Here is a 112,806-nt window from a genome sequence, read left to right on the forward strand (position 1 = left end):
CTCAGGCTGTGATTTGGAGCAGAGAGATTTGTATTCAGAGTGAGTTCCGCCCTGCAGAGATGACCACTGTCACCGTCCACCATGGGACAGCAGCAGGCCGGCGGACAGACACTTTAGTGAAGGTGTCACCGCTCGGACCGGACTGACCAGGCTCCGACCCGACGTGCTGACGTGAACACAGGGACGTACCAACCGACAAGCTAACCCTCGGCTAATGTATGGTAGGTAACACACTACTGTTGTGTTTTTAAAACGTCTTCAAGAGCCGCTGGCTCATTATTAGATACCTTGTGTTTCGTGTGTGTGTATGGACTGAAAAATTACCTGCTGTTAGATGCTTAAACTTTCTGTCGAAGTGGACTGACAGGCTGTCAGTGACAGCAGCCTCAGTGAGCCTCCATAAGCAGGGTTGCCATGGTGTTACGCGGTTCCACTGTCACGCGGTGAATTGTGGGAAAGTTGCGGCGATTTGACGCTCGCCTTAAAAATACTGTGTTTTTGTACTTTAAATAATCAAGTAATCACGCTGATATTAGCGTACAGACTTGGACACACCTTTATTTAGCAATTAAGATTTAACAATAAAGTCCCCCTCTACTAAACACACTACTCTACTGTACACTTTGTTTGTTCCTCATTTGGATGCTTGACATTCACTGAGCAGGAAGATGTTCTGAGTTTCATCTACTCACCTTAAATTAGAGTTTAAGACTTGTACATATTAGTCATTATTTTGTGTCCATAACTAGTCATCATAATCATGATTGGATTACTAAACAGGGCCTTCCAAGTCCAGGTCCAGGTGCCCAAGAGCTCAACAGCTTTTTTTTTATTGGTTACTCAAGGTAGAATAAGTAAGTCAAAGATAGAGCCAAAAAAAGTCTGACTGAAAAAGTGGAGGAATAGCCAAAGCATTCACTCTGAAGATGTCACCAGGAAGAAACCATCATGGTACATTTTAAATGAGTTTTATTTCCTCAGTTTCTCTGTAGGACTGGCTCCATGCAATACAGGCCCCTTAACTCTGCAAGTACAAAATAACAGCAATAGAGGCTAAGGGGCCCTGAGGTACATGTGAATTTACTTATCGTGCTGGGGTAAGTCAGTGTGCCTGCCCTACCAGGGGGAATGGAGGGGATGGGGGCCCAGTGTCACATCTTTTCAATAATAAAGTAGGAGGCATTGTGGTAGGTGGTGAGGCCGCGGTTCGTGTCACACTTTTTGCTCTTATGCGAATTGCTCATCAACAACACATCTTACTATATTCACTCATACATTACAAGCTTAATGTCCTGGGTTGAAATGGCTATCCATTTCATTGTTCTAGTTTATTTTAGCAGCAAGTGATCAACCATCAAAGATACTCTCACTCATTGTGACAACAAACCCCATCACAGGGCCGGTAGTTACAATGTAGAAGTAGAGACACCAAATCAGTTATAAAATGAATAGAATCACCATCCCTTTAGTAATGATCATATTTGTTTAATTGTTTAAACCATGTATTTGAATCATGATTATTTGTTTGAATTATTCTCTGTAATGAGAAGTAAAATAAAGGAATTTGCAGTGTTGAAAAAACTCCAGCTTTCATTAAAGCAGTTGTTGCACAACAACTCATCATGAATATAACATCTAATGGATGTCACAGGTGAGACAACCAGCTGCGCCCGACCTCCTGACAGAGGTTTTATGCTACCATATGTCTAAAATTGAAGCTATTATATCCTATTTTTAATGAATGTTTGCTTATGAAAAAACAGCAACATGAAAAATCATTCCGCCCCATGATAAATACCAAATTTCTCCTCACGTCAGTGTTTTGTATATCTTACATAAAATAGCTAGATAGAAATGAGCATGACGTCGCACCAAATGCTTGATATCAACATGATGAAACAGCACCTTCTAATAAGCACTGTGACAACCAACCCGAGAGACACCTAACCCCGTTCTCCCCTAAAGCATGTAGGCCTCAGGCACAATAAGAGCTCACAGTACAGAAAAACTTATTTGTCATCGCTACATCTCACATGAAGAACAAACTGTTTATTAGGCTGCAATGAGTAGAAAACCTCTAACGCAGCTGATAACAGTCTGCTGCAGAAACGGAGCCCTGAATTTGGCGTCATAGCTTCAAACTCCTACTCCGTCGAGGCAGCTTCATGTCCCCTCCCTGTGTAATCTCTCTGACTTGTTGGCCACGGTGCACTGAATATGAAAATGATGGTAGTTATGGTAAATTGTTCTTATTGTCACTGGCGTGCTAACTCACCCCTACCTATCACTAAATCCCTTGTTTCAAGTCCATGTAATAAAGGAGTGTAAAGTGACTTGCAGGTTCACTTAAAAATGGCCACATCTGTTGTCTTCACACCTGTTCTGTCACAATAAGCTCACTGAATAAAGCAGCTGTTGCTGTGCATGTTTAATCCTTTAAAAAATGCCCACTAACATACAATAGGTGTACCACTTTGACGGGTAGTGATAAATTGTGACATTCAACTGCAAGTGGCTCAATATTCAATACAGAAAAAATGAAAAAAATCATAAAAAGTTTAATTTTTATTTTGATGCTGTCCAATACACTTTTTAATTACTCTTTTTAAACTAATATAATACAAAAAAAAACAAAATTACACGCCTTCCAATTGCTGACTTATATGTTAAATTGACTTATAAGTTAAAATAAACAACAAATGTACCATTTATATATATTATTAGTGAGCATTTTTGTCTGATGCATGTGAAATGTTTAACCCACAGAAAATACGGACACACCGGGAGTCATTAACAAAACAGCAACATGTATTAAACTGATCAGTGTAACCTATGAATTCAGACACCATGTTTGAATAGCACTGACGCTGCTTTACTAATGTGGATTAATGTGTTAACGGTTCTGCCTCGCGAGCTGTAGCGTTAAATGAGCTGTCCTCTGTCCCCCAGCAGGTGCTGCGGCCGAGATGTGAGAAGGGGTCATGCCTTTGGTCAAGAGAAACATTGAGCCTCGGCACCTGTGCCACGGTGCAGTGCCTGATGGGATTGGCAACGAGCTGGAATGCGTAACCAACAACACGCTGTCCACCATCATCCGCCAGCTGAGTAGCCTGAGTAAGATCACAGCCACTCATATTCAGCTGCGTTCCTATCGTAGCACGTTCAGATGTTTCTTAAACCTGAGATCATCACAGGAGGGAAGCTGTGTGTTTTCCCAGTAACAAAAAACATCTGTAACGTGACTTATCTGCTGACAGAACATAGTGGCAATTAAGGCTATTGGGAATAGAGCAGTACATAAAAGTTTTTCTTTATTTGTTTAACATACAGTGTCCTCTTAATTACCATTCCAGCCCCATTTGGACAACGTCAACATAAAATTTTTCTGGTCATCAGAAGTTGAGATGTAAACAAGACAAATATCACAACAAAGGCAAAGCAATTATCCCCTAACTGTTACATACATATATATATATATATATATATATATATGTGTATGTACATTATCCAACACTGGGGTCATCATTAACATCTGTCTGCTGCACTCTCTAATCAGCCAGATTGCACAGAAGCGGAGTGGTTTAAATGGTTAATGATGTGTGGCTTTATGTTTCTGTAAGCATTGGTGTACCTGTGTGTTTTTGTTGTGTGGGTATTACAGCCGGCGTACTGAAATACGTGAGACAGAGAGAGATGCAGAGGGAGAAGCTATTTTTGGAAGCAAATTTACTCCTGGACATCTGGCCCGTGGTTACTCTGTTTATTGTGAGTGTGTGTGCGTGTGTGTGTGGATTTAGTGAAGTTACAGGAGCTTAGAGCTTACCGTAAAGCTCTGTATCAGAGGCAGATAAGACGGAGAGTGAGTGGGCGGAGACACAAACAGAGGCCGTCTAATGATAGCTTCCACATTAAGTGGATCTGAGCGGTTTGATGTGTGCCATCCATGCTGTTACGTGCGAGGGCCGATAATCCAGAGGAATATAATGGACTCACAAACGTCAAATACAACGAATCCCTGTTTTATAAGATGGCTTAATACAGATCTCATTGTGTTTTATTCATTGTGTGTAAAGCTGAACAGTGAAATGTACATTGCTTCTTATATTATTATTAAATAACCATATGACTTCTGATTTGTACTCAGATAATTTGTTAACAAGAACTATTTTATCAGAAAGCACTACATAGTTGTTGTCTAAAATAGGTGTGTTTATGATTTGCAACACCTTAAGGCAGCTTCTAGTGTTTTCTTTGTTCATTTCCTTCAATCTTTTCCTGTGTTCCCTGTAAACTTATTTCCTTTTAGCTCAGAAGTTTGGCACACTATTCTTTTTATTCACAGTTATTTTTCTTCCTTCCTTCCTTCCCTTCTGGTTCTTTTCTCTGGTTGCAGGTAAACATGCAGAAAATGTTTTTGGGGAGCTTTTTAATGAGGCCAACACCTTTTACGGGCGCGCCAACTCTCTCCAGGACCGCATCGACCGCTTGGCCGTCAAGGTCACCCAGCTGGACTCCAGCGTGGAAGAGGGTCAGTTTGATTCGATATCTTATTTTCTACTCTGTCACCCTTTCTCACATGCTTTATATTCCACTTAAAACTTCTGTTGTACTGTTTCGTAGTCTCTCTTCAGGACATAAACATGAGGAAGGCGTTCAGAAGCTCCACGGTCCAGGACCAGCAGGTTTTGTCCAAGAACAGCACGCCGGACTCGGTGGCTGAGATGCACAGCAGCAGCGACAGGCCTCCTCCCCTCAGCACCCTCTCTGCCTACAGGTGCTGCATGCTCTGTGAAAACTACAACATCTGAGCAGGTCACCTTTTCAGTTAGAGCGTCTCATTTCATGTGGGAAATTGTTTCTCCAACACAGGGAGGACTCTACGGATGCGATGAAATTCTACTCAGACCCGTCGTACTTCTTTGACTTGTGGAAAGAGAGGATGCTCCAAGACACAGAGGACAAGAGGAAAGAAAGGCGGAGGCAAAGGGTGAGAGTGCACTCTACCCGCTCATGTATCCTTTTGTGTTCATGTGGCAAGTGGATTTTCATCTCTTTTTCCATCCCGCTTCCCAGGAGCAGAAGCGAAGTGTGGAGAGCAGCACCCTTCAGCGTGAGGTGAAGAAGGTGAGAAAGGCTCGAAACCGCAGGCAAGAGTGGAACATGATGGCATTCGATAAAGAGCTTCGACCCGATCACCGGCATCCGCAGACTCTCCGCCGGGGAGCATCGTCTGAGGGCTCGCTCTCCCCAGACGGCAGGTTGGTGCTTCGTCTTTGACAGAGAGCAGACATGCAACCTGGGAGTTTGTGTTTTTAGAGGGAATCAGCATTTAAGATGCAAAAACTGCACAGCTTGGGGTTTTTTGCAGTGAGTCATTTATATATGAGATTTTTTGCCTAGTTTTATATTTACTGGTAAGTCAGTGAGTAGGAAAAGGGTAAATACTGGGTTATACTGTAAAATTTGCAAAAATAAATAATCATTGGATTGTCAGATGGCATAATACACTGTTGCCCATAAAGTTGGAGTAATTGTTCAATACCCCCAATTTTGTTAAAGCCTGAATACACAGTTTGCAAAGGTTAATTGTGGTTTAAGTTTCACTGAGATATGTTTGGAAGAGTTTGATCAATAAAGTTGAGAAGATATACACTTTATTTATTTAAGAGGTAAAAAACATTTTATTCCAACTTTATGGGCATCAGTGTATATCCCTGTCTCTATCTGTCACTCTTCAGTTGCAAATAACTAAAATTATTTAGCAAATTTTAGAGCAAATTAAACCAAACATTGGCAGGAATAACATCTAAATGGGACTTTGGAGGGGGCTAGATCCTATTTCCACAATAGGACCTTTTGACACAAATATCTCTAACTCTTGTATAAAGCTTAACTTTTGATTTCATAACGACAAATCCACCATCTGGATATATGAAGGCATCTGCACGAGAAGCTCTCTGAATTTCATTGCTTATCCAGGCCTGACCTCCTAGACTACCCCGTCCCTCCAGTGCCTGCCCACGCTGCCTGTAATTATGCCAGGTCACATGATTACGTGCCCGGGAACGTACACCCTTCACCACCTGTGGAGCACGAATACCACAGCATTGACGTCAACTACAAGAGAGTAACCTACGCCACAGCGGAGCCTCACGCTGCCGCCCGAATGAACGGTTCAATGCGTCCGCCTGCAGACTACAAGTATGTTTTGTTTTTCGTCTAATCACAGAAAGTTATATATAATAATATCTCCTTTCAACTGCAACATAATCCTCTTTCTTTTGCTGTGATCAGCTCCGGCCCCCCACCTCATGCCCCGGGCCCACCCATCCCATCAGCCCAGACAGCCTTTGGCTTTCCTATGGGCGCACTACCACCACCACCTCATAACGGAGTTTTGCATGCCGGCCCAGGCTACCCGCTCCCACCCGTACCTCCTTCAGGGCCACGCATGGTCCCTCCTCCCCCAGGACCTCCACCTCTCCCTCCCCCAGCTGCACCCTCACACCTAGCAGGACACGGCGAGACTAAACCTGTGAGAGATGCGAGAAGTGACCTGCTGTCTGCCATCCGCATAGGTGAGTCAGTCAGGGTGTTTTGTGCTAGTCAGATAAAAGCAGACACAATTATATAAAACTACGTCCTGTTCTGTACGTGACCCCATGTGCGACAAGTGGGCCAGACATGGTCTTACTTTAACACCCTCTATGTGTGACCCTATTAGGGATCCAGCTGAAGAAAGTCCAAGAGCAACAGGAGCAGCAGAACAAGCGGGAGCCGGTGGGGAACGACGTGGCCACCATCCTGTCCCGACGCATCGCGGTGGAGTACAGTGACTCCGAGGACGACTCTGAGCTGGACGACAACGAGTGGTCAGACTGACAAAACACTCAAGTGTAGAAGCTGGCTCAAGTTTTTGCTTCATTGGATCTTCAGTGCAAAAAAACTTTGGCTCCACCTAGTGGACTCTACATGCCAGCCCACAGCTGCCAGAGCACCTTCACTTCATCTTAATATTAATATGTGAAGCCACATGTTTTTGCATGGCTGAGCAGTTTGCACCATCCCTCTGAAACAGGTGAATTTTCAGATCTGCAAAATAAATGTTTAGTTTTCTACCACAGATGAAATGTGAGCCATTAGTTTTCTAACTTTGTCTAATCTGTGCGTTCTAAAAAGATGTTGAATAAAGAAAAAGAGTCACCTTGAACACACCATACCTGTCACTCCACTGATGAGATATGCAGTAGATTTTACATTTTAACATGTCACAGTGGGAAAAGTATGGGTATAAAAAAATTAAAGTATTTTATCATTTTATATATGATATTTTTGACTAAATGTCCCCCTCCCTATTCTATGTGAGAGTCTGATGAATAATTCCATTAGACATTTTGTAATGGCTACCTCAGTCTGTGACCATTTCACTGTCCCATGGTGTGTGTAGTAGGCTATCAAGAACAGTCTGAATGCAGCTGCGTTCTGCATTAAATTGCTATTTGTTGTGACGTGTCTTTGAAAATGTTGACATATCAATAAATATTTTCAGTATCGGCCAGAAAATCGTGCTGTGGTTGTCTCCTCCATCACTGTGTTCTCTCAATAATCTCTCAATAATTAGTTATTATTATTTATCACAGCGCTGGCTGGTTGGATAAAAGATGCCATTCAATGACTGAATAAAATGATTCATAAAAACACTTAATTTTACAGTTGTGTCTAAATATTTATGTACATGTAATTATGAGGTGGTTATTATGGTATCACGTGTATTTTGTGCCCATGTAGTAACAAAAAAAGTATTTACAGTATATACAGGTAAATAGTAAAAGTCTGAACCAAAAAGATAAAAAAAAATAAATAATTGAGGTGATCGTTCCCTTCGTGTCCAGCAGAGGTCAGTAATGCGCCTCGTGGACGTGTGTAGACCGGCGCGACTTATCGAAGAATAAGAAACTGTTGAGCGCCGGACGCCATGTTGGCTCTGCAGACCGTCCAGCCAAAGTTGGAGCGGAGGAAACCAGCTGAGCCACAATGGAGATGTTTTCCTCCTGTGACAGTCCGGTGCCTGGCAGGTGATTAGCACAGCCAAGCTCCTCCTCTGCCTGCTACGTTAGAGACAAACCTGGGGAAGTGCGCATAAAAACAAGGTAACAAAATTATTGTAGCATTAAGATATCTCATTTCCTCCTAGACTTGGTCCAAATATTTGCGCAAATGCTCGGTGATTTAGCTCAACCTGTTTGTGACGGAGGTGAAGACAGACGGTGTTTGCTAGCTGGTTACTTGACTTATACGCGCACACGCACAAATCAGCTTTGCTCTTACCTGTATGTGGCGACAAACACGCTACCATCTGGCTAACAAACATATCCTCAGCGATGAACTGCAGTGGCTTTAAAGTTGTTGAGCTTGTCGTCCGCTCTGGTTCATGTTATGCTTTACAGTCTCAGCTGAACTGGTGACCTTAGGGTGCCATTCATTCCTCACAGAGCACCGTGCAGGCTCTCTGTAATGTAGCACTGTGCTCATAATAGCTCTGGTGGGTGAAGCTGCCCTGCTTATATTAGCTAATGTGACGGTACTGGATTATATATGTGTACGTGTGTTGCACCGTGTTAAACGTTTGTCTGCAGAGTTTATTCAATTTAAACGACTTGACAGCGTCTGTGTATCATTTTCATTCCTCATTGGATTTTGCAGGACAGAAAACTATCAAGATGGATACCTCAAATCTTCCTAAAATCAGAGATGAGGAGCGAGAAAGCAAGTTTGGATATGTACACGGGGTTTCTGGACCAGGTATGATGTATTGCCCCTATCTTTAAATGGCTAGATGAAAGCAGATTACTGTAAATCATTTCTTCCAGCTACTATAGGGTAACAATAATCCACAGTGGCCCACTGTCCACAGTTATGTTACAGGGAAATATACTCAAAATGACAAAATGGAATTTTATTTTTGCTCATTTATATCATGATGATTTTCAGCATATTTACTTTTCACAACACACGTATTTAATGTATGGATTTGTATATTTTTCTTTCTTTTTTCCCAAACCCATCCAACCAACAGTGGTGACCGCTACTGCGATGGCAGGAGCAGCCATGTACGAGCTGGTTCGTGTTGGTCACAGTGAGCTGGTGGGAGAAATCATCCGTTTAGAGGGAGACATGGCGACTATCCAGGTCTACGAGGAGACTTGTATCCTTTCTGCCGCCATGTTACCTTATATATCTGTAGTTAAACACATAACAAACACGTCCTAATCTTCCTTATAGATTAATTTAAATAATGAACAAAAAAACACATGTAAGAGCTGCTTTACTGAGTCTGAATTTGATGTCCTGTGGCGTGTTTTGTTTTCCCTAACCCGTTGCTACAGCTGGTGTGTCCGTCGGTGATCCTGTCCTTCGGACGGGAAAACCCCTCTCTGTAGAGCTGGGACCAGGAATCATGGGCTCCATCTTTGACGGTATCCAGCGCCCACTAAAAGACATCAATGACCTCACTAAAAGTATCTATATCCCAAGAGGAGTAAACATTAGTGCTCTTAACAGAGACATCAAATGGGAATTTTCCCCTGGCCAAAATCTTCGGGTAAGGAAAATACATTCTGTGAGATGTCTCTCCTGCAGCTGCTGCGACTAATTTCATGTGATCTCCTCTCCAGGTTGGTAGTCACGTGACAGGGGGTGATATCTACGGCATGGTGATGGAAAACTCCTTAATAAAGCACAAGCTGATGCTTCCACCTCGCAACAGAGGCACCGTCACCTACCTAGCCCCGCCTGGAAACTACGACATTTCTGTGAGTGTTGGTCCAGAAGCGAAACAACAGTCTGTTCCAACAAAATGGCCGTGAAACTGATTGTCTGATCTGATTTGATCCAGGATGTTGTCCTGGAGCTCGAATTTGAAAGCGTGAAGGAGAAGTTCACCATGGTGCAGCTGTGGCCAGTCCGACAAATCCGCCCAGTCACAGAGAAGCTACCGGCTAATCATCCGCTGCTGACTGGTCAGAGAGTTCTGGACGCACTTTTTCCGTGAGTAACAGCAAATGATGTGCTTTTTTGGCTTCCTATCTACAGACTTTAAACAACTGGTTCTTGGTTGGGGAGGCATGACATTTTTATTCTCTGTAGTTTGCTGGCTGTTTGCTCTGATTTGGTATTTTTCAAGATCGTCAAGATTTCACCTCCAAAATTGCGATTTCACTTGAGCAACTTCAGATTTAATTTTAGTCTTTAGTTTGTTCTTCATCTGGTGACTGTTCATGTGTGGGGAGCCACTCATTTAATGCTCTGTGGTTCAAATCTGTAAGCTGCAAATGAAACTGCGTGACCTGGGTGCTTTATAGGTGCGTGCAGGGCGGCACCACTGCTATACCAGGCGCCTTTGGATGTGGAAAGACGGTGATCTCGCAGTCGTTGTCCAAGTACTCCAACAGTGACGTCATTGTCTACGTTGGCTGTGGAGAGCGTGGAAATGAAATGTCTGAAGTGCTGCGGGATTTCCCAGAGGTAGGTGGATTTCTGGATTTTTTTTTTCAAGCTTTAAAAGGAAGAAATTAGTAAAAACATGAATGACTGTTTGTGTGTAACACTGCACTTGCTCTACAGCTTACTATGGAAGTCGGTGGCAAGGTTGAGAGCATCATGAAGAGAACAACACTGGTTGCTAACACATCCAACATGCCTGTGGCTGCCAGAGAGGCCTCAATTTATACAGGTAGCAATTATTCACATTCACATCATAGAGGACTGTCTCATTCATTTTAAATTCTGCTACAAATTAAATTAAAAAATAAAGTGAAAAATAAACATGTTATAGCAATTTGGTTTTTTTTTTTACAAGCAAAGGGAAAACTGGAAATGAACTGAAATCCTTTCCTGACTGAAGTAGTTAGCGTTAAGTAAATGCCTTTGGTGTTTTCCTGTTTGGAGAATCCATTAAATGTACTTCAATGCGTATGCTAATTGAATGTAATTACCTCCGCAGGGATCACACTGTCTGAATACTTCAGAGATATGGGCTATAATGTGAGCATGATGGCCGACTCAACGTCTCGATGGGCTGAAGCTCTGAGAGAAATCTCTGGAAGATTAGCCGAAATGCCTGCTGGTGAGTTGATGAACGTATTGTTTTGTTTTGCTCACAGAAGTGACTGATTTATTTGTGAAGGTGCTGTGAGGCAGCAACCGGTTAAAGCTGCGTGTGTGGTTGTCTGCAGACAGCGGGTATCCTGCTTACCTCGGCGCCAGGCTCGCGTCCTTCTATGAGCGTGCCGGGCGTGTGAAGTGCCTGGGAAATCCAGAGCGAGAAGGCAGCGTCAGCATCGTAGGAGCGTGAGTTGACTTTCACACAAGCAGGGAAAAAAAATACGGTCATACTTTTTACCAACATCATGCACACTTCAACACAACAGCACGTACATGTCAATGTTGACCCAGAGTGAGTCCAATAAAACTACAAATTGGTGTTTTTGCATATTTTAGCCAATGAATTCTCTAAACTTACAACTGTTAATACTTCTAGTATCATTACCAATACTACTGCTATTATTACTATCAGTACTACTGCTTACCTGCGTATTTCCAAATCAGACCAAAGATTCTGAATACATTTTCTACCTTTCTAGCAGCTCTTGTTTTCAGCTTATTTCAGTTACAGTGAAAATCAACTTGACCTCTTGGTGCCTTCGAGGATCATCCACCGTTCAACTTTCTGCCGGTTTATTGTCTTAGTTTTATAAAATCAGCAAAGCCCGGTGGATGGTCGGAAATCTGATATTGCCAAGATATAATCTCTTATCGCTGCCTTTGGTGGGGAAATATCTCTACCTCTTAGAAGTTATGTTTTCTTTGTGTTTGATTTTTGAAAATTTGTCCAAAATAGTGAGTCTTGCCCACAAAAAAAAAAAAAAAGGATTCTCAGTTATTAGTTTTCTTTAAATACTGTAAATTCCTCGTAGTGTGTCACCCCCTGGTGGAGACTTCTCAGACCCTGTCACTTCAGCCACGCTGGGAATTGTTCAGGTGAGTGATGGCCAGTGGCTCTACAGCCCTTCGTCCTAACATTTGACTTAATTCACCTTCCAGTCAACATTTCTTTCTTTGACACCATTCTGAGTGTGTGTGTGTCAGTCTGCTTTGTTTTTTTTGTTTTTTCTTTTTTAGGTCTTCTGGGGATTGGACAAGAAGCTGGCTCAGAGAAAGCACTTCCCGTCTGTAAACTGGCTGATTAGCTACAGCAAGTACACACGAGCTCTGGATGAATATTACGATAAACATTTCCCCGAGTTTGTTCCTCTCCGCACAAAAGCCAAGGAGATTCTACAGGAGGAGGAGGACCTGGCTGAAATCGTGCAGCTTGTGGGCAAGGTGAGGCCCGTTAAGAGTGTGCAACATAAGCTATGGCCTCAAAAGCAGCAATGCGAAGAAAGTCTTACTGACAGGAGCATTGGATCAAAAACTCCTGACAGAGAAAACAAGAAACCCTGTTCACTGTCAGCCATTTATACTTTTATTAACAGTATTTCGGCCCGGTTTATTGTTAGAAGAGCTCAGTGACCTTCATTTGTATATGGTACTCTTCCTGTATGTCTTTTTATACATTTTACCTCATGAAGGTCAGAGGATCGAAGCAAATTTAATTGACAAACTGGCTCAGAACAAAAACTGTTGATATGACGTCCCTCTTAATTGCATTTCTAAACCTTTTTTCTTCAAATGCACATATTATTACAGCAAGTTAATAAATGCATTTGAGGTGTGAAATCTGTGTCTTTATAGTAGAGGCCACTGTCAGAGCCGTAGAGTCGTTTATATGGTTAGCATGCTAACCTGGTTAATCAACAACTGAAGAAATACAGTGGACTGATCGCCATGTTCTTGTTTTGTTCCCAGGCTTCTCTTGCTGAGGGTGATAAGATCACTCTAGAAGTTGCCAAGCTCATTAAGGATGACTTCCTGCAGCAGAACGGTTACACCCCCTACGACAGGTGACAAGACAAAACAGCCCCCCAACCACAAAACACACATTTTCATTGTCCTTTTTCTAAAATATCGTCAATAAATTAAGTAGCTAATACTGCAACTGAAGCCACATTCCTAGAAAATATACAGAATCGTCAGCAACTATACAGCTGAAAAAGTGGTGGATTGCAAGACATCAAGTGATGCCTGTGGGAACACTAGAAAATCTATAGTGGTCCATTAGTTCAACATAAAGCATCTGATTATCAGTGGGTACGAAGGGGAGATGTATGTAGATTTTTTTTTTTTATTCCATCATCTGTGAGCATCCCATATCCTTCTGTCCCATCACACAGGTTTTGCCCCTTCTACAAGACTGTTGGCATCCTGTCAAACACGATTGCTTTTTACGACATGGCGCGACACGCCGTGGAGACCACAGCACAGAGTGACAACAAAATCACCTGGGCCATGATCAAGGAGCACATGGGAGAGATCCTGTACAAAATCAGCTCCATGAAGTTCAAGGTACACTTTTTTATAGTTTTATAGAACTTTATAGTCTGAAAAAAAGCCTGTTCATATTGTATTATATTATTCATGTATGTTATGTAATCCTGTAGGACCCTGTTAAGGATGGTGAGGCTAAGATCAAAGCAGAGTACGCCCAGCTGCTGGAGGACATGCAGAACGCCTTCAGGACCCTGGAGGAATGAGTTTCTTACTTCTCCGTTCCCAAATATCCAAATCCCCCAGTACAGTGCTACATAGTGCAGATTAAATGGCCCATGTTCTGAATGTCTGCCTCAGTAACGTGAACTCCTTTTATTCCTCTGTGTTTACATCCCCTTTAACATTCCATGACCTGCACAAATTTCCATTACTTTTTTGTCGATTTCTGACAAATTGACAGTGCAGCCCTTGATCGCCCGAAGACATCTGAAGACATGGTTTGCTCTGCAGACGTAGCAACACCGTTTCATTCAGCCCATTGCACAGCACTTACAGATCACTGCATCTTCATGTTGTGGTCAAAATCAGGGGGCCCCAATCAGGTGCTGTACTTGCACTGAACTAATAGCTGGAACAAAGAGTGGAAAGCGACGCTTCTCACAGATAATCAATCAAATGGGACCATGCACAGGGGTAAAGGGACACATGCACTGTGCGACTGCATATCAGGGGGTTAAAGGCATTCTTCCACCTCTTACCTCTTAAGTGAGATAGTGATGTTGTGGACTATACTTGATATAATGTGTAAAAATGTGAATGAATGAGTGTGTTAGTGTTGTGTTGTAATTTGTCAATATTATGTTCATGGGATGTTACTGTCACCTGGAATAAATGTAAAAAAAAATGACTTCATCGTCTTGTTGTTTTTTTTAGCTCTTTTTGAAACAGCTGAACATGAGCACGAGAGCAGATTTTTGACGGCTGTAACTCATGAACACACAGATATTCAGAGAGGCTTTGACCTCTAGGTGGCGCACACTCAATGTGTGTGACCGTAAAGGAATGGCTCTTTTTGATTAACATACCTCTTGAAACCTAAATTTCCTAAATTGAAGAAGTTCTAAAAAAAAATGTACACTTTACACCAAACAGAGTGACTCTATAGTTTATTGTATATGTGTCCTCTGGACTGAAATATTTGAGCCATTCCTTTTATTCCTGCACTGTCACATCACATGTAGATATTCTGAATATCATGTACATCATTATGTTCAGTCTTCTTTTTTTTTTGAGTATCATTCAGTAATCATTACATGTAGATGTGCTGAGGTCAGATTTGCTTGGCAGCAGCCTGGAAACATGAGTAAACAACCACCCAACTACTGAACTCGTCATCACATTTTGATTCAAGTGTTGCTACACTTTCATTGGTGCGCAGAGGCCTTTTTCCAACAAGTCCTGGCCGCCTGAAATCAGTGAAAAGCACACACACACACATCAGAAAATAGGAAAATCAATAAGGCAAACTGTCTGAACTTTGTCAGAAAGTTGGAGACCTAATTGGTTCTCTCTAAACCTAAGGTTGACCTGGAGCACAGACTGTAAGGTTCATGGAGTTTAATCAACGGCTTCCTGTCTCATCTGCAAGGAAGATGCTGCTGTTTTACAGGAGGACACTGAAGCAATGCTACTCTACTAAAACATTGAGCGATATGATACATACGTGTACGGGAAAGAGGAGAGGAAAAGGGCCAGATTCATCACATATGACGGCAAAAAAAAAACCCAAAAAAACATTTAGTGGTACTACTACACACTACTTACCCCTACATTCCCTCATCATGCTCATCAGAGTTAGTATTTGCTGATGTGTGGTATCCAGCGTTGTGCTCTTGGTACTCTTGGTACAGCATCAGTTCCTCCAAAATAGATTAGGCCTGTATCTCAGGTTCCGGGCTCCATCAAGACTAATGGAAGCATAACCCACAGGAGCAAGAGCAGCATCTTTTTCTCTGCATTGATTCAGTCCATCCAGACCCACACTAATGTGGACATTAAGAGGCTGCAGTGATCTCAGAGCATTCCCGCCTCTATCTTATAACACATCTGTCTTTCTTTCTCTCATCCTTTAATTTGTAATGGCTGACGGGCAGTGTGTGTGTGTGTGTGTGTGTGTGTGTGTGTGTGTGTGTGTGTACAGAACACATTAAATAAACTATATATGGGTTTGCTCATGTGAAAGTGAAAGTGACAGGTTCTCACGTTCGTGTGGCCATTTCTAGCGCTCACCAATCGCCTGTCCACTTCAGGGACAGTAGAATAACCAAGTTCTCTTTCACGTACTTATTGACAAACTTATCTCTTACGTCAGCAAAAAGATGAGTCTCGTAATTACTGCATGTCTCTGACTACTCTGAGTGTTTTCCCAGTTCTCTGAGCCGTTGTTCTTAAGCAGAGCGAGGGCTGGATTCAAGCGCCGGTGTTGGCAAACGGGCTCTCTGCTGAAGTGTTCATGAGCAAGAATCTGAAGCCAAATTCCTGGCACATGCAGGGGAGCTGGTTTGTATTTGACCCTGTGCTCTACCTCTCTGCACGGGGGCAAGAGAAAAGAAAACTTCCCTGCAGGGTTCACTTACCACATTGTCACACACATGTGATGTGATCTCTTAAAATGTACAGGATATAGATATTGGACGTGCTGTACATAATGTAAATATTATTTAACTAATTACATATTATATTATAATTACAAGTTTGGGCATCTCTGCTAAAACTGCTGCCCCTGGATAATTACATATTAGTGTTCCAATTATTGTTCAATGTCCAAATTAATGGGCTTTGGCAACACTGTTCCTAAAACTTTAATGCCAATAAAACCAATTGAATTGAACTGAATTGAGTGCAATGTATAAAAACATGTTCATATTAGCAGCAACACACGAGACCCCTGGTTTTTCCTCAGATCTCACACACACACACACACACACACTTCCAGAGTTTTCTGTGTGTGAGCAGCGACGCCAGGTTGCTTGTGGGAGGAAATGTGATCCCAGAGGGTGGAGCTGCCCCGTGGATCATCGCTCACTCTCTCATCTATGAGTGCCTGTCATGCTTCTCATACACACTCCGGCCCGGCTCAGTGTGGATTGTCAGGGCTGCTGTTGAAGCCTTTGAACACCTCAGCGTAGCCCGTCAGCTGTAGACAGAGGCATGACAGGCTCCTGGTTTGAGGTGGCGCCTATATTTACCAAGCACGCTAGTTGAAATGGTCACTGATAAAAGCTGTGGAGTAGAAGTAGGCTATGCTAGAGAACAACTTGTGAACTATTTAACGACATGTGAGGAAGAGGGGAAGTGAGCTGGTAGATGCAACTCAATATTAAGCCACTTGTCAGGAGGAATCCAAGCGGCGTTCTGTTGGGACTCTTCCACCGTGGGAATCCGAGGAGTGAAAACCATCTCACTGCACTGATACGGTGTCGCCGCGGCCCCACCAGAGCAGAAACATGCCAATTTCCTTTTTCAACACAAATGACTGATGAGAAAGTCGGCTGTTGTTTCCGTTTTTTTCCCCCTCAGTCATTCCCAGAAGAAGCTTGGTGACAAGGGGTCATCATCTGCCCCTTCATCATTTGCTGAAGACCGCGCAACCTTTACCTGGAGAGAGTAAATCTGGCATTTCAGCCCACATGTGTTGATGGTTTTGTATTTTTGTTGTGGAGACAAAAGGTAAGCTTAAACAGAAAACAGGTTTATCTTGGCTTTGTGAAGGTAGATTTGCCTAGAAATTAAATGACATCTAATAGTATAATCTACTACATTTGGCTGTAGAGTTAAATATGGAATTGTCACTGAATAACACAGAAAACTAAAGACAAAAGCTGACTGAAATGTAATATATTTTCTGTTAATTCCATGTCAGCCTCCGCATAACAAAGCTGTAACCCGAGTTAAAAACCAAACTAAAAGAATAACTCACACTGACAATAACTCAAGTACATGTCTGAGTGTTGAGGACTTGGGTCTGCTGGCCCAGATAGTTTGTCCCTGTGGACACAGTGGCCTTGTTTCAACAAATTATATTAGAAGCTCTTGGGGATTGAGAATCCTCTGATTTTAGAAATGATACATTTTCATAACACACAGATGGTCTTGTAGTAAGCGACAGATACAGGTTGAGTCCAGCATGAGTTAGTGTAACCTGTATAACACTCTGTACTCTGATGCTTCATGAATCTGACTGTTTTTACATGATTACAGAGTATTTCTAGAAAACATTATATTTATTCATATCAATATAAGCAGTAAAAGTACTAATAGCATTATTTCTGCTAATCTTGGACTCACTATTGCAGTCATATGTGTGTTTTTGGGTGTGTGCGTCATGTTAAATAATCATGATCAGTGTTCCCACAATCTTACCTGGAATTAGATTTACTCCAGGGTCTGAATTTGTCACCATTGCTTATCAGACGGGAAGAAACAATTAAGGGAGAGTCAGTGAGTTAGGGTCAGATGTTTATATTTGTGTGTGTGTGCTTGTGCTTGTTGCATACTGTGAGTGTGTGTTAAGATACTAATTGCAGAATAATGCCCAGGATTGTTACTGATTGTGGTGTTTCCTTTTTTTATGTTCCGCAGCAATGAGTCACCTAGTTTATTTCCCCTTCACCAATGTGCTGTAACTGTAGTTCACGGTTCAGGCATTTTAAAATGACAGCCTCTTGTGTTGAAATGACAGCTTGTAAGCGACACAGTCATCTTTAGCAAGCCATAATGAAATGGGAGAAGTTAAAGCCTCCAGAGCCAGATGATCCTATGTGTTGCTGTGAGTGTGATATTGACCAGTACGGATGCTGCTGTGACTGTGAAGATCTGGATGAAGCCTTTAACAGGTAGGAAGCGCTTAAAGAAAAGGGTCAGTATTGAGTAGAATATACTGAAGTAGTGCACTGGAAAGCAAAAGAAGCCTAGTTTTGATTGACTCAAATGTAAAAAATAAAGATAAAAAAAAAAAAAAGTAGGCCTACTTGGTTCAGCATCTCTGTTAAAGGCTGCTTTAAGGAAAAGTCCCTTTAGTATGTATGGTAAGCAAGAGACAAACTGGGTACATTGGCAAAGACTGCTCATTGATTTTTGTTAGTTTGATTAATCACAAACTTGTAGGTAATACAAAAGCACATTATAAAATGAAGTGACACAGTTCTCTGTCAGGGACTTAAAGAGGAGTGTGATGTCACTCTCGTGTCTGTCAGTGAAATATGAAGCTAGGAAGCAGCTGGTTAACTAGCTTAGCACAAAGAGGGAAACAGCTAGTCCCAAGCCTGAAGTGGTGAAGTCCACCACGTGATCCTGTTAGCCCCCAAAAGACTTATTTCCATAGACTCACATTGTGAAAAAAATCAGCGGATACATTTTTATTGCAAAATGACTTTGAATAAATTTGATCCATTCGGTCCGATAATACTTGAAAAGTCTAGAGGAGTCATTCTCATTTTCATCATTTTATCCCCGTTAGTGAAGGGTGAACCGGCTCAGCAGACCCAAGATGCTAACACACATGCTCTATGGGCCCAACTCTGCAGAAGATCAGGATAATTTACGCCCAGGAAGTCAAACTTTTTCCCCCTTGTTTGTGTGCTAAGCTGAGCTAACTGTGTCCTGGCAGCAAATTTCTATTCAAAGGACTAGTGTGAAGGATTTAATGGCGTCTAGCGGAGAGATTGCAAATCTTAACCACTAAATACCCCATGTCTCACCCTTCCCTTCGAGAAGCTATGTTGGCCCAAGTTCGCTCTCTTTCGTGTGCTAAATATTAAGTATGATCTTCAGTTTGTCACAACACAAAATGGCATTTCTCCTCTTTCCTCTTCTTTATCCTCCAACCAGTGCATTAGAGCCACCATTTTCAACCTGCCACTTCAATGCCAAAGCCCTGTTTGTCTGTTCTAGGCTGCTGTAGAAACATGGCAATGCAATATGGCGGACTCCGTGAACGAGGGCCCCTACCTTTGTAGATAAAAAGTACATATTCTAAGATGGCCAAAATACAATCTGTCACACACTACTGAAAACATATTTATGAATACTATATTCCATCTTTACGAATACCTCTACCCCCTAAATCCTTCACACTGAACCTTTAACTGATGGACACGAGAATCTGATCAATCTTCTCGTCTAGATTTCGGAGAGACCAGCGTGACTAGCAAATATTATTTTAGTTTTTGCTGAGCTTACATGTTGCATATTATGTATGCTTTATCGAGTTACTGCAAAAAAATGGATTATTATTAAGTAATGCATATTCAACACACAGAGAGCGGGAGACATGGGCCCCACAGTTTATTATTCTGCTGGGGCCCATTTAAGCATTAGTCTGGCCCTTATCATGAAACTTTCCTTGAGATTTCCTCGCAAAGTAAAAAAGAAAACCTAATTTCTTCCTTATTATGCCATTAACTTGATGGAAGCTACAGCGTAAATCTTACCTTTCAAAAACTACTTCACTGATTTCAGAGTGCACTTAAAAATATTACTATTATTATTATATTATTATTATTATTGTTACTTTTCACCAATGAAAGGAGATTTATGACTCCATGACGGTTGTTCTCTGTAGGTGGCTGAGAGACAGACCACTTAAAAGTGGATGTCAGTCTCCTGTACTCGGGGCCATGATCGGCAACCTGGAGATCTCCATGATCCCGGCCCTGGTGCTGCTACCGCTCCTGCTGCAGGTCGCAGCGCTGCACTACCTGCTGGGCATCATCATCCTGACAGCTCTGCCCGGCCTGGTGCTGTGGTACTACTACGCCACGCACAAAAAGAGGAGGCGCACCCTCTTCTTCCTCACTCTTTCTCTGTACTCCCTGTTCTACATGTATTACCTCTTCATCACAGAGATTTTGCCGCGTGGGGACGTCAGCCAGCTGCAGCTGTGTACTGTGACCACTGGGATGATCCTCACCGTCCTCTTCCTTATTCAAACCAAGAGAGGCCCAGGATTTGTAATCACGTCCCAAGAAGAAGCCCACAGTCACGATCAGCAGGCTAACAAGGACTCCACACATCTGAATGGGTCTGTCCAATCATCAGCATCCTCCTCAGGGTCAACAAAAGAAGCCCTGGCATCCAAATGGAGCGAATGTCCTGTGTGCAAAATAATGCGGCCCCCACGGGCCGGACACTGCAGAACCTGTGGATCCTGTGTCCAGCGACTGGACCACCACTGCATCTGGTGGGTCGAGTGTGCATTCATAGGAGACTATGGAAATGGATATGGAAGTATGATTGATTCGTTAACTGCCCTGCAATTACATACCAGCAATCATTATTTCCAGCAAAGACTCTATGTACATCTTGATTTGTTCCACAGTAGAAAAACGAAGAAAAAGGGGAAGGTTCAAATTAAGTTTTACTTGCACACTTTAATATCTGGTCCCTAATAACTTGAATTTGTGTGAGCTTGACATCTAAAAATAGGCAAAAACATGCATACTGCCAACAAACAGCATTTTTTGTGCATGTATCAGTGATTAAGTCTAATACATTATAAAGAATATTTTCATGCTGAGTTCACTTAGTTCTTTTTGCTGTTTACTCTTGACATGATTATGAAATAATATGATCCAAATTCAAATGTTAACTTTAAAAAAAACGTAAAAATCTACTTTTGCATCATTACAGTAGCTATATGGAGCCAAACTATCAGACTGTGTGTCGCTGCTCTGATTGTTACCTCATTTTGTGTGTGTGTGTGTGTGTGTGTGTGTGTGTGTTGAGGTGTTGTAGGATAAACAGCTGTGTTGGACAGGCAAACCACCGCTGTTTCCTGCTGACCCTCTCTGTGTTCATGCTGACCTCTCTGTACGGGATCAGTCTGGTGCTTTGCAGCCTGTGTCCTCGGCAGTATCTAGTGACGGCCCTCCTCTACTGCCCCGGCGTCTACAGTCAGTCTAGGTACAGCTACTGGTGACTATACTACTAAATCTAAGAGTAGATAAATCAACATTAACATTGAAAATTCCTGAAAGTAATATTAAAATGGATGAATGAATATTAGTGAAAATCATTAAAGATAAATAGCACTGACAAGGACATTTAACATTTTTAACATTTGATCACTTTTAACAGGTTTGTCAGTTGTAATTAATTGAAATTATAGACTCACAACTATCTATAGAAGCTGTTCATAGTTCAAAACAACTGAAAGCACAAAGTCCAAAGTCCAAAATTAGTGTCTTACAAATGTTTTTTGGAAAGCAACAAGCCAAACTTTAATTGTAAACATACTGAGTAGCCCAGAAAAGCCTGCTTAAAGAAGGTTTAAAATGTTGTACTTTTAGATGCATTTCAAGCGTTTTATCTGATTGCTGCTATTTTTACTCTTTCTTTACGTTCGCAGCACGGCACTTTGCTTCACCTGTGCTTGGTACAGCAGCATTGTCACAGGTGGACTGCTCTACCTGTTGGTGACACAAGTTCTGAACATCAGCTTCAACGTGACGGAGCGGGAGTCTCAGCTGGCTCTGAGGAACAAAACGGGCCAGAGGCGCCTGTGGGGACTCGTCATCGTCACGGGAGAGTATTCACGTGGCTTCTGTCAGAACTGGGTTGAGTTCCTCACGATGGCAGATGTCTCGGTGTCTCCTCGCTCCAGCCTCACTGACTTGGTCTAGTTTCTCTTTCCACTCTGAAGTAACATCATGATAACAGACTCTTAATGCAGCATGTGTGAAGAACTCCATCATGCGTTTCTAAGGTTAACTCTGTAAGTGCGTTAACTCTATAATACGATGGAGGGGAATATCAAGATGCTCATGTTCACTGCTTTGGTTTTGGGGCTGAAATTTGTTGAACAATTGTCCATTTGAGGAAATAAACTACAGGCATAAGGCTGCAGGCACTGCCATGTTACTGTGCTTATTTTCTCTGGATGCTGGTCAAAATCTTTTTGACTGCATGGCAATTAAAAACTGAAATTAAGAAAAAAAAACTGGAATATTTGTGTGTCCATGAATGAGAGGATGGAGGTCAGAAAACTGGAAGGAATCCCGGGGACATGCTGGGGATATTATATGTATCCCAGCTATAAAACCTAATGTGAGACATTCATTCAGCATCAGATTGAACAAAGCAGGCATAAAAAACTGGCACAGACAAAGCGAGCGCTGCGTCTGACCCCTGTGACTCAGTGGTGGGGTCATAACTCCCCAGGGCAGCTTCAGTCATCTTTGCTGTTATGACTGATGCAATCTTTGTGTTTCCTGTATTTACTTAATATTCTTCTCTGCAGCGCTCTGTGTTATTGATTTCTTTTTAAATCTAATGGCTCTCGTCCATCGCTGTCTCAAAGTGCCAGTGGTGCTGCTTTTACTCCGCTCGTTTTAATGCATACAGGGCTCGTGTCTGTGAATATTCGCTTACAGATAGTGAATTTTTACATCACTGTAATGTATGTGTACAAGTAAATCTATTCACTTTTATGTAGCATAATACACATAGCAAGCTAAAAAATGCATGCAAACTCAATACACTTCCTATTATTTCCCATCATCAGCTCTCATAATGCACATCTTGGGTGGAGCCATCGATTAAACTGTTTAAATCAATATATTTCCTCCTTTAAAATCCCTCAACTGATTTGTTTATTGGCCTCCTCACCCACCCTTATACCCCTAACAGTGGCCCTGGAGTCCATCAGTTGGCACGAATGGTCTCTCCTCTAGCGCCACCCTCAGTAAATCATAACCTTTGCAGAGTCTCGCTGGTTATCCTCTTCAGTGTATATTAATTTAATAATATTACTATTGTTTTAAGTGCAAGCTCTCACAAATCAAAGAATGGACATACAGTGGGGCAAAAAAGTATTTAGTCAGCCACCAATTGTGCAAGTTTTCCCACTTAAAAAGATGAGAGAGGCCTGTAATTTTCATCATGGGTATACCTCAACTATGAGAGACAGAATGAGAAAAAAAAATCCAGAAAATCACATTGTCTGATTTTTAAAGAATTTATTTGCAAATTATGGTGGAAAATAAGTATTTGGTCAATAACAAAAGTTCATCTCAATACTTTGTTATATACCCTTTGTTGGCAATGACAGAGGTCAAACGTTTTCTGTAAGTCTTCACAAGGTTTTCACACACTGTTGCTGGTATTTTGGCCCATTCCTCCATGCAGATCTCCTCTAGAGCAGTGATGTTTTGGGGCTGTCGCTGGGCAACACGGACTTTCAACTCCCTCCAAAGATTTTCTATGGGGTTGAGATCTGGAGACTGGCTAGGCCACTCCAGGACCTTGAAATGCTTCTTACAAAGCCACTCCTTCATTGCCCGGGCGGTGTGTTTGGGATCATTGTCATGCTGAAAGACCCAGCCACATTTCATCTTCAGTGCCCTTGCTGATGGAAGGAGGTTTTCGCTCAAAATCTCACGATACACGGCCCCATTCATTCTTTCCTTTACACGGATCAGTCGTCCTGGTCCCTTTGCAGAAAAACAGCCCCAAAGCATGATGTTTCCACCCCCATGCTTCACAGTGGGTATGGTGTTCTTTGGATGCAACTCAGCATTCTTTCTCCTCCAAACATGACAAGTTGAGTTTTTACCAAAAAGTTCTATTTTGGTTTCATCTGACCATATGACATTCTCCCAATCCTCTTCTGGATCATCCAAATGCTCTCAAGCAAACTTCAGACGGGCCTGGACATGTACTGGCTTAAGCAGGGGGACACGTCTGGCACTGCAGGATTTGAGTCCCTGGTGGCGTAGTGTGTTACTGATGGTAGCCTTTGTTACTTTGGTCCCAGCTCTCAGCAGGTCATTCACTAGGTCCCCCCGTGTGGTTCTGGGATTTTTGCTCACCGTTCTTGTGATCATTTTGACCCCACGGGGTGAGATCTTGCGTGGAGCCCCAGATGGAGGGAGATTATCAGTGGTCTTGTATGTCTTCCATTTTCTAATAATTGCTCCCACAGTTGATTTCTTCACACCAAGCTGCTTACCTATTGCAGATTCAGTCTTCCCAGCCTGGTGCAGGTCTACAATTTTGTTTCTGGTGTCCTTTGACAGCTCTTTGGTCTTGGCCATAGTGGAGTTTGGAGTGTGACTGTTTGAGGTTGTGGACAGGTGTTTTTTATACTGATAACGAGTTCAAACAGGTGCCATTAATACAGGTAACGAGTGGAGGACAGAGGAGCCTCTTAAAGAAGAAGTTACAGGTCTGTGAGAGCCAGAAATCTTGCTTGTTTGTAGGTGACCAAATACTTATTTTACCGAGGAATTTACCAATTAATTCATTAAAAATCCTACAATGTGATTTTCGAATATTTGAAGTGAGTCTTACTTTTAAGTAAGTCACTGTGACATTTCACACCTTCACTCTGCTCATGTAAATGTGTCAACTTTATCCACAAGAAATCTCACGATCTAAACAGCAGATTCAGCACATCAAACTCCCACGACGTCCAACCCTCTTGACTGTAGTGAATCCATGCCCTTTCCTCTGGTGACACCATGAGGCCAAACACTAAAGCAGTAAGTAGTAACGTTTTAATAATAAACTTTATTTATACAGCACTTTTCAAAACTTAGTTATAAAATGCTTCACATGGTTGAACCAGTAAGAAAATATTTCAGGACAAGAACAAACACAATCATATATGAAAAATAAAATGGAATAAAAGCCACAATGATAAAGACAAAATACACAGTAATAGTAAAACAGGAAAGAAATGTTGGAAATAATAAAAGGCTTTTAAAGAATGATATATTTTGAGAAGTAATTAAAAGGATGTCCCTGACTCTGCACGCCTCTGTAGTTCATTCTTTGCATTTTCTATTAACCAGAATAAAATGTATTGCGGCAAAATAGTGTGAAGATTTACGTTATCCACCTACATAGATTCATCTTCCCTTTTTGTCTTGTCCTCAATAAAGGTACAGTCGATACAGTACATACTGTATGTATGTACTGTGTGTGTGTGTGTGTGTGTGTGTGTGTGTGTGTGTGTGTATGCCTTGGAGCTCCTTGGCACACAGGACAGATATTTCAGTGTTCAGTGTTACAGCTTTGGGCGATGAGCTGCTAACAAAATATTTTCTCTGTGGTGATTTACAGTCTTATTGATGGCCTGAGCAGTCACATATGAAGCTTCAGTTATTCATCAGATAAAGTGCTGCCATTCACACGTACACTTCATATCTGGGTGTTGAGCCAAAGTTACACCTCTCAAGATCAATGCCGTCGTACTTCTGTTGGAATAACTGGAGGATATCTCTTTTTTTTCTCTTTTTTGCCAACATGGCATGAACTCGTTTTCACCACACCAGAGATACTAACTTTCTGACAGAGAACATTTGCAGCTATTTTCAGTTTTTGTAAATCTGTTTGAATAAATCAGTCTTTTGTGTGAATGTAAATAATCTGGACAACAGGGGGCCAGATTTTCTTTGGGGATCCTCCTTACTGTGCCTGGAGCCCAAAAACTATTAAACAAAACTACAAATAACATATTTAATGACAATTTATAATGTTTAATCAATACTGGATGTCTCATGTCAGTCTGCATTTGATAAGCTGCGTGAACTGTGATGAACTTGTTTGCACCCAGAAGAATTTGGCAATGCGGTTGCTTATCTGTCAGTTTTTTGGCTGCTCATCTGCCCACTGGTTTCCGTTAATAGTGCAGCATTATAACTGTGAGTGTGTAATAAATAGTGTCTGCTTTGTTCTTTTAAGTAGTAGATAGCAATTCGACCTTGTGTGTTGAAAAATACAGATGATACAACTCTTGGATGACAGACATGTTGGCAGGAAAACGACAGAAACAAGCCAAAACTTAACAGCAGTCGTACGATTCAAAATGATCTGAAACAACAAAGAAAAAAAATCAAAAACTATGAGGCGTTGACGATATGAGAGGAACTGAAAAACTATTATAAACATCTATCTGTAATCCCTCCTATAAGATGATGAAACAGTTGTCTTGAGGACACAAAACAAACTATTGTGCATAGGAAAGAGGTTTCCAATGTCTTGGTAGGGATTCAATTAAGTTTAATAGGTTCTGAATTACCGATGACAATATCCTGTAAATACCCAAATACAATATATGAGAAATATGTGGATTGATGAACATTCACACATGCAGCTGGATCATTGTGGGAAACCACGACACGCTCTCGCATCCAGAATAACTGCTAAACCCTCCGCGCTAATCAGGGGAACAGATCGACCTCTGCTCTCCCAAACCTGTCCCAAAATGTTTTGAGAGGAGCCTCCATGCGACAGTAGATCATTTGCAGGGCCCCTCCACAAGCTCGTGCAAATGCGTATTAAGCGCGTAGGGCAAATACTGCTAAATGTGCACATGTAGATTACTGCACCTGCTCTGTTTTGTAGGAGCCTGTCCTTATAAGTCTGTAAATGTAGAATACTTTTCTGGCATAGCATTAGTTTGAATATTTGTTTTCTCAGGGCAAAAGGCATGCCTGTTTAAACTGGCGAGGTATGCAGGTTGGAGGGATCTGTGCATGAATGTGTAGCATGAATCTGCCTGCACCTGACTGCACGTCACAACTCATCACGCTAATCCATCCCCTCATCGTCACTCCTGGGTTTTGTAGAAAGTCGAGAGCTCAGGCTTGCGACCAACCTACTTAAAAGTGACGTTAAGATCAGAATTACCTGTTTTTTTGTGCAGAGCAGTCGTGGTACAAGTACTGAGATCTTTAACTTTACGACAGTGTTGGACAGATAAAGGCTGACGGAGTCGACTCTTAATGTTTCACATTTTTAACATACAAAAAAAATAAAAAAAAGATTCTCTTGTGATTAGATTCTCACTTTGGTCAAACAATGTGATAGAGGTTGAAGACACAATTTCACTTCAAGGTCCTTTGTGGTAGCTGTTCTGGTATTTTCAATCACATCGCATGACCTTCCTCAGCAGGTGAAGTGAAATCATATTCCAGTTTATTTACATTCTTCCAGAGTGATTTAATACTCCAGTTATATCTGCTGAGGAAGATCATGTGGCACAGTCAAAAGCTCCAGAACAGCTACAAAAGGGTGAGATTGGGGGATTATTAATGTTGGAAACGCCAGGCTCCACTTTTTTAAACCCAATATGAGAGCAGTTCTCTTATTCGCTGTGAATAAGTTGTTATTTTCACTCACTGTGTTCAGTCTTTTGTGTACGTTTGAGACTGATGAGCAGAGGAAAGTATTTACAGACTTTAAACCCATAAAAGAGACGCCGTAGTCTCCCAGAAAAGCATTTCAGCCCACCACGCGGCGATGCATGCATTAGGAATCCAATCTGCCAAGGGCATTTGTGTTGTCTCTGTGTTTTACTATTGCAACTGCTGACGGATGAATTTGATTCTGTCGTCTCTGCCACAGAAAGCACTGGAGGGCAGCCGCTGCTTTGTTTACCACTTTTGGTTACTGTGCTTTTACAGCTTATGCTCACGAATAGGAGGCTGCAAAATGTCGCCACATTATCAAACACAGCGATTTCCAACTCTAACTACGTGACACTCGGGGATATAATCTCTACCCACTTGTTTAGATTTAGTTGTTTCTTGTGTTTCTCCTGCCTGCTTGTCTGCTGCGCTGCTGTAATCATTCAGATCTCACATGGTTGACTGAGTTCTGCCCTGTTCCACCTTGTGGCTGTAAAACCGTATGTGTTTGTCTGAAGCTTCACGTGTTTGAACCCATCCCAGCTCCAGGGTTTGTGTGTGTGTGTGTGTGTGTGTGTGTGTGTGTGTGCATATGTGTGTGTGTGCTGGGAGGTAAAAGGTAATCTCACCCTCCACTATATAAAGGGTTGTCAGGCAGAACTTCAACAACAGACCTCCAGATCTCCACCCACGCTCTTCTCCATCCTGGTTTCTGCGACTGACCGTCAGCTATGACTTTACTGCTCGCAGTGCTGGGGGCCGTGCTCTGCTCCATGACGGCTTCCTCTGAGGTCGTACCCCAGGCTGACTTCACCGCACAAGGGGTAAGACACCGTCACTGGGTTTTTATCACTTTTTATTTGTGTCACGATATTGATTGACGCCGTTTGTTTAATTCCTCCTCGCAAATGGGTCAGCTGCAGCCTGAGCATCTGGCGGAGGGAGGATTGTGCTGGTTCTTTCAGGACGTGTGACAGGATTATTACATTGCCAAGCATAAATAAGATGAGCTAAAATAAGTAAGACAAGGAGAGTTTGACTTTGACTGATGTTGTAGGTTTGTTTCACACCCGCTGCCTGCTTTGTAAAATGGATTTAAACAGCTGTGTAGTTGAATTAGCTGTGTATTTCCCACATTTCTGCAAACATTTATGGAAAAAGAAAAACCTGGTTGTTTCTTAAACCACACTCATTGAGTGTTATTGTAATAATATGTGACGGGTTTTGTTTTGACACTATATATGTGTGTCCACAGATGGCAGGGAAGTGGTACCTGATCGGATTTGCCACTAACGCCCAGTGGTTTGTCAGCCACAGAGACAGCATGAAGGTGGGCACGGCCATTTTCACCCCAAATGCAGATGGGGATCTGGACATGTCGTACGCCAGTCTCAAGTGAGTGTGAGAGCGCGGACAGGGAGGAAGCAGATTTCATTTTTTGTAAGAGGAGGTTGGGTGGCAATGATGACCATGTTTTTTTGCAGCTCTGATGGCTCTTGCTGGAGAATGAACAACCTGGCCAAGAAGACCGATGTGCCTGGAAAGTTCACATACACCAGCGAACGTGAGTGCACCCCCCCGCCCCTCCACCCTACAGACTCACATATGTACATACTGTCACCTCCATCCACAGTATTTCTGCTCTCACATGACCTGTTTTGCTGTCCCTCCTCCTTCAGGCTGGGGTAATGTGAACAACATGTGCATGGTTGATGTGAAGTATGACGAGCACGCCCTCATTCACACCGTTAAGACCAAAGGGAACGATCTCACGGTTGTCAACAAACTATACGGCCGTGGACTGGACCTCAGCCCTGATGTGCTGGAGAAGTTCAGGCAGTTCTCCTTGGAGACGGGCGTCCTGCCTGAAAATATTGCTTTCCTTCCCAAAAATGGTACTTTTTTATATCAATAGAGATGTTTTATGCAAAAAACACTGTGATTAAGAGTGATGTTATGAACTAATCACCTTACTCTTTCTTTAGCCGAGTGCCCAGCGGCCTAATTTCCTGCCCCGGTCATCCTGTCGCTGATGCTGTCTGAGGACTTTGTTGTGAATATTCTACATCTACAGAGGTCACTGCCATGAACGGAGACAATAACCTTTTTTTTTTCCAGTTGATTTACTCTTGTTTTTCAAATAATGTATAAGGAGTAGCTCCTAATACCACTGAACATTACAAAAATCCTTGTTTCAACATACATTACTTTTATCTACCTGCAGTTGTACAGATCATCTTCAGACATGTTTTGAGACACATAAAATGGTCTGCTTCCAAAAATGTGTTTGTTTGTTCTTTCACATTAAAGTTCAGCTAATTATTTTGAGTCTTAAAAAACTACCTATTAGTTCTCTTTAAAAAAATCCATAATCTATAAATAAGCAAATGTTAATTTTACACGTTTAAACTTGGTATTTCACCTCATTAGTTTTGCTTTTTCCCACCATTTTTCTAATTTCCTATTGGATGCATGGTTATGATTTGGCCTGAGCGCCGTTACTGGCCAGAGAGTGATGCCAAGAAAAGTCCTGAACACTAAAACAATAGAGGAAAATAATAGAGGCAGAGGACAGCGGGGTCTCTGCTGATACAGACACCACCCAGCACTTTATAGGTGATGATTAAGAGGGATAACTTGAGAGTATGACTTTACATATTCATACTCATTCTACCTTTAACTGCTGGACCATAAATGTCTTCTACTTCCTCTCAGTGTGCGTCCACCGGAGGCTTCATGTTTCCACATCGCAAATTTCAGACATATGTAACTTCCTAACTAGCGGTGATGTTTCGTAATCATGCTTGTACACGTGCTTCTTAAAGCCTCCCCATTGTGTGTTAGACCTGTAGTGCTGCTGTGGAGCCCCCCCCCACGCAGACACAAGGCCATGGAAGAATAAAGCTGCTGCCACACAAGGACGCCTGTGCACAGAGGTGACATGATAAACACTCCTATTGGTTTCCAATAATCTACAGCTGGCAGTAACACTCATACAAAGGCAGAGAAAACTGCAAGCTAGTGTGCACGGATGTAAAGCAGAGCAGGTTTCAAACATTTCAGAAATATCAGCCTCCTAAATGTCTTATGAGGAAGTACACACATCAGAACAGTGTGATAGAAAACAACTCCTTACGAGAGAACTTCACAGGGCACCTTTAAACTCAGCTTTAAGGTGAGCAGAGAAAGTTTCCTCGTCCTGCTGACGAAAGGTGAAACATCCAAGTGAAGCAACCATGAGAAAAGCACATCTTGGAGCGAAGGGGGACTTTAACAATGTGGGCAGATAAACGGCTAAAATACTTTGCTTTTATTACCTTTTTTAACAAATACGTTGAAGTACATCCATAACAACACAGTTCAGATTTCCTTTTTATCAAGTGTTTACATCTACACGCTTTGTACAGTTTTGTATACAAAACAATAATTTACGTCCCATAGAAGTCTAGTTACACTTAACTATACAACAACTTGTAAATGAAATAAATATAAAAACAGAAATAATCACAGGCGATAACAAAAATGTAAAAAGCCATAGTACAAGTACACCACCAGCACCTGTCTTCTGAAGTTGCATCTAATAAGACATACATTTTCCCTTTCTACTGGCAAAAGTACATCTGTGTGGGCAAAAAAAAGAAAGAGTTCAGTCCATAGTTTCATGACAGCAGCACCAGAAGCACTGTATGATTCCTACTTAGACCAGACAATTATATTAGGACACTGATGTGAACTTTTTTTTTTAACCCAGCCTAACATCGGTATCATACTGATGCTTTTTCTGCAATTTAACAGATTTCATGTCGGTTCAAATCGAAATAGAAAACAAGTTTGTTCAAAGGAAAAGAATCTGTCTGAACAGCTTGTCATTAGTTGAAAACAGACATTTTCTTCATCACAAAAAACTGCTTGCTCAAATTGATGGGATTTAGCTCCCCAGGTAGCATTCATGGATTAAAATACTGTAAGTCAGGGCTTCATCTCTCCTGCTTTGGGCACTAGTTCTGAAGTTACAGCACACCTACTGACTGGAAACTTAAATATCGGACAGGCATATGATAATCAAGCGATGGGGTGATCGTGATATAGGTGCATATGTGAACTTTTATTCACTACCACGACACATCCACTATTTCACTGTGTATTTTGTGTTAATTCCATGACCGTAGACTCCTGTGTACAACGCCAAGAATGATTGTTTCTTTTCTCCGGGTGCTGTGGCGAACCAGCCTTGTGTTTTTGTCAACACAACAAAAAGCACTATGTTACAGAGTGGTGGGGTTAGAGCACCAGGAAGCACAACAGATGCTTTGTATGTCATTCACTCTTCCTCTCTCTCACAAACACTCACACGTACAGGTTCACTTGAGTCACTTTAGGGGTATTTACAAAGACTTACATCAACTTCCTGGAGACTTACCCCAACACTAACCTCAACCTCCCTCAGCCTAAGTCTAACTCATACCACTGACCCAAAATAAGTGTTTTACTAAGTGTGGACACGGCTTTTTTTCTGAAAGTGGACAAGCTGTCAACTGGTCTTAAGTCAGATGTGTGTCCCTGAAAGTGACTCCAGTCATAGAGCGCACACATGCACCCACACACACAAAACTTACTGCATTTCTCATGATCTTTACCAATGATGGTAAGTGCTACTGGAAACAGGATGCTAATTCATACTGCTGTGTTTAGTACATTTTGACAAAATGACGCAAATGTTTTCAAATTACACTTCAGTTGAGACAAATAATTAGGACCATTGTGATTGACAACTGATTGCTGCCTGCAAAATTAAAAAATGTTTATCTACAGAGAGACATCTGCACAATCTGCCATGCACACTGTCACCAGCAAGGGACATGCAGTTCAAAGTGCAAGTCTACGGAGGGGTTCTGTTGCTAACTCGGACAGAGCGTTAACGTTATGTACATGTGTATACATTTCTGAACAAACATTAGGCTGAGGATCAAAAAAGAGCAAAACAACAGAACGGACTAAGTGCAGCACGCACACACGCAGCATTATTTCAATGTGAATGGTGCCGTGCTGATGGTGCAGTGACTGGGGTGTGATGGTTGCTTCATTGTTCTATGTTGTGGCACAGTATTTGGCTCAGTCAGAGTCACTCTGCCTGCACCACGTCCTTGTGGTGGCGCATGATATGCTGGTTCTTCTCCGAGGGCCGTCGGAAGCCTTTTGAACAGATCTCGCAGCGGTGCGGATAGTCCTTCGTGTGAATGGAAATCACGTGTCGCTTGAAACCCGAAGCGTCACCGGTGCTGTAGTCACAGTACTGGCACTGGTAAATTCTCCGTTCTTTTTGTCCTTTGCCAATAACTACAGTCACACTGCTGGCTAAGCTGGCTGCACTGACTCTGCCAGGAGGGCCAGAGGCGCTGGACCCGCTAGGTGCAGACTTTTTAGGTGTCACAACAGAAGTGTGCGTCTCTGTCCTCTTACTCTCACTCTTTTCTGGAGAGGCCTGTTGCTCCTTTGTGTGGACAGACAAGATATGACGACTGAGAACAAAAGGGTCTGCAATTTTAAAGTTGCAGTGTCGGCACTGATGGAGTTTCTTGGTGCGGTGGGCTACTGAGTGCTTCTTCAGTTCAGACGGGCGGTGGAAGCCTTTACCACAGATGGCACATTTGTGTGGATAGTCCTTGGTGTGAACAGATATGATATGGCGTTTCAGGTCACTGGAGTTGGAACTTTTGTGATCACAGTGGGCACAATGGTGGGTCTTATTCTCCTCATGCGTTAATCCATGCTGCATTAACTCCTCCTCCTCTGCAAAGGTCTGGAAACAGCGCTCACATTTGTATGGCATCTCTTTGCTATGCTTAGTCTTGATGTGTGTCTTGAGATTAGACGAATCGGCAGACTTGTAGTCGCAGTACAGGCAGGAGTAGGGTTTCTCACCCGTGTGTGTGCGCATGTGTTTCTTCAACTCCGAAGGGTGACGAAAGCCTTTTCCACATTCCACACAAATGTGGGGGAAGCTTTTGCTGTGAACAGCCAACAAGTGCCGATTGAGCAGTCCTTGCTCGGCGGTCTCATAGTCACAGAACTTGCATTTATGCATCTTGGTGGGCGGTGGAGGCAGCTGGTTCTTGGGCTCTCTGTGATGGTGCTGCAGTCTGTGAGAGAACAGCGCCGCCTGCTGGTGGAACTCCTTGCCACACATTTCACACTCGAAGGGGGCCTTGCTGCTCAAAGCGTGCACCTCCATGTGGTTGTGGAGGCTGGCTTTCTTGTTGGTGGTGAACTCACAGTCTGTACATTGGTACTTTTTCCTCGTCAAAACATCCTGGTGGTGATTCTTGGTGTGGCGTTTCAGGAAACCTCGAGACTTGAATTTTTTGCCGCAAAGCATGCAGGGGTAAACCGTCAGAGGCTGCCCATATGGACCGATGATGATGGCTAGAGAGAAAAATGACAAGAGGGAGGCAGAAATGACAACATGGCCATAGCTTTATTTGTCAGGTTAACTTTTCCTCATCTTAGCTTCCATTTTGGTGTTTAAATCCTTTAAAAATGATAACCAATAACCAACAAATCAAATAAGCAGCTACACATTGTCAATCCTTGATCCTTATAAGGCAACAGAAAGAGTAGAGGTGTTTTGTAACATACTGAGCCGTAGAGGTCTTCACAGGTCCAAAATGATGGAGCGGAACCCTAATGGGCCCATTAAATTTGTTTGAATTGGGCCTGCTAATTTTTTTAAATATGTGTTTACCAACCCATTTTTGACTTGGATATTACAGACCTGACCCAGTGCAGGAGAGAGAGACCTGAGCCCCATGTTGGGTCTGTTTTATGGACCAGACAAACCAGTTAACTAAACATTTTTAGCAGTAGAACAGAGCAAATGGATTTTTCTTTACCATGGTGCACCAAGGTCCTGGTTTGATGGATCCCTTTATCGAAACTCTTTCATAAATTCTAGCATGGGGATTTTGAAATCTACAACTTTAGAGCAGGTTTTATTTTTGCTTCACTTCACAGTGGATGCTTTCTTTATGAAAAGGACCAAATCCTGTTGAAGGCTAACATATAGATGAATTTTAAAGTACTCGTCCACATGTCCAAGAGCTGAGGTACAATAAACTGCTGATGAGTCTGTGCAAGGGACAGAAGCCTCAGCAGTTTAACAGGTCACACAGGAGCTGAAGAGAAACGGGTTAACACGCACCGATACATAAGCTGATGGACTACTTGGTGCAACCAGCAATATTTGGTATCATTGCTACTTCTTGTTACTCCTGTTGAGCTCTGATCACATATATTATACATTTGGTACTAATCAAGTAAATAAAAATATTATCAACCTATCAATTATGAAAATAATACAGTTATAGTTTCATCCATAATGCATCCTTTCTGCTACTGCTGAGCCCTGCCCAGCTCTACTGTAGTAGCTCTGATCTAAAGGCCTTCTTTTCATGAAAGAGAGAACATTTACCATTTACATTGAATACTGGCCTATGAAGGCAACCTCTTTGTCCAACTTTGTGTTGCTCTTACCTGTCTGTACCTGGCGAGGCTCCGAGCGTCTCTTGTTTTTGTTGCGCTGTCGGTTGATTTCATCAACCCCGTCTGATTCATCAATGTGCAGCAGTGCGCTGGCTGCACCGTTTCGGTTTTCACAGCTCTCGCTATCCTCGGCACCTGTGAAACCGATAGAGTGTCTTCAACACAAATCCAAACAAAAGCAGCACCTGTTAAGCTTAAGCCAAGACACTCAGAGACGTGGTTGATGCACAGGCTTCCAGTGTTGTTTTAAAAGCAATTTAATAGACAGGGGGTGCTGACCATAAGCAGCTGCCCAGGCCACAGGCATGAAGTCCTTGCTTAGAGACACGCTGTCATACGAGCGGTCGTGAGTTACTGGTTCTTCCCCTCCTACCACCACCTCCATATAAACCTCATCAGTCACCTTGGACCCACCTGTAGATGAGCCCAACATGTACAAAACCAAACAACTAGTGACGTTTAGTTTTATGACAGTTACATCGTTACATCTAGATGACTCACCATGGTTTCCTTGATTGTGATGAGAATCCCCCACAGACATGTAGACCATCTTCTCTCTCAGCGTTTGGCCTGAAGACTCCGTTAACGCCACACTCTCCGTGTCTCCATCGCTGATGTCAACCGATTCTCCTGCAAAATAGAAACAAAATGTTCCAATCATTTTGTGGCTATCACTGATAGTCAGGCTATAATTTGAACCCTGTCATTATTCCTAACAGACGTTGAAGCTTTACTGCTACTCACCCATGTCGTCCTCCCCAGAATCAGCTTTGAAGATGTACACCTTTATCACCTCCTGTCCATCCTCATCCTTCTCCACTTCCTGGTCCTCCACAGCTCCCTCCACCGTCACCTCTGTTCCATCCTCAGACACCATTTTACCAGCTTCATCCACTAGCAAAGGGGAAAACACATCATATTTCCTTTAGGATGTGCAAGTGTGTGAGGTCTGACAGCCAGGAGCTGGTGACTGTGTGAATCCTGACATTATGAATGCTAAAATCATCAACACGATTTATGCTTAGTGAAGATGCAGCTTGGATTTCATCTTACCATTCAATGTATCTATAAAGTCTATCAAACCAATTACAATTAATTCAATTTAAATTTTTGTATAAGCTTGTCTGGATTTTCCAGTTAATTCTCTGGTCTAGTTCCATTGATTACCTTCAAAACAATTGGTTTAGAAGTAGCAGGTTTATCAAGACTGCCAGTAATCAAAGTGTATATTCTACAATTTCATCTTAAACACCCTTTGGACTTATGTGTCATTAGTCATAGAACTACCAATTACCACTTTGCGATTGTTAGACAAGGAAAGTGTACCGTGGGGCAGTCAGCGCTGCATAATAATTGCTGTAATTATTGAAGAATGGAGGGAAACTGGCTGCATGTGCTAATTATGTGAATATTTACCAGGGGTGTTTAAAATGTGACATTTTACTGTATAAAATAATTGAACATAATAATAATAATAAAACATTGGAGCTGCACAGTAGTAGTAGCCACAGTTGAGATTTAGCATGCAAAGTGTCACAAGTCTCATTGTTTACGCTAAATGTTCCTCTGTTGGCCACAAATCTGGCTGAAATCTGTCTTGATTTTTTTGGGCTAAATCAGGGTCAGTGCTTCCCCAGTCCAGAAGACGTTAGTAATGCACCTGAAAATGATAACTCCCAAAAGATGCCAGACAAAGAATAACTTAAAACAATGGGTTAAGCACCTATCCTTAAGCTAACATAGGCACATGAATGAATTGGCTACTTTTGGTGTAACTTTAGCTGCCGCTATTGGGACAGAAGACAGATGTATAAAAAAAATTGGGCAGCGAGTGGTTATTTCCAGACAGATAGTTACACTATAGGAAGAGTAAAGAATATGTTTGAGTTTAAGAGAGACTGATACATTTACACCTTCTCAACATCTGGCAAGAATGCTAAAACCACCTCAGAAGGTGCTGCATTTCAACCCATCATGAATGCTTAAACTATGCATTTTGACCGCAACTCTTTTGAGATCTGATAGTTATCCAATCAGGCCGAGACACATGAAGTGACTTTGTGTAAATGGGGTCTCTGTATGTTTTCTACAGAAGGGCAATGGCACAATTGAATCCAATCCCAGCACAGCAGCGCAGTAAACTTACAGGATATCATGAGATAGTCTCCACAGCCATCTTGGTCGTCCTCCTGCTGCTCTGGGTCCAACCCGTCTTCAGGGATGTCTCCCATGGCAACACCTTCCTCCTCGCCCTCCAGTGCCATCACGCAGGTCTCTACAGCGACATCTTCATCTTCATCGCAGTGCACATACTCAGAAACCACATCCTCAACAGCATCCTGGATGACTAGCTCGTCTGGGGCAAATCTGTGAACTGCCATGCCTTCTCCCTCACCTTCTGACACCAACACTGTCTCTTGAAGCTCCACAACAAACTCCTGCCCGCCGGCACCACCCTCATCTGGAAGGAGCAGGATTACCCAGTTAACCAAACAGCAAAGGTTTATTGCGTGTGGATGTTTTATATAGCACACTGAATGTTGCTACTGATTTCTGACTGACATAGCTGTTTATATTACAGTAGTATGATAACATCTCGCTCTGAATAACCCTTATGTCATTTTATTATTGCTTATGCAAGATTTTATTAGGTTGTCTGGCTAACCAAAGAACACTGCTTCTTGAAATACCCAATAACTACCATGTTTATAAGAACTCCACATACATACTTTGTGTAAATAAAAGCAAACAGTAATAGGAGCATGGCCAATTACCCGATCCGTGTAATATTATTTTAGGCTCTTCAGAATGTATGGCAAGCCTGGTGACATCCTCATCCATTGTCCTCGCACTGCATCTGTTACTGGAGAGCTGAAAGCAAATGATAGAAAGCTTAGATCTTTGGTGTTGAGTACAAAGCTTAAAAACCTCAGAAATGTCAATGATTTATAGGTTAGTTATTATTATTGTCATGCTCTTACTCAGTAACTTAAATCAGCTCGTCACAACATCTTAATTTATCTTGATACATGTACATGAAATTCTTTTCAGTACAATGCTTACCATTTTTTCACACAGTGTATTAATTGCATAATATAGAGCGATGTGTACTGTTTTTTCTTGTGATGCGGGTGCTACAATTGTTAACCTCGAGCAACTGAACCTGCACTCGAGCAAAGATCATGTGCGTTTGCTGTCATTAATGTGATGTCAAACAATCTGAATTTTATCAGATAATCAGATGATGCAGACCATCAATCCCGATTCTCACATTGTCTGTTAACCTAAACAGAATCAAGTTACTTCTTTTCCAGATGTGCCCAGAAATAGCCACAATTAACATTTTACCCTTTGCTTGTTGACGAAAAACGTATGTGCGTTGGTAATTTGACATTATGAGATTCACATGATAGGGAGACCACTGGCCTGGAGCTGCACACATAATGCAGCCTGAGTATCGGCCTTACAGCTTATACATAGCCAAACTTAAAACACTGATATTAAGGTATAATGCAGTAAATCATGTATGTATTTGTTTCCGTGGACTTTGTGCATACTTGGCACGTTTTACTAGAAAAAGGAATGGGTTTCAAACCTCAGTATTTCTTTGGCAGTGACCAAAACTGTCACACCATGTATTGATAACTGTCAAGCACCAAAAGATGTCAAAGGACCAACTCACACTTCACTGTACTCATTCAGTCGATCAGCACTAGCATAGAAACTACAGAAACAAGTCTCTTTCATATTAAGACACATTTACCTGTATCATTACTGTTTAAAGAATACATGTGTAAAGTGTGTTATTTTTGAAGCTGTACTATCTGCTGTATATCTCATTTGTTGTAGTCACCTGCTGCAAACTTTCTCTGTGATCAGCTTCAGTTGTTTTGACATTTTGTTCGCATAATTACACACAATACTTGACATGAAAACTGCATTGGAAAGAAGTCACGTCTTGCTGGCAAACTGAGTGAGTTATCGGAGGGAAAACACTCTATAATCGATAAAATCACTATAAGAGGCTAGATTCTTGCAGTGTTGGCTTGTGTCTGCAGCGAAGGACAGCAAGTGAAGTGCCTAGTGGCATAATTGCCTTGACTGCATCACTACACCAAAATCACACTAATATTTCAGCCCAGTTGGTGCTACTGTCATCCTGGAGATGAAGGTGAAGCAATATGCGGCTAACACCTCTCCCTGTCAAAATCTCACACACAAACATACACAGGGGGGATGCAGAGATGTAAACAGTGGTGTGGACTGTGCAGCCGGGTGCCATTTAATTTTCACTGAATGTACCATCCCCCACCTCCAGGTGGAAAATGATGACAACGGTGTGCAGAGATGTGGCGCACAATACGGCGCATCAGTGTGCTGGAAGATGCCGCTAACGTGTTAAAAGCCATCTGGGTGATCAGACTAACTTAGCTGCTTATTCATGCAAAGACTGAGACTCAATGTAAAACCCCGACGAGGTGATTATCGGTGATGTCTCCATCTGACCACTGGAGCAGCGTTAGCTTTAGCACTGATAACACACGAAAAGTCCGACCGCCGCGGCCAAAACACACAATCAAGAACAGCTGCCTGCACCGGCACACATACAGTGGGACAAAATATGATAAAAAGGAGCAAGGTTGCTTTGGGTGCACACTGGTGCAGCTCTGTGGCAGCCTGTTAGCTGGAGGAGGCTAAACACACACACACACACACACACACTCGTTTTCTACAACCGTTTTTAATCACACCAGCGTCCGCCATTTTGTTAGCTTACTGTCTGAGCGAATGCTAATATTAACACTAATTAAAAATACCCCTCGGCATTGAGAAAATGTTTATTACGCATCTACTGATGGCTAAACGGTACAGTGACTTTTATAATCGCTTACAAAATAAGTTAGCCAACGACTACTGGCGAAAACAAAAACCCCGCTCCTTTTAGCAGGCAGGCTAGCTAACCGGATAGGCCTGAACCACCAATTACGGCCTCTATAAAGGCCCGAGAAGAAAAGGCCCAACCCTTTGCGGCCTCTCGGCGAGAATAAAGAAATAAATTAAAATACCACATGCGTGCTAAAACAAAAGAGGCGCGGACACGCACAAATGCAAACATTGTTCTGCAAACGGGCGACCCCATGTGTAAAAAAAAGACCCGCGTACCAGATTTATGCTGCAGGGATGGCCTCCGTCCGCTCCTCGGCTTCCCAGGCCGCCTGGTTCCCCCAGACTCGGGCAGGATTCAGTCGGGAATTTTGTGTTATTTGGGCGGGCCGGAGAGGAGCAGAGAAGGAGGGGTTAGGGGTTGTTTCTGGAGCTCTGCTGCAAGCAAAGCAGGACGTCTGGAGCCAGATCTTGTCATGCTACAGCCCCCCGCTCCTCCAGCTCCGAGGCCGCCGTCAGCACGACACGTCACAGCCCGAGAGCAGCAGGAAAATGCGGAAGGGTTGAGGTGGAAATCACACCGGCAGGCACCAAACAGGCCATAATCTGAGCACCGCCGCACAAACTGGATATGCCGAAGCGTGCACCGTGGTGTTGATTTTAATTAGTCTGTGGCCCGAGGTTGGCGGAGCCGGTTATGGGCCGAGGACTGCACACCAGTTTTCCTCATGTGCAGCGGTGAGGGGGACAATAAAAGGTGGTTAAACTGCGACCTCCAGACGGAGAGCACCCAGCATTTAACACACTCCTGACTAGTTTGCACACAAACACCCTCACACACTTTCTGTTTCATCCTGACTGCACGGTTCAGTGCATGCTGCCCACTTTTCCTGCTGTTCAAAAAGAACATATAGCTTTGTAATTGTTTTCTTATATTTATATTTTTAAAGGCCATATGTTATTTATTTATTAGAGGAAAAAAAGCAGGTGGTACTATTTAGAGTAGGATTTTACAAACCCTTCTTTCTGATGCAGGTAGAGGTAGAAAGTTCCCACATTCACCCATAAACTTACTATAAAGTACAATTTTAAGAAACAGTGCAACACATCTACTCAAGTAATGTAAACATTTGATGTACTTTATTTTAGTATTTCCATTCTGTATTTCACTAGGAAATATGTCCATTTATCTGACAAATGAGTATATTACATACAAAGCGACTGTCCACTCATAGCACACAACACATTTGATTCAAATAAAACAGCACGGTATGTAAAACAGCTCAAATTAGTTCTAGTAACATAGTAACATGCTATTTACATGTTAATGGATCAGTAATAATAATAAAATGACATAATAACACAACACTGACAGGGATCATTCGGCTGCATAATGACAACTTTTGTTTGTGATACAAGTTCATTTAGCTGACAACACTTAAGGTTTTGGTCGCATTGATTTTAATCAATTAAAGGATCTGCAAAGTTCTACCACTGCTTCTACAACCAAACGTTCATTCCTGGGTACCATTTAATTCAGAAGCTATTGTATTTGCAGTAAAAAAAAAGAAAAAGAAAAACATTCCCTCTGCAAATAATCATTCCAGTGTTCCCAACCTGGAGGGTCGGGGCCCTGAAAAGAGTCATAAGTTGATTGATAAGAAAAAAATGATAATGAATACACTTAATTTAGTTTATTATGTATGACATTTCACAAATATTTTCTTCTCTGTCAGATTAACAGGAATTATCAGAAAGCATTTATCATCAAAAGTAACAGTTGATTTTTACTAAACTTTGCCAAATCACTGATCAAACAAAACAGAATTATCAACAGCAAACTCTACTTGGCAGTCATCTTCAGCAGGTCCTCCTTTTCAATCTCAAAAAGACGCCAGCCCTCCTCAGAGGAGAGATCCGCCGCCCCTCTCCGCTTGTAGAACTCAATGGACTTTGTGTTGTTTTCTGCTACGATGAAGTGCATGCCATTACATCGAGTCTTCACTGCCGTCTAGGGGGAGAAAAGAACAAAATGTAAAACCCAAGGACATATGAAGTATTGAATACGGTTGAGCTTGTCATGAAATAAGCTTTAACTGTAGCACCATACCTCACTGAGAACCTTCAGGATTTCAGAACCAATGCCAAGACCTGGTGAAAGATTAAATGTACATGATTGCAATTAAAACAGTTTGTTCATGACAATGTGCCTCTCGCAATCATTTCTCTGTAACTTATTAACCTTTACCACCATAATTTAACAGCACAGGTCAACAACTTTACCTCGAAACTCCTGCATAACGTAGAAGTCTTCCAAATAGAGAAGCTTTCCAATCCAAGGGTCATATGTGAAGTAGTACATGGCAAAGGCAATCACAGTATATCCTAGAAGAAAGCACCACAGGTTAGGGGTTGAATTTAAAGGGTAAACCTATTTCTTAAGACAGATGACTCTTAAACAGTGAAAAGTTTTGTGTTTTTACCCTCTGAGCTCTGCTCTTTTGGGACTTCAGCAACCAAGCAGTGGTAGAATGGATGTTCCCCAAAGCCGTCCTCAAGTAAATCTATAAACAGAGCAGACTTTGTGAAGATTTAATACATAAAAAAAAAAATCAGGTAAATACATTAGCTCAACACGTTCTAAAGCACCTTTCTCGTTCAGCAAGACCTTTTCCTCCATCTCTTCAAATTTGGCAAGTTCCTAAAAGACAAGAAAACCAGTGAAACATGCTTTTAATTGGAACTATAGTTGATTAACAGAAATAATAGTTTTGGTTCCAAATGGCCCCAATGATTGTTGAAATATTTACATCTGACTTACCTTTATAAGTCGCAGGATATCGGATACGTCACTGGGTTCAGCCTTCCGTAATATAAAACTGGCCATTTTCTCTTTTTACCCTTTTTCCTTACTAATCCTCTGAATGTGAATAACAGCAAAATTTGTTTCTTCATCCGCTCCTCAGGAGTTCATCCCCCGGCAATGAATTTAGAAAACCACAGTGTAAAGGGTTGCATTGGCTGCGCTGTACAGAGTGGTACAGCAGCTTCACTGACTTCCCCTTTATGTGTCCCAAGGGGAGGCAGGCCTCTTCAATAACCCACATATGGTCAAACAGCCTTTTACATCCTGTTTTCTTTTTTTCTGTTGCCTCCTTATCTTGGTCACTGTTCTCCATTTGAATGTGTTTAAAAGGTAAATATTAACCCAACCAGACCTGGAAAAACACAGCCAGCGCATATAATGTCTGCAGAGCTAAGTGAGTAAGAGCTGAGTTATGCGACAGTGATTGTGAAATCTATACAGTATTTAACAATAAACCAAGTGATCTTCATCAGGTCTCATTTGTCAAAAACAGTTGCAGTTATATTGCTGAGATTTTTTAGCTTTTATTCTATTCATGGTCCCACTTATATAATATGTAGTTAGTGGATTACACCGCCAATAAAAAGTTAACAGTTGGGACATTTTATGTCATCAATATTGAGGAATGAGCAAGTGATAGATGAACTCTTGATGTAGTGTAGAGACACGGCTGTGGTGACATCTTCTGGTGTTTTGACGAGCCAGGAAAGCATGTTTTGCTCAAATGTTCTGACTCTTTGTGATGATGCTCCAAACTTTGCAATTACAACCTCCCTCACCAACATAATTGTAATATTATTTCAAATTACAATTCTTCATACCCTTTTTGTCCAGTGATTTTGATTTTTTCTGATAAATTCAAGGATAATGCATTCCTTTATGAACTGGCTACTTCTTAATCTAAATAGGCTGTGTAAAAACCTGAAAAAACCTAAAATGCAGGGAAATGTATTGTCACAAAGCTGAAAACAGGATTTTCAGGTTTCCTCAGCTCACCTTAAGTTGACTTTTTGGTCATGTGTAGTTCCCACAAACACATGATAATCAAATCATCTTCTATATTATGATACACTGCAGTGGATTAAACTGTTTGACTGTATATAAAGGAGTTAAATCAAAAACTGCAAAACTATAATATCTAACACTGACAGGGACCATGTTGCTGCAGAATGAGTACTTATATTGAAGTAAGGTCTTGAATGCAGGACTTTTTTCTTGTAGTGGAACATTTTACAGTAGTACTTTTACTAAGTACTGAGTACTTCTTCCACCAGAAGCCAGTCGTGCCATTTCTTTTTTTGCACATGTAGAAGTTATGTTTTCAGTTCAGTTCGGTTGCAGAAAATAGGACACAATAATGTTTTCTCCACAAGCTCTCGCAGTTATCCAGCAGCTAGACTTTTTCATTTTCCTGTTTTCCAGGCCAAAACAGGAATGCGACATTAAACAAACAAACAAAAAAAAAGGTATGAACTGAGCTAAAGCTAAAAATCTCATGTTGTAATTCAGTCAGATGGCTCTAAAAGACCACATAGACCGCATCTTAGGAAAACATTTTATTTGTACTTTCAGTACAGTGGTGGATTTCGCAGACTGGGACGACAGAAAGGCAGATCAGTTCAGTTTATCAAAATACTTCAGCTTGCCTGAAGGGTCGGGAATAATCTGTGGGAAAGAATAAGCATAATAAGTATGATTTAGGATACAAAGAAAGACACTTGACAACAGGAGCATTCAAATTTAAAAACCAGGCTTTGGCTGATGTAGATCCCTGACAACAAACTAGTCCCCCAGTCTTATTGGTTAGTTTCCCACTTTACAATGAAAAATCTGGCCTAGATTTAAACAGAAGTATTTTGAAGTGTGATTTTTAACATAATGCATTTTGCGCATTGAGTCGTAGTTACCAGCAACTGCATCTGCACATTATTCGGAAACTTCCTGTGAGGGCACAACCTAACAAGTCCATTTCTCTTAACTTAACTATGTCATTGCACTAGCTGGTAAACTATGTGAGTGACCTAGTGTCAGTGACCAGGGATCCAGATCAGTCACAGCCTCAGTAATACTCACTGTGTCACTGCCGGGCTTCCATCCTGCCGGACACACTGTAAAAGATTAAACACGTCCGGTCAGCACATGAAAAACAGCTTGAAGAATCCATTGAAGACCAGCTATTAGTTTCCATGTGCTGCTCCATTATAGCCATGACAAAGAATGAGTACGTTTCAGCTGTAAATTTGTTCGGCGTGTTTAAATGAGCTTCTTGTACCTTCTCCGTGTTTGTCGGTGTACTGGAAGGCCTGCACCAGCCGCAGAGTCTCATCCACAGATCGTCCCACTGGAAGGTCGTTCATGGTGATCTGCCTCAGAGTGCCTTTGTCATCGATGATGAAGAGTCCCCTGAGAGAGATTCAGGCACGACTTACTGTTAACCTCTACACGGTTGTTATAATGCCCAGTTACTTTGGACTTATACATTAATGAAGCACATTCATCCACAATGTAGAGACATCAAATTCGATGTGTGTAGATTTTAAAGTGTTACAGAAAGACAAATTGATTCACCCAAACTACAGCTTCTTTCACACCTGCTCCTATAACTTTTCGCCTGTTGTTTGCTACTAAAGCACCTCAGAGTGGCTATAAGCCGCTTGCCCATAAAACTATATAATTGTTATAACGGCCATAAATGTAAATGTGAAATTTGTACCTTAGCGTGTGACCCTGGTCCTCCAGGTAGACTCCATAGTCTTTTGAAATCTGGTGAGTGAGGTCAGACAACAGCGGGATTTTCATTGGTCCGAGTCCTCCCTGCTTCCTGGGTGTATTGATCCTGTTCATAACAAGAGATGTGAGAAAAACAAACACAATTTAGAGTAAAGCTCTGGAGCACAAAATGATCAAACTCAAGGAAAAAAACACTACCTGAAAAATAAGAACCCACCACCCCCCTACAGTTATGTAGTTACTTCAGTCAGTCAACAATAATGTCTATTATTAGGCATCTGTAATTATTTAGTTACGTCTTAGACTGTGATGGCATTTTGTGGTTGTTATGGGGACAGCAATCTCACCAGGCCAGATGGGTGAACTGGGAGTCCACAGAGCAGGCGACCACCTCCGTATTGACGGCATGAAACTCGTGCACACGATCGCTGAATGCAATTATTTCAGTGGGGCAGACAAATGTGCTGCGAAACACAGAAAAAAAACAAAAAAAAAACAAACAAATTTCTGTGAGAATATGCGCTCTCGCTGTGCAGCATCCCCAGCAAGACACATGAAGTGATGGTGACAAGCGGGTCTCAGACGTTACTCACAAGTCCAGGGGATAGAAGAAAAAGACAAGATATTTGCCTTTGTAGTCCGACAGCTTCAGCTCCTTGAATTCACCGTTGATGACGGCCGTTCCCTCCCAGTGTGGTGCAGGCTTTGAAACTTATGAAGGAGAAAGAACACACGGATGGTAAAACCAGGAATTTTGACATCCATGACGTGTTTTGATGCTCCAAATGACTAAATGTCACATTCGTATTTAAGGAAAAATCACAGTAGATCACAGTAGTGCTTTAGCGGTGAAATGGCACATTGAGATGCACATAATCTTCAGTATTTTTTACAGTTTATAGGCAGTGATTTACCTCCAATATAAGTTTTGACGCCATGTACATTTAAACTGAACTGTGCTGTATAATTCTCAGACATACTTTAAATTATTTCTCACATTACCTCTATGTTGAATATTTGTATTCTTCACAACGTCCATATTGACAGTATTTCATGTTGCATATCCACTTTTTTAATTACTTACTTATATTCAGCTATTCACTGATTTGCACCTTTTGGCTCATTTTCAAAATGTTTCTCTTTTTCTTAAAATGTTTCTTATGTTTTTCTCTATTTTGTCATACATGCCCTGTCATACATGGAGGTGGTAACTAAGCATTTCACTGCACAACTTGTGGTTGTGATAAATATCTAATGTTATATGACCCCTGTTCTTCTTTCCTACCTTTGACAAAACATATGCTCATTATATTTAGGCAAAGCATTACATCATTTTGAAATGTCTGACTCCATTTCAGTGGGCCACATATGGCATGTGGCACAAAGTGCACGGACATCAGTGCTGCATTGTGGGGTCAAGTCTCAAAACTCATAAGGACACATGACAAACAGTGAAGAGGACCAGAAGCCAGAAGTACAGTGACTAACTCAAAGACTGCATACAACAGACATGACCACATGAGTCTGCTGGATGCCGAGTGTCCCTGTTATTTTGTCCAGCCCTGGTGTGTAACTGTGAACAGCTGCTGAGCAAACACACACACCGTCATGTGTCAGGAGGGGCGGAGGGAGGATCAGCACTGACTTTCATAGAATGACGTGTCCTACAAAAAAACACCTGATTTAAAGTTTACAAACCTCTCAGATCCTCAAGTGAGAATCAAACCACCAGACAGTCAGAAGTCAGCCTGTCTCTACTGTCCTGGCTGCAGGGTCCCACGCTGCAGCTGCAGCAGCCGTCAGTAAAGAGGTAAAGACACATGAAAACCACTGCGCACTTTTCTTCGTGCAAAACACCTCATTTTCCCGCCTGTGGATGAAACCATGGGAGAGACTCACTCTTGGCTTTGCTGAGGTGCAGGGAATGGTCAGACACGGGCACCCGGAAAGCCTCCCCAGGATAGACGTGTCCTCCCGCGTAGTTGTGACACTGGGAGTTCTTCACATGGGCGCCTTCCTCTGCAGATGTGACTGTGGTGAGGATGAGGAGGAGAGCCGTGCAGAGCGCGCAGACAAGCTGCTTCTCCAGAGAACTGAGAGAAAGAGTCTCCATGGTGCAGACGCTGTACAGAGCTCCGACGCTGGCTACGCGTTTCAGTCTTGGCAGGATTTGAGGAGCCTTCTTCCTCCTTCTCCTCTTCTTCGTCAGTGTGTTTTTGCAGCAGCCTGCGCACTTGTTGTTGCAGTACTGCCATCTTCTGGAGCTAATTAGCTCATGATGCCCAGATCCTATCCCCACATCCTCTCCTCTGTGACTCAGCTCAGACATTCAGAAATTACTGTAGATATACACTACTCACAAAAAGTTAGGGATATTCCACTTTCAGGTGAAATATATGGAAAATGTAAAAAGTGAATGCTACAGTGATATTATATCATGAAAGTAGGGCATTTAAGTAGAAGCATGCAATGGTAATTTTATTAATCTTAAACAATTTATTTGAAGAAAATCTAACAACAGTGGTAGGTATACCACAACATTTTTTTTCGGTGTCTCAATAAATTGGGATGAGGCCAAAGGACGTCCACTCCTCTCCTTTCTGTGACTCTTCCAGTCTCTCTGTATCACTGTTACAACCTCCTGATGACACTCTGTGACCCTCTAAGCTCAGTGAACACCTCCGTCTGAGGACTTCCTGTTTGAAGCCTCCAGTGTTGAGGTGCTGCTGATCAACTGTTAGGTGTCGTCTTGGTCTCATGATGTCAGAATGTGAACAGCAGGATGAGGAGGACTGTTTAAATACCAATTCTAACTGAAGCAGGAAATGTATTGGTCGGTTCATGGATCAAACCTGTTGTGAATGTTGCTGTTAAGCTTCTTGTTAGAGAACAGCAGCTGGTGCAAAAAGTACTGAGACACTGAACAGTTGGACATGTGCATTCAAAGGTTTAGAGAAGGTCACATTAAGTTCACCTGGAAAGGTTAGAATGCATTTTAGGTTCATCCTGAAATTTCACCTGAAAGCCGAATATCCCTAACTTTTTGTGAGTAGTGTTTATGTACCCAGATATCAGAACCTTTTCTGTTTCCTCAGTAGTTTCTAATCTGGACTAATGTCACATTGCTTGTCTTCATGTCTACGTCTGTACTGTATCACTATGTGATGTATTGCTGTGTTGGAGCCCTGCAGCCTCCCAGGACCATGGTTAGCTACATTGTTAGGGTATTTGTGCACTAGAATTAAACTAAAAAGTCAAAATAGGTGTGAAAAACAATCATTTTAGTTGACTGACGTAAAAATAAAGTAAAGACTTTAGAAAATATCAACAACTAACTGAAACAATATTGTGTACTTGCAAATTTAACTGAAATAGAATAAAATCTGCCCCGGAGAAATATCCCCCATATTATAATTTAAAAACAAAACAAAAACTGATACTGAAACGAATAAAAACTAAACTGAAACTAAACATTTTAAAAAGCTAGATTGAAACAAGCAAACCAACTGAACTGAAACTAAACTGAGATGAAAACTAAAACTAAAAATGACATAAGAATAAAAACTACTGAAAAATACAAAATAGTAACTCTGCCTAACCCATCAGTAAAATTATGTAGAGTTAAGGCCTTTTCTACAGTTCTGATACCTTTTTATCAATGTTTTATATTATAGCCATTTAATAGCTCATAATACATTTGGACAAAACTCTGATCTGGATACTCAGTCAATTCAGAACAATCAGATTATTATGTAATTACATGGAAAGCAGAAACATATATTTTTTGCAATCTATAGAAACACAGTAGTTTTTCTCTGTGTCTCCTTTAAATGTTAAACTGATTATTTCTGTTTATTTATTTTTATATGTTTGGCAGTGATTATTTTTCAAGAGAAAGGTATCCCAGCCTTTATGCTATCAGTTTGACCTTAAGTAATTTTCTTCTTAATAAAACAGTGTTATTATTTGTCTGCCAACCATAGCAATATACCCCAGTAGGTTATTTTTCTCATAGTATTTATTTTTTTTACTGCTTTACATTTTTTATCAGCAATTTTGTGACATTTATTTCCAACATTTACAAGCATCCACATTTCTTTACTGCAGCCTATCAAGTCATTTATAGTTATTCAAGCTTGTCAAGGCTGTATTTGAAAGTGGAATCTGCTTTATTCCATACATTTTACTTTTACTTTCACCCATTCACATTTAAAAGACAAGTCATTGTTACGGGCCACTGTTCTGTTGTTGTTTTGCATGTGTGTCTCTCCCTCGTTCTGTGTTCAAGGTGCAGCTGACGGCTAAGTGATGACACCTGTGTGGAGTTGTGGGCGGACCATATGAGCTGTCCTTCCCCCCACACGCTCTCTCTCAGCTCCCTGGCGCATGATTCAGTTTCCAGCATGTTGGTTATGTTCGTTTGGCTAAATAAATGATACTTCTTTTGAACTTAATTCAGTCTTGTGTTGCGCCGTGTGTTGTGGCTCAGAACCGGTCGTAACATCATTAAACAAAGAACTATGCTTCTGGGTAAGGCACATTCATGAGGCAATGATGTCAAAATGTAGAAAAGCACATTTGGAAGCAAAGACAGGAAATTTATTCATGACACATTTTGTGAGCAACAATGACATTCAGAGCACCAATATATATGTAACATAACAACATTGTAGATCTCGTCTATTTCACATGGACCTCTTTATGATCTTGCTCAGTGGCCGTCTTTCTTTGTCAGGAACGATCTCGGTCCACAGGTTCATAAAGTCTGTGTGGAGGACCAGCTCCTGGAGGATTATTTGTCCGTGGTGCCTGAGGAGGAAGACATTTCTCACTTAGCACAATGATGTGAAAATAACAAACACATAAACAATGGACACAAATCACAATTATGTGATGTGACAGTTATGAAACGTAATAACCTACCTGACATCCGGTGCAGCATCCACAGACATTTTAGCGACCGCAGTAAGGAAGCGCTCAGTGAAGCTCTTTCCTGCTGTCAAGATGCGAACCGCTCCAAGGCCGTCAGCCAGCTGGTGTAGGTGTTTAGCCATGCTCCCTCTCACTGCAGCACAGCGGTGGCTGAGGAAGGGCAAAGACGGAAGAATATGAGACGAACAAATCAAGTGACTGTGTTTCTTTTCACTTCCTTCCATTTTGTTCTAACACGCCTCTCCTCTTACCTCAGCCCTGTGTTTAACAGAGCGCTCACACTGCGACCGTGGCTGCAGTGTTGCACCATGGCACCTAGTGCAAGATTGGCCTGCTGATGAACGAAGGCGTTCGTAGTTTGTGCCAGTTTCAGCAGAAGCGCTCGGCCTGTTACCTCCACCTCCGGGTCCATGGCCTTCTGGAGGTGAACATACAGCTCAGCTAGTGTGTTCATAGCAGCACAGGCCACCGCCGAGCGCAGGTTTTTCACCTGTATAGTAAGAATAAACATCATCAGTCAACAGCTGTAGTGTGCACACTGACGGACACGTCTAGGGAAAAGAAAACACATGACACGCAAAGATGGAAATAAAGATGCAAAGTGTTTGCAGTACCTCCTCAATGAGGAGCAAACACACTTCATGGAGTTTGGTCTTCAGGGTCTCTGAGTGGTGCTGTGCCAGAGCTTGTACAATTTTCAAGCCTTCAATTTTCTTCATCCTAAATGTTTACATGACAAGAAATGAATTAACTGCACTGCTCATCACCTCAGGAACACCACGTATAGCCCTGACACACCTGCAGTTTAAACAGCTACTGCTATGACATTGCCAACATGTTAAGGTCAAGCTGGTAAGTTTAATGCCAAGCTAACTAGTTGCACTGTAACGCCATGACTTAACATCAGACATTCGCCGAGCTGGTGCAAAAAGACTGCTCTCTAGCGTCAGTGTCTTACCAGTCGTGTGAGTGGAGCAGCTTGAAACTGAGAGACAGACTCTCCACGGCGTTGGCCAACGGCTGCAGCTCAACCTTTTTCTCATTTGTAGTCCGGAGGCTGCAGTTACTGGACATCTTCTTGCCTGGTAAACAGCAAAACACTCTTTACTCAGCTATTTTCTCATTCAACTATGAGACAAACTATGACTCACAGCTCATAAGATTATTCAAGCTGCGTATAGAAGAATTTACCAATGACAGCCTTTCCAGGGTGCAGGAACCTCCCAGGATGGGCTCCTCTTTTCTTAGTTTGAGGACATGTTGGAGGAGTTGGAGCCAAAGGTGGTGCCACTGCAGGGGTCCTCCTGGGAGCCTCCGGGGGTCGAGGTGAAGGAACAGAGTTGAGCTGGAGGTGCTCAAGGCTCTGCACAATAGCATTGACCTTATTTCTAGCCGATTGGAGTTTACATCCAGCGACTACCTCCTTGTCTGATCAGAATAACGACAGAATAGGCACTTTAATTTCTACTGTACTTTTACTCAAGAGACAATTTAAATGCTGGTGCTGTATCCAACGGTAACACCATGCTGTATGATTACAACAGACACTTAAAAAACCTAAACGATGCAGCAGAGATTCCCACAAAATAAACTATCATCACTCAACAGTATGTCTTGTCTAAACTGTACATATTCTTGTCTCTCTTCCTCCGTCCCCGTCATGGGACTAATAAAGGAATATATTATCTTAGTCTTTAGAGGAACTGACCTGCTCTACTGATACTGGCAGAAAACACAGGCAGCCGAGACAGTCTTCTCCTGTATGATGGAGCAGTTTGAGGAGGAGTTCTGACGTTTGTAACCTCAGCAGGGCTTCGGATCAGAGACATGGCCCTCAGCTCACTGGGTGTGTGAGCATCTACAGAGCTGAAGCTGTACACAGAATCGGTTGGGCTCCTGTATCTGTCTGCCATCTTTGCCTCCTCACATGCAAGCACAGCCATCTGACTGCCAAGAAGCACCTTGTCCCAGAAAGAGTCGTCCTCACCCGCACACTCAGATCTCCTCTGGTTTCTGTTTCTGTTCTCCAAGCTCAGACGGGGTGCATCCAGAACAGGGAGGAGCCTCCTTTCTCTCTGAGGGGTTTTTGGGCTTTTTCTGGGAAGAGCTGGGGGTTGAGGTGACGGCACGGTGACATCATGACTGGAGAGCCCCAGCCTCTCCAGAACAGCATCATTTTGGCCGTTCTCTGCAGCGCACAGTCTTTCTGCGCGTTGAGTTAACACAGCCCTCTCAGCCCTCTGCCTGTGCAGAATCCTGGACTCACTGGTGAAGCCGTCAGGACTCTCATGTCCACACTGGCTCCCAGTTTGCTGTGGAAATAAAGTACAACAGACAACTGAGTAACTTAACGACAGCTCTGTGAATGACAGATGCGAACTGAGGGAAGGTTAGAGATTAGTAGAGTTGGTTACTTACATCACCATCTTCGCAGCCCCTCTGGGTCCGCTTCCAAAATCGATGGAACATGTTTGATGTTTCTGTTATCAAGTATTTCAAAAACTACTAAAGTACTGTGAGTACTTTCTCTCAGTGCGATCAATGTGTGACTGATACTGATAACTCAGACTGGATGTCACAGTTTGAGTGACAGAACACAGAACACAGAACACAGGCAACATTCTCTTCTGTTGTGTGTGTGTGTGTGTGTGTGTGTGTGTCATAGTATGATAACATCATTTACCCACTTTTAGCACCTGTAATAGTAAGTGTTGGTCAGCACGGTGCTTTGTGTCTTTGTGTGCTTAATTCTGTGAAAATGGTCCATGATTACTCTGTAGTGACCTACAAAGTAGGGAAAATGTTATTAAGGGGCAAATGGCTGAAATATCAATTGTAAAATATTACATTAACAACACAAATTAAGACAAAAGAGTCAAATCCTGTGTTTTCATTTGAAATTGCCTGAAATCCTATAATCTCATAATCTCATTTTTCTTTTTAAAGAGTGAACCACTGTTAAATTGTGTTTTCAGATGGATTAGATGGATTTTCTACATCAAGTAAATGTTTCTTTGTTTTAAGATGTTTCATATTAAGTTGTATTTTTGCTACAAAATACAGAAGAGAAACTCAAACATTCAGTAGTATTTCACCTCTCAAATTCAATTCATCAAAGTATGGTAGGTATTTATCATTCGGAAGCATCAAACACTCTGAAACATCATCGTCATCAAACCGTCAACAAACGTCATCATCCAGCAGAGCATCCCTTCTCACACACTGATCAGGACGCCCAAGTTAGAGACGCGAGTCACTGGCACCAAACAGCAGCTCCATCAAACCTCCACAGACACAATAAATCAGGGCATTGTGCTATGGGCAGTAAAACATTACTAGAAAATAGATGCTAAGGGAACATAATTTGATCTCAACATATTTGTGTTAAAATGGTGCACACTGCAAAAGAGTATGTAGTTGGTGTGAGGAGTTCATAAGGTCGGAGCAGTACACAACTTTCTGAGAAATTATAAAATCTAACAAGCTAAAGAAAGCAAAAACTTTCTTAGTTGAATGGACCAAATCAGACCTCAAAGGCAAGTGAAGAACAGACTCCAGTGAAAATGTAGCTAGGAAAGGATGTAGCTCTGCTTTCTTGATGTTTAAGTGGCTCCTCTGACAGCTATACCCTTGACCCTCCAAACGAATGTAATCACCTCAGGCTCAGACTGACTTTGAATAAACTCATGACTTTACTACTTGATTTAAGTCGCTTGACATGAGACTTAACAATTCTTCATTCTGCCACAAGATCTTCAGCTGGAATCAGCAGTAATGAAAAATATCAAAGAGAACCTAATGCGCATTGGCCACATTTCACTGAAGGTCAAAGTTTTGGACAATTTACCTAAGAGTTGTGCACACAGACAGAGAAGAATACACAAATACAGTACCTTGAAGTCTTTTTATTACAGGAGCTCACACACAAAACCAATATTTCCATGGAGTGTTTCCCCTGTGTCATCGGCCACCCTCAATGTAACAGTCCACAAGCCAACAAAAGATAGACTGTAAGCATTTTCAGTTGTACTAAGACTGCCGTTGACATTTTGAATTTTAGTCTGTCTTCTTGTTTGGCAAATACTTCTCACGTTAAAAGATCCTTCCCATATGTTACCCTTTAAAGGGTTACAAGCATTGTTCCAATGTCTATGAATGCTAATGGCAGTAAATTAACATGGTAGCTTAATTTTCTGAGGTGTCAGTAAAGACAGTTTTTCCAATGACAATGTTGTTCAAGTAGTTGACAATAAAAGAACCAGACTTAGATTCTAAATATCCATATATATGTACTATTGAGCCAATAATGTACCACCGCTGACAGTCTTCTTTCTGGGCCAACAATACTCCCTGTACAATAACCCCAGCGTTCCTAGAAAATAAGCTTGACTGATGAATGCACTCCGACATGTACATTCACCCATGTTGCAGTTGGTTCAGCTTGTGGTAATTTTGAGAGTGAACATTTAAGATAACTAATATCCTCACATGTGTACATCAGGAATTGAAAAAGAGCCTCTCCCAATACTTGTTAAATGAACAGGTTATGTTTGTCTTGTGAAATTCCAGAAAGGCACCTGAGCACCTGAGTATCTGCAAAATTATCACATGAACACACTCGGTGAACACTTCTGCAAAGATCTGACTTTTAGAAGCACAGAAGCGCCTGCTCAGGCCGGAGTGTGGCACAAACATGAGATGACAAATTCATCCTCCCAACAACATGAGACCGACCAGGCACATGCTTGGTTTGACAAGATAAATTAAAATGATCCTAACCCTTCCCTTGGTATTCTTTCCTCCCTCTTAGATACAGAATTATTGAAAGAAAAAAAAAAAAAAAAGGAAACATGTTGTCTTTGCCCTGCTGCCTTGCATGGTGTCTTTGTCACAAGGGGTTAAATAAAAAAAAAAAAAAAAGACAAGAACTAGTTAACTCATGTACACTTCAGTATAAAGAGTACAAAGCCTTTTTTTTTTTTTTTTTCAGATGACCAATGAATGTTGGGAATTTGTGTAATCGCACCTCAAAACTGACCAGAGATAATCATCAAACAAGCAAATTATGATCTAATAAATATATTCACATAGGACCAGAATCACAAAACCTTCTGAGCATAAAAATGCAAAGTTCTTAATGGAAAGAGAACCAGATTCGCTTCGAATACATCCTCCTACAATAAAAACAATAAAAAATAGCCCACACATTAGTTTATATCTAATAGTGTATATATTATATATACACATACTACAGCGTGGTCAGTTGTCTAATAGTTCTTCTGAAAATATAAATAAATATGTGACAGAATTTCATGAGATAATGGCAACACTGAAGTGCACTTGAGGTTATTTTGAACTGAAACCGTTTGAAGATTATCCAACTTATCGCCGTGTCCATCTGATTTACATTTCCCTCAGTAAGGCTTGGTGTTAACTCTGATAATTCATGTCGCACTGATAACTTTCAAGACAGTGGAAGCTGCTTTTCATACAATTCAAAAATGAATGCAAGTAAAAGGCTCTTCTGAAGGTAGAATAATCTTTAAATGTGTGTCTGTATGCAGACACCAATAGGACTAAAGATTAGGAGAAAATTAGCAAAAGAAAGAAAAAGAAAAGGGTTTTAACTATTACTGTTCTTGACAATCTTAGCTTTAGTCTCAGAACATCTATGTGAAAATGGTCCCTGCTGTTAAAATGAACAGCAGTGAAATTAATTTATTAGCTGATTGTTTAAGCTCTGGGTCTGAGGCACAAGGTTATGGTACAAGATTTGATGTGTGTGGATTTGTGAGGGGCAGGGAGGGTAATATATAGAAGAGCAGGTGGGGTGATGGAAAAAGTTTAGCTAACGGACTTCAGCTTGGCCCACGGGTTCGTGCCGCGCACCTCCAGGGGTGGGTTGTTGTAGAAGATGTGGTTGCACAGTTCTTCCAGTGGTGGTTCAGGATCTGTGGTGGCAAACTGAGAGGCGTCTTCAATTTCCTTCCTCACCTCCACATCAATCTCCTACAGACACAACACAGAGAAGACAGACATTTACAGTAATCTGCTGCCTGACGGTTTTTCCTGCCCTTTATTAATTAAACTGGAAACTAACGACCCTTCAAAAAGGTGAACATTAAACAGCACAAAGTCTTTTATGTTTGCCTGAGGTTTGTTGTTTATAGTATTTGTGCTGAGACCAGCTGGGAGAGACACACACACACACACTAAAACCAGTGAGTGATTAGCACAATGCACTGCAGTTGGGTGTCAGAATGCTTAAAAGGGATAGTTTGGAATTTTTGTACTGGGGTTGTATGAGCTACTTATCCAAAGTCAGTGTGTGAAGTACATAGCAGTGAGTCTGCCCAGTTTGGAGAATCAGGCAGAATTAAAAAGGCACGGACACGAAGCAATTCGCTGCTTTGGACAGGAGCAGCAGCAAAATGTATTTTAGCCATCGAAAAAGAAGCCCATTTAAAAAAAGCCCTGAATATCAGTTTAACTGTACGCTATATTTACAATATTTTCACTGTTTTACCTTGCTGTTAGACAGCCCTTTCCGATGGGATCTGAATTTGTCCCTAAGCTCAAAACTGCAGCACAAATGTGTTTTTTCACTCCATGCTGTCAGTTTTAATCACAGCCATTTTATCCAAACATCTGAATGCATGGTGCTGCACGCTATGATAAACCAATTATGAGGATGTCATCTTTGTATGACAATAACAGTCCTTAAGAATATCAATAGTAATTTTAAATGACTACAAATAACCTCAACATGTAAAAGTAATTTCTTTCCGGCAAGTGTTTTAGTTGTAGAAAGACATGTTTTTTACTGCAGTTTATTAGCAAGTAATCCCATCAGCACCCAGTTAACAAATAACAGTATTCACGTACCATCTCTAGTGTCTATTTGCATCTCCCCTCATCTTTAGTATGCAGCTCACTTCCTTAGATAATATTCACGTTCCCGACACGAAAACTGACTATGAAACTGAATTCATTTCTATTATACTGTACTGATTGTGTTTCCTGTAGATTCCATGTAGATGTTTTGCACATATACGTTTTTAATGTGGGTAACTACATTCACGATCTCAAACGTTTGGCTAAATAGTTTGGAAATGTGTGGCTTCAATCCCATCACCCCAAACAAACATTAACTCCAGCCATGAAAGGGAGTCGTCGTCACATTAAGAAATGTTTCTCCTCCTTTGTCTTAGTGCATTCTTGGAATCTTTATCAATGGTGGGACTCTTTGATTAATAAGACGTGATCTAACTAAAAAAACTATAAGGACAACAAAGAAATGTAATTTTGTTCACAGGACACCTTGCCATAGCAGCATTTAAAAAAATATAATTTGTGAAGTGAAAATATTTTCTACCTTGAGCTCCTCGATGCTGGCCAAGTTGTTGCTGAGCATGCGGTCCTTCAGCATGGAGATAGGGTCACTCTTACCGCGGACCTCCTGGATCTCCTCACGTGTGCGGTAGCTAAAAGGGGGAGAGATTGGTGCAGGGATATTGCAGGGATGCACTAATACCATCATTTTTAGCGCAGACACCAAATCCAAGTGCTACAACTTTAAATATCACTTGAACTAACCACTGTTATTAAGCTAATTCATGTGGGGTTATTGTGCAAAATCAATTAATAGAAAAAATATTAAGCAACACTGCTTTGATTTGTGGTGTGTTTACATTTCTTATCAGAAATTCCTCCCGTGTTATTTAATCCAGGCATTTGTTTGCTAAATCCAAAAGCAATATTAGTGTCAGTCCATCCCTACGCTGTGGTCAGGCCACTAAAGCGGGAAGGAGAGAACATGAAGACTACTGTGGGACAGTGGCAGAAGCAAGGGGCAGCATCACAGTGAGGGTAACATTTGTATTGTTAATACAAACATAAATATCAATATATCAGTTAATCAATACAAGTGCTTCCACGATAATCAAGAAAGAGTTAAAGTAATCAGTAACAGCAAACATTTAATCATGTACCTGACACCAGGATCACTCATACTGTGTCCATGATAGCGGTAGGTCTGAAGCTCCATGAGAATAGGACCCTGATGAGAGAAAGGACAAAAAAATAATGTAGCTGAAAAAAAAGGACCACATTTCCTGCTTAATATAATTCAGTGTTTTTTTTGGTTTTTTTTAAACTCACCTTCCCAGATCTGCAGTGCTCAGCTGCAAACCTGGTGGCTTCCCGAACACACAGAACATCCATCCCATCCACCTGGACACAAAAACAAAGTGCCAAATTTCAACGAGTCACTGTGTGACCCCTTAGAGCAAATACATAACAGTAGATTATAGTTAACTGATCATATGGGCAGCAAAAGCACAACAACAGTCGCTAACAACAGTCACACTCTTTAGGTGGACAAAATGTAAAGTACACAGGGAACTGTATAGTAATATGAAAGTGGTGGAGTGGTACCATGATTGTATCATATTACATTAAGGGTGAATTCATCCAGCAAACACTTTTTTCCAAAGAAACGATGGGCTGTTATCAGCACAATTCAAAACTCAACTGTACAAAAACATATATGGACTCTATTGCATGGTCGATTCATCAGTGGGGAAAGAAGAGTAAGAACAGTACCCGCAGGCCAGGAATGAAGTCTCCTCTCTTGAAGTAGTCTGTGCTGGCTGATGCTCGCTCCACTGATGTGCCCATACCGTATCTGTTGTTCTCACAGATGAAGATGGCAGGGAGCTTCCAAAGTGCCGACATATTGTAGGCTTCAAAAATCTGACCCTGTGAAATGCATAAAGGATTTGTGTTGACGTGGCACAGAGATGAGATTGCTCGTTTTGAGGTAGCTTCCGTCAGAAGGACACGGTGAAGTCTGTTTATATAGACAGACCAGAAAATGTCCTGTTCTACTTTGGTTGAGGTTTAGCAGCAGCTCTGCTTCAAAAGTAGAGAAACAGACTATCCAACAATATGTGGCTGGTGTAAGTTCAGTGTAATGCATTTATTAGTAAAGTTAGATTAGATCTCATAAACTAGACTAAAACCGCAGTGATGTTTGTGTCGTACCTGGTTGGCAGCACCGTCACCATACAGAGAGACAGACACTTGGTTGTTGCCCATATACTTGCAGGCCAGAGCCACACCAGCACCCAGGGGAACCTGAGGAGCATTCAGAGATGTCTGGGGTTACGTTTTATCAACCTTAATGTTTGAGGCACTCGTTCAAACAACATCACAAGAGGCTGATTTGAGAAACAGAGTGTTTCAAAAGACAAAGGTTGTAACCCTTGCAAATAAACTAAAACATTGAAATTCAGCAAACGAGGTTGTTCTTTCAAGGTTTTCACATAACAGATTCATACAGAATAACCTGATAGCATGTTTTGTGAAAATCAGTAACTATTTATTTATATCATCTATTTTGTGACTTGCCAGTATCTGACACCATTTATTACCCCTGAACTGTGATTTCATATCACAGGTTGATGTCAACAAGGACGTGAAGTTTTGGCTCCACTTTCTCTTTTTGTAAATGTATTATCAAGTTTTTATTGATCTATTTCTAGGACGTCCTGCAAGGTTAGTCCAGCCAAGTTTGCCAACTTAATAATTGTTGCGGTGTCCTCTCCTGCCTCAGTTCACTGCATCACCCATCATCATCATTACTCTCAGTGGATAATTACAGATAGTATCAAGAATTTCTGGAAGCTGAGCATTTTGTTCTTCTTGGTTTCTGGACATAAATTTTCTAGCAAACAACAGGCAGGCACAGATGAGTATGTTTGTAGCTGCTCTCCATTTTCACAACATCAGTAAAACCTAACAAACCAGACCCACTAAGCCCTCATAACACTCATTTAACACAATTACATCAAACTGACAGCATACTGGTAGGACATGTAGATTTACATTTGCATTAAACCCACGAGATCCTTTCTAAATCACGAGAGCATTTCGCACAAAGACACACAACCTAAATGATTAATGACCAATTTGGCTTCAAACAGCTTGCCTATAGCCTTCTGCATTATACCTGAGCTCCGACAATTCCATTTCCTCCATAGAAGTTTTTACAGTACATGTGCATAGAGCCTCCTTTGCCCTTTGCAATGCCTCCTCTTCTGCCTGTAAGTTAAAAACAATAACACGAAGATATAAGAAAGCTGAGGGGGAAGAACAACAAAAGAACAATTTGCATCTCAAAGTCAACCATGACTGGAGTTCGAAATGATCTAGTTACTGAAAATGTCACAATGTCTCAGCATTACAGACTCACCGGTGAGCTCAGCCATGATCTCCTTCACGGTCCCTCCTCTGGTGTAAGTGTAGCCGTGGGCGCGGTACGCAGTGATCAGGTGGTCTGTCAAATTAATTGCTGCTTCAATACCAACCGCACAGGCCTCCTACGAGGAGAAAACAAACAGCTTGACAAGAATTCTTTGCAAGTGTGCATTTTTGAACATATGCTGTAGAAGATTGTAAATCCACACAGAAAAAAGCCATAGGTTTAAGAAATGTATTATATTGATATTTCTACAATTTACATACTGATCACTGAGCATCTGTTACACACTGAAATACACCATGAGTTGTATTTCAAAGCAAACTACTTTAATGCCATTCAATATTCTTTCCAAAGCAACAAACTGAAATCATTCTAACACTGAAGTGAAACTCTCACTGCTTTTGCTTTCTTTCTTTTTTTTTCAATAAAAAAGGAAAAAATTAAAGCGCACTCAACCTGGCCGTCATACAAGTGGCAGAATCCTCTGATGATCTTCTGCTTATACAGCTGATCTGCCTTCAGCTCCATACGCCTCATGGTCTGCATGGTGCGGTAGTACTGCAGACCCTCTTCGCGAGTCATAACCACCTGAGTGGCCGGGGCATCATCCAGCTTGTGGATGTCACATTTCTAGATGGGAAGAAAATACCCACAACAACTCACAAACTACCAGGAGCATTGATCAGAGGGGCAGAAAATACAACTCTGTGTTTGAAGTTTACCTTTATTTCAAAGGTAGCCTGCGCTGCGAAGTCAGCATACGAGCGTGCTGACACGGCCACTACAGCTCCCTGTCGTGGGAGAAAAGGAGATTTAATAAAAAGTAACAGACACAAAAGATTTCGAACCTGCTAAGGTTTTCAGCATCAATATCATAGCAATACTTTTTTTTTTTTACCTTTTTCTTACTAAAAAAAACATTTCTTCCATTTAACAAAATGAGGGAGAAGTTCTCATTCATTGAATAATGTCTAAACACAAGCAACTGTACTATAAATGTGTTGAACTACCACAGTGTAAAATTGGCAAAATTGTGATTAAAATTGAGCATTTGAGCATAAATAAATAAACAAGATTGCGAGTCTGACAACAAACACAAATATCTAACTTATCCTTGCCCATAGGGCGACAATCTTAATGTGTGAAATTGTGGTAACAGTGAAAACTAAAGAAACTGCTGTCTCAAATGCAATAAATGCAACACTGTGATAAATCCTAATACAGTTAATTCCAGTAGAGTCTTTAACCATATGATGGCTTGTGAGGACATCTGAAGAAATCCTAAAGGACCTTCCAGTTATCGTTATGATAATGAGCTCTCAACTTCAGAAAAATGCAGATAAATGTGCTCCAAACTTGCATTAATATTTGTTTTAAGTAGGATACATCTAAATATGTATCTACAGTGGTGTGAGGGTAAACATATTTTACTTCTATTACTTTTCTCACTCTTGTCAGAAGGAGCTAACTCCTACTAACTAGTGTTTAAACAACTTACTTATGCTATCTCTCCACTTTTAATAAAACTGACGACCTGACTCCATAACGAGAGCCAGAGAGTTAAACAACGCTAAATTAAAGGAAAATGTAACGTACTGTGTCTTTCCTGACCAAAACACTGAAGCTATGACAGACATTATATTCGTGTGCAGACTTTAGCTTTAGCTAGCCAAACAAGCTATCACTCGGCCTTACAAGGTCAGAACAGCAGTGTCAGTCTGGTTTGGGGTAAAAACTACAGCTTTTAGAGACAGTGTTTGGCTAAGAGCGTCCACAGTTTGAAAATGCGTGTACTTACATTCCTCTGAACACCAGCTCTCAGCACATTGGAGATATTGGACAGCATCTTTCCTGAGCTAGCTCTCCACAGACCCTGCACGGCACGGCTCCGTCCTTCTACCAGCCTCTGTCCTTCCGGCTCCGCTCTTCTTCTTCTTCTCTGCCTGCAATAACGGCAGCACACACGCGCTGCTGCCACTTCTTCTTCTCGGCTCACAACACGCGTAGAATAGGATAACTCCAATGAAATGAAATAAAATCAAACAAATAGGTTGATGATGATGATGATAATGATAATAATAATAATAATATTTTTTGACCCAATCAAAACCCTGTATGTAGGGAAATACTGATGCGATAATCATCCCCTTTCCCACAAACTAAGCTTACACATTTGAGGAGGGTGACAAAATACAGAAATGACCATAAAACATGGTGTCTTTATTTGTGTTTGGATTCAATGAGACCCAATTAGACATCTTATGAACAGATAGTTCTAACTCTCCAGTAACATGAACCCTTATAAACTTATTTTGGGTTCAAAGTGGTAGTGCTGCATAAAAACTACTGTCACAGATATGAAGCATATGAAAATTGTAACCATGTTTTACAGCTGGGGTCTCTGACGACCCAAACAGATGCAATACTTAACACTCAGTAGTGGACTACTGAAACGTGTGTTCACATTAAAATCATGCTTATAAGAAAGTCTCACAAAATTAGAAAAAATCATCAAGCATGAAGATGATAAATGGTGATGGTACAATAAGTATTGAACACGTCACCATTTTTCTCAGTGAATATATTTCTAAAGGTGCTATTGACATGAAAATTTCACCAGATGCTGGTAACAACCCATGCAATCCACACATGCACAGAAATCAAACCATAGATGTTCATAGATTAAGTTATGTGTAATAATGTGAAATGACACAGGGAAAAAGTATTGAACACATGAAGAAAGGAAAGCATGGAAAGCCAAGACATTAGCTGAAATCAATCAGTAATTAGAAAGCAATCCTTGCCCTTGTCAGTGCAAATTAATATCAGCTGGTTCAGGCCCAACTGATTGCCTATAAAAAGGTGCCTCATTACCAAGGTGTCATACAAGAAACATCTCATGATGGGTAAAAGCAAAGCGCTCTCTCAACACCTTTGCAACTGTATTGTTGTGAAACATACTGATGGTGTTGGTTACAGAAGGGTTTCTAAACTTCTGACTGTTCCAGTGAGCACTGTTGGGGCTGTGATCTGGAAGTGGAAAGAACATCATCTCACCATAAACCGGCCTTCAGAAAGACCTGGAATTAGAAGGTACAATTGTTTCAAAGAAAACAAGTAAAACAAAGTAATGCACTCAACCACCATGGCCTGTATGCACGCTAAAAACGCAAGACTCCGCAAGACTGAAGAAAAAGCACGTTGAAGCTCGTTTAAAGTTTGCTGCACAACATTTGGACAAGCCTGTGATGTACTGGGAGAATATAGTCTGGTCAGATGAGACCAAAATTGAACTCTTTGGATGCCATAATACACACCATGTTTGGAGGACAAATGTCACTGCACATCACCCCAAAAACACCATACCAACAGTGAAGTTTGGAGGTGGGAACATCATGGTGTGGGGCTGTTCTTCAGCATACGGTACTGGCAAGCTTCATATAATTGAAGGAAGGATGAATGGAAAAATCTGCTGCCATCTACCAGGATGATGACGATGAAATGAGGGTGGACATTTCAGCAAGACAATGATCCCAAACACACAGCCAAGGAAACTCTGTGTGGATTGCATGGGTTGTTACCAACATCTGGTGAAAATGTCATGTCAATAGCACCTTTAGAAATATATTTGATGTGTTCAATACTTATTTTACCCGCTATATGTTTTTTGAGCTGTTAAAGAAGGCCCAAGGTCTCCAGGATGTCAACCTGAACATCTGTATTAGCCAGCTGTGAAAATCCTGATGTAAGTGAACATGAATATTCTCATAATTGATCAGGACCTTGGGACCTCACAGCTGCTTCATGTTGAGGCCTTGTCGCTTTGAGGGCTGTTTGTCAAATTAAAGCTTTACTTCATTCTATCCTGGTGCATGCTTCTAAATACATTTATTATCTGACCGATGATAAACCTGGGAGTATTTCAACACAGAAGTACGAGTCTGTTTTGGGACTGCGGGACAAACATGGCCCACTAAAGCTTGGATGTGTCGTCTGCAGAATGCACTTTAGCTGATGCACCTAAAGGCGTTGTTACATTCACTCACTGCACAGAGAGTTGGAAGAATGGGGGGACATTGGGGACCATTGCTCATTTTATTACCCGGGGGCCCTAAACCAGCCATTATAACTGCAAAAGCTTTTACTATAGACACTATATTTACAGCTGTTATCCAAACTGGTGAAAATATGTGGTCCTAAATGCTATGGATAGGGTTGCATTTTGGCATTTTTGCCATCCTGCTGTGCCATTCAGGTTGTTTATGGTTAAACTATTGAGTAATGTGAAAAAATCAAGCTGCATTTAATTGTAGGAGCACCCGAACCGTCTTTAAAGTCCAATAAATGTGGTTTGGACGTGGCTGAGGTGTGTGCAGAGAGGAAATCTCCTCCATCCACCGGTGATGTGTTAACAGCCTGTGCATCAGGGCGGGCTTTACGCTGCGACGCACGCTGTGGTCGATCGATACCAAACTCGATTGTGTGCGCATCATCCCCTCCGCTCCAGTCCCAGCATCTCTCTCCTCCATCCGCGCCACACTCCTCTGTCCTGCTCATCATCTCTCCCAGCCTTTACGATGACCTTCAGGTTATCCATTTGAATGGTGTCCGGTTGTTTTTTTGTCCGCTGTGGCTGCGCCCGCTGCCGCTGCCGTGGAGGGAAGAGGACACCTGTGCTGCATCGGCATCACTGCAGAGTGTTTTGGGTGACCGCGCGTCCAAACATTTTGGGTGTATTCTGCCCGTGACAGCGGCCACCATGGCGAAGACAGTCGCATCAACCAATGCAATAACAGGTAAGCTTGATGCAACGCGTGTTAATCCCGGTATCATCATGCCATCATGCGGCTCTGTTGTTGTGCTTGCGCCGTGGTTTAAAGCAGACTTACGAATGACGCAACTGGCTTTTCCACTGCTTTATGTGCGCGGACGATCCGGCTTCACTGTTTTGTTTGTTCACTAAGTGCTGCTTTGGTGTCACTGGACGTGAAAAAGCTGCATGGTCAAACAATACACAGAGACATTTATATTTCCTTTAGAATAAACCCAAAATCGCAAGGCCTGATGGCTTTTTTTTTTTTTTTATTATCACGAGAGAAAGTGCCTCTTTGTGTGTTTCCGTCCTCTGTCATTGTGTGATTCACATTTTCTCATAAGGAAATAGCAGCGGTACAGGTTTTTAAGGATCCAGTAGCTCAAAAAGCAAAATCAGGCTTTATGTGTAGCCTTTTCCCCTGATTATTTATTTATTTTTGATGATGACGCGACTCAATCGGATAAAAGGGTTCAAATGGGAGGAGAGAGGAGGGCTGGATTGACGCCTGTGACTCAGGACAGACCCGTGGATCGCACTGTGAGCATCAAACCATTGTGTGATGACTTTGTGGGTTGAAGACTGGGCCATTGTCTAGCAGGGTGAAGATGAAGCTTTCACATTTTATTTACCCTCCACGGTCTGAAAGGAGGGAAATCTCCCTGCAGGTCAGTAATCAAATGTGATACAGTTGTATGAGGGAGTTTATACTATGAGCCCCTGTCACACTAGTTCACTGCTTTATTGAGACTGGATATCTACTGGAAAACCTACAAAGTGACCACTGGAGACATTATAGTCATGTTGGAACCTTTAGACCTATTTTCTAAAGCTCTGACCAAGATCATCTCTGTGTCTGCATCTTGTACACATCATTTTGTCTCTGCAGTTTGTGTTATTTTACAATAACAGGATTAATGTTCAAGAACATTAGCTGTACAGCTCTGTAAGATATAGAAATAACAGCTGTATTCCCCTCAAAACCATAAAAGCTACAGTAAATACAGCCCTGGTCATTAGAGGTAGACTACCAGTGTGGCCGCTGAAGAAATCAATAAAATGCTGTCATGGAAAATGATAAATGTTACATGTTAAGCATTACAAATGTGCACAGTAATGTGTTTAGTTAAATCAGTTGAGCATAAACGTTGAGATCAAGATAGCAAAGTGAAATACGGACAGCTCATCAGCTAAACCACGTTAATGAGCTCTCAGTGTTGTCTGCCAGGTTTTTACACTATAAAAACCCAGACTGAAAAGAGAGTCATTCACTTTATTGGCTTTAGCCTACAGTGCACATATTGATTGAGTGAATTTGTGGAATTAAACTTTTTTTTTTTTACCACTTTTGTTAACATATTGAGAGATTCTGATTAATTATTTGAGGACTGTTATCAACTCTTGATATCTATATTACATAAGATGTAGGTATTATTTATTTAATTTGTTAATTTCAACTAAGATACTGATATAAGACATTTGCTTCACTATAACCTGCTTCATTTTAGTATATAAACTAAAAAAAAAGGATCATATTTTGAACATTTACTCTGAGGTGTCTATTTCTCCCTTAACCACAGACTTATTACAGTGTATGATGTAATGTGTGATGTGTCGATCTCCTCTGTGAGCTGTGAACGCGAATCAGCACACACACACACACACACACACACACACACACACACACACACACACACACACTGCAAAGTTCTCCATTTACAGCCATTGTGATTTGTGATGGTAATGTGGGAATATGAGCTCACTGTTTAGATCAACACCCTGTGCATTCTCTTATTTATTTTTGTTTTTGTGTACCTTAGGTGAAAAGATGGAACCACCATCCATCACTCTACTTCCTGACAAGAGATCGCCGACTAACGGTCACAGCTCTCCTGCCCGAACTGGAAAAACTAGTGAGTAATCGCCTTCTGGCTTATGTCACGTAACTCACACTTTCCTTCTAAGTGGTTTCATCTGGATGAGAATGACCTACAAAAGGATTTGGATTACTGCATAATTACTAGAAAAATATCATAGAATGCACAATATGACCGTGTGACATGACATGTCAGGAAAATGTGTTTCAGGGCTGCTCTGTTATCAGTGAACGCAGGATCTGATTGCAGCAGCAACAAAAGCTCAGCAACAATAATCAAAAGAGGCATTCAGCATATGTGGAGTAACTATCACGTCAAGGACAGCTCGCTCTTTCCTGCATATTGCTGCAGTTTGCCCTTGGCATGGAGCTACTTGGCACTTTGCAACTCAGTGCATTTAACACAGAGCAGCCCCACACAGAGCTGAGCAAATGTTCCCCTCTGCCGGTAGCAAAGCAGCACTGCAGGTCAGTCCTGTGGCGCTGATGTCATTCCTCAAAGCTACATGTACTCTCCCTCTCTCCTCCTGTCATGGTGATCCCAGCTCCATCTAACACAGAGAAGAAGCCACACATAAATGGACATGCGTCCCCCTCACACTTAGCAGCGAATATCGCCAACAACCATGCAGGTAAACAAAGTAAGTCCCAACTTTTGCTTCTATTAAAATGCTTTTTCTCTCTGCTTTAATTTGGCTGTCTTTCTTTCTTCTTTTTGTGTTCCCTGACATCTCCGTTCATTTTTCAGTTGTAGAGGGTTATATGAAGACCGACGACAGGATGCGATTAGCCAAAGAGAGACGCGAGGAGAGGGAGCGAAGCCTGGGTAGGTGATGTCGTGGTGTTTTGGCACAAGTGCTGATTTGGTGAACGGGGAGAGGCTCTGAAATGCCTTTCAGGTCCTGTTCCTGCAAAGTTTTTTTGTCATGGCATTTATCTCTCTCTACAGTTTAATTGGTTGTGGAAGGACTTTGCCAGCCAGTGCAGGATTCACTTTGAGTTCACTGGACGTTTGACATGATGAGCTAAGTCAGTTCAGAGACTGTGACAGTAACACAGAGTAATCCACAAAAGTAGGTCTCCTGCTCACAGATAGTCATGCAGCTCCTGCAGTGGCCTCATGATGACAAGGATTTCCATCTTTATGATAGTCTTGGGTGTGGATTGACAAAATCAAATTCACTGTAACACATTAAAGTTCCCAATATGATGACAGATTATAACAGTGAGTGTTTCGAATAAAAAAGATATTACCATATTCCAAAGAGCAATACATTATTCTTAAAAAGTATATTTTGAAGAGAGATTAAAATGTATTCATCAAATTATTGTTGCAAAGTGGTCAAATATCTGAGTCCTATATTTCCCCTGTGGGATATAACCTGAATTTGAACCCGACCAGCTGAACAGGCAAAAAGCCAACGGCACTGGTCCATTAACTCAATTGTCTGTTCCACTGAACCTGTAGCATAATCATTCTTCTCTGTTTCAGCGGCCAGGGAGCAGCTGATCCGGGAGAAGGACCGCAGAGCTCGGCTGCAGTATGAACGTACAGTGGAGGAACGCTGGAAGCGGCTGGAGGAGCAGAGGCAGAAAGAGGAGATCCGCAGAGCTGCAGTGGAGGAGAAGAGGAGGCAGCAGCTCGAGGAGGAGAGGGTCAGCGGATCTAACTTCAAATCATAATCATGATTCACTATCATCAAGATCTGACTATCGATTTAATCTGTGGTTGTGTGTGTGCAAGATACACAAAAACTGTCATGTGACTTATCCATGGCAGTTTCTGAGAATTACAGAGAAGCAGATTTAGTAGTGAGGTGACACTGTTCAAATAACGATCATCTCTGCTGTGTTGCGTTCAGGAGCGGCTGGAGGCCCTGATGAAACGCTCACTGGAGCGCAGCCTTCAGCTGGAGCAGAGAACCAAACGCTGGAGCAGAGGCTGCCCCACAGGAGCAGGTAAGATCGTATGTTGTTGCAAATATAGAGATTGTTCTGGATATCAAGAGGTTTGGATGGCAGAGTAGATGTGAATGATCTGAAACTGAGAAGTAGCAGAATGTGGAAGAGAATATGCTTTTATCAAAAGGACTGCATTTTGCTGTATTTCTGTGAAACACCATGATACAGGATGTGTGTGTATGTGTGTTGTGGGATTGTACGTGTACATGCGTGTGTTAAAGAGAGCCTTTCTCTTGGCCTGATCTTTGCCGACAGCCTGGCTGCTGAAGTGCGCATGAGCAGAAATGTATTCCTGGTTTCCCACAGAGACAGGATGGAGCTACATATCAGCCCTGGTGTCTGTGCGGTACTAAACGACATCTTCTAAACTTCTGCAGCTGATTGAAATAATGGAAATGTGATAACGCAGCAATCATCTGTGTGCATTTCTGTCTTTATTTAAACCAGCATTGGAGAGGCACCACAGCTGGACAGAATGGCTTTAAATTAGACAAAAGTTAGAACACCACGACATCCCTGCTGATATGTTAACTCCCATCCAGGTCTTTACAGCTGGATGAGGAATTGGTCAAATAAAGTGTTCATAACGCTCTGTCTGCTCTGCTCTGCTCCGCCCGCTGCCTATAGGTGACAGTGAGAATGCCCCACTCCCTTTCTCTGCTGCCTCCGCCTTTTCCCATGGCATTGCCTCCCCCCTTCCTGCTGCCAGCGAATCTGGTAAAGTTAAGCCCCCCTTGCCCTCCCGAATGTACTCCCCCCTCTCGTTCAGCCAACAGTGACCATGTCTGTGTTTGTTTTGCCTTTGGGCGGGCTTAAAACTACACCAAAGGCAAATGTGTTCTTCCTGTGCTGCATGGATGTTAAGCTGCTCTGTTGTTGAACTTCTGATGGTGCAAATTAGATATAATATACATCTGCAAAGTAATCTGTATTTACTCCGGGCAATGGTATGTTTGCTGTGTTTGTGCTTTGCTGCAGTGGCTTTTATCTTCGAGTTATTTTTGCAAAAGATACAAATTCACAGTCAGATGTTCTCAGCTTTTACTGACATATCTCCAAACATTTATCCAAAAATACTGCTCTTATCATGGTATAACCTAATTTTCAGGCAGAATCGAGCTTAAAACATTTCCATCTTCCTAATGTCCTGGGGGGACTTTCATTGCTTCCTCTCTTGTAGAGACGAACTCTGCTGTGCGGTTGCAACTGGACCACCGCACAGGAAAAAAAGAGGACAATAAGAAAATGATTCAGCATCAGCTTTTTCATAGAGTGAATCTTGTCAGCAGAAACAGTTTTCCTCCATTAATTCATCATCTTCATACCAGTGTTGCTTTGTGACATGTATTTTAGTAAACACATACTTGTATAACTCTGTCTATTTTCCCTAGAAGTCAACCACCGGATTAGTTTCCCCAGATTAGTAACCTCCCAGTAATTACTAACAGATACTGGATCAGATTGACTTGAAAATCTCAATGCTCTCAAACACCAGGGGTATTATTTTCACAGTTTGTAGTTGCGTTCGTTTCATATTTGTTTTTTGATAACCTGGGATCAGAGTTTCAAAAAGAAAGCGGTGCTGACTCTGAGTCCCTGGAGCAGACGGTTTTGCAGATTAATTGCACATGACCTAGAATAGAAATATGCGCACTAAAATAGATACAGGCCTCCCTCTGAGAGGGCTGCACTCTGTAGAGATTACTCTTTTTAAATGGTGACAGATGGATGAGACGTGACAAGAGATGACAAGAAGACTAGCTAGTATTGCACCATGTGTTCCATGTTTAGGGCCTTTGCTTTTGTGATTGTGACTTTGCAAAAGGCCTGTGTGTGTTTTCATTTGCGCTCATTGTTTCGGGTGTGGCAAGGAGAGAAATGTTGCCAACTCTGTTAGGGGTTTTTTGTTTGCAGCCATCGTGCTGGCATGTGTGTGCTTGCATCACACTGCAGAGTGGCATACAGACTGTATTAATCACTGAGACTGACAGTGGCATTGACACACCAAATGATGTCTGACTGTCTGACTGTATCACTGGCTCATGCTGGCGGTTGAAATGCAAAGATATGTTCGATATCCTATCATCGCTCAGGCCTTATCTAATACTGGGAAATCAATGGCCTGTTTTTGGCAGAATCTGAACAAGAATGTGTTCCCTCCATGTTTGCTTGTCACTTTTGGAGTTGAACTGGACAAAAGTTCATCATGTACGTTTTCCCACTGTCCCAAAAAGTAAACAAAAAAAGCTGATACCTGCAAATTCAAGCAGAGAAGAGACCTTAATACATTCATACCTGCAGGATTATGGCTGACTAGACTGACTGTTGAAATTCAACAGACAATATCATCTCTGCCAACTGACTCTGGTCACAAAAATTAGTCTGTAAGCTTCAGTTGGGTGCAGCACACACTGTCCAGTTAAGCTCCCCTAGGCTACTGTACTAATATCCCCCTGTCACTTGTTATTTGCCATCATTTCATTTGATAAGCATCGTGTTTGTCATCACGCAGCACCCTGCAGCCCTCACAGGTCACCTTTCTGCGGCTCACTCAACCCCGCAGATCACAACAGAGCTGGACTTCAGGGAGGCTCTCAGTCCACTCCCAATACCCCCAAGGTCAGACCTCACACATATTCATATGCTGCACATCTATAAGAATGAAACATTAATGGATTGCTCTGACACTGCTTACAGAAAGAGCGGCTACGCAGAGATCGAAGAACTGCGTCCCCAGGTTATGGATCCCCTGTGAGGAGATCTGAGTCCCCTGCTAGTATCCCCAAGCACTTAGCTTCCCCTACTACCTCCAAGTAAGTTTATTTTTTTGGTGTGTCAGCGAGGACATTACTATTTTTTAGATTTCTTTCCCGCCACAAAACATTAAATTCTCAAACCAAACGTCTCTACCTGTGTGCAGGCTGGCAACTAAGATGCGTGCCCAGTCTCCTAACAATGCACATCAGTATCATTACTCTCCTACAAGACATCGTCCAAACCTGTCAACTGATAATAGGAAAACAGAAGAAGTGAAGGTGGAAAAACACAGTGAACAATCCAAACCTGAGACCGCAGTGAAAAAGAATACTGGCATCAGCAGCACGAATCTATCTTCACAAGCTGAGAAGAATGCGGTCAACGTTGAGGTCACTAAATCCAGATCATCTAAACGTGAAACTCTTGATAACAATGCTGAGAAAAATCAGTCCCCTGACAGGAAGGACCACGTGTCTCCTAAAGTGGATCCGTCAGAGAAGACATTGCACAGCAACGCTCAGGATGGAGACAAGAAAAAAGGTAGATTTTATTTTCGCTAACAACAGAAGAGCATTTGTAACCTCACACTAAATTATGTTTTATTACACTTGCATGATGTTAAACCACTCTTTCTGTGTGCTTCACAGAATCAGCGCAGTGCACATCTGCGTCGAAGGCGGCAGCTGGTACAACAAATGCAGAGGAGGCCACCAGGTTGCTGGCGGAGCGTAGGCGTCAGGCTCGAGCTCAAAAAGAACTGGAGGATAAAAAACGGGAACAAGAGGAAGAAGAAAGGTGAGTTTAATGACTGAATCGTGAATTAAAGACAGCATTAAATAGCCTTTGGGGTTTTAGCATTTGAGCGGGTTTAATAAGCGTATCCATTTGCGGATCAGACTAAAGGAAGAACAGCTGAGAAAGCAACTTGCACTGGAGCAACGACAGCAGGAGGCAAAGGCTCAACAAGTGAAGGAGAAGGTGAAAAATGAGGCAGAAGATGCTCAAAGACTGAAACAAGAAGAAGACAAGCGAAAGAAGGAGGATCACGATAAGGAGCTTCAGACTCAGATGGACAAAGAGGTAAGAGATCATTCTAAGGGGCCAAATGTTTGCTCTAATGTTGCTATGTATTGGATTCAGATTTTTGGTGATTTCTTGTAAATTTCAGGTGAGTTTTTGACATATTTTGTTAATTTTGGTTCTGTCTTAGCATTTCTGGTCACATATTGTTTTCCTTTCGACCTTAACTAGAGAGAAAAGGCTAAAGTCCAGGCTCAGGAGGATGCAGAGCGACAGCGGCAAGACAGAGAACTGCAGGCTCAGCAAGAAGAAGAGGAGAGACAACTGAGAAAAAAGGTAATTTTGAGCAGAAAAACCCTCAGAAAGGAAAGTCCAAACAACCAGTGCTTGCTGATTGCATGTTACACTTGAAATATTTTAAACTCTGAATTCTGGACAGTTCACACAGTGATTAAATGTTGGTTTATTCTTGCAGAGAATTGAGGAGATCATGAAGAGAACTAGGAAGGGTGAAGCTGACTTGAAGGTACTGTAAGAGACACCCTCTGTTCTCGTACAGTAGTCCTGCTGCCTTTAACCACCTGCTGATTGTGTGATCAGGAATTTTTCTTTCAACTTTAATTTATTAAAAACTCTGGTTTTCTGATGTTACTATCTTTATTAAATTCTATTGTTGGTGATTCTTTGGTTTTGTGTCCTGATTGCCCCAAACGTTGACTCGATCGTCTCTGTTCTGCATTGACTCACAAGGACGAACAGGTGGAGACGAAGCCTGTCTCCTCACCAGGTTAGTATGTTATGTAGTCACCCTGCAAATCCTTAAGTTTGCTTGCTGTCCCTGCTTACTCTACCCCTCTCTGTATGCCTTGCAGCTGTAAAAATGCAAACAGGGCATGCACGGTTTATGATGCGATTCATTTGTTGGCTTATTTTGAGCATGCGCAGCAGTAATCTACATTTTTATATGATTGACTTGGCTTGCGTGACATCTCAATAAGGGACAGACGCCAGTGTCTTTCCAGGATTTTTTTTTTTTTTGATTGTGCTGTTATGTAATCATTGTAGATTTGGCTATTCCGAAAAAAGAACAGCTTTTAAGAAAACGTTTTTTTTGCTTGTGCTTTGGGCCTTCGATTCAAAATCATTTGGTAGAGGTTAGATGGTATTTCCTGGAAAGTGGAGCAGCAGCCAAGGACTTTTCTCTTTGTGCTGTTGGGGCGTCTTTTACTGTAGAGCGGTGCCATGGGACCTGATTGTAAAATTAGCTGCCCTTGAAAATGCCCTTGGAAGATTTATCCAGGCACTGCTCTGTACAGTGTGAGCTAACACTTTATTTGGACTGTTCACTGTTAACTCTCAACTCATTTAGATGTTACAGCGGAGCCAATGTACTAAGACCCTGATAATGTGTGGCACCCACTGTTACTGCTAGCGGGAATAGACTCAAGTGAAATTCAGTTGATGTTAACTAGACAGTCCAAATAAAGTGAAGCCCACTGTGATGTCTCTTTATTCTCCACAGGTGATGTAAAGACTGTTCAAACTAATGCTCAGGTGAACGTGCAAGCAGTCAAAAAGGTTGAGTTTCAGGTTAAAGAGCAGGTCAATACGAAGGAGTGTGGCCTGGTGAAGAAGGACGCAGCAGCAGCAGCAGCAGCAGCACAGATGGACAATCAGAAGAGCTCACAAATGAACAACAGCACTCATCAAGTGACAACAACACGCAGTGTTCCTGACAAGAGACCGGACTCAGCCGGTGTCCTCAAGCAACAGGGAAGAGAGGCGGAAATGAATGTAAACAAGCAGCACCGAGCAAATGTTAAAGCCACAGACCAAATAAATAAAGAGACGACCAAGCCGACAGCAGATGCCAAAGTCAAGCAAAGGGAGGGTGGTATGATGAATGGAGCAGTGAAGGGTGAAGGAGGTGCCTTGATGAGAAGCCATGTAACTGCTGAGGTAAGCAAACATGCATCGACAGCTGAGGAAAAAGCTAAAGGAGGGTCCCAGGTGACGGTTATTAGACCCTCTGTGACAGCCCTGCCGGTGAGACACCTCTCCCCACCAGTCATCAAGCTGGAGCCACTAGATGTGAAGGGTACGGGGTCATGTGACGAGGTGCAGTCCATGGAGGTCAGGTGAGTCGTCCTGTATTATAAACGTCGAACTGTATGATCTGTATGGTCCCTCAAGAACACCACTGATTTTGGACACCAATGATAAACTCTTTTATTATTGTTGTTTTTCAGCCCTGCTTCAAAGGAGGAGCTGATCTCAATCCCAGAGTTCTCACCGATCAACGAAATCCAGCACAGCAGTATCAGTAACACTCGTGCCCTTGAAGATCTGATGGATCTGACGGGCAGTGTCGCCTACCCCAAACTGTCCTCTGACGGCACCATGGGCGACTGCAACAAGAACCTCATTGAGGGTGTTGTCAGTCCCATGTCAGACTCAAAGCTCATCGGGATGTCAGCCCCATCCTCAAATAAACTTAGCATCCAGTAGTCCATTAATCTCTCTCTCTCTTTCTCCCTCTCTCGCTTGTCTTCTCTCCTTCCTCCCTCTCCCTCTCTCTTTGTCGCACACATACACTCACAGGGTGTCATCATATTTTGAGTGTGTGCCCTTGTGTCACTACATTTATGGGAATAGAGCCATAGAGAATAACTTAAAAAATAATATCCTGTAAACCGTGACTTGCAATATAAGCCAAACTCCTGTATTCTAATCACATAGCAACTGACTACTGAAGTTAAGCGACAAAGGTTTTATTGACTCTAAAGTTCTTGTCATGAAGACGAGTGTGTGTGTGTGTGTGTGTGTGCAAGATGAGCACATGTGAAAAAGGGTCAGGGAGAGAGGGTGCGTCTGGACACGTGAAATAATGACAACAAAGACTAATATCAGGGTTGTGAATATTATAGAAACGTAGAAAACAGAGCATTGCTGACGTGTAGTAAAAATCTCTAATTTTCCCTGCACATATCCCTGCTCAGAGCACTGACGACTGCATTTGTACCTCTGCCTTTCCACATGCCTTTCCTTAAGCCTTGAAATCTAATTCAGTGTGTTGCTGGGGAAGGCACGACTATTTCAGTTTCATGATAGCCTAATTTGTAATACTCTAAACATGTCCTTTAATGTTATCCGTGCATGTATTGATGACTGATTTGGCTGGAACTGAATGGATTTATCGGGCAAACTAAAACCCAGCAGGAGTCTCAGGACCACTGCAGTCCTGCGCTAGCCCTAACCCTGCGAGGACTGATTGCGGGATTGTTCACGTTTTCAATGTAATGGCAATGAGATGATTGCTTTTATTCTTTTTTATCTTTAACTGGGACTTTCTAACTGCACGTGAACGAGGAGGCTGATTCCAAAGCTGTCAAGTTGAATGTTAACGCACATTTAAAAAAAAAAACGAAAAGAAGAAAGAAAAACATGGCATCTACACAAACGAAGGGTATATCATGTTTGTTGCAGACTAGAGCGAGTCGCCTCCCTATACAGTGATTACATTCATAAAGCTTATTTCACTGGCAATTTGCCCATTTTAAATGATTTCATTAATGAAATAGATCTCCATTGATGAAAACACAGACAGATGAGCATTTTTTTTGTCACGTACAATGTTTCCTGTAAGTGTGCCTTTCTATGTAAAGAGTTTCCAAGGCACAGCACTGATGAATGCATTAATCTATTAGACACCCAGTAATATACATAGAGTCTAATCAATAGATATCTGACTATTGATGTGTGAGACTGCTCTGGGGAAGAAAGTTTTGCCTAACAATCACTTTCTAAGTGTACCCTGTAGCTACAAAGATGCTGTTTTTCTCCTTCAGTCATGTTGTACTGTGTGGTCCCGCTAATAATTGAGATTTTTCATTGTCTTTGTCATGTCTAAATGTCATTTCAGTAGAGATGCCTTATGAGGGACAGATCAGTTACTGGATTTTAGTGCTAACCATTTTACAGTCCTCTGGCTGTGTATGTTCATCCTTTCTGTTTGGCCACTGGGCTTGTTGTGTGTGACCTGTAATACTTGAACCTCGGTTTGAAACCCATCATCTCCGCCACGCTGTGATCAGTTATGCCAACAGCTTGTACACATTATTATGTCACTTATAAAGTGGCATTTAGATTTGTGTTCCTCAGACGATACAAGACACAGGCTTTTTTAATTGTCTTAAGTGAAGTAGCAATAGAGTAACATACAGTAACTGAAAGTTAGGATTTGCTGTATATTTTGCATATTCAGACATAGCTGTTTCCCATTGACCAAAATGCAGCATTTTTTTTTTTGCAAAGTGGGCTGATTTAAGGAAAAGCAAATGAGTATCAAGAACTGATATATACAACAATTTCAAAAAGTATTCAAACCTGCTCATACCTACATTTCCAAGCAGTCTATCACAGTCAGCTGAACTCCTTAAGTTATTACTGTAGACATTGTGCATGGTTAGCATGGTCATAACAGTGTTATCTGAAACAATAAAATATAAAACTGGAAATTCAGCAGTTTTGTTTGTGTCTTTGTGTTATCAAACAATGAACTTAGGGAGACGCTGATTATATTTGGAGAATGAGAAGTGCAAAGGAAGAAATCAGATTGGCATAGATCATTGCTTTATTGTTGGAAAACCATTGTGTATTCATGAAGTAAGCCTCACCCTGTTGTTCTTTTTTAGAGCGCAGGAAAACACATCTTGACCATAGCGCGGTCCAACATAGGAGAATCAATAAAGATAATAACAATACTTTTGAAATCATTGTTAGTCCACACACAATGCCTCCAAAAAAGGTTCATTAGGAGTAACAGGGAGACCAGATTTGCTGAGAAACTTATATAAAACTTATATAATATTATTTTAAAACCAGTTTGTAAAATAGATACTTATTTTCATACAGTATATAAAGATTACTACAAGTAAAACTATGCATTAGTGCTACACACAGGCTCACAATCAGTCTGTGCAGGCATGTAGTTCACACTCCGGACGGCAGGTGGCGCTTTAGGCCGCAGGTGGAGCTGCAGTCTGTGGTTATAAAGCCGAGGCCGGAGCGACGAAGAAGAGCCGCCCGACCGTGTCGCACCACGTCCAGCTCTGGTTTAATCGACAGTTGGTCTTTGGTAAGTACACCAGTTTGCTAAATGGTTGAATTGCGCTTATTGGAAGTTAAAGCTAACCTTTCGTCGTTTATTCTGGCTAACTTGTGGCTGAAATGAGCTGATGACTTACGACTTAAATGCTATGTTTTGTGAGCTGCGTCCAGTGGCGTCGCAAACTAGCTGGCTGCTGAGGCTAGCTAGCTAACTGGCCTTAGCAAACTTAGCATTAAGATAAGGGTGTTCGCGTTAAGCTCCCCCTGGTTTCCCCTCTGCGTTTTCTAAGCGAAACCAGAGCCAAACATCGAGGTGGTTTACTAACGTCGCTGCGATTCTTGGCACCCCAGTGTAGGGTTTGGTTTCCCCACAGAAAGACCATATCGACCGAGTCGTGTTAGTTTCTCCGCCAGCTGCCAGTTCCTGACGCCAAAAATGGAAGCACGATCTGTCCTGGTTCTTCACCGGGATTTAAGGATCAGGACTGAAACGGATCCGGGGGCACCCTAGAGACAGAAACACATCCAGCATAAACACGAAGCTACCTTTTCAATCTTTAATTATTTAGAGTTTGTCAGCTGGCTTAATGAACTGCTAAATATGCGACATAAAAAAGCGTCTCTAATAAAAGGAATCTTTGTGATAACGAGAGGTCGACGCCTAAAACTAATGTTACACCCACATTAGGCCAAGATGAATAAAATCATTACTTGGGACACCAATCTGTCACCAAATGTGCCAAGTTGACAAAGCTGCGTAAGCATGCGGACATGTGTTTTCTATATTTTGATCACATCTTTTTACATCAGGTCTCATCAGTGTTTATTGAGGGAAATAAACCAGTATGTTCAGTCGTAATGAGTAATATGGCTTTGATGAAGTAGTTTCACAGTACACTCCCTGTTTAGTAATTTGTTGCTATGACAGCAAAGGCAAACAAATGACATCTGACCGACTAGTTGACATGATCCTTTTTTATCTATGATAGCACTGATTAGATTAGGACTGACTCAACTCTGATGAATAATTAACGAGTTAAGGCAATAGTGAACCCCAACTGCTGAGGAAATGTGAACTTTGTACCCTTGCATTATGATTTAAACGAACGCATTCAAAATTAATTTGATTTATTCACAGTTTTGAATGCAGCTTGTTAAAATGTACACACTACTTTGTATCATACACCAAATGCTTGCATTTTTTGCACAGTAATTTTATTGTGTCAAACTCATCTTATTATATATTATGCATAATGAAAGTATCAATGTTAAGCTACTGAGCTTGTCTAATATCTGAGTGAGATAAAGAACTATAAGGTGATTAAGAGACATTTATAAACGTGCTTACTTCAACTATGCAGTCTGGGCAGGTCAAAGATTGTGGGTCAACCAGTATGTCAGCTCAATTTGGTTTCCTTTTTGTCCGTAGATTATTCACGATTCACTTCTAAAGATGGTCCGACCACATTTTGGGCCACCACGCCTGAAGCCCAGGTAATATCTTCTCATTAATGTCAAGAGACAATTACATGATACGTTGATGTTATGTTTGTGATTTAAATTTTAAATCTTTAGTTATGGGTACTAAGAGGGGTTTAAGCCAGATGCTGGCCCTTGTTTTTGGAAAAATTGGGGTACTTTGAATGGCATTATGTGTTGTAATCCACCAATTTCTGTTTTTCTTGTCCCATCAGACCTTATGGAGATGGCCATGGCATTGAATCAAATGAAAGGAATTACAACCCCAACTCCAAAAGCCGAAGGGATGTCCAGGGCTACCAAGAAAAGGCCCCTTTTAACTGGAGGGATTCCAGAGGTAGAGGACGACCCCCAGTTGTCAGAAGAGTCCCCCTGATGGGAGAGCAAAGGGAGCCACGTTTCAATCACTGGAGGTCCCACAATCAGGATTCCTTTCAATCATACCCTCCCAAAATGGAACCACACCACAGTCAGAGGAGGCCATCTCCATCTAGGCCAAACCGCTCCCCCCATATCCAGCATCAGTCATCCTCTCGCAACCCCGCACAAGGATCCCCGAGTCAGAGGGGTCCGCCCTTCCATTGCCACCCCTCAGATCACAAGTCGCCCTCCCCGAGACATTTCCGCAACCACCCAGCTGTCAGGAGGCCAGGCTCTACGCCAGGCTACCGGGGCTCTTTCAGGGGCCGACATAGGCCTCCAAGCTTCCCACAGCAGGAGCAGCGCAATCACGATCCTCGTGGGAATTACAGTCCCAGAGAAAGGCCCTATGAGCACTCTGGTCATGGCATGAAGCGCTGGAATGAGGCTGGAGCGTTCTCTTACCCACACAATGGAGAACACGGACCCTCTGGGTCACAGAGGAACCCCAGAGAGATGCATGGGAGAGGCTCATGTCCAGAGAGGTACAAGAGTGAAGCAACAATCCCAGCTGGGTAAAATTGTTAAGGAGGAGGCCTGAAGCTGGCCCTGTCCTCCCAGTCACAGGGGTCATAATGATTACCTCTACTCAGCCCCAGCTCATTGTTATTAGAGGGGATTATTGGGGGTCTGATGTAAATGTGGTTTCACCTGCCATTGAGAGGAATATTACATCTGTAATTGCTCTTTTGAAATTTTGCTTCTCCTACCTGTTTCATTCTGTCATGGCATTATGAAGGGGCTGCATTAAGATAAAAGTTAAAAGTTCCGCCTCCCACTTAACATGGCAATGGATCTATCATTGTAATGATCTCTCTATTGTTTGATGGATATGCAGGTGGTCGTCTGAGCAAGACTCCAGGCGGCAGCGTGGCCCGGTGGAGAGGCAGGGCAGCAGATCGCATAGTAGAGAGAGGGCACAAGATGTCCCTCACCTGCCCCCTTTCAGATCCCCTTCATGGAAAGGAGGCCCATCGCCATCATCCTCCTACCACAGGAGCCCTCAGGAGAGGCAAATGGCAGAATCCCGCAAGAGGAGGATATCGGATATCAGCATGCCCTCCTCAGACCTGTCACTGGGACCTGGCAATCCAAAACACCCCAGGAGAGAGAGACCTCAGCTGCTCAGTATTCCCAGGCCATTTGGTGGTAGACCATTGTCTTTTAGGGATAAAAGTTACCTGCTTAAGAACCGACAAATCAGAGCAGAGTCTCTCATGAGGCTCAGAATACCTCCATCTGTGAAACCCAGGCCTCACCTGGGTGACCCTGCCTCACGGGGAAATATCAGCTCTGTTCTTGCTATCAGGAAGAAGCGTTTCCAGTCAAATGTAGCTCCCCTGAAAAAGCTGGAGACAAAGAAGGCAAAACTACAACAGTCACCCCCCAGAGAAGAAAGCAATGGCAGCAGCAAGTCTTCAAGAGACTCAGATACAGGCAAAGAACAGGTGGAGTCTCGCCGGTCCTTGAACACACACAGGTATGGTATTTTCCTTCTAGCACTGTTCGCAGGGGCTTGGTGATTAGGAGGTCAAGAAAGAATGTCTCTATGTGAAGGGGGTGCCAGCTGTGGAAAATGGAGATGTCGTGATGATGAGCTAAATGTGCAACACTGATTCAGTTGATGAAAAGCTACGTTTTCAAATGCCTCACTGTCTGCGTGCTGCCTATGTTTCAAAGTATCTTCCTATCAAGTGGGCTGAAGAGAAAGTGCTATGTTATGCATCGTACCAGTAAAGCCAACGTGGTTTGATACCTGACAAATAAGCTTATGCCCTTGATAAGTGTGGAGAAAATGGTTGATCTGTGCTGTTGAAGGATTCCTCAGTTTGTCAGCATTGAGTGTTATAAGCTTGAAAGAAGCGCTCTTCAGCATGTTGTGAAGACCTCTTCATCCTCAATAGAGAACCAAAGCACAGTGAAGCTGAAGTTGCAACATCTAGTGTAAAACGGTGTATCTGTGTATGCGAGATGAGGACTGCACTTTAAAGAACCTCACCTGAAACAACCATGCTGCCCCTCTTCAACTATTGGCAACATATCATCTCCACATGGATCTTGGGGAAAAGAGATGCGTCAAATGACGGCTCGCAGCACTGAGACGGCAACGTCAGAAGGGGCATGTTTGATCATGGGATTTCCAAAAACAAAGCTGGTCTGAGCTGTGACATGATGGCTTCGAACATAGTCACAGCATGTTAAGATGGAGGAAAGTGATATTGCTGACGGAGGCAACAAAATGCACAAAACGGTGAAGAGGAATGTCTGTTGATGAAGGTCCTTACCAGCTGCCATTGGAGTCGGGTGACAAAGAGCTGCTACACTAATCTCGACTGATAAATTAACTGTTACATAACTCGTTCAAAGATTGAAATTTCGGACTCCATTGTTTATACACATCAGATCAACAGTAATGAAACCTCTTAATGAAGTTTCAAAGTGGTTACAATAGACCTTAAACCGCAAACACTAAAGAGGCCGAGAATCTGCCAAGCAGTTTAACTTTGACTAAGAGCACCACATTCAGCAGTTTTAACCATCACACATTCATCAGAAGCTGACCTACGTGAATGCATGCACTACAGACCCAAAGTAGAATAACACCCAATTTGTGTGCTGCACAGAAGTGGAAATTGTTGTGCCAGGAGAATTCATGCCACAAGGATGTGCTCGTCGGGCTCAAACACACGATGGTACACCGCCTGAGGAACGAAACCTTGTGGATGGTCCCATTCAGAATTTACAGAGTGAAGAGGAGCCAAACTACAGCAACTACTTGCACGTCATTCAGTGAATCCAAGCACAGGAGTTTTTGCATCTGCAGTTGTCGGAACTTGACACATTCAGATGTTCAGTAAGCCTCAACGGTGTCAAAGCTGAAGAATTAGAGCTACTGTGTCTTCCGCCATTTTATCAACAATGCCACCAGTGGAACAGGCCTTGATGTGCTTTGCTAAATAGCTGGAAAAAGTTGATCCATTAAGTGGCTGAGAACACAAAAGGAGACCCCACGTCAAAAAAGACAAGACATGAATGGTGAAACAAGACAGATCCCTGAGCAAGAATTTAAGATGGAAGAGAACCAGGAGATTGCAAGCCGCCTAAATTCAGTGTGTTGGGACAGAAGCAGCATCAGTTTGGCCTTTGCAGTCTTACCGTATTATTTGGTGTGAATGCTTTTGGGCTGGACCCACAGGTCAGCATGTGCTGTGGTCAGTTCCTGTGTCTAATCTGACATGCGTCTGAAGTGTAATAATCAGAGGTGCGCATCATCAGCCTGAGGGAATATTCAGTAGCTGCCTTACAAGGACGAGCTATCCAAAGTCCATGGCACCAACAGCCTCCAACCCAAACTTGCACATCAACCTGTGATGTGGACAAAAGATGGTCCATCAATTCTCTGCACTTTGTCCCACTGTCACTTAAAACTACTACATGAAGAGGAAAACGGCACTGTGTAGCATGCCCGACACCTTGCATTTAAAGAAGAGTAGGAGATCTCACCTGTTGGAGCTGCAAAGCCTTTGGTACGTTGGTGGTGGGCAGACAAACACCAGATCATCTCTTAAAACCGCTGCACCGCCATGGAGAAGCCGTTGCGCTGCCACGATCACCAGCCAGGACGTCTTCAGCCGTTCACCTCAGAAGCACAGATGTCTCTGGAAACTGGAATTGGAATCTCCATCTCGCGTGATGCCCGTTTTGTGAAAGCCTTTTGCAGAGGGAAAATGACTGAAGACAACTGAAGGAACAACTGGGAACGACCTGATGACAAACCCCTCTGACGTCCCTCTAACTGTGAAAACAAGGCATTGATTGTCCTCCTGTGCTTCCGAAAGAGGGAAGACGGAAGATTTGATGATGTGATCAAACCGATATCTTAAAGTTCTCTCCAAGATTTGCCTGCTCTAACAATGCTGAGTAAATGAAGAGAGCTCAGATTGATTCAGGGTACAAAAAATAGGAGTAAAGAAGCATGGACAGTCTATGGTTTTTGTAAGTACCCATGTGTGATGCGTGGCTTTATGATCATTTGTCTGCCTGCAAAACACTGCCGTTCATTTGTGGTTTAAATTGCATTAGTTCTTGACACGACAGGGTCATTTTATTTCTTACTGTTTGCAATTTATCTCCTTTTTTTAAACTCTGATAAACTGAATGAGGTGATGTTAATATGTCCAGGCCACATTTAAGATGTTCATGCACTGACATAGGTCTCACATGATGCAGGGATAGGATTGCTGAAGTCATTAACGCTGCCCCCACTCATCTGTCCCCAGATCTTCTCCCATAGAGAAACGGGACCTCGTTGTTTTGTCCCACTGGCCCCCCGGGCCGAGCTCCTCTAAGGATGGCTCACCTCCGAGAGCTCGCAGCCCAAAACCAAGGACTGGTAAGTCTTTCTTTTTTAAAAAAATGTTTTTATGTATATCTCATCACTTGACAGTCCTTTATACTGTAGGTTTGACATTTTTAGTTACTAATATTTAATGTTTTTGTAGAGCGCTGTTCAGATACAGATGAGAACAGCCGACTCTCAAAAACCAATGATTCCAGATCATCGCCTGAAGACAGAAAACGGGGCTATGTGGACAAAAGGACGTATAGGTACATTTCACAGGATCGTCTTTCTCAGTGTTTGAAACGTGTTTAGGAAGTGCAGTGTTTTCCAAAGTTTAAATGCAAGCATTTTGCAGAGTGTCCTTTCCCTTATGCACCTTTTTGTTTGTTGTAGGCCATTTCATATGATGCAGGACAACAGCAAACCTGGGAGGCCCTTCAGGAGACCAGGACCAGGACCCGGACCTGGACCCGGACCCGGGCCCATGCAGGTGAATGAAATATTTACTGCATAAGACTGTGCGAAGCTGTATATGATGATTCATCAAGAATTACAGGGGTACATGGGCCATGGTTACAAGCACAGTGTATAATGTGCTAGAGGTTCACAGCTAAATCACATTTTATACTTTTGAAACTAAACCAACAGAGGCATAAAGATCATGCCTCCTCGCCTCATGGATGTGGCCTCAAAATTGGAGCCATACAATCACAGTTGAGCTCTTCACTATGAATAACCACTGAAGTATATCAGCTTACTTGATTTGGTGATTATTTAACAATTTCAGTTGTGTTGTGACCACCGAACAATGATGTGAATATACATTTTCATCTGCAGGATGTTTTAGTTTTCGAAGTATAAGGAATGAATAAGGATAATTGTATGTACTCAGCCTTCACCGTTGTGTCTTACAGAGACCAAAGTTCACAGGCGGTCCAAGGAAGATGGGCCCTGAACTGTCCGGAAATATTAGAAGACCGCTGATGGTATGCATACCCCTCTTCTGGGAAATATCAGTACTCACTGACTCGGCTTTCTTAAGTAACTAATATTCGACTGTGTCTTATAGGAGAGCTTAGTGCCACGTCCCTTCCCAAACCAGAGGCCAGTGTTCAGAAAAAGTTACAATATCGTGTCAAAGTATCGCACCATGAGAGTGATGCGTCAGCGTGTACCGTACAACCGAGGACCCAACCAACAGCGCTGGTGATAACCTCTGGTAAGTTATCATAATGTGAGGAAATTTTAGCTTGCAATGCACCATGAGGTGATTTTTTTTTTTTATTTTTTATTTTTTTAATGCTGCCCATCTTCAAGCCATAATAGAACTTTTTAATACTTGGTATGGAGTTGGCTATGAAGCAGTATTTATCTTTTTTGTTTTTTCACTGTAAAGAAATCTTGATTCATCTTCATCTCCACACAGGTGCCATATTCTGGAAACACGACACTGGAAACTCTGGGGGGAAAAAAAAATCTCATCAAGATCGTCTCTGCTGGGTGGACTGCACAAACCCGACCCACCCCGGCCTGCTTGTATATTGTGGAAGTGTTGTTGCTTACATTTGTTCTTTGGTACAAGTATTCCTGTTGCATTTTTGAAGTACTGCAGTACTTTTGTTTGCGGATGTTTACGACACTTGCCTTCACATTATACTGACCTGTTTTTTCCAGCGTACAATTATTTGGGATTTGCTGCTTGTGATTATGGCAGTCATCATTTTACAGAAATGGTTTTAGCATTTTCTTTTGACTAGCAGCAGCCGATTTTGTTAAGTCCAAGAAATGTTTACTTTAATATCTCACCTTAGTGTTTGTAAAGACTCATCGTGTGAGATGTCCTATTTAATTAGTCACAGATGTTTTGAAACCGCTGCTTGTCGAATGACACGTGGCACCTACTTGTAAAACTTGTATAATCACATGTTCAGTTTGTTGTTTGAGACTTGAAATTAAATCTGATTTAACAAGCTCTATTTGAGAGATGTCTTTGTTTTGCTTGTAGATTTGGACAAATGACAGAATCATCCTTTAGATAATACTGCTTTTTTTTTTTTTTTAGATTATAAAGCTGTAATTCAGGTTTCTTAACCACATCTTTCATGAAAACCAGCTTTTATGTTCACAAATTGTTTGCCAAAGTATCTTGGAAATGGCAATTCATTTATATTGTATTCTTTTTGGTAGTTATCGGCTTTATTCCCTCACTTGAAGATAATGTCGTCACAGTTGGAATCTGACTAACAACTACGGTTTAATATTAAATCAAAAGTGATTACAGATTTTCCTGAAAATGTTCTAAGTGGTCCAGCAATTCATTACTGCATGTGCATTAAGTTAGTCGGAGGACTCAAATTAGACAAAATTTGAGAACAAATGCCCAAAATTGAAGCAGCAGGGGTTGACATATCACATGTCACTGGTATGGATCAAGCTCCCAAAACAACTGGTCCTACATTTCCCATAATGCAATTGAACATTTTTTTCATTAGAGCCCCCTGCCTTCTGGATACTTATTCTTTTCAACTCAGCTGGTGCTGAGTGCCCAATGCCCATATCTATGTACTATTGAGTATCCCAGAAAAATGATACCAGGATGTCCTGCTACATCCACATGCATTTAACAGTATGAAAGCCAGCATACTTATTTTTTGCTGTTCTGAACTTCAGTCCTCTGCACAGCAGTAGATAGAGGTCACATTGACTGAGCTGCAGAGCGAGAGCACAGACGGGTGACAGCAGCCTCTCTAATCTTTAAAGTAAATCGTTCAAGGCGCATTGTTATGATGAAGAAGTATGTCCCACTTGTCTGCCTACTGCTTGAAAACTAAACGCTGTTTGAGGGCAGATGCACCACATGCTATAGCAAAAAGAAAAAGTATGTGATTTAGAATCAGAGATTCTCTGTTACAAAGTCTTGAGCCCATGCTGAGATGACCCTGACAGCACCCTCAGTTTTTATTTTAATTTATGATCTCCCCCCAGAACCACATTATACAACTGATTTTACAGGCTGAATAGCACTCATGAGTAATCTCAGCTTTGTGTGTAAATTAGTGGAGTCCCCCTTGAAGTAATGTTTAGGAGGCATTAAAGCCAGTCAAAGAATGTTCCTGAGGTTTTACAATAAATACAAATCATCACTCTTTCTGCTTTCTGTCTTCTGCCCTCTTCTTGTTTAACTGCGCTCCACTTTGTTCCTTTGGCCCTTCAGTCTATGGACGCCCTTTGCTCTGCCACGGTGATATTTGTGAGCAGAGTGGAGCTCCTCTCTGTCCCCGCGCTAAACTTAGCCCTGACAGTACCACTCCTCATCACAGCATGCTCCGCAGGGCCGCACTGGGTTACAATGGACGGTGTTGTGTTACCACAGATGCTGCTGTATCTCACCGGTGACGCTGGCCAAACGAGGTGAATGTGTTTATCATCTATCAGAACTGACAAGAATCTTGTGATTGGTTTACTGTGTTTACTAATGATGATACTATGTCACTGTGCTCCTTTCTGTGCACTGGTTCCAGCATGTGTTGCACATTTGTTCACTGCTGTGGCATGAGACACAGCTGCCTCCACTGTAGCACACACATTTAGCTTCCCCCGCTTTCATAAACAACAATCGGTAATAGATGATCAAATATCATTACTATTTTTTCATTTCTTAAAGGTGTAGCATGTTGGGTGACTGCACTGAGCTGTTGGTTTCTGCTCCGCTGACTTGCTCCAATCTGTCATTTGTAGATGTAGACTTAAAGGCTCTGCAGGTCTTTCTCTCTTTCACTCTCTGCACTTGTATTCCTCTCTGTCGCGATGGGCAGCTATAGCTCAGCCCTCATTCCCGGTAAGCCTTGCAACTATTGTTGTTACATCTGTTGCAACATACTGTTGAAATACTACCATGCTTGAATGCTGCATGTTAAATCGGCTGAATGTTAATGCAGGCTTTGGGATCACATAGATTTGGGCTCATTACATTGAAAATGGCCTAAATTCTGTGTAGTTATGGGTTTCAGTTAGTTCTGCAAAGCATGTTTTAACGTGTGTTCTCCGTTTCTCTCGAAGACACTGAAGAATTTGATACAATTGTGTCAATCACAGAGAAGCTGAATGAGCAGGTAGCTCATGCTGCAGATGAGAGGTTACAGTCAGAGCTTCAGACTCTGGGAAGTATACACTTTTGATAATAGTAATTAATCCAGTTCAATACAACGAGTGTAACATGGCTGTATGACAAGAGTGTGTGTCTGTCTGTGTCCCGTTTGCCCTTGGGATAAATTTAACTTTCGTAAGCTGCCTCATACACACACAGCCACGTGCTACTGACCTAAAGGCCATGTTGAACATTTTCTTCGGGGACACCAAATAAAAGCTGGGACCGTTGTTTCTTCACGCTTAAAACGGGTGAATCGCTCTTAAAATGTATTGTACTGATCAGATGTCTCAAACTAGACTTAACTTACAGGTAACATTCATGATGGAGGAAAGAAAAGAAAACCAGAGTGAAGAGCTGGATTCCTTAACTCTTCCAGAAAACTCTCAGGAAACAAGCACAAACTTGTCAGCCCCACCTGTGAGTGTGAAATAAAAACTTAAGGCTTCAAATTTAAACGCACATTGCAGATTTTGGTTGCGTCGCCAGCCAATAATACTGATATTCTCCATAGGCGGCAGTTCCCAAAAGTGTGTCCGCGCAGTCCTTCTCCTCTCTGTTCCCAAAGGCCCTCTCTGCTGTTCTACATCCGACGCTGCCCCCAGGCCTCACCTCCGACCCCCAGCCCAGCAGCGATTCAGTGAAACAAGCTCCACCGAACCTGCAACAGCTGCAGACAGAACTGAGAGACCTGAGGGAGCAGTTTGATCAGATGAAGAGTCAGCACAAGTACGGCTTTGTTCTTGTAATCTAATGTTTTTACCTGTCCAGCCTCAGCCTGCTGAGTGACCTTCCCATCCTCCCATCACTGCCTCCGCTATAGTTTCAGCTTTTTTTTCTCTACTAATTCAACTAATTATCATTTTTTCCAGCAAAGAAATTAAACTGCTGATGAACGAGCTCGACGAGGAGAAAAGGATTCGCTTGACTTTACAGGTGTGGCATGAACAAACAAAGGAATCCATGCTTTGTGCAATGTTTGTATAATATTACAATACTTAAAATAAGACAGCAGTTTTTAAACAGTGCTCTGTTACTTTAAGGTGAGAATATTAGACTCAATAACGTGCAGCTGGTTTGATCTTCTGTTACGTTTCGTCTTAGATGGAGATTCAGCGTATGAAGAAGCACTTGTCTAAATGAGACAACTCCACCACCATCAAAGACGAGAGATCCTGGTCTGACAGGTTTTAGAGGTCCTGTTGTGCATTTATCTAATACATGATTTTTTTTTTTTTCAAATTTTGCTCTTAAATACTATATTGGTACTACTATTTGGTAGGCATTTCTCTTAGTTGGCAAATATATTTGCTCATTTGTTGTTTGGACTGCAGAATAGGCTGGACAAGAAGACTCAATGTTTTTACTAAGTGGGAGCAGACTTAAGGTGAGAGTCAGTAAAAAAAAAAAAACAGGTCCCTTGATCAGTTTTTGTTGTTGTTTTCTTTTCATTTCTACTTTACTTTAGATGGAGTCCTAATGACTGCAGCAAATAGTTTTCTGTGTATGTGGGAACCCAGATTTGTAGTAAATGTTTGTTGCTGGCGATCGTCACTGCTGGAATAGTTTTCATCATTTTTTTCCTTCCTTTATCCAACTATGTATAAAACATTCACTTTGTTTATAATTATGTGATGTGGAGGCACACAAACGCACACAAAGCTTCTGCCATATTTTAGGTGCATATAGTTTTCAAAAATGTCATAATTTTCCTTGTTTTGGCTGTCGGTTAATTAGGAGCATTTTGAACTCATTAAAGATGTCGGTTTTTATTGACTTGAGATTTTTATTATTAATAAGGATGAATCCATATACACAAATAAATATATATTAATAGTGATGTCATGTCTAAAAAAAGCCATGTTTGACTGAGGAAGTATCTGCAAATGAAAACATCTTTTTTTTATGGAGATAAAGTCGGGGATCAAACAAAAGCTGGTAATACTTGTTTCTTTTGCAGTCTTAATGATACATTTTGATTCTACAACAGAATAATTTTGGTCCACAATATATTGAACTGATTGTCATCAGTTTATATGGAGACTAAGAGCAGCATTGCAGAGATAGCTTAGTTCAGTTGATATTAATCCATTTTTACATGCAGAAACACGTGAAAAGCAAATAAATTCTCTTTTGGGGCAACATTTTTCTTAAAAATCATATATTTTCTCTTAGAAACACATATAAATCATATAGTCCATCTCATTTCACTTTCAGATCACAGATGATCACATCACAGCCAGCTCTGTACTTTTAATATGCTGTGTTTTCAGTCCTTATAGCTTTCCTGTACAATCTTGGAGCAACTGAGAGGAGTGAATCTCTCCCAGTGCGAGCAGTGAAATATTTGACGCAGCGTCCAGTTTTGTCTCAGAAGTTGGATTCCTCACAGGGAACAGGCCTGAAGGCGACCTCTTTGTTCTCCTCAAGAATGATGTCGTATCGACACAGAGGCCTGTGGGGGACAAAGTCAGCATTACTGTAAAATTATACCTCAAATAGATTGAATTTCTGAAAGATATTACAAAAATGTAAAAACCAGTATGTGTTGCGCACCTCTCCTCGCGTTCCAGGTGTTTGAGGCGGATTCGGAGGACGCGGAGCTTATATTTGGGACTTAATGCATTCCCGGTGGAAAATTTGAGAGACACCTTTTCCACTGACTGAATGTCTCTGTCAAACTGGGCAAACAGCTTAGTGCTTGTATACCTCTTGAACTTTGATGCTTTACTGGTATGAAAGGAAGACACATTACATTACATTAGAGAAGGCAGCAACAGATGGACGAGGAGAAGTCATGGTGGAATAATGGTATTTCCTACAAAGACACGTAAAGTGAAGACCTACTGGTCAATGGTTGCCACTGCTTCTTTACCATTACTGTAAAGTTTAACAGTAATGAAGCCCCAGCGCAGGTCCTTGTTCCATATCATCACCTCCACCCTGTAGGGTGTCACTGAGAGAGGACATTCACATTTTTATTCAAATATAATAAGTCCGCCATTTTCTTTAAAGGATACTTCCTCTTAGAACTCAAGAATCTGCAGCTTTCCAAATACAGTTAAAGGTCATTCATGTGGGACAAATCTGCTACTTAAAAACTACTGTCAAGTAACTACTGTTACTTAAAAATTGACTTCACAGGTGTATGCGTCAAACTGCAACTGATTGATGCTCAGAATCTAGAAAGCACCTTGTTTAGCCATTCAAGACTGTATTGTACAAGAATTCAAGTTAATTGTGATTTTCCCTGAACTGATGGCAAAATGCCGCTGCATTTCCAGTTCAAGGAAAGACGGCTGTCAAAACGAAACAAGCTGTAGTTCGAGTGTTGGGTATAACATGTGATGAACTTGAAAAAAATGTGTAATTATTCCTTTAAAACACATCTTAAAAAGGTCATGATTTTTAAAGTCCACAGTCCTGCCCTGTACCAAATTTTACTCAAGAGATCATCTAAAACTACGTGATCACTGTGGACATACCCTTTAAGGCAAAGTTTGACATTTCTTACTGTAAAAAAAAACAAAAACAAAAACATTCATGGAATAATCTTATCCTCCATCAAGAAATTTATCTATTGTGTATTTACTTAAAAAGCCTTTATCCTTGTTTGCCATGTGTTGAATTTTATCTTCTTTTTTTTCTATAAATCCAGTCTTGAGTCTTACATTTAACATACTAGACTAGACACTATCATTACATCACCTCTCATAATTTCTATATGCCTTTATGTCTCTCCTATGTCCCCTTAAAAAATTACTGTTATGTAGTAAGTACACTGAACTGAGGTTTCTACATTGGGATTAAGGGGTCCTGCGATGTGTTTCTGTTTGGTTATTAAGATTGTGTTAGATTTCTGTTACTTACTGCAGAACGGAGAGACTGAATTTGTGTCGAAGTACGTTTTTGTTTGGCCGAGCTTCAGCAGGACATCTTTCCACTTGGTGATGTCATAACCTGGATTTGAGTGAAACAGCTGCGTCAGGTCTACAATAACAACACATTGTAATTCCTGCAGAAATAAATGACGCCATCACAAAAACACACTGAGTTCTTCCATTGACAGTGTTGCTCAATATTACGTTCATTTTGTTTTGATAATTGAAACTGATGTAAAAAAAAAAAAAAAAGTGCTTAAGTTGATTTTCATGACAGTCCATCAGATCAAGACATAATTCTGAAGAGTGAAAACCAAAACAATGTGTGTTCTTCATTACTAAGAGATAGTTACCAACCAAAGACAGGACATCCCGCAGCACCAAACTGCTCACAGTTCAAACAGTTTCCGTCCAGAAACTCTTTGTTGGAGGAGCAGGGGAAGGCCCTGCTGGCACATGTCCGGTTAATAGACTCAAGGTAGAGAAACACTGATCTCTGGTGGTCACACTTAAAATAGGCTCCTCCTACACAGGGAGAAGCAATGACAGCCATTGTTTCCATAAGGTACGGTTCCATGTTGATATTTGTGATTTTGATATTTTCCATCACTTTGAAGACCTTACCTGAAAGGATGGTTTTTGGACAGCCGGGTTGGTCTGTCCCCCCGTTTGCGTAGAAATCAATGTGACCAAGAGTTTCTCTAAAGCCCAGGGCTGTGAACACAGTCGGTACATTATGATATCAATAACACTTTTACACAATCAAAACAACTGTGAATGACCAAATGAATACATAATGCAGTATTTCGGTTTAACTGACCGTCTATGTCTGTGTGCAGGACATCCACAAACTGGGCGTCTGTGTGGTCCAGTCTGTCCTCAGGAGGAGTCCCGGTGAACTGAGGCCCAGCAGGATCCAGAGCTGCAAACATCACATCAGCAGAGCTTCAACTTCAAATGAACTTGCAGGGGCCAGAAATAACAGGCTTGGACACACTGAAATGTTCGCCTTATTGTCTAATTGTCTCTTTTCTGTCTTTTCTTTTCTTTTCTTGCCGTTTTATACTCTTTTCCAACATTGATGCTGTAATCTATGGTTCTGCACTTCACTGACATTGCAGGCTCTGTGGAGAGGACTGTATCCTTTCACTTTACAATCTCTCCACAGGGATTTCAGGTGGAGTCATCATAACTCTACATATATTTTCATGGTGACTCCTGCCCAGATGGCCAAAACAGCGATAATGTCGCTGCAGCCCCACAATTCAACCATGACAGAAAACACACTCACTATATGCAAAACTTCACAAGGCCGTTATAAGTAAGGACTTTGCCACTCTGTGTTCTTAGTTACTTGTAATGTTAGGAATCTAGAAATGTCCCAATTGTCAAGAATAAGCATCTCAGCTGAATGCAGATGATCTTTGGCGATGAGAGTCTGTGAGAAGCATTCCACAGTCCATACAAATACACAGCAATATTCAGAATAATTTTAAAAACTGGGACGGTGAATTCTAAAAGTTGAAAGTGCCAACACGAGCACGCTCTTACCTGTAATTCTTCCAACCAACCCATTGAGGTTAGCACCCACAAAGCCGGATATATGAGCCCCGAGACTGATTCCGATCATGTGGATGGAGCTCAGAGAGGCGCCATTTTCCTGAACAGATCAGCCATTAGTCTTGTTGCTCACAACACAATCTATGGCATTTGTATCCCAGCACACATGGCCAGCGAGAGTGTCAGATGCATCTCATACCTGCATAATTTTTATGAAACCAGTCAGGTTGTCGGCTGCCTTGTGTGTGTTCTCCACTGCCTTGAAATAATTCATATTTGTAGCTCCGTGGTTCCAGTCCACTACTATGACGTTAATGTCTTTCCTGGCCAGCATCTGCTCCCTGATGCTGTTCAGCCACGTTGGCGGAGATCCTGTGGGCCGATACCCATGAATGACGAAGGTGGTCGGTCTGGACAAGTTAAACTGGGGATGAGCGGACAGGTTGGTGTGGGACATGAGTGTCCCGCAGTTGCCATCCTCCCTGGTGTACAGCAACAACCTTATTTTGAGGCTGGTTCCGATGATTGCATGGCTGAGATGTAGATCTGTAAATTCATCACATGTCCGAGCTGGGAGTGTGAGACAGAAGGGAGCATGCAGAGAAGGGTGGGTTAGAATAAGGGAGGGTGACAAAAGAGAATAAATGAGACATGACCATTTTGATCTCAACAAGCATTGCTCGAGAAAGGTTCCATGACATATTTACTGACAGTCGTGAGTAACATAATTCCCATACGTGACTCAGTGTAATGCTAGACTGAAACTGTTTTCAACACAGCTTCGCCCACCTGAAAGACACATTATGAACAAGTTTGACTGGGAACACTGAGGTAACACACTTTCAGTCAGGAACTCTGTGCCAATTCCCACAAAACACATGCTTAATGCAGACAATTCACATCTCCGGCATGTACAACGGTAGAGCTGAAGAATAACAGAGGATGTGGTTATGAAGTAACTGCATCCACGCCAGATTTTCCAGCCAATAAAACGTGGAGGTGGCCTGAGGATGTGCGCAAATAATGACTAAATGCAGCCTGTGACGACCCAACCGAAAATTACAGATATCCGAGAAAGGGTATATAGTGTGTGCTGCTTCATTCAGTGGAACTAAACAATCAGATAATTCAGCAAGAACGAAATTATTTTGTCAGCGTCACCTACCAAAGTACACGATAATCAAGCAAAACAATTCATTCAAGAATGACACTCATCTCTGTTTCTACAGTCTGCAAAGCAATGGATGTTTGTTCACAACAAGATCATGATAAGATATTTGACAATGAATAAACATTTTATCACTGACAGAATTTTCATTTCCTGATAAAAACAGCAGACAAATGAACAAGTATAATAAGTTTTACAGAGATGGACTATTTAAAGCTTTATGTTTAAGAAAAGCCATCAACTGTCTTTGGTGACTGTTACACCATAGATGGGAGTTTCCATTGAACTTACATAAATCACCAAACCACGGCTGCATCAGCTGAGAGCCTTGTGTATGTTTATATAGTGCCATTGGTTTTAACAGACCACAGTGAGGGCTGTCGGCTCATAAGTGCTTGTTTTTCCAAGAAATTTCAGTTCCTCTAATGCTGCCTGACAGTCCTGTTTTCCCAGGAGTGTGGTTTCTATAAAAAGTAACTATGTGTTTGTGTGCATACATTTACATGTACTGTGCATCGGGCTTTACCTTTACATGTATGAACAGTTATCAGCAGGAGCAGCGCCAGATATTGCCACAGGAGCATGTTTTACACCAGCTTGTGCAAAAAAAATCTGTAGACAGAGTTATCAGAGTGAGACTATTAAATAAAGATACGTGAGCCAGACATTATTTTGCCATTACATCATTGACAGTAGATCACATGCTCACAAACACAACAGACAGAGCAAACACACCCCTCCAGATGTTTTTCTGACATTTACTAATACTTTCTGTTTCCCCCCACAGACTTTAGTAGTATATTTTCAGACATTTTTACTGTGGATGAAAATATCAAAGAAGCAGAAGCAAAGAAAAAGAGGTCAGTTACTTATCTATTTGCCTTCCAGCGTGATGATTCTGATCATGGATGAGTGGGGGAAAATCTAGCTCAAAATCTGTTCCTGGCTCCACCCAGTGTAATTAATCTCAACCAATGACACTGTGATCACAAGTGAAACTGAAATCTGCAGAAATCTTGTTTAAACTTGTTTAAAGACGTCACATTTTTACTGAGAGTGCACGTTAACAAAAGTGACAACAATGACAAAGTATAACACGTCTCCATTGTTGTCGGAGTCTTACCTTTGCTGTCGGATAATATTTCCTGGTCTGTTGTGTCAAAGGTCCAGAATATTACAGGCTGTCCTGTGTTTGTAACTCCACATATTTGGGCAGTGTTCACTTCAGGAAGTGAGAGGAGGAACATCAAAGCGATACTCCCACCCAGCATGCTCTCACAGGACGGCCACACCCCTTGCTCCAGGTCATTGTGTTCACAGGTGAAACATTCCTGGTTCCAGTGTACTTGAACCGGTTATGTGACTGTTTCTTGCTTTTCAATTCAAGTTGACTTCAATCTGCAAAAACAACCTCATCTCTGCTTGTTGAGCCCATTCGTATTCATGTGCAAGAAATTAGAGTGGAAGTGAAACATGTTTGGGGTATTTCCACAAACTTTACCCTAAAATCAAAGTTCAGTCAGGCTCTGCTCACCTGGAGTCAGTAAAAACTCTACTGACTCTGCTGTACATCTTCTGTTGCTTATTTAGTCTTTATTTCGCCTTAAGTTTTTTAGGAGAGGTCTCAAAAGGGAGTCGACAGTGTCACCTGTGGTCTTGAGTTTCAGTCGTTTCAGTCTCTCCATGACTACTGCCACCTGTCTTCAATTAATGTATAAATGGTTGTGCTGATTTTTTTTTGCATATAACATTTTTCTATAAAATAAAACACCCCTGTCTGCACCCCAATAATCTTTGAACCATGTTTAACATGTTCATAATTATAAATCTAACATGCTAATCTTTAGCGGGTATAATGTTTACAGCATTTATGAATGATCACTAAATACAAAGTGTTAGTAATTTTGACCTGATGCTGGCCCTATCTGAAACATTTAGGGATCACTCGTTATTGTAATTCATTTTCACGGCAGACATTTCACTCAAAACCACAAATGTCAGTGGTGCCAGTGAAAAAGTTCAGGGATTCCCAAACTCAGTAAGGTTCATCCTCTGGGGGCCATGAGTGTCTTCAAAATGTTGATATTTCTGTCTAAACTAAGCTGGTGACCAAAGTATTTTTAGCTGCTAGTGTGACAAACATTTCTTTATTTTTATTTTTACATGAATACTGTAACAAAAGTACATTTGCATATGTGTTTCATTCATGTAAGATTATGTATAAAATAAATGTTTTAGACAGTATGTGTATGTATATGAATCATGCTGTCTATTACAACCAGGTGAAGTGCTATGATGTATGTTAAGGCTGTATGGTAAAGTAGTAGGTGATGTCAAAAACTAAATGTACCATAACACTTAGGCAGGCCAGCATGCCACTGATTTCAAGATGTATCCAAAGCAGAAATTACATAATATCCAGTTTAGCACTGTGGGTGACAGAACACATTGTCCCTCTGTGTTTGGTTCCAAAGGCTGCTAATGTAAATGCTCTGGGCCCATGCTCCCTTTGTAGTCCAGCATATTTAGCTTCCCTCAGCATACAGTGTGACACTATTAGCAGCTTCTATTCTCTACATGTCACAGTCCAGATGGAAATGTTTCAACACAGGAGCATTTTGTGCTTTGTGTAGTTTACTAATAGTGTAACATTGCACACGCTGTATTCTTGCTGAAAGCTACAGTATTACTACAAGAAAGGGAAAGTCCTCACAGGCTCAGTACTGATGACAAGTACAATCTGCATTTCTGAATATGTTTACCAGGGTGGCTTGAACTTTGCTCACTACATACTCACGTCATCGGGGTCAGGCAGGCTGAAGGGATGTTACTTAAAAACACACACACACAGGCTTAGAGATTCCCCCCTGCTCACCACTTAGGTCGGCAGAGAGGAGCCGTGCTGTGGTGCTGTTAGTCGACAAGGAAGCAGAGCATCCAGGATGGCTGGGAGGAGACGAGGCCGAGGCAGCAACGGTCAGCAGCAACAGGCCTCACAGAACCAAAAAGGAGGCCCTCGCAGGGTAAGTGCTGTCCTGTCAATGTGAGGCGTGGTTGCTATGTTTGCTCTTACACCTCAAATAATAATCATATGAAAACTTCCCATTAAGGAGTTTTTTTTAATGTTAATTTTTGGACATTATTCAGCGAAGACAGCAGAAATGAGAATAGAAGTGGTATAAATCAGACTTAAATTTTGTTTTTATCTGGCAGGCTTTGAATATTACAGAAGTAAAGTTTTCCTCTGTGGTTATCTGATGTGTGCCTAGTAGTGGAAAGCTGCCTGATTAGCTGGGTGGGACAATGTGGCCATGACTCAGTGTTCTCAATATAGCACAGTAATATGTGATTATTCTGAAGTGACAATAGCCACTTGTTTGGCATCATGAATAAATGATAGATTAAGTAATTATTCAACTTTAATCTGTTGTAAACAATAGTCACTGCTGTAAATGATTTAAAGAATAAAGCATAGTGCGTAAATTGCACATTAATATCTAACGTTTATGTCTTGATTGTGGAAAGATATGAAGGTCTGAATGTACGTTACTTCTTACTTGAAGCTGCAACGTCAATCATGGCCAACTTTGAGGAAAAAGAGAAAAATATATGAGGAGTATGGAAGCTCGCTAAAAGTATTAGCATTCACCAAGTATGGATTATTTCTAAATAAACTTTTAGCAGGTAAACTAAAAAATCAACACTGCATAAGAAACACCACATCTGAGTCAGAGCTCAAAGTATACCTTACACAGCAGATAAAGTTGTTCATATATATCTACACACAACACAAAGTCCACGACATAACGAGGTGCACATTACTTCAGAGCGCTGACATCGTTGACATCTATTATCAATGCTTATCTGGCATTGATAAAATAATTTTTATTACCATGTCAGATAAAACCGTTAGCAGCACTGTTAGTGTTGTAGTGCTTGAATTCTGTAAGAACACTGCTGTCATATATCGTCTAAACTATAACTAACTTAACTTAAACTAAATTGGAAAAATACAGTATTTGATCAAAGCAAGTTAGCAAGTTTTTTTTTTTCTCTGTACTCAGGCTCTGCGGGAGCCGGCTGCTTTTGCCAAGTCTACAGGTTGTGAATCAGAGGTCCCCCATGAAAAGCTGACCATTGCCCAAGCACGGAGAGGCACACCAGGTTGTACCTCTCAGCAGTGTTTTGTTTCCATTTCTTATTGTCATGCAACCTAGAGTACCTACAGATCTTGTTGGTATCAGCTTGTGACAGCAAGGAATAAACCAGTAGGATAATTACTGACAAATATGTTGATATCAGGCGTTATCAGCTGTCAGTGATTTAAGTATCAATATTGTTTGACTGTTACTAATTTAGCTGATTGCATGGCTGTTATTATGATGATCTTTTTTATAGGAATGTATCACGCCATTTATAAATATATATATTTATGTTTATATGAACACATATATACATGAATCTTTAAAAATATCAGAACAAAGTGAGGTTTTGTGATGTGATGCTGACGTAAAAAGACTTTTAAAATTTTTTTTTTAAATTTTTCTTATTTTCTTAGCTCATCGTCCGGTGCGAGTCTATGCTGATGGGATCTTTGATCTTTTCCATTCGGGGCACGCTCGAGCTCTGATGCAGGCCAAAAATGTGTTTCCCAACACACATCTGATAGTGGGAGGTATGGAAGAAAAATGATGCAGGAAAAACCTGCAGTGAAAACACACAGAAGTTAAACAGTGTGTAAATAAAATAGATCTTAATTTTACTATTACAAAAAAAAAGGCCTTTAAAGGACCAAAATCTTAAATCTCTTTGGGATAAATCCTCTGGTTTAGAAATTCCAGAGAAACTCTTCCTTCAGATGCAGTCTAAGACATTTTCTCTGTCTCTCTAGTCTGCAGTGACGAACTCACCCACAAGTTCAAGGGGTACACCGTGATGACAGAGGACGAACGCTACGACGCCCTGACGCACTGCCGTTATGTTGACGAGGTGGTGCGGGATGCTCCCTGGACCCTTACCGCAGAGTTCCTTAAGAAACATAAGGTCAAAGGTCACGTCGTCACTGGACACACAGCTTCTTACAACGTCACACAGCGATAACAACAGAGACATGTGGTGCTCCACCAGTCTGAATGCTCTAATGTTACACTCACAGATTGACTTTGTGGCCCACGATGACATCCCTTACACCTCTGCTGGATCAGAGGACGTTTACAAACACATCAAGGAAGCAGGTGAAGATATTAACGTTCATATTAACCACCCTTCTTAATGAATTCTACCTCTGTCATTTCCCATATCACTTGAATTCATTATTCATGTTTTGATGTCAGGGATGTTTGTGGCCACTCAGAGGACAGAAGGCATCTCCACGTCAGATCTGATCACTCGCATCGTCCGAGACTATGACATCTATGTCAGACGCAACCTGCAAAGAGGCTATACAGCACGAGAACTAAATGTTGGCTTCATTAATGTTAGTGAAATCATATCTAATTGATTTAAAAAACGGAATATAGATGTTTTGAAATAGCACAGATGCAAATGCAATTTACAAATGCACTGATGGACTCTTGCTTCGCCTTTTACTGACAGGAGAAAAAGTACCGGCTCCAGAACCAGGTGGACAAGATGAAAGAGACGGTCCGTACGGTGGAGGAGAAGTCCAAACACTTTGTTTACAGAGTGGAGGAGAAGAGCCAAGACCTCATCCACAAGTGGGAGGAGAAGTCACGGGAATTCATTGGCAACTTCCTGGAGCTCTTTGGACCCGATGGAGCCTGGGCACGTTTACCTTTACATTGATCCATAAAGCACACACTCGTAAACTGTAGCAGATATAGGGCCTATCTTTTCTGAGTTTGTTGTTTAGTGGTATATTAATCTGTATCATTCTGATATATACATGTGACATTATTATGCTTAGGATGCGTTGACATCGTGTGGTTACCAGGCAACTGCTGGTCTAATAAGTTGCTATGCCTGCTCAAAAAGTGGTCCCGCACACAACCCCCATAAATTCATGAATCGTTACTTTTACTCTTTGTTTTCTGTGGGGATTAAAGATATGATGAGTTATTTTATGAGCTTTACAGGGCTTGTTAACTTTCAACAGGCTAGCTGTTTCGGATCTTTTTTCAGACTTTATGCTAAGATAAACTGTTGGCTGCTCGCTCTGGCGTAAGATTGAATTGACGGATACGAGAATGGTATCAAAACAATTCGAAAGAAAACTAACAAGCTAATTCCTAAGAATATTTGATCATTTGTTTAACCTTCTGTGGTAAACATTGGGTTTTGTCATGTCTGTATAAGAATCAAAGTGCTTCACTTTAGACTCACTAAGTTGCACATTAAACAACCATAGAGATATTTCCATCATAGAGGAAGTAGCGATACCTTAATATCCACAACACATTTTTGCACTCATATAACAGCATAAATATAATATCTGATTACTTGCTCATGTGGGGATTCTTGAATCCTTAATTTTGAATTCCTGAATCGTTGGGTCTCTCTAAATTAAAGAGTTTGGTCTGCTCTTTATGGAAAGCATCTTGAGATAACGCTGTTATGAATTGGCACTATATAAATAAAGATTGATAGTAAGCTGCATTAGGCTTATACCTGTGGATGTTCACGACAGAGGCAACATTGGCAAAGTATAAATAAATATGGCAGGTTGGGTGAAAGTGGGTACAATTTATTTAACATGTAAATAATCGAAGCATTGACACACACCATAACAATACAACACAGTTTGACTCTCTTCTGTCTCCTTCCTTGTTTAGCACGTGATTCAGGAGCGAAGTGGCCGTATGCTCCAGGCCCTGTCACCCTACTCCTCACCCCGTGGCTCCCCCAGCAGCAGTCCCACCAGAGGACGCTCAGTTTCTCCAGACTCCTCCCCTGCATCCACCTCCGCCTCACCCACCTCATCCCCCTCCTCTCTCTCTCCTCCTTCCTCTCCATCCTCTCGTTCCTCACCTAAAAAGGGGACACGCTCCTCTCTTAAAGCTGCCTCCACATACAGCAGACAACCACGATGAGCTCATCATGCTTTGGTCTTCTTACAGGCCGTTGGTCATTAATCTGGTACATAATATGTCTGAAGAGGTTGATGATTAACAAATAAAGTGGTTTATTCAAGTGCAAGTGCAATATATGATAATGTACAGAATGTTTCATCATTGAAAAAAAAAGAAAAAGAACATTAAAACTTTGCTTGGATGTGATTTGTCTTCTGTCAGCTGTTATTGTTGGCATATGTCTAATAGCTAAATACATAATAATAAATACTCACCGTCAAAGTACCTTCACAGGAACAGGGTACTGAACATCCACACAGAGTTGTACATTTCATACATTATTTGAATTATTATTATTGTGGAAAAACATTTATTGTAAGCTTGGGAAGTGCCGGAATAATTAATGCAATCTAAAATAATTTTATGTGGGTATAAAGCACACAGGCAAAATGGGTCCTTACAAAGTTGTCAGTCTCAATGTTCCCATAGCATCATTTTTAGCAACAGCAAGCAGCTGTTTTCAACAGAAAAGCTCTGAAAACCCACTGCAGAGTACCTGCTCAGCACCAAATAGCAGGCAGACACAGTGAGCAACTGGGTAGTGAACATGTGGAGCAGTTAGCTGCTATAGAGAAAGCTATTTGGCATACAAATGCCAACCAGAGAGTCACTGAGCTCATGAAGAGGTCCTTCTCTCTTCAAAACTAGTCGATTTCTGATCTCAGGGAATAAAACCGCTGCAGGGCACATGAGAATGGTAGAGCACCCCCCCAGCACCAGCACCAGCATCAAAGAGGGAAACTTGAAATAGTCTGTGCTAGAGCCCTGGTGCTCGAATTAACAGCCTTACCTCCACTTTCTTGCCCCTCGGCGGACACCGTAGAGGCCATTCCTTTGCGCTCGCCTGTCCCAGCTGGAGCCCCATCCGTCGTACCTCCACACAGCTCGTCCTATTTAAGTCCCATCATGCCAACTGCACCTGGCACAGCTTCAAAAACATCCTCATCCGTCGTGGTGCTCTTTAGACTGCTAACATCACACACCGCATCTGAAACTTTCTACACTCACTTGCTCTCTTACGTTCCTTAATTCTGCCATTTTGGGTCACCTGTAGCGCATTTCTTCTTCTATTACTTATTTTATAGAGAAGCTGCCTCGTTCAAGACAGTTACTCCACCTAGCGGTGAGACTAAGAAGTACAGTACAGTCCAGCGCAGGTTCCATGTGTGGGCCGTATTACAATACATTTTTAGAATTTCCTGCAGGCCAATGAAAATTGGACCACGGGCTGCAGTTTGGACAGTTTGGACACCCCTGCCTTAGACCCTAGATTCATATTTACATTTTCTAATTTTAATCATTACTTTTTATTTCTTTTCAACCAAATGTTCTCAATCATAGTACAAAAATACGATATGAATGAATAGTTTAGGATGTTAAGGGTTTTTTCTCCACACAACCAAAACAAAGATGGTGAGATGCAAGATAATTTCCGTACGAATGAATTAGTAGGCATTTGGTCGTTATAGACAAATATACTCAAAAAAGATTATCATTTTGACCTGCCATTGCTTTTTGTCATCGGCAGACTCGGCAGTCAAGTCTAAGCAGAACCGTGAGTTAAAATTATACCAAAATTACACGTATAACAACTACATAGACATCTGCGCATGCTCCGGAGTCCGTTTCGATGAACCATCTTGGTCCTTTAACATCTTTGGCTCGGCCGTTTAAAACCACGGCCATGACGTCACCGTCAGCTAATGTTCTGCTCGGATTAAAGATGGCGCCCTCTCACGCGCTGAGGTGCTGCAAACGGGCTGTGAACTGGGTACCTGTCCTGTTTATTAACCTGGTTGTCGGCTGGTCCTATTACGCTTATGTCGTGGAGCTCTGTGTCTGTAAGTACGCCGATTTTTTAAAGGTCTTCGGCCTTTGAGGGGCGGATTTGTGCTTGTGTTGACAGTTTAACCAGGGTTGCCAACTTTGATAAGCCAGTTGAAGTGAGATTTAAAATCATCCGCAGGCTGCATACTGCATGTAGATGTGCGTTTAAACCTCAGGACAATGTCACTCTTATTATCCTTTTGTTTCTGATTGTAATCATTGACATGCATGCAGTCTTTCATGACAGAGATGCACACAGTGTTAATAAAATAGGACAACTTTTTCCAGTTTGATAGGGAGAAGGAGGAGTCTCCATCTGTGATTAATAACTTAATAATGACAGGTCAAATGCATTGGGTAACATTAAATGTGACATAACCCGTTAACTGGAGATGGTGAAACTTTCTTACATGTTTTTTTTTTTCTGTATAAATGTGCAGTCTTATTGTGAATGAACAGCCACGGTAATGCTCTCAAATTTAACAGCTCATTTTGATGATATTCATTCATAAACAGTGAGGTAGATTATAAAAGTTTATTTCCAGTTGATAAATCATAGGACTTGCTAACCGTGACTGTTTTTATAAAGGCATTTTTTATAAAGGCAACTATTGTAAATTACATACTTAAATTGATGTTGTAGCTGTAAATCATGACATTAACTCTACGGAGGCTTGGTTATAGTTTAAGCATCATCTGGTGCTATTCATTGCCTAAGGGATGAATGTAATGAGGGCTGGAGAACAATTTAAGCTTTTACAACCTTTGCTTTAGGAGCAAGCAACCAAACTACCTTCATCTAAACATTTGTGCTGCTGTGGTTCTGTGGTCATTCAACTGTATAGATGCAATACAACCCAACCGAAGATGCTCTTAAGTGATTAGGATTAAACAGGGAGATTTTTAAATCCAAAAACATGGAGAAAAATGACTGATTCAGATGAAGAAGTTATTAAATCGCTTATTTTACAGACTCTCATGTTGCTCAAGGCGTGGTTGCTGATTACATGACAGGATTTCCTTTGATCTCACAATCAAACATGATCAGGCTTAAACAAGCAGGTCTGAAAGTAGTTCAGTTTAGATGAGCACTAGTGGTCTCGATGTAGTTTTCAACAGAATCATATTGATCAGTTGTGTGTGCCGTCTGTCTGTGCACTGCCCTCACACTCATTGTAGGTTTTTTTTTTTTATATAGTTTCAGCCTGGAACTGATGATACCATTATGAGCATGTAGACGTGCTGCAGTTATGTCTCTAACTCAGCGGCTGTGGTCAGGACAGGGACATCCCTGCTGCTTAGACAAAGCTCTCTGTTATGGGGGGGCCACTGCTGGCCGTGCCAGGCTGCTGCCACATGGTGCGAGTCGTACGTGTGTGTGTGTGGGGTGTGTATGTGGTGTGAGAGGGAGAGAGAGAGAGAGCGAGAGAGAGAGAGTGTGTGTGTGTGTTCTTGTACTTGCTACATAGTGAGGACCAGAGCACTAATTTTACTGGTAGAGAAGGCTGCCAAAGGCTGTTTTAAGGTTAAGATTTGTTTTCAAGGTTAATGTCAGAATTAGGCTCAGGTTAGTTAGATACGTTTTTGTGATGGTTAAGGTTCGGGTAAGGGCCTGGGTGAATGTATTATCAATGAGGGTCCTCACAAAGATAGAAGTACAAGTGTATGTGTGTGTGTGTATGGTGGGGGATGTAGTCATGCAGTGGTAGGACTTTCATTACAGCTGACTAATAATACATTTCTTTCTTTGCTTTCTCGTGTAGATACAATCCCAAATAACACAGAACGAAGTAAGTGATATCCACACACGCATTTTCTCCATTCACATTATTTGTTTAAAGTCACGTCTGATTCCTTTCATGTTAATTATTCATAGCAAAGTTAATGCACATCAAACCTTTTCTTTCTGTCAACAGTCAGCTACTTGGTTATCTTTCACATCTTCCTCGCCATGTTTATATGGTCCTACTGGAAAACTATCTGGTCCAGACCGGCCGGTCCCTCAAAAGCGGTAAGCCAAGAGCATGTCTGTCAAATTCCTCACTGAAACACTTCCTGTTTTCATGTTTAGAGGATTTGGTAAACATGTATAGGAAGAAAGACTGTCTGATAGAAATTTTTAATTTTCTTCTCCGTTCAGTTCGGTTTGCCCAGAGCAGAGAAGGAACAGTATGAGCGAGAGGAGCGAGCCGAGACGCAGCAAGAGATTCTGAAGAAAGTAGCGAGGAATTTACCCGTGTATACACGCACGGCAGGAGGAGGTGAGGCAAAGAAACACCGTGGTTAGCTCACTAATTAAAGAAGTTACTTTAAAACCGAAAACTCTGTGACATAACTCTTTTAGTGCTGTCACCGTTGCCTCTTACAAAGCGGGAAGAGACACTTCATTCAGTCATTGCTCTCTTCTTTATATCTTTACAAAAGAAAGTGCTGTCATAGCAATAGCCATAGAGTAGCATATTAATTATTCTGCTTTCATTTTCTCTAAACAGCCATCCGATACTGTGACCACTGCCAGGTAATCAAACCTGACCGCTGCCATCACTGCTCCACCTGTGAGATGTGAGTGTTTTCTAAGTTTACATGCTGCATCTTTATGACGTGTGTATAATATATTTTAAATAATGCTTAAACTGATTCTCACTCTGATTTTATCTTCCCAAACATCCAATAATTGTTATTTGTAGCAGCAAGAAAACAGTAACTGCAGCCTCAGGTTTAAAGCTGCAGGGATTAATTGATTAGATGTCAACTGTTAAATTAATCGCAATTTTGATAAGTGATTCATCGGTTTCAGTCACTTCAGTGATTTCTGGTTTCTTTAATCTGCTAAGACAGTAAACTGAATGTCTTGTGGACAAAACAAGACTTTTGAGGAAGACGTCAACACTGATCAACATTTTTCACCATTTTCTGACATTTTACGGCACAAACAGCTAGAAAATAACCAACAGATTAATCGACAATGAAAATGATGGTTAGTGGCAGCCCTATTCTGGTATCAGAAAATGAAGAGAAAATGCAGATGTTCTGCTGTTAAAGGGAGTTTTTTTTTTTTTTTTTTTCATACAAATGGAGGTTGTATTTTGATCCATGTTTTTGTAGTTTTTTTTTAATGCACCCCATAAACACATAAAACATAATTCACATTTCTTTTCTTTTTAAAAAAAATATTGAGCACTATCTTTTTTCTTATGCTAACATCTTCATTTGATCAAAATGTCCACTACTAGATAATAGGATGTGTGTTTTCTATATTCTCTTTCTTGAAGGTGTGTGCTGAAAATGGACCATCATTGTCCCTGGTAGGCGCTTCTCATTTAACTATACATTTAAACTCATTTTATTCTATCAAGTTTGCTTTTAAAGAAAATGTTGAGAGACGAGTATGTTTCATGTTCCCGTCATGTTTTCTTTCAGGGTGAATAACTGTGTTGGATTCTCAAACTACAAGTTCTTTGTCTTGTTCTTGGCCTACGCTTCACTCTACTGTGTAGTAATTTGTGCTACAGTCATCCAGTATTTCATTAAATTCTGGACTGTAAGTACACTTCCTCTTTTTTTTTCTTTGTAAATCAGCATGTTGGAGCGTGTGAATATTCTTATTTTAAACTAAAACCATATAACATATGGACCACATTATTAATTATTGAATTTATTTTAAGGTGCAGTCAGGCGGGGGTGAGGCATGTGGTCCGCCACTAATGATTACATTATAGGATATCGACCATTTGGTGTACAAATGTGTCACTGTGGTGCACAAGTGTGTCACGTGATTACTTATCAGGAGATCCTCCTCAGCGTACTGCTTTGCATGAGACAATGGCTCCTGTCATGTAGTCCAGTACAGTGAAGGGGTATATTGTGCTATAGCAAAATACTAATGCTAAGACAGAGGTGAGATGTTGCATTGAGGCAAGAAAAAACAATAAAGTGTTTGAGTTTCCTCTTTGCTGCAGCCACTTGTTGTGTAAACATGACTTGACATGAGGTCAGGAAATATTCGTGTAGACATGCAGACTGATGGGGCTAACACTTTTGTTCTGTTTTTTTTCTCCACATGAAGAAACAGCTGCCTGACACGCATGCCAAGTTCCACATCTTGTTTCTATTTTTCGTGGCAGCCCTGTTCTTTATCAGCATCGTGTCACTTCTCATCTACCATCTGTGGCTTGTGGGAAAGAACAGGACCACGATAGGTGACTATAAATAAAGGTGTAATTTAATTTAACTTCCCAGTACGTCCTTTCAAAAGTCACCACTAACTGTATTTTTATATCGATTTTTCAGAGGCTTTTAGGCCTCCAGTCTTCCAGAATGGTCCAGACAAAAACGGGTTCTCTCTAGGCTTTAGCCGAAATGCAGCTGAGGTGTTTGGAGACCAAGCGAAGTACTGGGTGCTTCCTGTTTTCTCAACGTGAGTCATCAGCTAACAATCACCTCAGAAATAGCAATAATACAAAAAGGCAGCACTGCTTTTACGTCTACTCTGTGCTTTGTGTTCAAACTATTTTAATGGAGTCAAAAAAGTACAACTATCCCTGAATCCATCCAATGCTAACGTGTTTGCTGCTACTGCCTTCATCTTTACTTGACCAGCCTGGGAGATGGACATTCTTTTGTTACCAGATTGGTACATATAGATCCTGAACAAGCGAACAGTATCCTCCAGCAAAATGGCAAAAGGTTAGTATTGTTTTTCTTTTTTTCTTTTTGAAATATTTAACCTGTCTCCTTTTGGTTTGGTTTGCTGATTGCTTATCTCTGATGTAACTTCAATCACAGCCCTGCTGACGGGGACACCAACCCTTCTGTGCTGGGTAACAGTGTACAACACACAGGGGAGGACAGCAAAGGGAAAACTGGTACGTTGTCATTACAGCTTATATGTGAGGTCTTTTTTGTGTGTTTCTGCTCAAAAAGCAACCCACAGCAGCTACTGAGACGTCTTGTTTCCTCACTGTTTCCTCACAGATGGAGGCCAGGTAGTCTCTGTGACTATGGAGAGTGATCCTTAGCAGGTATGTGGATATAAATACTATTGAGTTTTGCTGGTTTGGCCTCCTCCTGTGTTCATTTATACTTCATACATACCTTATGGCTGCAGATCGCACAGTAAAGAACTCATCGACTGTGATGCCTTAAACCAGGAGCATCAGCACCTCTACAGGAGCCGTCCTCCACCCTCACCCTCCATCTAGCGTGCTTTAAACTAGCACCACAACAGTACTGCTATCATGCCGGCAGAGACTGCACAGCGACCTCGTAGACTGCGCCAGTCTGAAGCAGAGCTGGCTCACAGGTTTCATCTTTGTTTTGAGCCAAAGACATTCAAATGTTTTGTTACTATTGCATCTGAACTCTGGGACTGCTTCCCCCACCTTGAGCCAGTGTGCGTCTACATTGTCTGCGTTTATCTACGTGGATTAATCACATTATGCGTTTCAACTAGAAAATCATGCTTTGTCAGTATTAATCGAGCATTAATAGCTAAGCCTCAAATCTGCTTTGATTTTGTTTTGATGTTTGATGTAGAGCAGAGGGAGCCGCTAAAGCCAGATTTGTATAACTCATACAAAATGTTGAGACATTTTACCACTTTCAAACAGTGTGTGCAATTTTAAACTCCAAGCAGAGTGCAATTATTAAGACCAGTAGTCATTTATCACGTGGTCTAATTTAGTTTACAGTTTACATGATTTAAAATTATTTAAAGGTCTTTCTGTTTACATTTTTACTATATTTATTTTTTACATTTCAAATTTTGTACTATGGTCAAACATACAGGTAATATATAAGCTTAAAATGTCAGGACCAAATCCAGTTTAACAACTGCTAAAACGGTTTAATCTCATTTCAAATATTTATTTAAGTCACATCAGTGGATCTCATATAATGCAACATCAATGAGTTTGCCTCTTTTCATTGCACTATAATTATTTCTAATTTATTGTTTGCTCATTGTTTGATTTTATTGTAAAGGCAAATTTGTTTTATTTATATGTATTTAGTTTTTTTTTTTTTTTTTTTTAAGGTACAGCCAATCATGTTTGTCCTTAAGACAACAGAACATTTTCACTTTCATACATTTTTAAATTAATCATTCTTGAGTGTAAATACCAAGGATTAAATCTGTGGTCTCTCCATTTATTTTGTCCAATTTCATGATGAGATTTATTTGAAAGTTGGAAAGTAGAAGCACCAAATGAAATCACAGTAAAACCATTAAAAGATTTTGCCAGCAAGGTCAAGGACATTTGATCCACCGTATCCATGAGCCTAAAGCAGGATAGATACAGTGGATTTTACTTTTGTACACCAGTGATGAAAGAGCAGGCTCATGTCAGCATAAATGCTCCTCTCTGTGCTCCTGGCAGCTGTTCCGTTATATTACATTCCTTTAAGTTGAGATGATGCACAGCACACTGGGGTTTTGTCTGAGTGATCAATAGATGTTGTTGATGATGATGATGATAAAAATATGTAGATATTACTGACTGACTGAGTGGTAGCCCACATGAATGTACTCACAGAACCTCATTGTAGTTTAATGACTAACTTCTCTGACTGAACCAATGTACTTAGACCTGTAAAGATCTGCTATTTTAATGACACAAAGTTATTCATGCGGGGTGATCTTCATTGTTCTGTAACAATAAACGCAATGTAAGAAACTATAATGTGTGATTCTACATCTTAGATACTGGTGCTCTTTGATCTGCAACAAATAAGATCATTTTAAATTCATAAGCATGTTGGCTGATAGACAGCAGATAGGTAGGCAGTGTGTCCGCGGGGACACACGCCTGCACAGTGAAAATGATTTGTGATAGTTATATTAACACACCAGCTACATTATACTCCTTTCACTGCAGTTTCAATATCTGTGCCTGTAGAATATGTTACAGACATGAAAAAATACTTTATTTTCAATTCAACACCTTCTGTATTGGTTTAACATTAAAAGCCCTGTAGTGTTTCCGTGGACAGGATCGCTTTGTTCGTTGATAGGGTTTATTTTTGGTCAGTATAGACAGATGCGCACTCCAACCCAGTTGTACTGCACATGTGTGAGCCACAGCAGTTCAGCGAGGAAAGTGCCACACACAGGGTAGAGGTAGACAGTGTGGCCCCGGTGTTAGTCCTGAGAACTCTGAAGTGGTGCTTCAAGTGGAGCTGTGTACTGTGTACCAAAAAAAAAACACTTGCAGGTGAGATCATGTTTTAAACAAAACGTACAAATTCTTCATTCATCATAACCGAGCAAGCACTCTACGTAGCCCTCAGCTCATCATTTAGAAAGTCGGCAGTTATAAGAAAAGATTGAAGCACAATCGAAGTGCCGGTGACACACAGATATAACTTTAAAAGCACACACACTTAACAGACTTCACAGAGACGGCTGTCACACCAGACTGGACTCTTCGTCATCTTTCCAGTTAAAAGTTTAACAGTGACATGCTCAGGCAAGCGTTTTGACAGTTGGTGACCTTTTCTCTGACAGGAATGTGATGAGCTGAGAACAGGATTTGCTGGTTTGCTGGAGAAAGGTGAATGACCCAAGTGCCACTCACATCCCCATAAAAATGCAACAGATAAAATAGTAAGGCTCTTACAACGCTGTTTTCCCTGCTAATCCAATGAGGTTTTAATTAATTATTGACTGTAAGAAGTGGCTGAATTTTCTCAACCCATAAACAGTCTAATAATGACAATATCATTTCCACTACCTGCACTTTACTCATTTGTTTTTCTCCTGTGCAATACACACATTTTTATATATATTTATATTTTCTCTATTCGTTATTCTATTGTTTCGGCACCTTTTCTGTCTCTTGACTCTCTGCTGCTATAACAAGTGAATTTCCCCAGTGTGGGATAAATAAAATCTTTCTTAGCTTATCTTAAAGGTACGGAGCCCCTAAATACGAGTAAAAAGTAGGAATCTTTACCTCTGAGATGTCGTGAATTTGAAGCACAAAGTTGCATAAGATGGAAATATTCAAGCATCGAATCTGTACTTACCACTGTTTAAAGAGCACCACTGACTGTGTTATGTGTTTTGCTTCTTTGACTAACCAAGTGACATGTAGCGCATCAATGTTTAACCTTTAAAAACATTTACAGAATGTGGTTAAAATTTTCCCTTTATTTTCCATACATTTAAACCTGAATATATTCTCTTACACTACACCACCCATGCATGTTTTCTGACCTTAATAAAACTTGGTCTGGCAGACAGGGTATTTATTTATACTGGCCCACTCACTTGAAGCTATGTGTTAGTGTATATACAGTATATGTGCTTTATTTTGTGTGTTGGAAGATACCTCCCATTCAGTTTCATGCATTTCTGAAATAAGAAATAGACATTCAGCTGTGGGTATATAAGCTGTGGGCTCGGCTCAGCTCTTCAGCTGTGACACCCGGGGAATATCAGTAAGGCACTAAAGACCAACCAAGTCATTGTTCCATTTCCTTTATTATCTAAGTAGGCTAAATGGCACCTATAAGCACTT

General features: G+C 41.5%; 14 protein-coding genes across 18 annotated transcripts; 8 read left to right on the top strand and 6 right to left on the bottom strand.

The window, feature by feature from the left end:
• Positions 1–2,981: 2,981 nt before the first annotated feature.
• Positions 2,982–6,882, top strand: wasf3a (WASP family member 3a). Its single transcript, XM_070843889.1, has 8 exons — positions 2,982–3,114; positions 4,394–4,528; positions 4,621–4,774; positions 4,870–4,987; positions 5,074–5,258; positions 5,980–6,201; positions 6,295–6,578; positions 6,725–6,882. Exons 1-8 carry the CDS (start codon positions 2,982–2,984, stop codon positions 6,880–6,882), a joined length of 1,389 nt encoding a protein of 462 aa, XP_070699990.1.
• A 1,173-nt stretch (positions 6,883–8,055) lies between these two features.
• On the top strand, positions 8,056–14,333 carry LOC139213003 (V-type proton ATPase catalytic subunit A-like). Its single transcript, XM_070843601.1, has 15 exons — positions 8,056–8,150; positions 8,704–8,802; positions 9,077–9,205; positions 9,387–9,601; positions 9,675–9,812; positions 9,896–10,047; positions 10,362–10,524; positions 10,624–10,732; positions 11,003–11,125; positions 11,235–11,349; positions 11,976–12,039; positions 12,181–12,384; positions 12,910–13,004; positions 13,335–13,506; positions 13,602–14,333. Exons 2-15 carry the CDS (start codon positions 8,721–8,723, stop codon positions 13,692–13,694), a joined length of 1,854 nt encoding a protein of 617 aa, XP_070699702.1. The 5' UTR covers positions 8,056–8,150; positions 8,704–8,720; the 3' UTR covers positions 13,695–14,333.
• A 2,245-nt stretch (positions 14,334–16,578) lies between these two features.
• LOC139212927 (palmitoyltransferase ZDHHC23-A) lies at positions 16,579–29,870 on the top strand. Of its 2 annotated transcripts, XM_070843503.1 has the most exons (9): positions 16,579–17,160; positions 18,173–18,326; positions 20,054–20,671; positions 21,226–21,393; positions 21,839–22,076; positions 28,879–29,018; positions 29,108–29,187; positions 29,303–29,518; positions 29,609–29,870. In XM_070843503.1, the coding sequence occupies exons 2-9, from the start codon at positions 18,208–18,210 to the stop codon at positions 29,626–29,628; spliced, it is 1,599 nt and encodes a 532-aa protein (XP_070699604.1). In that variant the 5' UTR covers positions 16,579–17,160; positions 18,173–18,207; the 3' UTR covers positions 29,629–29,870. The 2 variants fall into 2 exon arrangements, with proteins under 2 accessions (XP_070699604.1, XP_070699603.1); XM_070843502.1 differs by lacking the exons at positions 16,579–17,160; positions 18,173–18,326; positions 20,054–20,671; positions 21,226–21,393; positions 21,839–22,076 and adding an exon at positions 28,310–28,447.
• A 1,048-nt stretch (positions 29,871–30,918) lies between these two features.
• LOC139212990 (zinc finger X-chromosomal protein) lies at positions 30,919–40,619 on the bottom strand. Of its 3 annotated transcripts, XM_070843586.1 has the most exons (9): positions 40,326–40,619; positions 37,937–38,033; positions 37,558–37,623; positions 37,309–37,437; positions 35,907–36,056; positions 35,664–35,792; positions 35,442–35,576; positions 35,154–35,297; positions 30,919–34,046 (listed from the first exon to the last, which is right to left on the bottom strand). In XM_070843586.1, the coding sequence occupies exons 2-9, from the start codon at positions 38,001–38,003 to the stop codon at positions 32,746–32,748; spliced, it is 2,121 nt and encodes a 706-aa protein (XP_070699687.1). In that variant the 5' UTR covers positions 38,004–38,033; positions 40,326–40,619; the 3' UTR covers positions 30,919–32,745. The 3 variants fall into 3 exon arrangements, with proteins under 3 accessions (XP_070699687.1, XP_070699686.1, XP_070699688.1); XM_070843585.1 differs by having other exon boundaries at positions 37,309–37,623; XM_070843587.1 differs by lacking the exon at positions 35,442–35,576 and having other exon boundaries at positions 37,309–37,623; positions 40,326–40,618.
• A 552-nt stretch (positions 40,620–41,171) lies between these two features.
• Positions 41,172–43,121, bottom strand: LOC139212993 (diamine acetyltransferase 1-like). The gene is made up of 6 exons (XM_070843589.1): positions 42,868–43,121; positions 42,696–42,747; positions 42,530–42,610; positions 42,330–42,431; positions 42,157–42,197; positions 41,172–42,057 (listed from the first exon to the last, which is right to left on the bottom strand). The coding sequence occupies exons 1-6, from the start codon at positions 42,931–42,933 to the stop codon at positions 41,890–41,892; spliced, it is 510 nt and encodes a 169-aa protein (XP_070699690.1). The 5' UTR covers positions 42,934–43,121; the 3' UTR covers positions 41,172–41,889.
• A 1,334-nt stretch (positions 43,122–44,455) lies between these two features.
• On the bottom strand, positions 44,456–47,897 carry prdx4 (peroxiredoxin 4). Its single transcript, XM_070843588.1, is given in 8 exon segments — positions 44,456–44,577; positions 44,986–45,020; positions 45,185–45,315; positions 45,626–45,748; positions 45,990–46,106; positions 46,236–46,353; positions 47,542–47,804; positions 47,806–47,897. Coding segments are annotated over 8 exon segments (930 nt in total). The 3' UTR covers positions 44,456–44,526.
• A 2,430-nt stretch (positions 47,898–50,327) lies between these two features.
• Positions 50,328–53,043, bottom strand: LOC139213366 (uncharacterized). Its single transcript, XM_070844043.1, has 8 exons — positions 52,993–53,043; positions 52,283–52,886; positions 51,766–52,002; positions 51,533–51,656; positions 51,189–51,294; positions 50,826–51,064; positions 50,566–50,724; positions 50,328–50,451 (listed from the first exon to the last, which is right to left on the bottom strand). Exons 1-8 carry the CDS (start codon positions 53,041–53,043, stop codon positions 50,328–50,330), a joined length of 1,644 nt encoding a protein of 547 aa, XP_070700144.1.
• A 1,416-nt stretch (positions 53,044–54,459) lies between these two features.
• Positions 54,460–62,743, bottom strand: pdha1a (pyruvate dehydrogenase E1 subunit alpha 1a). The gene is made up of 11 exons (XM_070843515.1): positions 62,637–62,743; positions 61,561–61,629; positions 61,295–61,468; positions 60,830–60,956; positions 60,587–60,678; positions 59,620–59,712; positions 59,179–59,334; positions 58,735–58,806; positions 58,566–58,633; positions 57,950–58,058; positions 54,460–56,583 (listed from the first exon to the last, which is right to left on the bottom strand). Exons 1-11 carry the CDS (start codon positions 62,682–62,684, stop codon positions 56,419–56,421), a joined length of 1,173 nt encoding a protein of 390 aa, XP_070699616.1. The 5' UTR covers positions 62,685–62,743; the 3' UTR covers positions 54,460–56,418.
• A 2,854-nt stretch (positions 62,744–65,597) lies between these two features.
• Positions 65,598–75,811, top strand: map7d2a (MAP7 domain containing 2a). The gene is given in 17 exon segments (XM_070844044.1): positions 65,598–65,634; positions 67,472–67,564; positions 68,001–68,168; positions 68,276–68,353; positions 69,020–69,183; positions 69,390–69,486; positions 70,117–70,206; positions 72,002–72,108; positions 72,187–72,302; positions 72,410–72,786; positions 72,894–73,041; positions 73,143–73,326; positions 73,498–73,602; positions 73,742–73,792; positions 74,017–74,053; positions 74,789–75,404; positions 75,516–75,811. Coding segments are annotated over 17 exon segments (2,727 nt in total). The 3' UTR covers positions 75,775–75,811.
• Positions 75,812–78,350: 2,539 nt separating this feature from the next.
• On the top strand, positions 78,351–86,592 carry LOC139212839 (serine/arginine repetitive matrix protein 1). Its single transcript, XM_070843386.1, has 10 exons — positions 78,351–78,403; positions 79,805–79,869; positions 80,070–80,759; positions 81,113–81,754; positions 84,555–84,667; positions 84,777–84,882; positions 85,010–85,106; positions 85,531–85,602; positions 85,686–85,835; positions 86,043–86,592. The coding sequence occupies exons 2-9, from the start codon at positions 79,829–79,831 to the stop codon at positions 85,824–85,826; spliced, it is 1,902 nt and encodes a 633-aa protein (XP_070699487.1). The 5' UTR covers positions 78,351–78,403; positions 79,805–79,828; the 3' UTR covers positions 85,827–85,835; positions 86,043–86,592.
• A 2,495-nt stretch (positions 86,593–89,087) lies between these two features.
• Positions 89,088–90,138, top strand: LOC139213368 (SH3 domain-containing kinase-binding protein 1). The gene is made up of 4 exons (XM_070844045.1): positions 89,088–89,183; positions 89,278–89,492; positions 89,636–89,699; positions 89,868–90,138. Exons 1-4 carry the CDS (start codon positions 89,088–89,090, stop codon positions 89,904–89,906), a joined length of 414 nt encoding a protein of 137 aa, XP_070700146.1. The 3' UTR covers positions 89,907–90,138.
• A 474-nt stretch (positions 90,139–90,612) lies between these two features.
• Positions 90,613–95,985, bottom strand: lipia (lipase, member Ia). 2 transcript variants are annotated; one of them, XR_011585412.1, is made up of 11 exons: positions 95,899–95,985; positions 94,404–94,774; positions 94,196–94,304; positions 93,465–93,566; positions 93,269–93,358; positions 93,002–93,169; positions 92,634–92,723; positions 91,611–91,719; positions 91,320–91,493; positions 90,872–91,218; positions 90,644–90,698 (listed from the first exon to the last, which is right to left on the bottom strand). XR_011585412.1 is itself a non-coding variant. In XM_070843607.1 (10 exons), exons 1-10 carry the CDS (start codon positions 95,954–95,956, stop codon positions 91,134–91,136), a joined length of 1,356 nt encoding a protein of 451 aa, XP_070699708.1. In that variant the 5' UTR covers positions 95,957–95,985; the 3' UTR covers positions 90,613–91,133. The 2 variants fall into 2 exon arrangements, 1 of the variants encoding a protein (XP_070699708.1); XM_070843607.1 differs by having other exon boundaries at positions 90,613–91,218.
• A 2,222-nt stretch (positions 95,986–98,207) lies between these two features.
• On the top strand, positions 98,208–102,427 carry LOC139212941 (choline-phosphate cytidylyltransferase B-like). The gene is made up of 8 exons (XM_070843519.1): positions 98,208–98,395; positions 99,437–99,536; positions 99,931–100,047; positions 100,264–100,415; positions 100,528–100,606; positions 100,706–100,848; positions 100,968–101,156; positions 102,164–102,427. Exons 1-8 carry the CDS (start codon positions 98,315–98,317, stop codon positions 102,419–102,421), a joined length of 1,119 nt encoding a protein of 372 aa, XP_070699620.1. The 5' UTR covers positions 98,208–98,314; the 3' UTR covers positions 102,422–102,427.
• A 1,756-nt stretch (positions 102,428–104,183) lies between these two features.
• LOC139212884 (palmitoyltransferase ZDHHC20-A-like) lies at positions 104,184–110,182 on the top strand. The gene is made up of 13 exons (XM_070843445.1): positions 104,184–104,301; positions 106,051–106,077; positions 106,204–106,298; positions 106,428–106,548; positions 106,780–106,849; positions 107,560–107,592; positions 107,708–107,828; positions 108,354–108,486; positions 108,578–108,704; positions 108,887–108,973; positions 109,073–109,152; positions 109,262–109,308; positions 109,395–110,182. Exons 1-12 carry the CDS (start codon positions 104,184–104,186, stop codon positions 109,303–109,305), a joined length of 1,056 nt encoding a protein of 351 aa, XP_070699546.1. The 3' UTR covers positions 109,306–109,308; positions 109,395–110,182.
• Positions 110,183–112,806: the final 2,624 nt, after the last annotated feature.

This window comes from Pempheris klunzingeri, chromosome 14 (genome assembly GCF_042242105.1).
Source record: "Pempheris klunzingeri isolate RE-2024b chromosome 14, fPemKlu1.hap1, whole genome shotgun sequence".
Taxonomy (NCBI): Eukaryota; Metazoa; Chordata; class Actinopteri; order Acropomatiformes; family Pempheridae; genus Pempheris; species Pempheris klunzingeri.

Coding starts and splice junctions, on each gene's coding strand:
- LOC139212884 (XM_070843445.1), top strand. CDS start 104,184: ATGGCGCCCTCTCACGCGCTGAGGTGCTGCAAACGGGCTGTGAACTGG. Junction 104,302..106,050: donor TGTCGTGGAGCTCTGTGTCT/GTAAGTACGCCG, acceptor TTTCTCGTGTAG/ATACAATCCCAAATAACACA. Junction 109,153..109,261: donor GGACAGCAAAGGGAAAACTG/GTACGTTGTCAT, acceptor GTTTCCTCACAG/ATGGAGGCCAGGTAGTCTCT.
- wasf3a (XM_070843889.1), top strand. CDS start 2,982: ATGCCTTTGGTCAAGAGAAACATTGAGCCTCGGCACCTGTGCCACGGT. Junction 5,259..5,979: donor TCGCTCTCCCCAGACGGCAG/GTTGGTGCTTCG, acceptor TTGCTTATCCAG/GCCTGACCTCCTAGACTACC. Junction 6,202..6,294: donor CGTCCGCCTGCAGACTACAA/GTATGTTTTGTT, acceptor TGCTGTGATCAG/CTCCGGCCCCCCACCTCATG.
- pdha1a (XM_070843515.1), bottom strand. CDS start 62,684: ATGCTGTCCAATATCTCCAATGTGCTGAGAGCTGGTGTTCAGAGGAAT. Junction 60,679..60,829: donor GATCATGGCTGAGCTCACCG/GTGAGTCTGTAA, acceptor TTTAACTTACAG/GCAGAAGAGGAGGCATTGCA. Junction 56,584..57,949: donor CCAGCATCGAGGAGCTCAAG/GTAGAAAATATT, acceptor TTGTGTCTGTAG/GAGATTGATGTGGAGGTGAG.
- LOC139212941 (XM_070843519.1), top strand. CDS start 98,315: ATGGCTGGGAGGAGACGAGGCCGAGGCAGCAACGGTCAGCAGCAACAG. Junction 100,048..100,263: donor CACACATCTGATAGTGGGAG/GTATGGAAGAAA, acceptor CTGTCTCTCTAG/TCTGCAGTGACGAACTCACC. Junction 100,416..100,527: donor AGTTCCTTAAGAAACATAAG/GTCAAAGGTCAC, acceptor TTACACTCACAG/ATTGACTTTGTGGCCCACGA.
- LOC139213368 (XM_070844045.1), top strand. CDS start 89,088: ATGGAGGAAAGAAAAGAAAACCAGAGTGAAGAGCTGGATTCCTTAACT. Junction 89,493..89,635: donor CAGATGAAGAGTCAGCACAA/GTACGGCTTTGT, acceptor CATTTTTTCCAG/CAAAGAAATTAAACTGCTGA. Junction 89,700..89,867: donor GGATTCGCTTGACTTTACAG/GTGTGGCATGAA, acceptor GTTTCGTCTTAG/ATGGAGATTCAGCGTATGAA.
- LOC139212839 (XM_070843386.1), top strand. CDS start 79,829: ATGGTCCGACCACATTTTGGGCCACCACGCCTGAAGCCCAG. Junction 79,870..80,069: donor CCACCACGCCTGAAGCCCAG/GTAATATCTTCT, acceptor TTGTCCCATCAG/ACCTTATGGAGATGGCCATG. Junction 81,755..84,554: donor CGGTCCTTGAACACACACAG/GTATGGTATTTT, acceptor ATCTGTCCCCAG/ATCTTCTCCCATAGAGAAAC.
- LOC139213366 (XM_070844043.1), bottom strand. CDS start 53,043: ATGTTCCATCGATTTTGGAAGCGGACCCAGAGGGGCTGCGAAGATGGT. Junction 52,887..52,992: donor GGGGCTGCGAAGATGGTGAT/GTAAGTAACCAA, acceptor TTATTTCCACAG/CAAACTGGGAGCCAGTGTGG. Junction 51,295..51,532: donor CTGCTCCACTCACACGACTG/GTAAGACACTGA, acceptor GTAAACATTTAG/GATGAAGAAAATTGAAGGCT.
- LOC139212990 (XM_070843585.1), bottom strand. CDS start 38,003: ATGGATGAGGATGTCACCAGGCTTGCCATACATTCTGAAGAGCCTAAA. Junction 35,298..35,441: donor GGCCTGGGCAGCTGCTTATG/GTCAGCACCCCC, acceptor TCGGTTTCACAG/GTGCCGAGGATAGCGAGAGC. Junction 34,047..35,153: donor GCCTCGCCAGGTACAGACAG/GTAAGAGCAACA, acceptor TTTTCTCTCTAG/CCATCATCATCGGTCCATAT.
- LOC139213003 (XM_070843601.1), top strand. CDS start 8,721: ATGGATACCTCAAATCTTCCTAAAATCAGAGATGAGGAGCGAGAAAGC. Junction 9,813..9,895: donor CTGGAAACTACGACATTTCT/GTGAGTGTTGGT, acceptor GATTTGATCCAG/GATGTTGTCCTGGAGCTCGA. Junction 11,350..11,975: donor AGCGTCAGCATCGTAGGAGC/GTGAGTTGACTT, acceptor AATTCCTCGTAG/TGTGTCACCCCCTGGTGGAG.
- LOC139212993 (XM_070843589.1), bottom strand. CDS start 42,933: ATGGCCAGTTTTATATTACGGAAGGCTGAACCCAGTGACGTATCCGAT. Junction 42,611..42,695: donor GGTCTTGCTGAACGAGAAAG/GTGCTTTAGAAC, acceptor CTCTGTTTATAG/ATTTACTTGAGGACGGCTTT. Junction 42,198..42,329: donor CGTTATGCAGGAGTTTCGAG/GTAAAGTTGTTG, acceptor ATCTTTCACCAG/GTCTTGGCATTGGTTCTGAA.
- LOC139212927 (XM_070843503.1), top strand. CDS start 18,208: ATGAAATGGGAGAAGTTAAAGCCTCCAGAGCCAGATGATCCTATGTGT. Junction 29,019..29,107: donor ATGTCGTACGCCAGTCTCAA/GTGAGTGTGAGA, acceptor GTTTTTTTGCAG/CTCTGATGGCTCTTGCTGGA. Junction 29,519..29,608: donor TGCTTTCCTTCCCAAAAATG/GTACTTTTTTAT, acceptor CTCTTTCTTTAG/CCGAGTGCCCAGCGGCCTAA.
- lipia (XM_070843607.1), bottom strand. CDS start 95,956: ATGCTCCTGTGGCAATATCTGGCGCTGCTCCTGCTGATAACTGTTCAT. Junction 93,359..93,464: donor CCTGCACACAGACATAGACG/GTCAGTTAAACC, acceptor CTGTGTTCACAG/CCCTGGGCTTTAGAGAAACT. Junction 91,720..92,633: donor TTCAGTCTCTCCGTTCTGCA/GTAAGTAACAGA, acceptor GTCCTCTCTCAG/TGACACCCTACAGGGTGGAG.